The sequence below is a fragment of the Opisthocomus hoazin genome, chromosome 32 (assembly GCF_030867145.1).
Source record: "Opisthocomus hoazin isolate bOpiHoa1 chromosome 32, bOpiHoa1.hap1, whole genome shotgun sequence".
Classification (NCBI taxonomy): domain Eukaryota; kingdom Metazoa; phylum Chordata; class Aves; order Opisthocomiformes; family Opisthocomidae; genus Opisthocomus; species Opisthocomus hoazin.
In genome coordinates, this window is record NC_134445.1 from 4,032,960 (window position 1) to 4,173,156 (window position 140,197).

At 52.2% G+C, this 140,197-nt stretch overlaps 6 protein-coding genes across 6 annotated transcripts; 3 read left to right on the forward strand and 3 right to left on the reverse strand.

The window, feature by feature from the left end:
* Positions 1–3,534: 3,534 nt before the first annotated feature.
* Positions 3,535–69,557, reverse strand: LOC104338532 (keratin, type II cytoskeletal cochleal). Its single transcript, XM_075445624.1, has 11 exons — positions 69,471–69,557; positions 49,660–49,792; positions 13,145–17,857; positions 12,168–12,376; positions 9,430–9,490; positions 8,825–8,920; positions 7,885–8,049; positions 7,629–7,754; positions 6,175–6,395; positions 5,627–5,661; positions 3,535–4,821 (listed from the first exon to the last, which is right to left on the reverse strand). Exons 3-11 carry the CDS (start codon positions 13,553–13,555, stop codon positions 4,634–4,636), a joined length of 1,512 nt encoding a protein of 503 aa, XP_075301739.1. The 5' UTR covers positions 13,556–17,857; positions 49,660–49,792; positions 69,471–69,557; the 3' UTR covers positions 3,535–4,633.
* Positions 27,590–42,321, forward strand: LOC104338531 (keratin, type II cytoskeletal 80). The gene is made up of 9 exons (XM_009944580.2): positions 27,590–27,943; positions 31,391–31,605; positions 36,819–36,879; positions 37,861–37,956; positions 40,517–40,681; positions 41,169–41,294; positions 41,388–41,608; positions 41,973–42,028; positions 42,119–42,321. The coding sequence occupies exons 1-9, from the start codon at positions 27,617–27,619 to the stop codon at positions 42,319–42,321; spliced, it is 1,470 nt and encodes a 489-aa protein (XP_009942882.1). The 5' UTR covers positions 27,590–27,616.
* On the reverse strand, positions 64,719–69,662 carry BCDIN3D (BCDIN3 domain containing RNA methyltransferase). Its single transcript, XM_075445625.1, has 2 exons — positions 69,471–69,662; positions 64,719–66,158 (listed from the first exon to the last, which is right to left on the reverse strand). Exons 1-2 carry the CDS (start codon positions 69,660–69,662, stop codon positions 65,544–65,546), a joined length of 807 nt encoding a protein of 268 aa, XP_075301740.1. The 3' UTR covers positions 64,719–65,543.
* A 3,373-nt stretch (positions 69,663–73,035) lies between these two features.
* FAIM2 (Fas apoptotic inhibitory molecule 2) lies at positions 73,036–91,395 on the reverse strand. The gene is made up of 12 exons (XM_009944582.2): positions 91,161–91,395; positions 89,377–89,557; positions 86,052–86,155; positions 85,828–85,892; positions 85,034–85,087; positions 82,638–82,688; positions 82,069–82,108; positions 81,535–81,572; positions 80,272–80,359; positions 79,611–79,706; positions 77,700–77,753; positions 73,036–75,838 (listed from the first exon to the last, which is right to left on the reverse strand). The coding sequence occupies exons 1-12, from the start codon at positions 91,173–91,175 to the stop codon at positions 75,689–75,691; spliced, it is 936 nt and encodes a 311-aa protein (XP_009942884.1). The 5' UTR covers positions 91,176–91,395; the 3' UTR covers positions 73,036–75,688.
* Positions 91,396–105,015: 13,620 nt separating this feature from the next.
* AQP2 (aquaporin 2) lies at positions 105,016–109,550 on the forward strand. Its single transcript, XM_009944585.2, has 4 exons — positions 105,016–105,381; positions 107,473–107,637; positions 108,464–108,544; positions 109,335–109,550. The coding sequence occupies exons 1-4, from the start codon at positions 105,016–105,018 to the stop codon at positions 109,548–109,550; spliced, it is 828 nt and encodes a 275-aa protein (XP_009942887.1).
* Positions 109,551–119,902: 10,352 nt separating this feature from the next.
* AQP5 (aquaporin 5) lies at positions 119,903–124,069 on the forward strand. The gene is made up of 4 exons (XM_009944584.2): positions 119,903–120,299; positions 121,713–121,877; positions 123,019–123,102; positions 123,697–124,069. Exons 1-4 carry the CDS (start codon positions 119,937–119,939, stop codon positions 123,880–123,882), a joined length of 798 nt encoding a protein of 265 aa, XP_009942886.1. The 5' UTR covers positions 119,903–119,936; the 3' UTR covers positions 123,883–124,069.
* The last annotated feature ends 16,128 nt before the right edge of the window (positions 124,070–140,197 follow it).

A 140,197-nucleotide genomic window follows, 5' to 3' on the forward strand; every position in this document is an offset into this window, starting at 1 on the left:
CTGAGGACTCAGCCCAGCTCACACTGGTTTTGTGACATTTAATTCCAAGGTGAAAATCTCAGTCAGCCCCAGAGTAGGGTTTTGGCCTTGGCAGTTACTGAAGAACTGATGGAAACTGAAGCAAATGCAGCTTTAACACCAGGGAACTGAAGAAAGCTCCCCAGCACCTGCAGCCTTCTTTTCAGGCCTGGTTGTATCCAAGTCCTCACCTCTCCCCTGCCTCAGTTTCCCTACAGAGAAGAACAGAACTTACCTCCTCTGCAAAACCCTCCGACATCTGTGGGCAGAACCGCGCTGCCGACGACCTCAGTCCTGTCATTAGCACGGCCAACCTGGCTTCCCAGCGTTCGTGGCTGGCGGCACGGCAGGGCTGCAGGGGTAGGCGGATGGAGCAAAGCGACCGCGTCCCGCAACGCAGCCCAGAAGGAAAAGCCAGGGATGGTCCAGCAGGAGCACAGCATTCAGCTGGGACACTGAACTGGAGAGAGAAAATCAGGACGGCTCACTAGGAGGTGAGAAATACAGAGACCAAGAGCAAGCAGAGATGGCAGAAACACTCAAATGTGTATTGCTTAAAGTATTCGATAAAAACTTATACATCTTACTTAAATAAGTACTATAAAGTATAATTATTGTGCATTTTACCTGGCAGAGAACGAGGCACAAGCTGAAGTGCTCTGAGCCTTGGTCAGGATAGCTGGGCTTTACATCTGCATGGAAACCAGCCACACTGTAAGAAGGGAAAAAAAGCAATTTCACTGCTTTTATGAGCTCAGGAAGCAGCAGGATCTCCTTGTGGAGTTGGCTTGGAATGAGGAAATACTGCTGACCGCCCAAAGGCAATCAGCTGGGCATCTTTAATGCCTGTGAGTGAAGTGCACGCAGGAAGCGACCTCCCCACGCTGTCACAGGGCAGAGCTGTGCAAGTGTTTAACAGACATGACAACAAATCAGGGCTTTGAGATGTCTCAGTGGCGAAGGCAACACTTGCAGTTATGGAGCTGTACTGTGGACGGCTGAAACGACGCAGCTGAGTATGGTGAGATGGACGTGCTCCTGACCTGCCTAAGTCACCACAGGAGGGAAAATGGGGCAGGGGCACCTCGGCCTTACCCTGTCCCCAAGCACGAGCAGAATAGTGTCCCTGAGATGGCACCGGATGGGTCTAAGGACTTGCCCATTCGAGGAGGACTTGCCCTCTGCAATTGTCTTTTGCTCTCTGCTGGGCTCCGTCTTTCCCTCAACTCACATCCGCAAAGCTAAACGACCTCCAGCTTTCCTGAAATTCTTTGAGCCCAAATTCACGGCTCCTCCACGAACCACAACAGCTTGCCAGGTCACTCCGACGTCCAGACCAGGCACGTTCCTGGCCCTGCACCACCACGAACATCCTTTGTCTGTGCATGGTTTGAGCCACGTTTCAGATGCTTGTAAATTCTCTTAGTCACTGCTGCAAAACAAGGCGGCCAAAAAATGCTGCTTTGTGGATCGTTTGATGGCTTTTTCTAGCTTTTAATGCCTCTGAGACCTGCTTGTTCCCATCACCATCCTTTTCTGCCTCGGGTCTCTCCAGCAGTGAAGCTCAGCACCAGCCCGGGATGCTCAGACAGGCAGTGGGAGGCAGAGCCTGGCACGCAGGAGGCTCGGCCCGAGCGATAAGAGCTGGGTGATGGCTCTGCCTCCGAACCGCGAGCGGCAGCTCCGCCAGCAGCTCGCACGCTGCTCGCTCTGGCAGCCGCAGCGCTGCGTGGTGGAGGGCTCTGGAGCGGGGGCTGCTGGGTTTCTCTGGGTCACGTCTGTCTCCTTTCGCTGAAATGCAAACATCTCCTCTGTTGTGAAGCTGCTTCTGAAGCGGAATTATTTCTCCTGAACCCAACCTGCAGAAATCACGCTCAGCAGGAGACTCCTGACACCCCTGCCTTCACACTAACGCAGGGCGCTTTGCCTCTGCGGGATCAGCTTCGCCTCCAGAGCAGAGATTGGATTTGAGCCGGCTCCACCTGCGACCCCGGACTGAGCCAAGCCCGGATCCAAAGAACAAGCAGAAAGCACAGAGGGCATCTCACCTCCGCGGGCTCACAAAGACATTTCCCGGCGTTTCCCGGAGCGTGCGGGTCCCCTTTTCCCCAGCGTCACGTGCAGCGCGTGTGGTTCTGCGCCAGCGGGAGAGCTGCAGCCACGCAGACCGCACGTGCCCCTTCGCGGTCAGTGCCCCACGCCCCACACCTGAAATTCCAGCAGCAATCACAGAATCACAGAATAGTAGGGGTTGGAAGGGACCTCTGTGGGTCATCTAGTCCAACCCCCCTGCCGAAGCAGGGTCACCTACAGTAGGCTGCACAGGACCTTGTCCAGGCGGGTCTTGAATATCTCCAGAGAAGGAGACTCCACAGCCTCCCTGGGCAGCCTGGGCCAGGGCTCCGTCACCCTCAGAGGGAAGAAGTTCTTCCTCATGTTCAGACGGAACTTCCTGTGCCTCAGTTTGTGCCCATTGCCCCTTGTCCTGTCACTGGGCACCACTGAAAAGAGCTTGGCCCCATCCTCCTGACACCCACCCTTCAGATATTTGTAGGCATTTATAAGGTCCCCTAAATGGAGCCCTGCGAATCTCTTCCGACACTAAGAGAGATCCACGACCCATCGTGACAGCAAACCGCGGCACCTCCTGCCAGAAATATCTGGGCAGCATCTACCTTTGAGCTTTTCAATTAACTTCCAGGGACTTTTTTTCATTTGACTTGTTGGCCGTGACGTTACGGCCGCGAGCTGCGTGTGCCGGGCTGCAGCAAAGGCTCTGCGCTGGCTCAGGTGCGAGGTGCTGGGCCGTGCCGGGCGCTGGAGCGACGGGGTCCAGGTACCGCACCCGCAGGTAAAGCATCCTCCAAGGTCCCGGCAGCCTCGTCGCCATCCTCACCCTGCGGGAAAACGCGCAGGGATCTCTGCCCGGTCCCATCCCTGCTGGGGTGATGCCTTCTGCAACCGCAGCTCCAGCACGGGCTCGCAATGCACCTGCACCTTGCTCCTACAAGAACGGGAGCAAGCACAAGCCACCCTGAGGTGAGCCCTTCTCACCCCACGCTGCCCCAAAAGGAGCTGGAAGGAGCCGTCTCCATGCAGCAAGGTCCAGATTCACCTCTCCAAGCTTTGGCCGTCCGCAGGAGAGATGTCTCCTCCAACATTTGGTTCCTCTGCTCAGCGGAGGAAGACAGTGCTGGGAGAGGGACTGGTCTCAGCTAGCTTCAGTCCTCATCAGGGGCTGGGCTGAAGCTAAGCCAGTCCCACCAGCCCACAGCCCACGCTCAGTGCAGTTTACTGGGGGTAAAACTGACCCAGGAATGAAAGCAGAAATGAAAGACTGCACAGGCAGCAAAGCCTCAGTCCTGCCCCTGCCCGCGGCATGTCACTGCTCCAGGGGACGCAGCCAGAAGCAGGCTGGGGACAGGAGGCAGGCGATGGCACTGGGTACTTCCCAGAGCTCCTGAGCATCCAGGGCAGCACAGACAAGGAACTCAGCTGGGACTGAGGAAGCGCACAATAGGGAAACTTTATTAACGGCCTCATGACAAACTCTCGGACCACAAAGGCATAAAATGTCAACCAAAGACATACTGCTAGGACACGGTGGAGCAAGCAATGCAACAGTTCTGTGCAGTTTCTTTCCGTTATTTATCTAACAGTTCTTCCTACTGCAGTAACAACCTATTTTCCTTGGCATGTTTCAGCTGAAGACATGTTTTGGCAGGAACAGGTAGTTATTGTAACGATGCATCAACAAAACACGCTTTTTCCCTAGCTGTAGTGAAGACACCAGATATCACCAGACACGCTTGGAAATGCAGGGTGGTAAACAGAGACGCCCAAGGATGGGCAAATGTTATCTCCCATTTTAGTGTGCTACGTATAATTTTAAGAGACTTACATCCCCTAAGCTTTGGGCTTCTTTAAGGAGAGAGAATGGGTGGGGAAGCTTGTTTATGAGTTACTTCGCTGTAAAGAACCTGAAAGTAAACCTGTTTGCATCGCCTTCGATAAGAGATCAGCTCCATTCAGAGGGGATCTGTTGAAATCCATTTCTGAGCCCATTTCCAAAGAAAATACAGAGAAACCAAAACAGTTTCACTGTTTTCTTCTTGGTATACTTCAAGAAAACAAACCCAGGCTGAAATCTCAACGAGGGCTGGTATTTTCTGAGAAGCCTAAGGGAATAAAGTCTTCCAAATCATATTAAGAGGGAGATAATCCTCTGGTCTCTTTTGCAAAACCACAGCAGAAACGTGGAATAGCTTGCCACTCACATGATTGCTTTGCCCTTCAAAGGGTGAAATCCAGCCCTGAGCAGGGGGTACCAAGCACACAAGTAACAAAAGCGTTCTCCCGCCTGCTTCGCTGGATAAATTTCACCCCACAGGCTTGAACCTGCTCTCGGTGGAACGGTTCCCACCAAGGTCAACAGTGCAGGATCAAGCCTTAGGCGTGCTGCGGCAGGGTCAGGTACTCTGGTGTGTCTTATTCCAATTCATTCATCACTGTAGAAATTTTGCGGCCAATTTGTCCTATAAAAGGCAACAAAACTTTTCTTTCTCTGGTTTCCCTCCTCCCATGTAACGGGTACCGCTGATCTCCGTTCCTGTCGTTACTTCCTGAAGCTTCTCCTGCTGGACGAGGTCGTGGTGATGGAGTAGGATCTGGAGCCGCCCCCGGGGGAGAAGCCGAGCGCCCCACTGCCCATGCCTGCTCCCAGGCTCAGGCCTCCTCCGATTCCTCCTCCCAGGATCCCGCTGGAGCTGGCATAGCCACCTCCACCGCTGGAGCTGACCACGGCTGCGGCACAGAGAGAAGCAAACCAAACGTAAGCACCAGGGAACTTCCAACCCGGCCGGGCACCCTCCTGAAAACGGCATTTTTAAGCTGCAGCACCCAGATGAAAACTCTCTACGATCTCCTGCAAAACACCGGGCCTGGGACACTAATCTCTTGCTAGGTTTGGGCCCGGAGCGGTTGTTCTCTGTGCTAAGCCAGATGCCCGTGAGGGCTGAGCAGCCCCTCCCCTTCTCCATCACCCAGCCTGGCTCAGGCCCCCCTGCAGCTCGGAGCACCCCGCATCACAAACACATCCAGCTCGTCTCTCGGTGCACCCACGAGGCTGGGGGCACACGGTTCTCCAGCCATCAGCGGCAATTCAGTGAACGAAAAGTAGAGCCACTGGTGTAGAGCCCAGACAGCACCTCCAAGACACCAGCATCTGCCCAAAGCCCAGGCAAGGTGAGTACCCAACACGTCCCAAGCTGGAAAGTCACCCTCTAACGTCACCTTTGCACTAACTTCCAAGCCAGGCAGTGCATTTTCTCATTAGGACATTTTTCTCCATACCAAAAATGGGAGAAAAGAAAGATCACCCCAAGTTAAATTTCATACAGACGAGTTAGAGCTGAAGTCTGCCATAGAGCCAATGGCACCATCAACTCCTGTCTCGGGGGTCTCCCACTGAAGAAGGGGGTTAACTGGGCTGCAGAAGCTAAGGGCAGGCACTGTGAGGCTCCTGCCTGCAGCACCAGCTGGTCCCCACCTGCATTTTCTATAGGCATAGAGCTATGTGGAGCCATCATAAATTATAAAACCAACTCACAGATGTTGACGCTGCCAACTCCATCACCAGCCAACCTGTTGGAGCAGAAAAACACAAAGGAAGAGGCCAGGTTAGACTCTGCATTACTCAGCGTTCCCCCAGGGCCTCAGCACTGAACACGCAGACAATGGCAGGGAGTTATTAGTGCTCTTGTAAATAATTCAGACAAGACGGGGTGCCATCCAGCGCTTTGTTCGGGCCCTACATTTATAAGCTCTGTTATCACCCGGAGGGGGTTGAAAGAGCACAGAAGCTCTGTCCCAACTCCACAGGGATCTGAGCCACTTGGAAATTTTCTGGCACAGCACTGAACATATGACAGAAAACAATGGTTTTTTCTTTGCACATTTTCACTGAAAGTATCAAATTTTCCCCAGAACTTGCCAGTTTGACTCTTCAGCCAAAGCATTTTCAGGACCAAAAATCAAGTTTAAAATGCAGAGTTTTCTCTTCTGTATTTCCTTGCACAAATTGGATCTGGGGCCTCACAATGTCCCCAAGAAAAGGGCTGGACCCCTCCTCACACAGAACCCACAGGTTGCACCCACCTGCTCTCCTCGCCCTCCAGCAGCTTCCTGTAGGTCGCGATCTCGATGTCCAGGGCCAGCTTGACGTTCATCAGCTCCTGGTACTCGCGGAGCTGCCGGGCCAGGTCCTGCTTCGCCTTCTGCAGGGCGGCCTCCAGCTCCTCCAGCTTTGCCCTGGCATCTTTGACAGCCAGCTCACCACGTTCCTCAGCTTCAGCAATGGCTGCCTCCAGCTTGGCACGCTGCAGGGACAGAGCAGGGCACGTCAGCAAGCATCTCACCTCCTTGGCGGAGGACACTACCGCCTGTGGACTTCCAACATCGACTGGCCAGACCACCTCTGCGTCTCTGTAGAGCCCTGGAGCCACCTGCTCAACTCAGATCCCTAGAATCTCAAGCCTACACATTTTTGGGGGGTACTGGATGCAGATCAGCCTGCGAAGGAAGCTCATTTCATCCCAAGATACGTTCTTCCAGAAGGCAGTCCCTATTTCTCTTCACTGGCTACCTCTTTGGAAGACTTTCTTCAGGTGATCCTCAGCTTCTCAGTCCACCCACACCACACATAACAGCACAACATCCAGGGTTAATGCAAGCTCAGGTTTTCTCTCCTATTATGCCCCACAGGTTGTTCAGAGCCAGTTGGTCTCCAGCAAGCTTTGATGTGAGGCAAGCGTGGACTTGAGCGGACCTGCAGTTAGCAAACAATGCAGACCTACCCCAGCAGCTGCCCTGTGGGGCCACATCAAGCTGGCAGTCTAACGCACCCTCAGCTGTGGCCCCCGCACCTCCAGCAAAGCCCCATGTTTGGCAGGAAGAGCTCACAATGAGCACATGTGCTTTATACTCTCCTTCACTGTTCTAGGGAGCTGGACTCAGCTCTTTGCTTGTACGCCTGTGCTGAAGCCTCCCTGCCCCAAAAGCAAATAAACACAAATGGATGAATCACAATGGCTTATCTCCAGCTTTGTGCACCCTGGCTATTCATGGCCAGTGTGAACCACTCACTGGTCTGGCTTTCACCAGCCATTTGATAAAGCGATAACAGACCCTGGAGCAAGCAAACAGAACTCCCATACAGCTGAAAATTTCTTCCATGTGCCCAAACATGGCGTTCCCTTCTGCAGCAAGGGAGTGGACAAAGCTCCCAGAAGCAAGAGGCTCCAAGGAATGTGCATGGCTGAGCAGGAGGCCACACGCAGCTTTCGCCCTTCGGAAACCATTCTGCATCACTCCTCTCCTGCGGTCCCAGGCTGCTGGCGGACTTGTTCTCACCCACAGCTCAGCTGCCTCTCAGCATTACATTGCTCACAACACTGTTTCTCCCTCCGGCAGAACTGACATCTTTCGAGGTGAGCATTGCAGCCACCCCCAAAGCGCTTCTAGAGAAGCTGTGTTACGTTTCACCCAGATCCCTGGCTCGCTTGCTGCTAAATCCACTGCTCTGCAGCAGGAGAACAAGGGCAGCTCCTCACCTGGGCCTTCGCGTTTTCGATTTCACCCTGCAGCCTCTGGATCACGCGGTTCATCTCTGTGATCTCATTCTTCGTGTTGCGCAGGTCGTCTCCGTGTTTCCCAGCAGTGACCTGCAGTGCCTCGTACTGCGACACAAACCAGAAAAGGATGGAGTCAGGCTGGCAGCCAGCACGGCCGAAACCTCTCCCACTCCTGACACCCAAGACACATGTACTAAGAGCAGCTGTAACTGCCTTTCTCTCTCCCATAACTCGCCTTGCTCTGGTACCAGGACTCGGCCTCCGCCCGGCTCCTGTTGGCAATCTCCTCGTACTGCGCTTTGACCTCTGCGATGATGCTGTCCAGGTCCAGGTTTCGGTTGTTGTCCATGGACAGCACCACAGAGGTGTCAGAGATCTGGGCCTGCAGCTCGTGAAGTTCCTGCCAGTTGCATTAAAAACAATACCATAAATCACTGACTTTTAAGGGCCTCTCTTTTCAAAGGCAATTAAAGAAAGAATCTGAGAAGAAAAGGGACAGGGAGGCAGATAGGAAGGATTCAATCAAAACATTCACTAATTAGAAGGAAAGCAACTGAATCACATCAACCTTGCACAGCACAAAGTAACAAAAAACAGCAGAAACAGAGCTACTTCTTATCACCCGCGTTTTGACAGCAAGGTTAGTTTACCCCACTCCTGAGATAAGAACCTGGCATGAAACGCGAGTCCAAGAAGCTTGAGCATCAGCTTCACAACCAAGCGAGGGTCAAATTCCACCACCGCACCCAAGGAGGCAACCTGCCCGGTTCATTCCAACCCTTATCTTGCAAATAATGGGTCAGCTAAAGGTGTCTGGGACAAGGAGCTTTCCTTTCTTCACAGCACACAAGCACGCACCAGCACTACAGCACTGGCTATAACACACTGGTTTTCCTTGTTCTCACACTAACAGCATCAAAAATAATAATGCGTGTCCTGGCTCTGTTTGCAAGAGATCCATCTCACATCCCAGACAGGGGAAACCACTGCGACAACGCACAGGACGTGCGCCTCACTTGCAGGCTCAGTTCTGCTCATGCAAGGGCAGACTCCACGTCTCCATCACCCTTCTCATCTCCGGAAACAGCACGTTCGTCCTCTCAGTCACCACTCGCTGTTCTTCCCCCGCCGGCGCTGCTACGCGGCAGCAGCCACAGTAGCAGAAAGGGCCTTACCGCTTCGTAGAGAGACCTCAGGAAGTTAATCTCATCCGTCAGCGAATCCACCCTGGCCTCCAGCTCCACTTTGTTCATGTAGGCGGCATCCACATCCTAAAAAAGAGCGATTATCCACCGAGATCGCCATAGCTTTGATGACTAAGTCCACCCAGCCTTTGACGGCTTCGAAAGCAGCCATGAGCCTGTCAAGTTCCCCAAGCTGTCTGCTCTCCACGTCTGCCTGCCCAATGACCCACCATCTCCTAAACATTATCCACCAGCATACTACATCTCACTGGTTGCACGATCCCCTATGTTCCGTAGGGTCCCCTGGACCTCTGTTTGCAAGTCCACTGTCGGTTTGGACAGGCAGGGCAGGCCTTAGGAAACGTCCCAAAGACATGGCCACAATCTATGATATCCACGGGATGTGGCACTCCTCCCCAGCTTCCTACTGCAACTCCAGTGCCTACACTATGGCAGCCTTTAGCCAGAAATGAGAGTGGGAATTCTTCACCAGCAGGTCTCCAGAGACAGCTGTAGCAAAGAGGGTGTAGGGGCAAAAGGGGGAGAAGGGCTGCAGACGGGTAGGATCAGACCCAGCCAACATCCCCAGCACGCACCTTCTTGAGCACCACAAACTCATTCTCCGCTGCAGTGCGCTTGTTGATTTCGTCTTCATACCTGCCAAAAAAGCCAAGGGATTGCTGTGAAATTAGAGCCTGGGTGAAAGGAAAAAATGCCACAGTGAAGAGTTACCTTGATTCCCTTCTCTCTCCCTCCAGCTCTCTCTGTGAAACCCCTCGGCCAAGCTTACGGTTCCCCACCCAAGCCAGCTGCAGGCAGAGGTTTGCTGGGTGCTATCTGCACAAGAGGCACCAGCCATGCGCCGCAGCTCCAGGGTACCGTTTGGAGGAGCTGCTGCCTGAAAGTTGTCCTGGTCCACGCCACCATGACCACTAACCTGGAAAGCGTTTCTCACCCGTGCGTTCCCACATTCATCAAAATTCACTGCACTTCAGGAGATTTCTGCTCCTTATCGCCAGTCACGGACAGCTGCAGGACGGCTGCCTGTGTCCTGAGGCACTCAGCTTTGTCCCTTGCCCCCCGAGAGCGCAAATGCAAATGCAGAAGGGATGCACGCAGACCCAACAAATTCCTCTACGCTGATCAAAGCACTGCTGATGCTGCTTTCACTGGGCACCTCCTTAGATTCATAGAATCATTAAGGTTGGAAAAGACCTCTAAGATCACCCAGTCCAACCGTCAACCCAACTCCACCACGCCTGCTGAACCACGTCCTGAAGTGCCATATCTATACGTTCTGTGAACCCCTCCAGGGACGGGGACTCCCCCACTTCCCTGGGCACCCTGTTACCGCAGACATTTGAGAACACTTTGCAGGTGTCAGTCACAGGCCACCACCCTGGTATGAGTATAATTATGCCTGCTCTGCACAAGGTGGCGATGCTTCAAAGTCACACCAACTTCTAATACCGGCTACGTCCCCTCCTGAGGTGTTCACCCTTGGATGCAATGAGCTAGATCCCCAGCAGATAAGAATCATGCTCCACTGACTTCACTGGAGATCACTGATTTGTACCACTCGCAAGCCTGGATTTCAGAGCCCGCCTTACCCCATTCTACGCACAGCCAGCCTGCTGAAAGGAACAGCAAGCATCTGCTACATGAACCCTGAAAGTCCCCCAAGGAACAGAGCAGGAACCACTTTCTGTGGCTGTTTCGGAATGGCTGTTGCCAAAGTTAGAACACTGCCCTGCTCATTTGCGCAGTCCCTGCACAGCTAGCGCTGTAATTCGCCTTCTAAAGAATGAGATACTTCACTTACAGCAGCCTTCTTGTACCTCCCCTTCTGCTCCACGCTGGAAGCTTGCCCACCCACGCTGGCATAAATGGACGTTGTCCCTTTTGAGGTCAACGAACTGCATCCGCTGCTATTGCAGAATAATATCCGACCTGGAAATTCCGGGGCTGTGCTGCGTACACACAGCCTGCAGCGCAGCATGGATCACCCGAGACAGGTGAAATGACTGGGTTACTCTAGAATGGTTCGACAAACTCCTCCTCTCCTTGGAAAGCTCCACCAAGCCGGTCAGCGAACTGAGAAACCATTCAATATTCTCTGTAACTCCTGAAGTGCCTCGGGAAGCCCCGGGCACTGTTGCACCTCAGCATGCCCCGCACCGAGCCACGCGAACACAGCCTGCTCCTGCCCTGCTTACTCTGAGCCACACCTTAGTCATGGAGCAAGGGACTGAATCTCATCCCCCGGGGCCTTGTGCACTCAAATCTCCTCCCCTACCCCAGATGTAAACGGAGAATTACTGTGTAAATCCGGCACATGACAGAGAGGCAACAGACACAGACAGAGCTAGTCATGGTTTAGGTATTCTACGTGGAAAATGAGATTTTCTTCATAGAAATGGGGTGAAGCAGGTTCCGACCTCCAGTTACTACATCCTTACTCCCTCCGCTGCACCAGCACCTCGGGCTCCTACTTCCTTTCCCTTAGCACATGTAGGGTTTAGCATCCCAGCATGGACCTGTAAGCTGGAGAAAGAAATATGCACCCGTGCACCTTGCATACATGTGACGCTCCACTGAATTAGAGCTGTAACTCCTCTGGGTGCAAACCAGCTCCTTGCTGCCAAGGGATGCAAAGTGCAACTGTGGATGAGCACAGAGTAGAAACAACTGAGCAGAGCTGGGGAAAACATCATTCCCATGTAGGTCCTTGGGAATTACTGGCTATTCACTTTCCCTAAACACACCCTGGGGATTATCAGATGATTGTTTTCAGTTCCTGCTTGATCCAGTTTACCAGCTCCCTCTTTCCTTTTTTTTTTTTTTAATTAAAGGCATTCCCCTGTACAGCTGGGTTGGGCACAGCCAGGGACAAAGGCTACTTTCTCCGTGGGACTCCTCCCAGGTGACACGAATTGGACTGAAAAGTTGCTTAAAAATTGCAGGTCAGCTGCTCCACTGCCTACCCACAAAGCACGCAGCAGCTCCCCCACCACCTGGTGACCTGCTCAGCTCCCACAGGGCTCCTACGGACCCAAACGGGCACGCCCAACCCAAAGCACGAAGCCATCCCTTGAGCAGGCCCCTGAGCAGAGCCAAGAGGACGGAGCCACTGAAGACCATGTGGGAATAAGGTGCCAGGAACAACGAGCGATCCAGGCGAGAAGAATCCAGGCAGCCTGCTTGGACTAGACACCTAGCTCCCGGCTGGAAAAAAAATCTCCCTCCCTAGCAGAAAAGCCAGGGACATCTCTCCCAAGCTACTGACCAACCTGCCAGCAAAACTACACCGTTAGATGGGAAGATTATACATTACTTGGTCTTGAAATCCTCAACAAGATCCTGCATGTTCTTCAGTTCGCCCTCCAAACGCCCTTTGTCATTCAACAACCCATCCAGCTGACGCCGCAGGTTGTTGATGTATGTCTCAAACATGGGAGCAATGTTACTCCGGGAGGTCTTCTGGTCCTGGAGGAGGCTCCATTTGGTCTCCAAAATTTTGTTTTGCTGCTCCAGGAACCGGACCTGGAAAGCAACCAAGGGGTCATTTGTGAAAGCGGGAGGAAGGAGGAGCTGACACCACAGAGTTTGGCTCCTGGGGGAAAGATGGGCTGCAGATGGTATCTGAAGAATTCAGATTACTCAGGGGAAGCACCTAAACTCTGGAGGGTGATAAAGACCATGAGGGAGCACTGCAACTCTGGGGCTTGGCTTATTGACTTTAAGGCTTTGCATGAATTAAAGATAAGCAGATTCTGCTTGCCTGACACTTCACAGAAGCCATCCACAGACCTCAAAGTCAGCCAATTACTCAGACCCCAGGTCTGGATTCCTTGCATTTTGAGCATGCCAGAGCTGAAGTTTACAGGACACAGGATCAAATAGTGCAAGACAGCAAAGCCGCCTGGGTACAGGGCAGCACAAAGAGACACAGCAAGCTCTGGCTTACGCCGAGGTTTGCTGTACTGGGACGACCCCTCCCCAGGAAGCTCCCGCCACCCTGAATTTGGTGGTCGTGTGTTCGGGTGCCGATGTGATCTTTAAAGCCTGCACCCACATTATGGGCAACACCGGCTAAATAAAGGGAGTACAAAGGTGGCCTAAGCAGGGCAAAACCCTTTACTGACAATGCAAGCAGGGCTTTAATAAGAGTTACTGGATTGCAGTAGGCAAATCACACCGTGCTCTTGAGGACCTGATCCTGAGCCCATTTATGAATCCCCCGCTGGGTGAAGCGACCTTTGGGTCAGACTTGCTTTTAAGCAGCATCCCACAGTCTTTCCCACACCTCACCTTGTCAATGAAGGAGGCGAATCTGTTGTTGAGCGTCTTGATCTGCTCCTTCTCCTCCTTGCGCACGCGCTGGATGGTGGGGTCGATCTCCAGATTCAGGGGCGTCAGGAGGCTCTGGTTGACGGTGACCTCCTGAATGCCCCCGGGGCTGACCGCCCCACTGAAGCCCATGCCTCCATAGCTGCCTCCAGAGCCGTATCCAGAGCGGATGCTGTAGGAGCTGCTACCTCCAAGGGAGATCCGCTTGTTGGCGGAGCCGAGGTTGTAGAGGCTGGAGCTGCCAAAGCCACCGGCCCTGCCTAAGCCGGCACCCCCTCCTAGTCCACGGGTCGAGGAGACGGTGCTGACCCGCACTTGGCTGATGCCTGGGACGGCCACAGAGCGAGAGCTGAAACTCACAGACCGGGACATGGCTGCTCTGAGGGTGTTTTCAGTATCCCCCACCCTTCACAAGCTCAGGGAAGCTGTGCTGGAGACCAGGGAAGTGAGCGAGTCCTCCTGGCTGCTTCTCCTTTTATCCGTTAGAAAAGCTGGGCTTGGCCCAAGGGCAGAAGAGGGATCATTTTACTGCCTGGAGAGCTGGGTGTGCCTGGCTGCCCTCCCACCCTCCCTCAACCTGCCGCATTCGAGCGGGGAAGGGCAGGGACGCACCTGGCGCTGTGTCCCCGCGCTCGGACGCGGCTTTGTCCTGCGCCTGCCTCTGCCTCTGCCACACGCGCAGCCGAGGGACGTGAAGCACGGGCTCTCCTGGGCAGAGAGCTGTAACAGCACAGGTCTGATCCCCATTCCCTCAAGGCTTCTCCATTCCTCCCCGCCTGCCTAAACAGATGGTGAAATGAGACGAGGGGGAATGCACGTTGCTTTTTAACTCTGTCGCAGGGCAGGCAGCTCCCTGTGCGACGGCAGAAAGCAGCTCAGGGGCCTCAGCTCAGCGCCAGGTCCAGCCAGGTCCAGGACAAGGGGCAATGGGCACAAACTGAGGCACAGGAAGTTCCGTCTGAACCCGAGGAAGAACTTCTTCCCTCTGAGGGTGACGGAGCACTGGCCCAGGCTGCCCAGGGAGGCTGTGGAGTCTCCTTCTCTGGAGATATTCAAGACCCGCCTGGACAAGGTCCTGTGCAGCCTGCTCTGGGTGACCCTGCTTGGGCAGGGGGGCTGGACTAGATGACCCACAGAGGTCCCTTCCAACCCCTACTATTCTGTGATTCTGTGATTCTGTGTTTAGCAGAACCCAAAGGCAGCTGCAGCCCTGGACACAGGCAGCGCGCTCTGCCAGCAGCACCCGGCGAGTCTGCGCCATGCAGGGGCAGGAGATGCCGCAGCCATCTCTGGGCACCGTGGCTTTGCCTTCTCTCTCCTGTTAGCGTGCAAATAAAGGTGGTTTAGGTGGCTTGCGCCCTGCATATGGAAATACCCGACGTGCCAGGCCACACTCAGGAGACAGGACAGATTTCTGCTTAAGTTTCTGGGTTCCTATGCAGAAGAGGCAGAGATAAAAATTAGCTTTATGGGCTTTCTGCATTTTCAAACAGCCTTGAAGGGACAGGCCTCTTTACTATCAGGTTGTAAATCCTCCATGAGATTTCAAAGTCTGACCTCACTGTGTCACCCTTCAGCTCTTCCCCTCATCGGGACAGCGAGATAGCGCTGGCTACACATTCTAGCCACAGCCTATTCAAAATATGTACTTCCTTCTTTGCGGGAAGAACACGAGTTGGCTGGAGAGCCTAGCTACTAAAAGGAAACTCTCATTTTGAAAGGGGGAGATTGAGCCAGACCAAGACATATGAGGCAAGACTCCTTCCTCCCTGCCCTGCAAGCTGGCTTGGCTTCCACCAGCAAAAAAAAAAATAATCCATTGAGTCTAAAGCAAACGTGCGTGTTACCCCCCCCAGCTACACTTGACCTGACGGCTGATGTAGACAGGCTAGGCTTCGTTTCATCTGCACACAGCCAGCAACAAAGCAGAAGCCTCCAGCTGCTTTACATCGCTCCAGGTCCTTCCGAGTTCGCAGAGGGAGCCAGGCTGCTCTCCTGCAAATCCTCTGCGCTGTCTTCAGAAGACAGGGATTAAACCTGAATGTGTGATTTTACAGTTGGACTTGATGATTTTAGAAGTCTGTTCCAACCTTCATGATTCTATGATTCTATGACTTAGAGTCCTACAGCCAGGCAAGAATAACTCCCACCAAAGTAAGCCCCGGCTGCTGGATTTTATCAGGCTGCATTGCAGCCTCAACTCCTTTGTATCGGCAGACAGGGGCTCTTTGCACAAGCAACAAACCAGAAAGCAATCCAGCCAGGCAAAACGCAAGCCTGCTGCCAGACAAACTATCACAAAGGCAAAACTGTTCTCAGCAGCCTCGGCAGAAACACCAGTTCAGCAGTAAGAGAACTGAACTTCACCCTGGTTTGCACTATCAAGGCCCAGATCAACGAAAAGCAGTTTTCTAATCTTAATTACGGCCATGCAGCACCACTGAGTTTAAGTAAGGATGAGTCTGTCTTTCATTCAAAGTTCAAGCCTTCTTTTCTGTAGCATGAGCAACCTGGCCAGCAGAGGAGAGCCCCAGGAAAGCCTCGTGTGCCTTGCTGCTACTCGCTCCCCAGCTCCCTGTGCTGCAGCCAGCCAGTCCGGATCCCTTGCACCTGTCCTGCAAAGGGAACATTCCCTGTTTAATCACGGTTTCCAGGCAGGTTAAGTCAGAGCAGGCTCTGGCAACCCAGAGATGTCACCAGCAGAGTTTGCTTGTGTTGTTGGGATGCCATGGTAACACCGCATAACTTCACAACCGCACGGGCTGGTAAATACTTCCAAGCCCACGAGAATGACCCCCAGGGACTGAGGTTTGGTAGGACAGAAGACACTGTATTGACTGGTTAAACACCCTCCCGGGGAATGGAATGCTTTGACACTGCGACTGCTGTGCTTGGTGTCACACAAGCGAGCCCGGCCCTTGCACAGCCAGGACCAGCCTGCCGCCGTGCACCGACACTCCCACAGCTGATGAAAGAGCCACAAGCAATAAATCCCTCCATAAATGCCTGGGAAAACAAACCAAGCTCTCAATTCCAGCTCAGAAAGTGCAAACAACCAACCAAAAAAAAAAAACCAAATATGGTCATGTCCTACTGGAAGAGGAAGAAATCTTTGCAGGCGAGGAAAATTGTACGTTAAGAGCGTGTTCTTATGCGGCTCAATGTCTGCCTGTTGTTTCCACATCCTCTGTCGATACCCCGTGGGCTATCTCTGGCTGTGTTTACACTGCGATGTTTGGTTTGAAAGCTTTCTGGAGCAGGGAGTGCCCTTCGGTTTTGTGTTTGCACAGTGCAGTCCTAGTTTGCCATTACCGCTCCAAAGTGCTTCGGCAGTGAGACATAAATCAATCAGTGTCCTAACAACAGGCAGTGTTCTGGTGGTCTGATGATCGGGGTGTCACCATGGGGCACTCAGGGGGCTGTCAGAACGCCAACGCCAACCTGCTGTTCTGCTTCACGCCCCAACGCAACGCCAACACAGCAGCGCTTCCACCGACCCCTGCAGCCACTGCCGCGCTGAAGATTCCCACGGTGCTGCGACCACAGCTCGCCCTTTCCAGGCCTAAGTAGCCTCATTAACAAAAACTTCCAGCTCACCAATTATTCCTATGAAGAGAGAGAGATTGCTCCAGAGGGAGCTTGTTCTCTTACTGTCCCAACTTCAGGCACCGTATGTCAACAATCTGATGCACAAATGAGCCATGTTAGGATAAGGTGGCCACCTAGCATGAAGTTTTATTGATTTATTTTGTCCTACAGGCTACAAAGCTCAATATAATGATGCAGCTCTTCAGCCTAGTATCTCAGTGACAGGAAAGCAGCTTTTCCAGAAAGGCGACGGCTGGCTGATTTGAAGGATTCATCTGTTCCAAAGGTTGGTACCTCCATACAGGTCATCACCTTGCAGCCGGAACCCTCCTGCTGTAACTCAGGGCCTTACACCTAATTTTAAGCTGTTTAATTGGTATCTTTAATTTTCTGCCACTGCCCTCTTCTGAAGCACTTAAATGGCTCTCTTGACCATGGTATGATTCCCCTGTTAGTATTAGGTCACCACACTTTTAGTCTTACACTGGATAAACTGAATGGGCCGAAATCCTCACGTCTTTCACAAACAAGTGGCTTTTCTGAGGACCTGAAATCAGTTCTGCGGCCTCTCTCTGCTCCAGTGCCCTTGGCACGTGCGTTGGTATTGTTCATGCTGCCACTTCACTCAGCTTCACCCACGGAAAACGGGTTTCGCTCTCCACTCTTACAGCCCTGCAGCTGTAACTGCCTGGGGCCTCAACCAGTGCTAGAGGCCGGTATGACGGGTCTCACCTAAACCACGCTGTGTCTTCCAGCTACACCTCTCCTTTTAGCAACGAGGCAGAACAGCCTTGGTGTCGAGGGGAGCACCACGGGGACCAGGAGGCATAGCTGGACGCAGCTCGCCCAGGGTGACAGAGCCAGCTGCTGTAGCCCAGAGCCAGCTCCGCACTAACAAGGCTTCCAGCGAGCTCCTGTCCCTCCAGGAGCTGCAGCTCAACTTTCCTCCTCCCTCTGCCTGTTCTGCTGAGGCTGGGAAGCTCTGAGCTCAGGTCCGCTCCTGGGAAGCTGCCCGCTGCCAGCCATGTAATCCACCGCTGAGAAACACCTCCTCGAGCTCCGGCATGGCCACGCCTGTTCTGTCAGCTGAAACCCAAAAAGAGCATCGGTCTAAACGCCACGGTGTTTAGATAACAGCACAAAGCCACTCGCCAGCACCTCCAGCAACAACTTGGACCCTCAAAGGAGTTGCTGCCGCTGGCATCGCCCCCCCTCCAGCATTTTGCAGCTGCTCAGCGCAGCGACGCAGCTGCCCAGCCCCACGGATCGAGCCCCACGCGCCTCCCGCCCTGTCTGCAGAAGGAGCGTTCCCACCCCGCGCTGTGGCTGCGGCAGCGGGAACCTCTGCACGCTGCCAGGAGCTCCCGGTCAAACAAGCAAACCCAGCCCCGGCAGATGGGCTGCCGGGACCCTTCCCGGGGACACGGCGCGTGGCCGGGCCCCAGCCCAGCAGCAAAGCTCTCTGTGCCTGACCCACGGGGGAGGCAGTCAAGCTACGGATTTTCCCCCCCCTGCAGCCTATTTTACACGCACCTAAAGCTGTTTTCTTTCCTCTCTCCCCCAGATTACAAGATCTTATGATTACAAGAAATCATGAAGGAATAACTACAAATATAGCTATAATTATGTATAATCATAATTCCACGGATAATTTTTACATGAAAGTTGAGAGACGCTCCCACAGCTAAAGCCTGAAGGAAAAACAAACAAACAACCACACAAATGAAAACACTACAATTCTCAGAGTCGAGACGAAATTGCCAGGCCTGGTAACACCGGGCTCAGCTTTTCTGGCAACAGCACGTCTCGGAAGAGAACGGAAAATCCATGTTCTGTCCCCACAAAAATCACAGGCGACTTTGGAGCCCAGCCCATTGACTCTGTTGGTCTGTTCCAGTTCCTAACAGCTGATCTGATCGAAGCCCTGCAGCTACTCCCGCGGTGCAGAGCGGGCCAGCTGGGTCAGGTCAGAGGCCACCTATCTTGAGCCAGTAATACAAGCTGGCCAGCCCCAAACTACAGGGCCATTAAAAAGCAATCTTTCCTCTGGCCATAATTCTCCAGCCTCCAGCTGTTTAACCCTTCCCCAGTTGGAGGTTGTGTCTTGACCAGCACGTTTAACCGCTGTTGATGGTCCCCTTGCCCCGTTATCGGCTAAACTCGCTCCTGCTTGCTACAGCCTGCGGCAATGAGCTCGCACGTGGTGTGAGATCTTCCCGTGTCCCTGTTTCCATTAACTCGCTTGCAAACTAACATGGCCCGTTCAGAGCAGACGGAGACCGTGAGGTCATTTCACGGCAGCCAAGGGAACACCACCAGTTTGTAGGAGCTGACATAACAGCAGTGCAGCAGCACTCGGCATTCTTAGAGGAGGCTGTGGGCCTGATTCATGCTCAGGTTAAAGGGTAACGCCGCAAAGTGAGTGCAGCAAGGAAGGAGAAACGGTCGAGCACAGTCATCAACGAGAAATGCTCTTATCAAAGTTTTGTCTCGTCTGACACAGCTTGGGCAGAGTCAATGGCGCGATGCCACTTTACCCTGACTGATCCTCCATTTCCAAGTCCAGGAAGGATTAAGGTCTTACTTCCCCCAAAATACTCAGCATCCAGCGAGGCAGACATCCCAGTTCACCGGTGTCTGTACAGCCCTTGGCGCAATGTAATTGTGGACAATGACCGGGTTTCTTAATAGCTACCACGGCACAAAGAACCATCCTCACCCTGGTGACTACGCGGGAGCGAAGTTGCTCCGCAGCCTCTGGCCCCAGTTACAAATTCCAAGATCTTTTGCAAAATCAGAGCTGTCCAAACCGATCTGCTGCCCAGTAAACACTCCTCAGGAAGAAAAACAACAAAGAAACACAGAACTGCATGTGGTGCTTCAGAGATAAGCTGTCCCGCAGGCAGGAATTACGTGGGAGAGCCCGGAGTAAAACCCGACTCACCTCCCTCCACTCCCTACGCACGGAGCAATGTGCTACCAAACACGTGGCTGCAAATATTCGTCTGAATCTTCAGGCTATCGGACTGCAAAAACTCCTTCAGGTTCCGCGTGAACTGTCCGGCTGCCGAGGGTGGTTCGTCCCAGCCAGGGTTTCCAGAGGCGGTTTCTCCTGGCCAGGCACGGGGGTTGCCCACAGCAGGGACGTTTTCCATGTGCAGCTGCTGGAATTCAACACGTTCAATGTGTAAAAACGGGAGCTTGCAGGATCTACCCAAAAGAACTCGACCTGTGAACACACGAATAATTTCGTGAGAGGCAGAGATGCAGAAAAGCAGAGGCAGAGGGGCCAGACCAAAGCGGTGTGGGACCTCTTTGCAGATGACTCACGGTCAGAAGAAGAAAAGGGAAAAAAAAATTTCAAACGATTAATTTCTTACCAGAGTTTTATTACAGCTGTAATTACCAAGCTGAGATGATTAGCCCTGCTTACAGAGGGGCGAGTTCAGCTCTCAGGGAGACAAGGGGGCTCTTCCTGCAATTGCAAACACGGGAAATACAGAAACAAGGAGAACCACGCTCCCCTGATCTGGGCTGCAGCACTTGCCACCCGTCTGCTGTCGCACCGGCCAGGTATTTTATCTCAGCGTTTGTATCTCAGCCAGCAAGACACCCTGCTCCAGCACCCAGCTTTGAACCCAAATGTGACAGGGTTGGCAGCTTCCAAACAGAAGCCAAAAGGGAGGCGCAGCCCCCCCTCTCCTCTGGTCTTGTCCCGGCCTGGGACTTGGCAGCAGGATTTACAGCAGGAGCAAAGGGCAAGTCTGCAGCCTTGGACCGGCCGGGGAGCCCGGCCCGAGGTGCTGATGGCAGCAGAGGGTGCGGCGGCTCTGTGTCAGACGCCTCCGTAATCAATACACTCAACTATGACAATAATAATTGTAATTCTAATTATCTTGCCCCTGCCCACACGGCCTATGACATGAATGACTCTTTCCAGGTCTGTGGGAGGGGAGGGAAGATCCGGTCCAGCGCTGCGTGGGGCTGGGGCAACCCACGGCCGTGCCTGCTGCTCAGAGAAACCTGCTCCGGCCCCAGCACCCAGCCGTCCCCTCCCTACACCCGCCAGCACCCAAAGCCACCTCCAGCCATCGGCTCCGCTCCAGGCAGGTTTCACAAGGACAGCGTGCGAGGAGAGAGGTTTGGAAGGAAAAGGAGAAGAGGAAAAATAGTGCCAGGAGTGGGACCGGCTCTCCGTGATGCTGAGGACAGCATGGGGGGCGGCTTCACCCAGTGTGAAAAAAAACACGAGGGCCCTTCAAGGCAGGACGGAGCTTCCAGCTTCCCGCGTTCACCAAGCGAGCACCAGGAATGGATCAGTTGCGCAGAATTTGACCCCAGGAGTTAAAAATCAGGATGAATCAGATCCGGTACCAGATTTGACAGGGATTACAGACTCGCCCCTGGGCTTAGTGCCAGCGTGGCCCTGACACACACACACACACACGCGTGGGGCTGCGCGGGACCAGTCACACGGGCACACGCGACCCGGCCATGCCACGTCATAACCATCCCCACCGAGCCGGGACGGAGCCAAGCAAGCGGGCGCTTCCTCCCTCCGCCCCGAGGTGCTGACTCGGGCCCGTGCCCGCGCCGCGCGCACGCTACGAGCCTGCCGAGCCACACTACGGGGCACGCTGTTCGGTGCCAAAGCTTCCCCTGCAGCCACGCCGGGACGGCCAGCGGCTCCCGACCGCACACCACACTGCGAAGAGGAGGCTCTGGGAGTTAACGGGTCCCTGGGGGCAGCCCAGCCCCAAAACCACGCAGGCAGCAGCCGCCCCTGTGCGCAGAGACCGAAGCGGCGAGCGGGAGCAGAGCCGGTGCCGCCGAGGGGCCGGGCCCGCCCGCACGCCAAACCGCCCCGGGAGAGCCGTGCGGAGGTGTGGGCACGGCTGAACGCCCGCTTGGCGCCTGGTCCAGAACGGTGCTGGTGGCACGAGGCGAGAAGTGGGAGGCTGAGATCCGATTCACGAAAGCGGCCGGGGGGGGAAAAGAAAGAAACTCAGACTTTTTGCCCGACAGTTTGGGCACGTGGCCTCGGAGAAGCGCAGGCGCAAGGCAAGCGAGGGGCACAGAGGCACACAGGTTCTGCAGCACGAGGAGCTCCCACCCCACCTTTGTTGGATCTCACAGCAAATTGTCAGTTTGTCCTAACACCAGCCCCAGGCAGTGACACCGTCCCCTTCTCCCACTCCCGCCCCCACCAAATCCCCGCTCCCAGCTCGCGGGAGTTTCTGGGCTCACTGAGTTTAGCAGTGGCTTCGCTGCAGGCTGGGATCACTCTCCTCAACCACCAGTCCCCACCTTGGGGCAAAATTATCTGTTTCTGCAATTCCCAACGCAAACGTCCACTTTCTAACTTCCCACTTTGATGTCTTCAGCCTCCCCCCCCAAAAAAAAGATCCCAGTGCATTTTAGCCTCAGAACCTGCGTGTTGCAAAACAGGCAGATGGACTTACAAATACCCACACAACCTCATTAAGAGCTAAAGGCTCGCAGTACCCACCGAAACACAATACATCATTATTTATGCTGCAAACCATGTGAGAATGACACACAATGCAGAAACAAAATGTCTAATTAAAAGTGACACAAGAGCACAGAGCCAGATTGTAATCAGAGCGGCGGATACTGGGTGCTGTCGGAAAGGAATGCAGTCATTTGCTCCAGTGTGGATTGAGAAACACCAAGCAGTAAATCCTCACACTGCGCCTCTCATTTCTGCTCTTTTTATAACAGGGACACAGAAGAAGGAGAAGCGATTCGCCAGAGGAACAGGACGGGCTGTCAGCACGGGAACTGGCAACCTTCAGGCTCCCAGCATAGCTCAGCAGAGCAGCTGACACGGGGACGAGCAGGGAGGACGGACAGCCGAGGACACGCGGAGATTCACAGACTTTGGGACAGCCTTCAACTGAGAAAATGAAGCAGCAGTTTCCAAGACGACGCAGAGCCCCTTCATTAGGAGATGACACGATGCTGTCCGGCGTCGATCCAGTGCCCAGCAGCTGCGTCCCCGGCCCCGGCACGGGCGGCATCGCCCTGCCCCTTCGCACAGCGGGCAGGGAAGGGCCCGCAGCACCCGGCAGAAACAAGTGATGTCACCACCGCTCAGCTCGTCCTACTGATTTCTCTCGATACCTGAGATTTCCTGGAAACTACGTGACCAAGAGCGCAGCAGATGGGTTGGAAACCTTCCCGTGTGCGAAGCAGATGTGGGCACGTCCCGTCCTGCCTTCCAAACTCTTCTATAAATTCTTTGCCAGTGACGCCTGTTTTGGGGGAAGTGGCTTACAGGGCCGAGTTTTAGCTATGCACTGTTTCACCCAGAAATCAGAAAGGAGGGAGAAAGGAAGGGGGCTGGCAGGAGGAAGGGGATGTGGATGGCTCTGGGCAGGCACATAAAGGAACAAAAGGAGGAGGTAGGAATAGCAGTGAGACACTAGAAGGGTGGATGAGCACGGAAAGAAGGAATAAGTGAGAGAGAAGGAAAGAGCAGGGATGGAGTGGGGCTAAGGGAGGCTGCAGAGCTACCTCCAACCACCCCCCAAACCAGGGACCACAAAGCCCCACAGCCTGTGGTGACATTCTCCTGTCCCCAGCCAGCACGCCCCGATCCCAGCACGGGCAGGGTGGCTGCAGCGCTGCCCGCAGAGCCCGTCCGCTGGCCCCCAGGGCTGGGAAGGGCCGGACGAGGAGAGCAATGGCAAACCACACGCGTGCCCAGTTCGGGTGCAACGCCATGGTCAGCAGCGTGTCCCCGGCTGTCCCGCCGCAGCCCCGGCCGGGAATTGCCTCCAGCCCTGCCCAGCCCCTTCCCCTCGCCGCCGGGCGCTGCAGAGCGGGGCTGAGGCAGAGCTGGGCTCAGGCGTCTCTGCAGCCAAAGCCCCTCACCACAAACCCAGCCCCGGGCAGCGCCGCTGGCCTGTGACCCCGGAGAATCAACCGATCTCCAGCGCATGCCACAGAGCAGGCAAACGCCTCTCCTGCCACAGGAACAGGGCCAGCAGCCAAGTTTAACAAAAGCAAACCAAGCGCTGGACAAAACAGGCCCTCTTGTTATTTTTTTTTTTTTAAACCTGAAGTAAACTCAGTGGACTGAACCGGGCTTTCTGGAACCAGTAACCTGCAGCTGCTCTGCCCTGTCCTACCTGTGGCCACAACATCAGCCATTCCCCTGCCATGTGTCACCGGGCTTAACGTGCACGGCTCCCGCTCCAGACGCTCGTCGCGTGCCCGAGGAGGCTTCAATAAGTCCTGCTGACCCACTCATTACCTCCGCAGCTCTCTGCATCCCTCAGCCTGTCTCTGTCTTGCTTCACCTTCATCATTTGGATTCCTTGGGGCAAATGCTGATTTATTGTTTATGCTTCATGCATTACCCACACTTAATAAACAGCAATTACTTATGGCACCTTGATAAATAAATTATTCTACTATGCATACACCTGTTGAGCCAATAACCCTAAAAGGCGATTTTCCAGATGGCCAGGATAAATCTCCACGTATCAAGGGAAGGGTGACAAGACTCTTTAGGTTTGTCTGCAAAGATTTACGTGCCCCTAAGCCACCCCGTGATGGTTTCAGCCACCCCGTGCCCAGCCCCAAACCTCAACCTACCAGCCAACCTCATTGCAAACTCAACGCAACACGTTGCCTTGCTCCAGACATACCCAGAATGGGAGATCCTGGAACCACTCAGCATCTTTGGATGGCGATGACTCCATCCAGATGGATGAGACAAGCCAGACCAGGCTGCAAGGACACAGGCAAGCAACACTAGGAGAGCAGGAGGACAAGGCCGTTGAGCTGGAGGCGACCGGACCCTTCATCGCATCCTCCAGAGCCTTCTCCACCTTGTTACCACCTTCCTCTTGTCCCTCTCCTTTTTTAGCTTGTTTTGCTGTGTAGCCAAGAAGGCTGGCGCCAAATCTCAAAGTCCAGTTTTGGAGACTGGCCCATTCCAAATTGGACCAAATACCTGGCCGAGGAGGAGCATCGAGAACATCAGCAGGAAGGGAAGACACACCCTGACTCAGCACTGCCTCTCCCATAGGGCAGGGAAGACAGCATGACAGAGAAACATGTAGCAAGGCTTTGGCTGCCACTGTGTAAAGCAGCCCCTCCTTCTCCATCCTTGAAACGACAGCATGGGGTGCACAGGTTTCCGCACTGCTAAACGCACCTCGGACACCAACGAGCAGCATCATTTCGGTGCCGAGCTGCCGGGCATTGCCACAGTGATGCCTTGGCCTCACCGAAATGCGGGTGCCCCCAGGAGCCAACGCCAGCAGCCTGGATCCCTTCTTGCCCCTCTGCCTAGCACGCGGGACGACTGGAGCTTTGGCCTTGGCACCTAGAAAGGAGAGGTGAGAAAGCAGGTTAATCCTCTCTCTGCAAGGTCTTCACATCACCTGCCAGCAGAGATGACCACTTGCAAACACTTTGCTTCGAGGGTTATTGCAAATTATATCCGTCCTTCTGGAAGGAGGCAGGACTTTGAACACCCTCGCTCATCTCAGAGTAGAGCAGCCTCTGGAACCAGGGAAAACGGGCTTTCCGCCCGGCCTTTCCCAAGCATCAGTCACAGCTTTAATCCTAAGCCATCGTTCTTCCGCATCTTTCTTTGGCAGAATGATTCTGTGCCCGCCTCCAGCACCGAACAGAGGATGTGGGATGCAGCACACGATGCCACGCAGGAACCGGGACTCAACAGGCACCAAGCGACGTCTCGCACCTCCACCTGATCACCGGGAGAGCGTTTTGTGCCATTCCCTACCAGGAGACGCCATTTCAGCCAAACCGGACATCCTCACAGGCTGGGTCCCGTGTCAGAAATTTCATTTCAAAGAAAAAAAAAGGGGTGGGGGGTGGGGAGAGGAAGAATTGATACTTAGGGAAAGGAGCAGGGCTCGATGCTCGGGCAGATGCGGTTGCTGATGTGACGGCCCGCAGCGCTTTCTCCGCAGCAGTGCTTTCTGGGGTCTTGCAAAACACAACCGTGCAACACCCTGCCTAGCTCGGTGCAGAACACTGCTGCCAGCCGCTATTGCACTGAACTCACCTAAATCCACCTCCCAGGGAGCCATCCCAACTGCCCTCAGCACCAAACGAAGCAAAAAACCTGCCAGGTGACCCCATGACCTGATGCTAATCAGGAAGACTGCTGTGCCTGCAACCCCAAAGCCACAAGCGAGGAGCCCACGATGAGCAAGATAATCTCACCTCACCTTGCAAGAGCCATGAGCTTTGTCATCTCCCAGCCACACATTCAGTTTTAATCCTTAAAACAAATCGTCGGGATTAAACAGAAAAGTCCTGACGTGGATTTGTTGAGTGAGGGACACAGTATTCAGATAGATCACTGGGGGAAATGTTTTCCCTGGGAAGGGATGCGCTGGGCATGCAGCACACTGTTCTGGGCAAAATATTAAAACCACGCATGAAGTTTAACCTACTAGAACGGGTCACCTTGTTTCTGAATTCCTTCTTCAGACAGAAACTACTACATCATCAGTTATGTTTCTTGTTGAAGCAGGTCTGTGACAGATCCAAGCTTTCCTTCACTTCACTTGGCAGGGAAATTCCCAGCTCATCTTCCAACACAGGGCAGAACCAGACTGTAAACCAGCAGCTTTCCCACAAAATGGAAATTCTCCATTTTGGCCAAAGAGAACCATCCCCTCTTCCTGAGAACGCTCCAATGCAACAGACAAAAAGAGGCAGAAACGGGTGCTCCTCTGTCCTGACTTTTCACATGAGAAACTGAGGGAAAGCAGGAAAATGTTTTCCAGAAAGCCATGTCCAGCATTTATTTACACCTAGGTCCAAACAGGTATTTAAGGGCGTGCCACCTCAGCAGCCTAAAATTCATTAAAAGACAGTGGTTTGGGGTGTCAGCTTCTCAAGGGCTGTCGAGGAGTGGGAGTGCGGCGGCTGACGGTGGACTTAGGCACTTCTAAGAACCAGCTTGGTGTCTAGAGGTTCTGAAGCTCTCCATCGTTCCCAGACCAGATGACAGAATAACCTCAGGGCTAGATGACCTTTAAAGGCCCCTTCCAACCCAAACTATTCTACGATTCTATGATGCTCGGCCCCCACACCCAGAGGTCTCAAAACCAGACCTATCGTCCCTAAAACACTCAGAGCACCAGAAGTTTCCGCGATCTGCCTGTGTGGTCAGAGGAAGACCACGAGCACCTCTCATCACAAGGAGCTTGAGATGCATTTCCAAACTCCTACCCTCAGCCAGTTCAGACTCTTTCTTTGTGATTTTTTTTTTTTTGGTGGGGGAGTGTTTGAAATCATAATTCCTTCCTGCAGATTTTGGCTGGAAACCAGCCAGGGGCTGAAGGCAGGCTCCATGTGCCAAGCAGAAGCACAGCGGCCATGCTCAGAGCCCTCCTCCCCGAGCCTGCTACAGCCCAGCACCTTTGACAGCTTTCTTCACCATTTAAGGATGAGGAAAGCAGCTGCTTCGGGCCCAGCGAATTACCTGTGAGTGATTTGTTTTTGCTGTGAGTGCCTATGCCCTCACCACACAAACAAGCTCCCGAAGAAAGGAGGATACAGAGAGAGGAGGGGAAGAAAAAAAATAAAAAGCCAACAGGTTGATCTGGATTACATCAACGGTTACACCCTCCTCCGTTTAATGAACATAGGAGAACAGGTGCTTGTAATTCATTAGCCAACCCACGAGCTGAGGAGACAGGAATTAAGCCGACCAAACTCCTTAGCGTGCCACTACTCTCCTTCCCTTTGAGGCAGCTGCAGCACGAAAGCTTCATCTCTTTTTTTTCTCTCCCTTCCCCTCCCCTTGAGCAGCACAGCCACAAGCCGAGCATGACTAACCCTTGCAAAGCCTTCACCAGTGGCTCTCTCTCCTCTTGGGAGGTGTCGGGGAACATGAGCAGACGAAAAGCAGCCAGCCCGTCCCCGGATCGCCTGGGCCGCTGCAGTCCCAACGGGCTGGCCGGCAATGGCTACAGCACACTCAGCCTCCACGGGGATGGCGGGTACCGGTGCTCCTCCTACTCCTCCTTCTCCATCGACGAGAGGCTCCTGGCCCCTGTGCACCTCGACATCGATCCCGACTTCCAAGCCATGCGGCAGCAGGAGAAAGAGGACATCAAGTTGCTCAACAACCAGTTTGCGACCCTAATTGAGAAGGTAAGGTGGGCTACTGAGGACCACGGCGCAGCACGGGGACGAGGACAGTGGTGGTGGGGAAGCAGATACTAACCAGTCTCTCAGGAGACTTATCAAGGCCTTCAGCTAACCACTGCTAGCCTCTGAATATTAGGCTAATTACCCAGTTAGTTATTCCTTCAGTGCTGTCTGCTTTAACAAGGGCTAGCATCAGCTCTAGGTGACACTGGGCCGCACCTGAGGTCAGCGGCATCGGGCAGCCCGCGCATCGCCCTTGCTGCGCCAGCCACCCCCCGGGTGCTCGGGGAGGATGGGCAGCTCTGCCCTGCCTGCCCAGCGGAGGCACGGTGACGGACAGAGCAGGCCTCGGGTCCCATAGCAGACAAACAGCCACGGGCAGCGACGCTGGTTAAGGCTGCAGCTCACATTCTTCTCTGGCTGCTAAGGAGAGCTGGGAATTCACCTCCGCAGTGGTGTGGTGGGCAAGGGAGACCCCCCCGCCCACCTTCCTGCTCTGTGGCTTTTATTGTGAGGGGTTGCGTGCTTAGCCAAGAAAGTGTTGCTTTCATCTCTTAAGATCCATGAGAAGGCAGAAGGTTTTCTCAAAGGAAAACAACTCACCTAGCCGAGGCAGGTTTCTGCAAAGCCCTGGTGCTCTGTAAACAGATGGTAATCTCCTAGGAGGATTGCTTCACTGCAGTCTACAATACAGGCACTCCATGCCAAACTACTATGGCTTGGGATTTTTTTGTTTTGTTTTAACTCTACCTCTCCGAGGACCTGAATTCACACTGGGAAGGAGCAGGGTGGGGGAACCATCTCCCATAGCATCTATCCAAACTGTGTAGCTGCGAACCAACCACACCTACGTACGCAAGCAGGCGTGCGTTGGTACCCGGGGGCTGCCCCTGGATGGAGGGGCACAGCAGCCTCCATGTCTGTGCTTTTCCAAGCACAGATCTCGGCAACGAGAATGTGGAGAACCCCTGGCTGGAAATCCCCCAGGTGGGTTGTGCTGTCTGTGCCGCAGGCCTGGTCCTCTGAGCATCCAAATCGAGAGGTCGGGGTTTGTGTGGATGTCAGCCCTGCTCAGAAACCAGACCTCAGGAGAAAGGATGGGGGTAGGGGAGATGAGAGAAGACCACGCAGTGACAACACGTACATGAGCCAGACCACGTGCACGAGCCTGTTCCGTGCAAACCGGGATGGAAGAAGTGAGGGAGCCTCCAGGTTTCCAGATAGTCCCAATCTGGTGGCCTGCTGAAAAGCACGCATTACAAGGCCTGATGGACAGAAGATACAAATGCCCCACCTTAGCTGGGTGGCTTTGGCTTCAGTGCTAGCAGGTCCAGCATTTAGCTTCGATGGCTGTAGCTTCAAGTGGTACAGCAAGCGGCAAACTCCAGCCATCCGCCTCAGGCCCTCATTCCAGAGGAAAGTAATGACACTTCCTGGTCAAAGAGAACTTGTCTTTTTAATCAGGAATTCAGATGGTCTCAAGCCTGAGCGGCTAATTCCTCAGATAATTGACCACACTAACTTTAGGAGTTTGCTGATGATGGCTTTCCAGCACGCTGTTCCAGATCTGCTAGTATTTATTTTCCATCCCGATATGGCCAGGTGGAAGACAGGGAAGCCCCTGTTTGAAGCCCTGCCTTTAGCCTGAGCAGCACAGAGGCAGAGGCCTCCGAGGACCAAGCTTTGGTCATTTCTGCATTCAGGCATGATTTTTTGGGAAACGTGGCCAGATCTGGGTGATTTTCCTGCTGCAGAACTCATGTTAAAAGACTGCAAGGAAGAATTTCAGCTAAGATGGACACTGTGTAAGAAGCCAAGATGTAAGCAGTTCAGCCTAGGGGATAGGTATGGTTTGGGAACAGGAAAGAAACTGAACAGTTAGTGAGGGGAAAAAGAAGAGCAGCTAAGGTTTAGGAGCAAGGTCAGGAACTGAGACTTGATTTGGGGGTCAAAGATGGACTTAGAACAACAGCCAACGCATTCAGTCACTTACTGTCCCAGCAGCAAACGGGGACGCTGCCTTAAAATGAGACGCTGGTCCCTACCTACAGCCAACCCCACAGGCTGATCCCAGCCTTGCGGGGGGATGCTCTGTCACAATCCCTGAGAGGCCTCGGACAAGAGAGCAAATGGCCCAGTTGGCTCCTGGTAGCCCCAGAGGCCACTTACTTGTGCCAGCTCCAATGTCCCTTCCTGGCTCCACTGCAGCATCATCCCCTGGTCCTCAGCGTCCCACGCTGGTTTTGTGCCAGGACAAGACAGCCAGTCAGCTGACTGGACCACTGATGGGATGTGTACAGCCGTGTGCTGAGATACCGGGAAGAAAGGACCGGGTCTCTAACAGGGAGACCTGGAAGACCCCAACACTTGTGACGCTTTTGCTTTGCTTGGCTGCTCTCTCTTCCCACTTCTCCCCGTTCAGAGTTCTTTCCCAAAAAGCTGCTGTCTCTCACGGTGCGCATCTGCGCAGGGCTCAGGAGCTGGGAACTCTTCAATGCACGGATGCTGCTTGGGGCCGCAGAAAGTTCAAGTCAAAGCTGAAGGCCAGGCAGAAGGTTCAGGCCTGATAGCATCTGTCCCCCACTCCTCCCAGCACGCAGGGCATAGTATCGGCGTTGAAATGTCTCCGTGACAGAGCAGAGGGCACTGCTGGAGACAACTCACAAATCACCAGCCAAAACGTGACTGAAGGAGCTGGGTTTTGTTCACAGAGCACTAAGAGAGCGCGGCAGCAATTAGATAATTAATTGAAGTTACCCAAGAGCTTTGAAGGTGATAACTGTTAAGATTACTGTTAAGATTGTGAACATCAGGAAAGAAGAGTGCCAGACTCATCAAGCGTTGGGTGGATGAAAATGCAGTGTATCCTCTCTCAAGCTGACGGGCACACACACACACAGACCTCATGTGGAGTCTGTAATTCTTTTCCTTGTTCTCTGGAGTTCCTACAGGCCTTGTCTGTGTTGCTTTGCAATACAAACCAGGACTCAGATTCACTATTTAAACTTCACCACGGTGTAATCCTACAGATTTGAGAGGAGCTGCCTCTGTTTGTGCCAATCCGAGGTATTAAATCAGAATTCCATTCACCCTGGACATGACCTGTGGTGGATATTCTGCCTTCACTTCAATATGTTTGGAGGCAAAGGGGACCAGCACTGAACAGTTCTTGTTTTTCAGTGACTTAATAAGAGATGCTCATTCATTTTGATGTGAGCTTGTTCTATCAAGCAAGTAGTAAGCAGCCAATGTGTAAAACAATGTGTAAAACATTTAGAGAATGGCCTGCTCTTCAGCGGATTTCTCGTTCTTGCTTAGAGACCTCTGCTGATTCCAGCAGCTTCTCACTACTCTGACGGTCTCCATGTCAAGGTCTCCTGCCCTGGCAGGAGCAGCCAGCTTTGCTTTTGGCTGTTGGTGTTACTGATGTCTCTGAAACCTCTTCTGCAGGTCAAGTGCTTGGAGCAACAGAACAAGATCCTGACGACAAGGTGGAACTTCCTAAAGGATCAAGACAATTCCCACTCCGAGTCGGATGTCAAGGCCATCTACGATGAGTACATGAGCAAAATGAATCAAGAGATGAAGGTGCTCAACTACGAGCAGGAAAATCTTGAGTCGGAGCTGACAAAGGTCCTGAACACCATGGATAACTTTCGAAGCAAGTAGGTGTCTTGCCCAGCTGGATATCACAAGGGGGAACGTGTTTCAAAGGTATTGGTTCAGCTGTGTGCACAGAGTAGCGTGCCACTGATTTAATGCAGACGGCCTGTTACTCCCAGGAACAAACCCCTGGTCTGGTGTGCACAGATCTGTGTATTTGAGAAGTCAGCATCCCAGCCTCTTCCTGATTAACCAGAGCTGAACAGAAAGCCATACAAAGCAAAACACCAAAGAGTGCAGGGCATCTGGGAAATGCCTCAGGCCAGAGAACAGCTCTGGGGAACAGTATTATCAGGAATGGTAGCCACTAAAACAGAGAAATATTTATTTTTCCACACTGTTATCACAAGCCAGAACCTCCTTCCCAAACCGTTCTATGGATCTAGGCTGCTCAGTATTAACGAACGTCCCTCCCTTCCCCCCTTCACCTCCCAACATTTAACGCAAAATTCTGCTTTGACGAAAAAAGTCAGACTTTTATCTAGAAAACCACCTGACAGAAAATATTGAGGCAGCTGAAAGTTTAAGGGAGGACCAGCTGCCACGTGCTTATCGCTGCTTCTGCCAAGAGCTTTGAGATCTTCAGATAAGAGCATTTGAGATGTACCATGGCTCATTCAAGAAGATAATGCTTTTCTTATTATCGGTGTCATTTGCATACCACAGATGAATCCACAATTAGATTCTTTCCCCTACAGTTACACCCATCTGCCTACACCAGCTCTCTAGAGTCTTCCATGTTGATTTGTAGCAAAGACCCACGTACGGGCACTGTCAAAACAGAAGAGGGATGCTAAGGCACGACCCTGCCGCTGGCACCGACAGCCATCGCTGTCGTAATAGCCCAAACCTGTTCCCGATGCATGAAGTGATACATAAATAATAACAGTGCCTTCTCTAGAGTTTAGCCCAAGGACCTTAAAGCTCTTTGCAGACTTTGATTAAATCAGCTACCCAACGTGTCTGCAAATGAGGGGAAGGACCGATACCTCCGCTTGTATTAACGGAGATGCAGCAGTTAAACGCCTTACTCCAGCTCACGCAGCGAGCTCGTAGCAGAGCAGGAACAGGAACTAGGAGTTTGGTTCTTGACCTTACGCTGAAATCCTTATGCTCAGCATCCTTCAAGAAGTGATGTGCTGATCCAGGTGCCTAGAAATACCCAAATTCCTCTTGGCGGGTGTCTGTCTGCAGTTTACTTGGATGTTGCCTTCACGACAAGACTCGGGCTCACCGATGCTTGTGCTGCTGACAGGTAGCAACCCTGAGCTTGGATGGAAGCCACAGTATGGGTTGTGCCATTTACTCCCTGCCCTAAAAAGGTCAAACCCTCTCATCCGTCTCTGGAGCACTTGGTCTCCCTTGCACTTCCCCAAGGAAGTAACTGCTCTGCGGCCTTGTGGTTATAAAAGATACTTCTTGGTTTATTCCTTGACAGTCAGGAAAATGGTTGGGCTGGTGCACAAATGTCAGGCCAATCACCCACATCTGCTCTCACAGGATGCACTCACATTTGTACTCAGCAATTGCCTCATTAATTGCCTATGCCTGGCACTTCGTTTCTGTTACAGCCTGATTTCTTAAGGATAAAAGTGCTTATATAAACAGGCTGGCTGCGTGTTCCCCTCTGCCTTTTGATTTTCTTGGACAGTTATTGCCCAGCTGGACAATGGCATAAGACATGCTACGTCCTTCAAAACTGAAAAAAGAGACTGACTAGAGAAACAGGACCCACCCCACCCCCAGCACGGACAGAAGATCAGGATGCAGCATGTGCACACGTGCAGTATTAGACAGCAGAGAATCCACAATGGGCAGCAGCTTATGACCAGCCAATCTGTCGGTCTTGAGAAGAGTTCCCGCTTTGTGGGACTACACAGCCACGGGAAAACAGCCCTCGGAAATGACACTGCTCCTTCATCCGCAGAGCCTTCCCCTCCCGCTTCCTCCCATTTGCGAGCTGCGAGGCACAAGCCCTGCCGGGGGTGACCTAAGCAGCAGAGAGGCCAAACCCACCCTGTCATTGGGTGCTGTTAGCACCCAAAGCCAGCACGGGCGGATGTCTGTGACGGTGACAATCCGCCGTGCTGCTCCCTGCGGTTGGTGATTCACGGGGAGAGCAGTGCTGCTGCTGCCGAGCCTTCTCCAGGCAGCACCCCAACCCCATCCTAACCCACGCTGGCTCTGCCGAGTCCTGCACGCCGCCTTCCAGAGGCTGCCTCAGCCCAGTTGTTTTTCTGGAGCAAATGGTCTGCCCAAACCATGCAAAACTGGGAGGCTCCCAGCTCCTGTGGAGGTTTCTTTTCCCAAGGGAGTTTTGGCAGGGAGGAAAAGCTAACAACTTCATTGGCACATTTGAACCGGTTATGCTCTCATCCAAGCTGCGGCACGCCATGCGCATGGCGACCACCCGAGCAGGATGCTGCCCAACAGATCACTTCAGGTGTGAAATCTGCCTGCCAGTGCCCCTCTGCGAGGCCCCAATTCGCCTGCCTTCTCTAGCCAGGGACTGCTTCCCAAAAACCGTGCAGGAGATTTAACGAGCTGCGACACTTCCTTCTCAAATTAGGTTGCCCTTGACCAGCAATTCCAAATGCAGAGAAGAATGGAGAGGGGACAGGGAAGCACGCTGGAGGCTGGAGCAGGATCTCAAACCCTGCTTCTTTAGGAAGTCAAGCTAAAAGTCAGATACCGAAACACACTTGAGTAGGGATGACTGCACATCTGCTTCACCTCCCCACACGTGCGATTTGCACATGCAAAGACCCATTTGAATGGGAAGGCAGGGAATTTTTGCATGTGCTGACCTATTCTGTGTGGCACTGGGGAGATACGGCAGGAAAATACGGGGCACGCAGCCCACAGAGAATCCATTTCTGAGATCCAGGGATCGTGTTAGTCAGATCTTGCCACCTGAAGGCTAGACAGTCGACACCCCTCCACCTTCAACCTCTGCCGCTGGTTTCCAGCTGCTTCCTGCCTCATTTCCTTGCTCCACAAGAGGAGGACTGACTTAATTTCACACCACCAGGCTCTGATCCATCCCACCACTATATCTCCACCCTATAATAGTCTTGAAGGCACATCCAGAGAGGAACGCAACCTGCTTCAGATTTGGTTCATCTCTGATGTTGCTTTACTGCCTATGGAAGGGGCCCAAGGCGACCAGACGCCTGTCTCAAGTGTGTCTTAAATGCATAAATCGAGATGGGATGGATTTAAACCTCAATGCATGACTGCTTGAGGATTATCTCTGAGGAGATAAAGGCTGTAATGTGTTTGTGGAATGCTCCATCCCAGTGTGAGTCATCTCCCAGCCAGCAGGTCCCTCTGGAGCTGTGTGGTGAGCGTGTTCGGCTGGCTGGGCCTGCTCTCTTTCAGTCAGGAGTGTTGTTTGTTCAATAGGCAAGATTATGTCAGCGCCCGGCAACGCGTGAAGCTGCTTCGGCAGGCTGGGACAGCCTGGGATTGGGCTGAGATGCAATGAGGATGAAGGAAGAGTGGCAGGCTGTAATTAAGCTCAGCACACAGTTGCTGGCAGCATGGCTAACATTCCAGCTGAAGACCAGAGAAACCAGACAGGCAAATCTCGTTAGCCACGCTACCTGGCCTTGTAAGAGCAGGCAAGGAGAGGGCGAGTTTAACACCATGGGGGTACTCAAGAGGAACCTTAGAAGTGCCTCACTGTAGAGCCTGTGATGGTCAGATCCTCTCCCTGCCCTCGCTGTCCCCTCTGTCGAGGAAGCAACAGCTCCAGGGAGCTGTTTTTGACGTTTCAGGCCAGCTCCTAACATGACTTACCCGCTCGCCCCGCAGTGCCATCCCCTGTGCAGCGTTCCCAACACCTTCTCCTCCTCCTGCTCCTAAGCACAGCTCCTCTTTCTCCTGAAGGTTCGTACAGCAGCAGGGAAGGCTCTGGAGAGTTACTGGAGTTCCTGCACCAGACCACCACACAACAGAACATGGCTGTCATTCCCAATTTTATCAGCATCGCCCTGTTAGGAGACGCCATTTTACCCCATTCCCAAAGATCTCAGCCTTCCCCGTATCAATTTGGTGACATCCGTAAGCGGCGCTGAAAGGTTGAATCCACAGCCTGGAAATGCTCTCTGCACATTAGGGTAAGAGCAGCTGAGGTACCACGGAAGAGCAGGGAAGCCACGACCTCCCTGAGAGCGCGACCTGCTCTGGTCTCTGCAGCAGAGCCAACATTCCCATGGTGTGTCCAGCAGCACAGTGGGAGATACCAAACACCCATCCCATAATGTTCCTGCGCGGCAAATGAACCAACCGCTGCTGGTCACACACCAGGCCCAAGAAAGACCCTGTGGCTTCCTGGTCAGATACCTGCTTTTAGTGACAGCAGGGCTAGCCACACGCTGTCCCAAGGGCCAGCGACGGCCCCCAGCCACCCTCTCACATCTGCTGCTGGCCATCCAGAAAGGCATCTGCCCCCGGACTAAGGTTTGCTATCCTGGTTCTGCCTTATCAAACCTGTTTTAAAACACCTGTGGGGTGGGTTTCCTCTGCTGGGAATTCAGCCATCAGGATTCCACCCCATCCCCTCCGGTTTTTGTTACCTTCTGCTCTGTGGGCACCGTTCTCCATGGATTGCTTTGCCAGGTCCTGCATTACTGCACAAATTGTGCTACACTTAGGACACATTACGACACCAGTCCAGCATTCTCGGAATTTTCACAGGCCAAAGCTTTCTCCCTTTCGAAGACTCTCAAGACTCTGGAAATTAAATGCTGAGGAAGCCTGAAAGAAATACAAGAGGAAGGCTTAGAGCAAAAATTTAGGAGTCTTTGGGCATGTGACTGGGTTTCACAGAGAATAACTCACCACACCTCACTTCTCCATGCCTACTCTCTCTTTCTGTGGCAAATGTGAGGTAATCTGAGGTTGCTTGGCCCTCAAATTAAACTGGAATTAAAGCTACCTCCTGTCTACTCTGGGCTTTTCAGACTCAGTGCTCACAGTGTTAATACAGAGCAGCTGGCGTGTGGCAGCTTGTTGGGCCCTCTCTTGTCCAAGATGCCCACACCTAAGAGGTCTCTCTCCTTGCTGTCTAGCGTACGTCTAGGAAGTGGGACAGCACAGTAGAAGTGGAAAGCTTTGATACCAGTGCTTTTTGGGGCCAGCAAGACAACCTTGAGCGTCCCAGAGGCTTTCACCACATGCAATTTCTGACTACTTTTTTCACTCTCTTTAGATACGAGGATGAAATTCGCCTCTGTAGCGGCATGGAATACACCTTCACGGAGCTCAAAAAGGTCAGTGGCAAGAGCGGCTTTTCATCTGGACAGGCTCTACACCAGTCACAGGAGAGCCTGGAGAGGCAAGATGGTCCAGGCTCAGCTAAGCTCTTGGCCAGCTCCGGGCTGAGTCCTGGTACCACAGGGCTGTAAGGTCTTCAGGGGGACAGCAGTGAGCGGTGAACACAGTCACCATTTCAACAGGAAAAGCCCCAGGGAGCCTGGGCCACTCGTGGTTACCCCAACACCCCGGGGCGGCAGCGCCTGGGGGTCAGACCATGCCGGCACCCAACCGCACCGCAGCTGCCCCGGCGAGCCCGGGCCGGGGGGGTCTGCACCCCAGCACCCCTCCTCGCCGGCCTGTTTTCTCTCGGAATGACCTCAGAGCCTGGGCAAGGCTGGAACCTGATAAATCTGTTTGCTTTGGTTTCCCGTGGCACGGCCACACCCTGCTCAAAGAGCCGGCCCCAGCAGGAGCTGCCTTTCAGTATCACCCAGAATGGGAAGCTTTGTGCACAGCCTTTCCATTCAGAAAAAAAAAAAAAAAAAATCCAAGGTGCAGGAATGCAAGGTGTTATTAGGCAGAGGAAACGTTCTCCGCAAACGATCATTATGGCTAATTGCATGTTTTCCCTGCCACACTCATCAGCCAGTAAGGGCACTTCTGGGGACCTGTATGGACAGCATCAGAGTTTTCAATAACCCGTGCTTTTTGTGGCAAACAAAAGATGAGTGGGTATGGACCAGCCCCACCTTTTTCCTTCTCCACCCTACCTCATTTCAGACTTCCACCAAAGCACTCACTCAAAAAAACCAAAAAAAAGCAACTGCTAAGGAAAAAGGTCCGGCGAGAAGCGTCCCTACCCGTAGAGCAGCAGAGCAGTTTCACAAGCCCCTGCCCATAAAAAGCAGGCAGGGCACTGGCTGGGGGACAGGCGGCAGCGGGAAACACTGCTTGCTACAAACTCCAACTATTGATTTCCTTTCCATCTCCTGTAGGATTTAGATGTGAGCTCCCTGCACAGAACGGAGCTGGAGGTAAAACTCAACGGGCTCCAGGAGCTGATGGATTTGAAAAAAACTATCTACGAGCAGGTAAAAACGCGATCGGGAGACTGGCCCCGGAACACACAAGGTGCTACCCAAAGAAACGGCATTTTTAGGGATAGTTCCACTACCGAGAGGGCATTGTTCCAGATTTACACCAAAATGAGAGTCTGCCCAGGCGAGCTGCACGGTGCTGCAGACAACTATTAGAAGGCTTACGGCAGAGTCTCATGAGCTAATCCCCTTCCCTTAACTAAACCAGCTCTGTTTTGAATCGGAGCGGGATGTCCCTCCTGCCCCATGGCTCTCCCCTCTGACAGCCACGAGCCCGAGCGGGATGTCCCTCCTGCCCCACGGCTCTCCCCTCTGACAGCCACGAGCCCGAGCAGGATGTCCCTCCTGCCCCATGGCTCTCCCCTCTGACAGCCACGAGCCCGAGCTGGCTGGTTCGGGGCTCAGCTCCGAACTCCACCGACCGCGTTTGCCTTGAGACGAAATGCCCCAAGTCACGAGTGAGCTGAATATTATTCGATTTGGATTTGGAGGACAAGCCATGGTGCCCCGGGGCAAGGTGCTGGACGCTCTTTAACACAATCCAATACACTCCTTTTCCACTTAGACAGCACGCGCGGCCAGGTCTGATTTCTCCAAGGGGGAAGGATGCAGAGTCTGCGGCCCTTCAGACAAACCCGAAGGCTGCAGCGTGCCTGTATCCACTCCAACAGGGTGCAGCGATCACAGCCACTTACTCAGAGCCTGTAAAATGTTACCAAGCAGGCTCAGCAATGTTCTGGGAATACCAATGATTTGACTAAATTCTACCTAATACAAACAATTAAAATGCTTGACAGAGGAATGTTATCAGCCCTTGCAGGGAAACTGAGGCACAGAGCGACACAAGGACCCGCACAACGTCAGAACTGCATTAGAACACATTCCCTGCCTGCGACTAACCAGGAAGCCTTGCTTTCTCTAGAATTGTAAAATTCTTCCTGGTACAAGGCAATTCACGGGGGGAACTGGAAATCAGATCCTGCTGTGAGGATCTTCTTCTCGAGCTGATTTCCTCCAGGTCCCACACTGCTGTCCTGGCAGACGGCTGCATGATTTTTTTACCTATGCTTCATGTACAGAAATTACCCTCTGCCTCCCTCTCTGCCCTCTCCTCTCCTCAGCTTGTGTTCAGGTTAGTCATCTTCTCGCCTGTACCTGTTGATTTGACTGACATCAGTGGATAGGCACACATACCCAGTGGAAGGGCATATGAGGAAAACTTTGTGACAGCTTTGCTCACAGCATGTTGCTATGAATCAGAAGAAAATCCCAGCTTCAATCCTCATTAATAAACCACCAGGTTCTTCCCTCCCCCCTCTCCCGGCAGAGGATGCTCAAGTATTTGCAACAAACAACGCATCTTCTCATACAGCCATTAACCTGCTCAAAGTAACAAAAAGGTTCAAGGATTAAACACCAGCAGGAAAAAATACACCAATAATCCTGCTCTTTGGAAGAGTGGTGGGGTATTTTTCTGTTATCCATGAATCCTGGCGTCAGGGTGCCCTTTGTTTCCCCATTCAGGGGAAGGCAAGGCAAACAAGGTATACAAGTGCTTCTCTAAGAGATTAGAGCCCTCAGCACAAAAGGGAAGAACAAAACCATCAGGATGAAAGGTTAAGAGATGGGGAGAGACGTAGGCAACGCTGGTACGAATCAGAAGCAACTGCAGAGATAGGGGTAGGAGCGACAGCCCTGCAGGCGCAGTCCGAGGCCGGGGGGAGCTGCCCAGTGACCGTGCGCCCCATCTGCTCAGCACCAAGTCACGTCTTGCCTGGATGCAAACCACCCAGGAGGGCAGTTTCCAGGCATGGATTAAGGGTCCTTTTTAGGTTCACTGAGGGGAGTCTCCATTCATCATTGTTCGGCTCCTTTTTCTAAAGCTGTGACCGCGTCAGCTATCAAAGGCAAATACTCCAGTCGGTGATAGTGCAGCTCGTGTGTGTGTGTTCCCACTCCCCCCGTGCTGGCTTGAGTCTCCCCAGCGTACGAGAGCAGCGCTGGGGAGTGGAACAGGTCTGCTTGTGATGGATGTGTTCAGAGAAGAGTCCTGTTTCTCCCTTCTCTATCTAGACACAAAGCAGACTGTAATAAAACAAGCGGCAGCCACAGCCTCTCCAGACACTGAAGCAGAGCTCGGCAAAGGCATCTTTCCAGCACCAGCAGCCTACAGAATGATTCCCACTGCCCTGCTTCTTGCCCAAGACATACATGCCCACCACCTGAATACTGATAGATATTGAAGCATGATAATTAGTTCAATTGACCAGCTCTTGATGCAGTGCATGTGCACTATTTTGTCAGACTCCTAACAGATTGCATCCAAAGGCCCCAAACTAACACCCTGGACTGAGCCTGGATTTTATGGAGAAAATAATACCAGCTTCCAAATTTCTGAGACTGAAAACCTACGAAATCTCACCATCTCCACCCTGCATAGGGAAGATGCTTTGCCTAGCTAGGTACAGCAGATCTGTCAGGGTTCAGCTCTCTCTTGGCTTGTAACTCTGTTGACTCCTTGGTATCTCAGTCTTATTCTCTCTTTACTATTCAGGAACTCGAGGAGCTGCTGACAGAAATTAAGGATGTTTCTGTTGTACTGGGGATTGACAACGCATGCAAACCTGATCTAAGCAGAATTGTGGAAGAAGTGAGGGCCCAGTATGAAGCTCTGGCTCTTCGGAGCTGGGAGGAGGCCGAAGCACTTACCAGGAGAAAGGTATTTGTCTCCTTATCTGATGGGTACGGGGGAGAAGCAGGGAAAGAAGAGGGAGAGAGATCAGCCTAGAAACAATCAGCAAGATGGGGAGAGACAGACTACACCCGGGAATGGAGGGAGGGACAGGGTGCTAACCCAGACCAACTCCTCCTAACTCCGGTGTGTAAATTAGTAGTTTCGTTGCTCTAGGCTCTCCATACTGTCAGTGGAGAAAGGCAAAGACATCTCCCCGTGGCAGCCTGTCCCACCTAAGACACAGATGACCTTCCACTGGTCCCTCCTCCAAACAGAGCACAAATGTCACTAACCCCAAGAGACAGTGTGCTCTATACCTGGCACAGCTACAGCCAGAAGAGGACAGAAGAATGAGCCCCAAATCCTTCCACATACCCGCTGTTTCTCCCCTGTTAGGTGTTTCTCCTCAAGGGCAGTGGGAATCCTCGCAGCAGAGGCACGCAGATAACCCACTCTTCCATCTCTCCTGCAGCTGAACGAAGGAAGCACCCAGTCAGGCACCTACGGGGGTCACCTCCTTGACAGCCGACGGGAGATCGCAGACCTGAACATACGGATCCAGAAACTGAGGTCCTGCATCGTGTCCCAGAAGAGCCAGGTGTGTTCTGGGGTGGGTGACAAAACTCTGATGTACAGCTCAAACTACAACACAGCTAATGCCTCCACCACCCTTTTCCCTTTGCAACACCAGTGCCTGTACCTAGAGGAACATATCAAAGAAGCAGGAGAGCATGGTGAGACAGCCCTCAAGGATGCCAAAGCCAAACTAGTCAAGCTAGAAGAAGCCCTACAGAAGAGCAAGGAGGATATGGCTCACCTGGTGAAAGAGTATCAGGAGCTGATGAACATCAAGCTCGCCCTGGATGTGGAGATCCTCACTTACAGGAAGCTGATGGAAGGGGAGGAGAGCAGGTAAAGCCGGGCTTCCTTGTGCCTGAAGAGGGGAAGGGATGCACCCAAACAACTAGGGAGAAGGCAGACAATCCCGAGCTTTGAGTCTGGTATTAAAGGTTCAGTCAAAGCTGGAAAATATCCCAGCAGTCCCCACGCAGCTTGGCCCCGTTTCGTGTTCTGAAGTTTTCCTCAGACTCCCCACATCCGAGGGTTCCAGCACTTCTCTAGATGATGCTTTGCCCAGGTGCTGCTGGCTGAGCCTGCACGACGCAGCCATGCGCTGGGCTCTACCCACGTAGCCCAGCTCACACCGGCCAGACTCCAGGGCTCTGGCACGGCAGAGATCCACACGCATCCTCACACTCTGTCCTTGTCTTCGCAGCATGGAGCAACCAATATCCGCGATCATCAGCACCGTCCACTCCAGGCCAAAGCACCGTAAGTGGCTTTACGCACACAATTCGGTGAAGCAGAGTGTGAACGAAACATTTCTAACCTTCCTCCTTTCATTCCCCTTGACCCCGGCAGCTTCTGCCAGCACCTTGAGGAACTCCAAGCTGTTTGCAAGAGGAGCAGGCAGCACCAACGGTGAGATGAAGCCCAACGGGTGCAGCACAAAGATGCTGCCCTGCAGAAGCCACAGCGACGACTCAGTGGCACCGGAGGCAGATGCCTTCACCAGCAGTGCCCGGCCAAAGCTCAGCTCCCTGCCCACCGAGGAATGCTCCTAGGAGAAACCGAGCCCCTCAGCACAGAGGAGACCTGTTGGCATCTGTAGCCAAATGAGGCTAAAGCACTTTCCCCCGAACTAAAGCCAATGTCCGAGGGACAAAGGCTGAGAACCCACTCCAGGCTGTCTCTTTGAAGTTTGTCTTTACAACAGCCCACGTAACGTCTCTGTTACCAGTCACAAGCAGAATCCAGCCCAGAATATTAGAGACTCTCCCATGCAGACACCCACACCACCACCTTCTTCTCCAGGTCTGCTTCCCCAGAGGATTTGCATTCACAGCCTTTGACATCTGCCTATAGGAAACTCGGCAGGAGGGGAAAGGATTATCACACACGCTTTTAGCACAGCAGCCAGAAGCCACCAGCCCAGCCACTGAGCGGTGTCACAAAGCCGCTCTCTCCGCTCTCTCCCTGCCCTGTGTCTCTGCGAGCTGTTCACCGACGGGGCTTTGGGAGGAAGGCAGCGTCGAGCTTTCCAAAGGCAGCTGGTGGGGACATGCAGGTACACGCCCTGAGCCAGGTGGATTTGTGACATCTGGATTTGCATATCTGGTGACAAACATGCCGGCTGTACTGGGGGATCCCTGGCCACTCCAGAGTCTTTAACTGATTTTACTGCCTTTTGGGAGGCCCCTCACTCCTTCCTAGGCCACCAAAGCTAAAACTCCTTAAAACTTTTCCTAAGCCATCTCTCTAGCACACAGCATCTCCACCTGCCTCACCCAAAGGCACTCCAGACTCCACACACAGTGGTGCCAGGTCCTGGAAGCGGGATATTCACTGGTTCCCGTTTAACAACGAGCAGGACTTCTCGTTGTATTTCTTGACCGTACACAGCAGCTTTTACCTTACCTGGCTGACACCAGCCCTGCTGCACCGGCGCGGCTAGAGCCAGCTCTGCAGATGCCACGTCCCCTGCGAGCGAGGCAGGGATGCTCCCCCCCCGACACAGACGTTGCTGTGGCCCTCTCGCACAGACCAACACAGAGTGTTGGGTGCTTACAAATATCTGCAGGGTGGGTGTCAGGAGGATGGGGCCAAGCTCTTTTCAGTGGTGCCCAGCGACAGGACAAGGGGCAACGGGCACAAACTGAGGCACAGGAAGTTCCGTCTGAACCCGAGGAAGAACTTCTTCCCTCTGAGGGTGACGGAGCCCTGGCCCAGGCTGCCCAGGGAGGCTGTGGAGTCTCCTTCTCTGGAGATATTCCAGACCCACCTGGACAAGGTCCTGTGCAGCCTGCTCTGGGTGACCCTGCTTCAGCAGGAGGGTTGGACTAGATGACCCACAGAGGTCCCTTCCAACCCCTACTATTCTGTGATTCTGTGCTGCAGCACCCTCCTTTACGAGCCACTGCCATGCAGCCCCACTTGAGTGCCCAGATTTTGAGTTCCCGGAAGGAGTGAAGAGTCTCTTGGCATATTTCCGTTGAGTGCATTGCAGTATTTCCATGTTTCTGTAAGACAGACAACTACCGTAGCATCTACGTAGCCAGAAAACCTCCTCTCCAGGGTTATGGCTGTTATAATAAAGTATTGAGTGTCACGTGGAAAGCATCGTGTTGTTTTTTTCCAAATTCCTTCCTGCAGCACACCTGAAACAGCAGTCCCTTCCCCAGCCACCAGCAGGTCTCAGCTGAGGACTCTGGCTAAACTCTGGCAGGCAAAAGAAGCTGAAATTGTTCCCCAGGGGATTTGTTTGGGCCACCTCCCCAGGGAGAAGTACACAGGGCTGGAGGGGCAGACACGGCACCAGCAGCCAAGGCTTCGGGGAGCCCCCCGCTGCTCTGCCACCAGGCTCCCACGCAGCTTTGGATTGCAGGTGTGTTTCAGGAGATGAAGTGTTACTGCACAGGCCACCACGCTCCCACCACCGCACTCATCTACACAAAGCTTCCCCTGGCTAAATTCCCCCTGCACCTCTGCAAAGGGGAACTTCTGGGCGCCTGGGGCCCAGATCCATCCCGAGCACCGCACTTCCACACAGCCCCTCGTGTCAGAGGTGCCCTCCCACAGCATGGGGGCTTGCTTGGTGCTCCTTCCTCAAAAGGGACTTACTGGGCAGATCCAGAACAGACCACATCCCCAGAGGTGCCAGAGGACCTGAGATAGGGAGCATCTCTGCTCTGCTGCTTGCTGCCCACCCGAGAGAAACGCTGCCTGCAGGGCCAGCTCAGGGGGTATGGGGGCAGAGGAGGGGAGAACAGCCCAGCTCCCAGCTGTTAAATCTCATTTCTCCAACTGCCAGGGATGGGAAAGGTGGGAGCTCTGGGTGAGCTCCCAGTCATATAAGCTGTGCCCAGCTCGGGAGACGGCTCTTGGGCACCGAGCTTCCCCCGAGGCAGGCTCCAGCCGAGCCCTTCCAAGCAGAGGAAGGACGCCAGGTCTCGGCAGGGCTGCACACCCAGGAGGCGACCGGCGGCTCTGAGCAGCCCAGGCCCTCGCAAGGCAGATGGGGCTGAGGCTCTGCGAGCAGGCGGGGAAGGAGAAACCAGAACGGAACCCGAATGGAAAGGGAAGGGTTGGGAGCCCAGAACATTCAGCTGGGGGAACTGGAGGACAGGGTGGTCAGAGACGGGTGCTCACAGCCAGGGCTCAGCAGCAGCCCAGGCCTACAAGGGGGAGGTTTCCAGCTGTTTTCCCTCCCTGCTATAAGCTTTTTGGACGTTGTTTTTGGTTTGTGTTTTTTCCCCTATTTCTGAGCCTTCACCACCCCAGAGGCTGGGAGAGAGGCCCAAGGCCAGAGCAGGGCACAAGGATGCTGGACTCCTGGGCTCAGTTCACCATTCTAGGACCCAGGAGAGAAGGACCCAACTCACAGTTTCACTGCCTCAGTCACTTCACTGCTGTGCCTCGGTTTCCCCACGGGCAACTGGAAAGTGTGTGTCAGGCCACATCATACCAGGGCAATGAGTTCATGCAGTAGAATAATTCCTGCACTGACAGAGGGGAGCTATGCCTGAGATGGTCACACAGCTTTGGGACACCTGTATTTGCCCATCCACCCATCCTTCCCCCTCTACCACACAACCCCTTAAGCACTGACTTCATCTGAAGGACCAGCTCCTTCCTCAGGGCTAATTTCTGTAGCTATTCTTAAACCAGAGACACAGCCAGCCCTAAACCCACCTGTTAAAGTCACTGGGGAAGTTTTCTGTACCTTTTTCCCTTATCTAGTGAAGGCCATCACACTCCTTAAGTCTTGCAGGAACACCAGGCCACCAGTACCATCAACTCAGGATCTCAGAATCCCCTTCGGAGTGCTGGGGGACAGTCCTACAAGGGCAAGGACACTGTGGCCAACAGATGTAGCTGCTGCCAAGGGGGTCGGTGGAAAAAAGGCAAGGTCATCTGTGTCACCTGGCGAGCTACGTCTGCGCAATCCAAAGCACAGGCAAAGCCATATCAGTTTCAGTTGCAAGAAGCTTCCCAAATATGATCTGAGACCCCACCTGGAGCTGAAGATCGGCACATCTGCCCCAGTGTGGGGAAAGGAGACAACAGATGTCCAGCACATGGCCCAATCGCGGGGCAAAGCCCAGGGACAGATAAATCCATGTGCTGAAAGCAGGGGCTGGAGCTGCTTTTGGTGGGGCAGACTCCAGCAGGGAAGATGACCAGGGGAATATTCACGTCTGCACATCAGCAACCAGGTTGGAGGCCAGAAGACAAGCCAGAGCAGACAGAGGGAAGCGGTAGGGCTCCTCTGCTGTCTCCCAGGCAGGGAGAGTTGGGGCCCCAGACCACACCCAGAGCACTTCGTACCTGGGCTGGGGAGCACCCAAGCGTGAGCTCCAGGCTCCCTCTCCTGGGCAGGTGACACCACTGCAGAGGCTTCCAAAGAAGAAGCTCAGAGGCCTCCAAGCCCTGGAGCCAATACGTCGCCACATCCCAGACAATCCTCTCCTTCCTTATAGCAAGCCCAGTCTCCCAGGAGAGAGGGAAACCAGCTCCCAGGCGCTGAGAAAGAGGACACCAAGGCATAGAAAACACCTTTCCGTGGATCCTTCAAGAGGGTACAACGGCGGCCATGAAGGTAGACTGAGAGACAGAGGTTTGCCTGACCCCAAAGTGTGTTCCTCACCCACCAAGAACTCATGCCCTGGTGCAAATCATGCCTGATACCCGGCCTGGCTGGCCCAGTTCATTTCACCACAAGCAGACTGAGATCTCATTCCTTCGTAGCCCACACACACTTCGAATCAGGCTGGGGATCTGCTTGGGGAAGGCACCTCATTTCCCAGCAGAGCTACCAAGAGCAAGGAACACCACCCTCGATCAGATCCCACCAGCTCAGGGAATGAACCTGTTACATTCCCCTCCTTGGTGTCCGGCTTTGGCGAGTAACACCAACAGCTCTGGCTGGGGGGAGTGCTGCCAGCCCCACTCTGAAAAAGGCCATGGACCCTTTCTGGCCTTCAGAGACACATCACTTTTTTTGTCCTCTTAGGGCTAAATCCTGCAAGAAAACAATAAAAATAATTTTATAAAGAGACAAACCATGATCTCCTTTGAAAACTCAGCTTTCAGCCCATCTGCTCCTCAGGGCACAGCTACCCAGCTGCATGTGGGAACACTTCTGGTTCTTCTCCCACCTCTCCTTTCCCTCCAGATGCAGGGATGTTCCTTGGGGCAGAAGCAGAGAGACCCCAACAGGCTCCCATTCAGCCAGGTCACAGACCTGGTCTCGGTGCAGGCCATCTTCTAGTCCTCCCCAGGCTCAAAGAGACAAGTAACTTTAGACTGGGGAAATCTGGCACAAGCCAAACTCATACTCTCTACCAGAGGGGGGGGGGGGGGGGGGGGGAAATCCCCCTATATGTTCTATGTGGTTAAATATGTGGGAAGCGAGATGGAAACGTGCTCCTAGGAGAAAGGATGGCCTAGAGCTCTAGAGGCCTTCCACTACACCTAGTCCCACCGAGTGCAATCACGCTCTTCCAAAAATACCCCCGAGCCCACTCCAATTTCCAACCCATTTTAATCTGCCAAGTCCCACTTCACCCACAGCTGCTCCCCCCTGGTTGCAGCTCGTGTCTGGAGCGACTCCAAGAGACAGGGCACAAGACAGGAGGAGAAAGATGGATCCTCCAGGCTCATCTCCTGGGCCTGACGTCTGGTACGGCTGTTTCCAGACGTTGAAGCAGCTCACCCCACAGAAATCAGCCGCTGGGAAAAGGAACTCCCCGCCTTGGACAAAGAGAAGAGTTGAATTCCTTTTCCCAGTATGATGCTGGATAAAGAAAAAGAGTTGAATTCCTTTTCCCCCATATGCACTTGGACAAAACCGTGCCTCAGTTTCCCCCGATTGTTTTTGCCTGCAGCTTAAGACGGGATGAAGTTAAGCGGGGTATAATTTAGTTTCCCTAACCAAATGCCCAGGACAGAGAGCTGGGAGTTTAGCAAGCAGGAAAGAGGCTTATGCCAGGCAGGCAGGCAGCGATTTCGTACTGTCCCTACAGTCTACCTGAGCCCGAAGAGATCCCCAGCCCCCAAGGACCACCTTGGCCGCCCACCCATCACCCCCAGCTCTTGGGGGACACAAAGCACTCGCTTGCGGGGGACCAGCCTCTTCGCAAGCCCCAGAAACGAGCCACGCTGGCCACAAAGCTGACGCAGTCGCTGTCTCCAGGGCACCTGGAGGAGGGAGGGGAGAGCAGGGGAGGGTGGAGGAAAACACGCCCGACCCCATCAGCCCATCCACACCTCCGCCCAGGGAGGAGCGGCAGCAGCCGGCACCGGCTTTTTTGCCCAAATAAGGCCGGGTTTTTCTCTCGGTGGCCAATCAGGGGAGGAATGCGAACACCTGAGCCTGGCCCGGCTCGCCACGGCCCGGCCCCCGCCCGGGCAGAGCCCTCCCTGCAAGGCAGTGGGGCACACCCCGCTCCCTCCCTGCGGGACACCCTGCCCGGTCTGACTTCACCGGGGCTTTCCTCTCCCGCAGCCCTCCGGACTCCCCAGGGTGCCCAAGCTGAGCTCGGGCTGTCTGCTGCAAGGCTGGGTTGCCCCTTTCTTTCAACTATTTCCAGTTCTTCACCATCCCAGACATGCGAAACACCTCTTCTGTCCTGCAGCCATCCCCGGTGCTGAGCTTCCATCTCCACCTGCACCCGGCTGGCTCAGGGCAGCCCTGGGGTCTCCACCTCCCAGACAGCGTCTGGGAGATGGGAGCCTGCACAGACCTGCTAAGGGAGCTTCACCTTTGCGATGTCCTCAGCCTGGCTTCGGTTCCGGGGAGCGGGATCCCGCGGGGGGACTCCATGCATCGCCCTGTCACGGTGGGGGGACACAGCAGCACCAAAACCAGGGCACGACAGGGCTGGCAGCCACCTAGCCCTGGGGCTCCCGGTCACAGAATCACAGAACCACAGAATAGTAGGGGTTGGAAGGGACCTCTGTGGGTCCTGGTAGTGCATCTCACTGCCTCAGCCCAAGGTGAGAGGAGGAATGAAGGACAAACTTGGCCCATCACTTGGTGCACCAACATTAGGGGAAAAAAAAAAAGGAAAGAAAACAGACCTAGGCTGCTACTAGCCAGGAGGGACAGAGGGGAGACCCTGAGCTGCCTGCCCAGCCAGCCCCGTCTCTGGGCCCCACCGCCCGCCTCCGCCGCAGCGACGCACATGCCCACTCTGCCGTGACTCCACATGCCAGCGCCCTGAGCAAACGAGCCCAAGAATTTCAGAGAAACCAGCGTTCCCTTGTTGTGCTGCCAAGATTTGGTACCCGCCTGCCAGCAATCCTGGTTAGAGCGGGACTGATGCCAGGAGAGTTGTGCCAGCTCGCTGCCCTTGGGCTTGCGGGTGGGACTGCCAACAGGTCCCACGCCTCCGCCTCCAGGCGTGCCAGGGACTCACGCACGCAGCCAGGCAGCAGCAGCTGCTGCTTCAGCACACTCCCCACCCAGCCCAAATTCCTGCGTACCCACAAGGCCGTCACGGGCCTGGAGGAAGCCTCACCTGAAAACAAAATGGCAATAAAGTTGGGCATTTGATGTTTGCCCATATTTAATCCTGCGCAGCCCTCCAGGAGGACAGAGCCCCGGCGTGGGGGCAAACAGGGTGGAGACCAGCGTGTGTGGGAGGGCAGCATTTCGTTCCCTGGAAGGCATGAGTCAAAACAGCATTTCCCAGCACCCCCTGGCCTGCTCTCCCCTCTGCACACACACCGTTTACGCGGCAGAGCAAACTACAAACTGTGCAGCAGCGGGAGTCCATGGTAACCCAGGGCATGAAGCAAAGGGGCGCTGGGAAACGCAGCAGCTCTGCCCACAGATGGGGACACGAACAAGCCTGTCCCTGCCTGGCAGGAGGGGTGCGTGTGTTGTGGCCCGTGCTAACCTCTGTCAGGTCCCAGCGGGGATGGGGACTCGTTGCTCTCTCCAGCGTGGAAAGTTCATGGAGGCTTGGGAAGACCAGCCCTCAGAGTGCAGTCATGATGCCAAGGTCAGATGGGCCTGAGCTGGTGTCCGTTCTGCTGAGCAAACAACAGAAACCAGAAAGGAGGTCAGGTCCAGTCATTACCAGCAATCAGGACTGAGACTTCGCAGCCCAGGTGAGGGTCCATCTGCACCAGGTTTCCTGCCCTCCCAGCTCGCTATGGTCCAGAGACCATTTACGCCCCCGCACCCATCACCTTCGCTCTGCGCCGATGCCAGCAGAGTCCGCGACAGCTTTCAGCCATGGAGCCCAACCGCGCATCATGGCGTGGACTGCAGACCTCCGCTGGTGGCTTGGCCTTGCTAGCAGGCACTGCTAGCACAGAAGACCTGCTCCCTTAGGCCTCTGTAGACATTAGCAACCAGAGCTTGTAACTGGGGTTCGGAGTTTGTTGTCTACTTGAGAAGTCACGCTGAAGCCTCAGCTACTGCACCCTCTCTGCTAGCTTTAAGCACGGCTGCTTCGACACCCCGCATCCCCCGACACCCTTGCCAGAACAGCCAAGCATTCGTGGTGTGTTTGAGGAGGGGGAAGCAGCCCAGCACACGGCACACGTCCACCCTCGGGAAACAGAGCTGGTCTGGGCCCCAACCGCCCAGCTGTGCTCCCTCCCAGCCCACCAGATCTCTCCAGTGCACGAACACACCAGGCAACCTCCAAACCTGATGCGGCACCATCGAGTCGAGACCCACGGAGGGGCCTGGGTCAGCTGGGGCCGTGCCCGGCGTGTAGGGCAGGGCAACAGAAAATATTTGAGATTGCAGGTTGGACGAGATGAGTCACACGCACGGAGGGGCAGTCCAGCTGCCGGAGCTGCTCGCTCCACTCTCCACCCCGGCCGGCACAGTGCCCTGGGAAGCTGCTAACCGTGGGAACGGGGATATCGCAGCAGGCCAGGCAAGTACAAAAACATGGCTGTTGCCGAGAGGAGATTAAAACTGTCCATCTCCGCAAAGCGATGACTTAGCGAGAGGAGCAAAACCCCAGAGCTCAGCAGGTCTAGGTGCTCGAGATTGGCTGCTCAGCCTGGCAGGATCCCTGTGGCAATCGGCCAGGTATTCATAACATAATGGGAACGGCGCTCACCCATTCCTGCTGGGGCCTGCGTGTTTGCGAGGTTTCATAAACACGCCCTTCATTTCAAGGCTTTGGAAAAAAGCTCAGCACCTGGGGAAGGGGGGGAGAAAGAAAAAAGAGAAGGAACCACTTCACAGCTGAGGAATCCCAGCCGTGACTCACGGCGGGGTCTCTGACGCAGGCAGCAAACGGGGCTGGGAACAGCAGGAGAGGGTCAGGGCAGGCTGGCTGCAGGGCATCCCGCAGGGCAGGGCAGAGGGCTGCGCCGTCGGGCTCAGCCACCACCGTGGGCGAAGCCGGGCTGCTGCCGTCGGCGCCCGACTTCTGCTCGTGGGAACGGCACTGGCTATTTCTTAGCATTAGCAAACCTGGCCTCTACATTTCCCAGCTGCCCAAGGCCCGCGTGCCCAGCTTTACGCACCTCTAAAGCACAGAGATCAACTCCAAGAGTCCCAAAATCTCCTTTGTCTCCAACATTTCCCAGGCTGGCGATGTCCCAGTGCAACACCAAGACCTTCCCTGGCCAGCAATCTCTGCCACCCAAACAACATCGGCCTCTCTGAGCCACCCCACCAACACGCAGAGAGGAAAAAAAGTTCACACTTAAAAAAAAGGGAATATAAACCACCTGGGGCTTGGTTTCCAACTCTTTTAGAGCAGTGTCATGCAGCCAAAGCGATCTGGCAGCTCCTTTATGCAGGATAAGCACGGTAGGGCTGAAACGATGCTTTGGTCCCAAACACTAAGGATGTGCACCCTAAAAAAGGGTCTCTGGATGCTCCAGAAAGAGGCTTTGGGCCCTCAAAATTGCAGACTGAATTCTAAAAAGGAGGCTTTTTCCCTGAAAAGGAGGGTTTGGAAACTGAAAATGAGCAGTAGCACTACCAACAGAGAAAAGCTGATCTGGAGCCTTTTGTACAGTTTGCAGGGATTAGAAATACAAGACGAGGAGTAAGATAACACTAATTCAGATCCACAGCTGCAGATCCACCTTAGATTTACACCTGCCTTGTCCCACTGACCTCCACAAGGTGTAAATCCAGCATTCCCTCAGCGTTTCACTGGGTACAAACCTGTGTAACACTGGTCAGAGATGCTGGACCAGCTCATCCCCTCAGCACCAGCTCTCCCGGGGGGTGGCACTGGTTTAAGTCCCGGTTCCTGAAGTCAGGGCAACATGGAAGAACGACTGCTCTCCTAGTTCAAACCAAATCTCTAGCCTACCAACATCAGAAAACGGTCAGAACCTGGGACTCCAAAAGACTTACAAACTAGACAAGAGGGAACAACTCCAAATGTCTTTTTCTTTTAAAGCAGCGGACCACAAGGCACTAAAATATCCCGAAATTCATTTAGCCTTGGATTTGCCCGGGGGGCAACCTGAAACTTCGCAGCATGCTACACGTTTACCCCTCTTACGAGCCAGATCTGAGCTAGCATCAGACAAGCCCTCTGCTCCCACAGACTGCTGTTCAGCCTCCGTGTCGGTGCTTTCTCTAACCTGGTTTTGTGTGCACCAAGATGGTGTGGAGCTTCTGGATGAAACAGAAGGACTCCATCCATGCACACTCCGCTGGCAGCTTCCCGGCCAGCCACCTCATACTCGTGGCAACAAACACCTACGGGACGTGTTCTGACCTGAGCGCTGAATTCAGTTCTCCCTGGAGGACTCGCCCACGTACGCATCTGGAGCGTGCTCTGCAGATTACACAACGCATGTTATCTGGGGCAGCAATGACAAGGGGATCCAGAGAAAAACCCCTGACTTTGCAAGGTCCTGGGGGATCCCAGTTGGACCCGGTAGAGGATTCAGTGGTTGGCAGGGCTGAATTTCAGTACAAAATACCTGACTGTGACCCAGAAATATGAACTTCCACCTTGGCGGAAGCTTCTTGGTCCTTGATGAGACCTCAAGCAGAGTAAGCAGCAACTCAGGGTCACGTCTTTGAATTTATAAACCAGCCCTTGGCTGCAGCAATACTCCAACCCTCTGCACTGGTGAAAAGCCTTGCTCACGACTGGAAATGGCCTCTTGGCTGCATCTGCTGTTCAGCACTTGGTTCCGGGAATTTCAATCTCCCCTTCCTAAAGCCAGCTGATCCCTTCCAGTCCTATTGCCACTCCGGCCAGGAAAGACCCCCAGTTCTTCACTCCAGCAAGGCAAAGAACCCATAGCAGCCCAGCTATGCTTGTCCACCCAGGTCCTCCAGCTGCCTAAGGGAGAGGCAGCGTCAGCACAGAACGACTCATGTTGCTCCTGAGCCTCCTAAAACCCTGCCATCATCACAGCTCCAACTCAGAGATTAACCCTAGGTTTGTGCCCGAAGCAGGCACCTGACAGCACTGAAAGGACAGAGCTGTTGGGACCAGCTTGCAAGTGTCTTGAGGATGCTGCTGTGCACACGCAGCAGAACTGGCAAATTAAGACTAACGTCAGCCTGACTGTTCTCAAAGCCACGCCATCACCTTGCTCCTGATTCACTCTGCTAATACCAAGCGCTGGCACCGGCCTCTTCTCTGCCAGCTTAAGCCTAAGTGGAAAAAGCAAAATTTCAGTGAGCGTTGGCTACAGCAGTATAGTGGGACTTGACTCCCTGTGGATTTTATAGAAGATAGAGCAAGCCCCTTTGAGAGTTACCTTCATACCAATTTCTCCACAATTTATGGAGAAGCCTGAGCTTTTTGCAAACCATCCCAGCCATGCAAGGAATGGGGTGGGGATGTTTTGACATGGACTCTTGGATCTCTGACAGATCCCCCCCAGCTCTCTCCGTGCTCACCTGTTAACGCTCTCTGTGTGCTCGTTTCTCAATAACATTATGCAGAAAGCAATTCAGATAGAGCAGTTTAAGAGAAAACAGACTCCAGGGAGCAAACACTGCACAGACCAGTGTGAATATGCACGGAATGCATCTCAGGAAAGACATGGGCAGCTGCTACAGAAACACTGATTTCCACTACAGAATGATCACATAAAAAGAAAAAAAAAAAAAAGCGTCGTACCAGCTGCTGGTTGGAAGGCAGGGAGGACTTTGAGCCCATAGGGGTTTTCTCTCTTTAGCTCTCTAGAGTTTAAGAGGAAACAGAGAGCAGGGAGCAAACGCTGCCCAGACCAGCGCTCAGGCCCAGGCACAAACTGTCCCTGCGAATGCAGCACCCGAGGTGACGCCTGCATCCCTGAGCGCACGTGCGGGAGCACCTCTGAACCCCACCGCTTGTCTGCGCGGGCTGTGAAGCTCTAAGCAACGCCGTCACTTCAGTGGAAATCTGCAGAGAGACTTGGCCTGGCAGCATGAAAAGGGGAATGCTTGGGGCAGCTGGGATGAAGGAGGGACAGAAAGGCCCCTAATTAGCTTGGAGTGAGTTTCCTGCGGGAGCATCAAGTGCCCTCTCCACCCCTGGCTGATAAGCAGAAGGGACAAGAACATTCCTCCTCACCAAAAAAACCCTTAACAGCCACAGAATTTGTGCTGTCTCACCAAATGTATTTAGCATTAGATTCCTGACAGGTTAGCTAATCCTGTGTACATCACTAACTTCACTAAAGCAGATCCTCACCTTAGCGTGGTAGCTCAGCTCCAGTTCACATTACTCCCCTTATTTTCACTGCTTCACCTATGCTGCAGGTGAGGTTGGAACCAAGGCTGACAACATTCCTTTATTCTTCAGGTAAATCCTACCCCATAACAAAAAAAATTCAAATTCTTTCTACATTTTCACAACAAACAGCTGCTTCTTGCAAAGCAGGGCAGAGACATCTAATGCATATGTACATGACTGCCCCTGTTCTCAATGCTAATCATCTAAGAAGCCTTGCAGAACATTTGTTTAGTCTGTAGTGAGATCCAAATCCAGTTTCAGACGTGGATCTACATTTCACAATCAGCCTTTGCTCCTCTAAAACCTGCAAAATTCAGCAGGTCTTCACGTCCGGAGCTCTCCCGCTGAGCCACGAACCTTGCACTGGTACAACCCCCGGCGAAGGTGTCCGAAGCAGCCCTAGAGAGCAGCGCTCCTTTCCATTCTCCAACACTGATGGGAGCTTTCCTGAATTCCCAGGACTACATCCGAGTCAGTAACCATGCCCAGTTACACTCCATGCACCACGCCAGGGAAGGCCAAAAAGGCCAGGAGTGGCTTTGGCACCCCCGAACGAGCAGCGAGGAATTTAGCTTGGTATGCTGGGGGTTGAAGTGGCCTACCAGCACACGCAGTCGTGTCCCCCAGTCCATGCAAATACTGCTCTGAAACTGGGAGAGTGACCGGGGCAGGCAGACAGCCCGTGGGCTGGGGAACCTCAGAAGAAGCAGCCAGCTCAGGCTTCTTTTTCCACCTGGCTGGGAAAGAACTCGGAGGCTGGGCCGCCCAGCCCCAGCGAGCTTCGTCAGCGCTGTTTGCAGCAGGGAGCAGGCTGCCGGCCGCGTCCCTTTGAGCTTTGCTGAGCTCTGATCTCACGGCGTCCGTTGCCGTGGGCAGGGAACTGCTTGCAACCAGGGCAGACGGCTCCAACCTCCTTTCGCTGGGTTTCGTGCAGAAGGCAAATATTGCGGGCTTCAAAGCTTCCACATCAGCAAATTGTCTGACAAGCGCCTTCCCTGACGTCTTGTCAAAGAAATGCCAGTGTAAGGGAACTGGAGGAGGGTGTTCCCTCCTATGCAGAGGTGCCCAGCTTCTGCATTACACTGAGCAACAGCTCACCTGCCGCCCCTTACCCTTCCCTCAGCCCCCCAGCCCCCCCAGCCCCCCCTTCTCCATCTTCACTGTCCCCAGCTCCTGCTTTGCCATCGTGCAGCCACGGGGCAGGTGCCCATGCAAAGCAGCTCCTGCAACAGGGGGGAGAACGGACCCTTCTCCCCTCTTATCACACAGCCACATTTGTATTTCTGTTACACAATATCCATAAACGTTGTCACAGAGAGCAGAACCAGGGTGAGCTGCTCTCCATGACCTCCCTCTAAGAGAAATGATGGGCCCTTTGCACTTCTCTGCTCTTGAAGAGTCAAAGTCTCTCAGACCACCCTTAGAAGATTTTACACAGTGCTGCCATAGCAGCTGATGGATGCAGCAGGCCCACCAGTCCCAGACCCTGAAATCAGAGCAGGGAGTTGAAGGGAACCAGGTTCTGCATCAACCAATTGCTCCACTGATGACAACTGCGACCATCACCCCTGTCTTTCTGTGGGAAACACCAGGCCCTCTGGAAACCTCCAGGCACCTTCAGGATGTGCCTCCTCTCCTCCCTGTCTCTACATACACAACACTATCAGGTTTACTAGTGGTTTTATGAGCATTTACACACTCAATAAAGCATTCTTCTGCCTTGCAGCTGTGCCAGCTCTTTGTAAATCCTTAATACTCTTCCTTTTGAGCCTGGAAGAGAACCAGGCCACCTCTACCAATACTATTTGCTGTAGTTTATAGCTTACAACTCCTTAAAATGACTTTCCTCCCCCTCCCCTAAACCTCTGCCCTTCTGAGTCACGCTCTGCACAATGCCTGCAGTCAGCACTTCTCACAAACCAGCTGAAGCTGGTCTTCAGCAGAAAGGCAGACACATACACACGGAGCAGGGAACAGCGACCAGCCAGGACCTGCAGCCTTGGCAAAGAGCAAAGCGAATTTGCTGGTGACAGCACCAGCGAGAAACGCAGATCAAGAGAGCAGCTCTCCGCTCTCCACCTCCCCCGAAGGCAAAGATCAGTGTTTGGGACAGTAACTAGTCACCTGGGAAACTCGCACCGGGGGAGAGAAAGGCCAGCACAGGCCTGTTTTTTCCTTTGCATTACTCTGTTCTCCAACGCACAGCTCAGGTACGTGCATCCTTTGGCCTTGGGAATCCCCCCAGATCAGTTTTGCACTGACGTTAGTCTAGGTCAGATGAGATCCCTACTGTCAGCATCGCTAGTACAGCCCCCAGGAGAAAAGAGCTCATAAATGCAAAAGCCAGGAGGTGCCCCAGGAATACCCAATTCGATTCCCAGGTCTCATCCACATTTACTCTCCTTTCTTCCTGCCCCCTCTCCAAAGCTGCTACAAGGCTCACCGCGCCTGTGAGGTTCCTGCTGCCTTTCACTGAGCCACAGCGTCAGTCTCAGTCTCTTCTCCACTCAAGGCTGAATACTTTATCACACACTCCCGTGCTCTCAGGTTCAACACCTCTGCTCTCTTGCGGCTTTTCCACGAAGGCAATGCCTGCCCTGAGCACTGTACAAGATATCATGGCAGAAGCCACGCCATTTTGGAAAGTCCCACAAGGCTGTGTGAGGCAAGGTAGAAAAGGTGCCTTCTCAGGTCACCGTGGCTGCCCTGATCCAAGGACAAGGTTGTCCAAAGAGGGGATCTGCGGTGGGCTCAGAAATGATGCAGGGCAAACCAAAAGCAGTTCTCTTCCCAGGCATTTGCCCTGAGTAACAACTGTGAGTATTTTGAGGAGAAGACTAAATAAATAATGGTTAAGATGTGGAGCTAAAACTCAACCTGAGTCAGTAAGGAATGCACTGCAGGTCCTGCTCTAGGGGCTGGAGGATAATAAACAAATCAGCGTCTGCCCTACTTAGCCATCCCGGACAACAGGAGTCAGCACTGGTCAGGCTGGGAATCAGAATGGTGCAGTTACTCCAGCAGATCAGTCCCAGGGGATCCAAGAGCCCTGGGTAACAGCCACGAGACACATTCCTGAAAAGCCCTCACAAGTTTCAGGTTCTGCGCTGCTAATTCGCTTGCCTCCACGCACCAGCAGCAACGAGGTCTAATCCCTGACATAATGCACAGCAGCCCTACGGAGATGACCTCCTGCCCTGGTACCATCAAGGCACTGCCACTGCAGAAGCGCCTTGATGTTCTCCAGGCAGAGACTGACACCAGACCCCACACAGGGCAGCTCACACCCAGCTTCCCTGCGCCATCCATGCTCATGCTGTGTCACCCACTCCTACGGGACATGAAGGTGCTGGCTGCATGAGAAGGTTCTCCTCCCCCTCTGCCTTGGTGAGGCCCCATCTGGAGCACTGCATCCAGTTGTGGGCTCCCCAGTTCAAGAAAGATGAGGAGTTACTGGGGAGAGGCCAGCGGAGGGCTGCGAGGATGAGGAGGGGACTGGAGCATCTCTGCTAGGAGGAGAGGCTGAGGGAGCTGGGCTTGTTCAGCCTGGAGAAGAGAAGGCTGAGAGGGGACCTTAGAAATGCCTCTAAATATCTGCAGGGTGGGGGTCAGGAGGACGGGGCCAGACTCTTTCCAGTGGTGCCCAGCAACAGGACAAGGGGCAACGGGCACAAACTGGAGCAGAGGAAGCTCCAGCTGAACATGAGGAAGAACTTCTTCCCTCTGAGGGTGACAGACCCTGGAACAGGCTGTGCAGAAGGGCTGGGGAGTCTCCTTCTCTGGAGATAATTCAAAACCCGTCCAGACATGGTCCTGCGCAGCTTGCTCTAGGGGATCCTGCTTTGGTAGGGGGTTTGGGCTGGATGATCTGCAGAGGTCCCTTCCAACCCCTACTGTTCTGTGATTCTGTGTGAACAGAAGGGTATGTCGTCAAAACCTCTGTGCTGCCGCACACTTTCTTCACAAAGGGCGAGGGAATTCTTCCCCAACGTGCAACCAAGGATCTCTTCCCTCACACGAGCCACTTCACAGACGAGCATTGCACACCACCATCTAGGAGGTAATTGAGATTAAAGGGACAGGGAGAAAGAGATGAGCAGTCTCCAGGGCCAGGCAGGAGAGGAGCCGCCCTGCTTGTTTCCTTTTGATCTCCGCAGAGAACACCACGGAGCTGCCCTTCTCTTTTGATGTGTCACCCTGCAGCTTGTTCTCTTGCAGGAGGGCAGGCCTGTTGCAGCATGACTGCACCTGGATTTCAGCTGCTGGGGTAACAAAGCTGCATTTCAGTAGCTTCTACGTGTTCCACAGCCTTCAGAGTCTCTGGGCTGACCCCAGGGCTGGAGGGGAACTGCGAAGGCCAAGGAGGGACACCACCCTCAGACTCAGCTCTAACTAAATCCTTGTCACTCACATGGGAGATGCATAAATTGCTAGTGCAACAATAAAACAGAATAATTATTGTGGAATCATGAATCACTCCACACCAGGAAACAGGGCACAGGATCTGCAGTGCCACGTTTGGTCTTTGGCCCACCATATACGACTTAGGTGATGGGGGGTTTTAATCAATTACAAAGGCACTTATCTAAAGTGCGCCCTATGGAAGCACGAGTAAGATCCTCCTTACCTTCCGTGCTTCAGAGCAAGGTCCCCACTACAGGGAAGGCGTTCAGAAAGCTCTACTGAAAACATCACTCAAAATAAAATCTTCTGCCCGGAGTCAAGCTGCTCTGGGAAGGACTCAAGGATGGAGCAGTTATGCTGCAAGTCAGGGTAAAAATCCAGGCAGCTGACAATATGCATTTCACAACCCTGATCTACAGCTGATTGAACTCGGATTGTCCGGTCGTCACTGATCAGGCCTGTATAGCATTTCGTATGCACTCAGGACCTGAGCACACCAGATGTCAGGTTATGCTTCGCAGTGAAAGAAAGAGTGCAAGATCACCTGTTCAGGAAAAGCAGCAGCTTGCCCAAGTTCTGCAGCCAGCTGGTGACAAGCCTAAGAAAGGAACCCACCCTTCCCAACCTAGAACAAAGGTCTTTTAGACTTGAGCTCCCTCAGTTCCTCACAGAGCATTAGAAGCAGATCCTGACCCCAGATCACGTCTCCAAGCTTTCTTTTTCAAACTCAAGACCCTTTCTGGAGTCCAAACCCAGTGGGTGACGCAGCTCTGAGGTAACAAGGACCCTCCCACATAATTAAATCCAAGAATTCAAGCTTGAGCTGACAAGAGAATCCGTGTCAAGGCTTCTGCCCGTAGCACTCCAAGGGATTTCTGTGCAAAGGCCTGTGGGAAACCAAACCTCCTGCCCACGTTACCACAAGTACATCTAATGAGAAAACTGAGGTGTCTGCAACAAAACCCTGAAGCCTACAGAAGGAGCCCAACGGCAGGACAAGCTTCCCGCACACTGCTTATCTATCAACTTCTCCACTAGGTCCAGAGAGACTGCATCTACACCTTGGAGACTCGAAGAGACCATCCACACCTAGGCACCAAACTGAAGCGCGGACGGCTAGGCCACATCCGTTCCCATAACCAAGAGGGCACGAGGCAGCGAACAGCCGATCTTCTCGATCCCCCCTGACCTCCTCTGTCCTACCAAGTGCTCCTCATTCACAACAAGGCCGAACAGGACCAGCCTTCAGTGCACGTCCAGAACAAACCTCAGACTCACACCTCGGATTTGTGGTTGGTTTTCCCACCAAGCCCCAAAAGGGCTCTGTTTCCTCACACCACCAGCTCACCTAACAAATCAAAACTTTGCAAGAGAATCAGCTCACACCTGGCAGAGAAAAGACACCGCGTGTTTGGTTTGTGGCTGTTCTTTCCTCAGGTTTCCACACTGCCAGACACAGATACCCCTATTTCCACGGGCCGACACCTCTCACTTTTCTCCTTTAACTCGCAGGCAGCAAAGTGCCAGGAACAAGAACGAAGCTGCCCTCAGCCGAGCAAAGGAAATCCGAAAATCTTCTGCGGTACGAGCTTGTAGTGACAAGTTGCTGGGTTTCCAGCTAGAGGAAGTTGCTTATGGGAGCAGACGTGCTGCTGCCAACGCTCAGTTCCTAAAGCCGATTCCTCCACTCTTGGGCTTGTCACACATTCTGGGGAAAGTTAAATTGCACCATTTTTGAACCATGTCACCATTTAGAAATGCTGGTGAACAGAGTCCGCTAGGCTGTCAATACACCTATGCCTCAGAAAGGAAGCAGACAGCAGGGAGATAGGTGCTTACAACAGCCATTTGCTCTGGCAGCTGTCAACGTTAAACTGATAAAATTCCTGCTGTTGCACCATATTTAGGCACTAAATTTTTCCCCACTGAGTGCATCCCTTGTACTCACCCAGCACAAGAATCTAGGAAACAGCAAACTGTCTCTTAGCACAAGGAAGAGTTAAAGTTAAGAAAAATAATAAAAAAGGACCTCTAATTGACACCATCTACATCTTATTTCCTACAAGGGCTGGAAGCAACTGCAGAATCATCCGGAAACTGGAACCTCCAGGTTCTCAGCCCCAGCTTTGATACTAGCTTCAGCATGACTAGATGCTTCACCTCTTCTGCCTAGATTTTTCCATTCAAAGAAGGGGGATAATTAGCTGCGACTTGCCACACGGCAGTGGTGTGAGACTTTAAATTAGTCAGAACACTTTGAAGGTATGGCACCTAATTAATATCTGAAGTGGCTGCAGTGATTATTATGAACCATGGCATAGCTCACAGCTGATGATACAGCTCAGCTCATTGGTATTTTTCATTCTCAAAAGCGCTGGGCAAACATACAGCCAATATTTCACAGCAGAAATCTCCACAGTGGTGGGGGGTTATCAAGCTCATTTTGTGGATGGGAAAACTGAGGCCAGGTCTGCTGGAGCCCAGCAGCAATCACAAACCACAGAGCACAGGAACTCCTCACTTGCTGCCACGATGGAACAGGGCAGCAGTTTGACAGTCCCATCACAGTGCCCTGCCGTTGTCTGGGTCTGTTTGGAAATCACAGAATCATTAAGGCTGGAAAAGAAAAAAAGCTCAGCTATACGTGCTCTGTACAGGTGTGGAATTTAGCAGGCTCCTGTAAGCAACTGTAGGGTTGGAGATTTAAGGGTAGGAAAGCGCAAGCAGATCTCTTAACTAACCCTCTGATGCACACACACAAATAACGTAGCACGCAGCGAGCCAGGACAGCTACGGGACCTGCACATCAGCCCGGTGTGACGCCATACGCTCCCAGCTGAGCAGCGGGAGCACAGCCCTCCCGCTGCACACACAGGGAAGTTCCACCTCCCTTGTCTCAGCAGCAGCGAAGACCACCAGGTTGCCCCTATCCTTGGAGCACGGCAGAGAGGAGCAAGCAATGCTTTCAGCACAGAGGCCTCCGTGCCTTCCCCAGACCGTGTACCCTGAGCTCTACAAGGGTAACCACCCCCAGGCCTCGACAAGCAAGGGGCATCTCCATTTCACCAGCTGTACAATGAACAATTACCAACCAGCTTTGCAAAGTGCTCTCAGCAACAGGGAGTGGAAGTGCTGGTTTTAACCCTCGTCTTTACTTTCCTTCTGTCCTGCCTTCAGGAGACCACACTGTAAAATGCAGAGAAGGTAAAGTATTAAAAAAAAAAACTTCTCCAGAGCCTTACATAAGCACTGCAGCCGAGATCCATCGGCTCTCTTCTATCGCTGTGTCATGGAGCTGGGTTCCGACCTGCCTCATCTCCCGACAACTTCCTGGAGAGCAGAAGCAGCAAGCTGAGAAGAAGAGGAAAGCATTTTTTTTTTTCCTCCTGTCTGCTAAAGGACTGACTCCATTTTGAGCTCCTCACTGTCCCAGAAACTACAGAGAGATTTGTGTTGACATGATTTTGAGCTGTATTCGTGACCATATCCAAAGGACAAGAAACAAAACACACTGCTGTGCCAAAGCCAAACAGAACTAGTTTTGGAGCTCAGCCGTTTCTGAGGCAGTGGGACATACTGGTATTAGCAATTTAGGAGCACAGACTTCAGAGACAGATAAGAAGTCATCATACTGTTACATATGCACTGGGCTGGTTTGCAGGTCTGTGCACAGCCAGCACATAAAGGCTGATAAAGTCGAAAAAACCCACAGTCTTTCAAGAAGCAGCAGCCCAAAAGCATCTCCAGGCAGATACTGATCCAGCACTCGGTGCATAAGGAACATAAAGCAGGGTCTCTCTGAAGGGGAAGGTCATTCTAGATGGGTGCAGGGGACATCTCCTGTGTGTAACTCTTTGGGTTGTTTACCTCCCTAGCAACACTTCATACAGTTTTTTCACAGGCAAGTGTGTAAATCCTCAGACGAAAATGAAAGGCAAGAAACCCTATTCACCCCTTTAAACTTGAGCACTGAACAGGCAAGTCCAGGTCTATTTCATAAATATTTCAAAGTTCAAAGAAAACAGCAACTAATATTGACCCAACCCAAGAGAAGCATCCCAAGGGGCAAGGCTGTAGCTTGCACGATGCTCCAGTGCCACCAGCTGCACAACAGAGCAAAGAGCAGCGCAGCAGAGCGGGAGGCTGAGCTGCCCAGCAGCACTGGGTGAGCCAACACCCCTCGAGCCAATGGCGCTTCCCCACAGATCACAACGAATGTCAGACAAGGTGCTTAATTACCAAAGCGATCAATGTTGTAGATAAATAAGCTTTGAGAGAGATCAGGCACTTGGGCGAACCCTCAGGAAAACACACGACAAATCGGTTCTCCCTTCGCTTCCACAGGAACAGCAGAATCATCCCAGACTGAGAAGTCTTCTTTAAGAAAATTAGCGACCAGCACCACGAGGGACGGCACATTTGTCCGCAGCTGAGAGGCAGAGGAGCTACAGGACTCCTGGTGGGAGTCCGAAATATTTTCTATGTAACAGAACATTGGAAGTTGCATTTATGGGAAGAGCCCCAAGCCCTTCTGTGACCCTGCTCAGTCCCTTGAAGCACGTGTACGTACACGCACGCCTCTTCCACACGTCATCCGCTGTTCATCCAGACGCCTGTGGCCAGCCAGCCAGAACGCTCACACGCTTCGCTCTTCCACCTGAGCTCACCGTGGGGGAAATCAAAGCTTCTTATTTTTTTTTTAGGCCCCTCCACTATCACTGTATGAGTAAATAACAAGGAAGACCCAGTAAGGACATAAAGCAAGATGCAATCAAAGGTTCTCTCTGCCCGTGCACGCAGGCACAGTCAGACAAGAGCAGCTCCCAGGGGAGACCCCCCCTCTCCCGGGAGGAGACCCCCCCCTCCTTGCCCCTGGCTCTCTGGTACCGAGCTCTGCTGACACAGCGCTCACAGCACGCACCTGGGCTTCCCTCTCGCTTCGCAGCAAGGAAGCAGCGGAACCCAGAAATTCGTAAGTCATCAGTTACCTATTTCTGTGTGTCATAACCGGCTCAAGTCAGGTTTTTCATCTGTTTAAACACTACAGAAGTATGACTCCTAAGTATCAAAGCTAACAAAACCACTAGCTGTGTATGAACTAAAGCTAGTAGGGATATTAAAACAAGAAAAATGATGCTAAAATAAAACATTTTGCTCAAATTTTCTTTCTTCCTAGATTTTACTAAAAACAACCCTACCCAACCAGCCCAGTGAAAGTTGTAATACTTTAACCTTAGCCAAATCTAGCTCCAAGCTTACCAAAGCCTCACTTGAGCTGTAAATACAACAAAGTTATAAGCTCAGTTGCTTGGGACTGCGTAGGTATTGAAAACAACGCTAATAAAAAGAAAGATTAAAAATCCCAACATGGTATTTACAATAAAATTAAGTTATCTTTTTATTTCAAGGATATTATTACAAAAAGCACTCACTCTGTTATACACTTCCACGAATACATGCCCTACCACAGAAACTCCTCACTCCACCGAACCATCAGGCTACTGCCGACGTCCAACGCACACTCCAGACAGAATCCCAGTATGGCAGGGGTTGGCAGGGACCTCTGGGGTCCCCCAGCCCAACCCCCTGCCCAAGCAGGGTCACCCAGAGCAGGCTGCACAGCACCGCGTCCAGGCAGGGCTGGAATATCTCCAGAGAAGGAGACTCCACAGCCCCTCTGGGCAGCCTGGGCCAGGGCTCCGTCACCCTCAGAGGGAAGAAGTTCTTCCTCGGGTTCAGCTGGAGCTTCCTCTGCTCCAGTTTGTGCCCGTTGCCCCTTGTCCTGTCGCTGGGCACCACTGGAAAGAGTCTGGCCCCGTCCTCCTGACCCCCACCCTGCAGATATTTAGAGGCATTTCTGAGGTCCCCTCTCAGCCTTCTCTTCTCCAGGCTGAACAAGCCCAGCTCCCTCAGCCTCTCCTCGTAGCAGAGATGCTCCAGTCCCCTCACCATCCTCGTAGCTCTGCGCTGGACTCTCTCCAGTAGCTCCTCATCTTTCTTGAACTGGGGAGCCCAAGACAAGCCCCATCTGCAAAGATGCATTGACCACAGCCTGACCAGTATCACAGAATGGTTTGGGTGGGAAGGGACCTTTCCAGGCCATCCAGTCCAACCCCGTGCAGTGAGCAGGGACATCTTCAACCGGATCAGGTTGCTCACAGCCCCGTCCAACCTGACCCTGAATGTTTCCAGGGATGGGGCATCCACCACCTCTCTGGGCAACCTGTCGACCAGACACCCTCTGCAATGATCCAACTCACTTCGTAGCTGGTAAATCAGGTTACATGTTTTCCAAGATCGTTTTATACAGAAAACACAACCAGAAGCAGAACAAACAGTGCGTCGCATGGGTCAACAGAAATGCTCCCTTTCCCTGAAAAGCTCCAGGAACAAAGGTAGCACGTTCTCTTTTCTTCCAGGGAATATTCTTGATACACATGGAAAGCACGTATGTAGCAACTTTGATTTCAAGAGCACTTTCTAGGAACAGCAATCCCAGATCCCACAAGGCAGATTACAACTGCCACCACACTTTGTGGATGGAAAGAAAGAAAAAAACCCCACACAGACATTATTTGCCTCAAATTTCCCAGCGAGGTCAAGATCTGGTCCCAGCCGGGATTTAGGAATTCCTAGATCTGGCTCCATGAACAGCAAGCACCTCCTTGCCTATGAATCCACAAATGTGAGAGGCCATTTATCAGTCACTGCTCTTGTTCTGAAGACTCCCTGCCCTCGTGATTTGAGCCATTTGATTTAAAAAGCAAGAGACTTCTGTCCCAGCTGGTGCTCCCGAAGCAGCACACCAGCTCCATGGCGCAGTCCTTCGTTAAGATCTGGGTTATCCTCTCCGCCATATCCCCATTGATCGCAAGAGATCGGAAGTGATCGAAGTCATTCCTGCCCAGCTTCCGCAGGCGGCGCGCGGCTGCCCTGTAGCACTTCCACGGCTGCGGTTCGATCAGCAGGTACTCGCACAGCGACGAGAGGAAGGACAGGAACTCCATCAGGCCACTGTCCCCGTGATTCAGGTGGATCCACATGGTCACGGACATGCAAAATCCAATGTCAAAGGTAGAGCGGCCAAAACGGCCCAGGTAGGACCTCAGCAATGGCTCCCTGGCACTGGAGTCCATGATGTCCAGGTTGGCAAAGGACATGGAGGCAGGAAAGGGGCTGCACTGCTGAGCCCTCTCAATCAACACCGGATCAATGTCACAGCACAGAAGGTTCAGATCCTTTCCAGCTGCAGGCTGATCCAGGCTGCCTTCGCTCTCCTGAAGGCCAAGGAGATGCCTGTACAGAGCCACACTTAGCTCCTGCAGAAAGGAAAACAACAGGGGTTCACGGGGCCTGCGCCGCTTCGTTACCACATCAGCAAGCACAAAGGATCCCGCTCTCAGCAGCAAGGTACAAGTGCAACTCAGAGCCTTCTCTGGAAGCAGAGTTCAGAACAGTAAGCTCACTGACAATCTTCCTTTCCATGGCAAAAAGCATCATGGTAACCCTGACTACCGGAAAGTCAACCAGAGGTCGGAACTAAACCTCTACCATCCCACACTTGTGGTTTTGCTCCAAAAACTATGGGAAAGATGAGTTTTAGCAACAGGAATCTTGCTGGCTATCCCCTTCCAACGCGGGGGTGAAGGCTTCACTGGCGTCCCTAGGTGAGCCTCAGAGTTCCCTAGTGATACTCAGAGCTATATATAACGCCTAATTTAGAGTAATAAATTTCGTCTGAAGTAAAAGACACTCCCTGACCACTAGATTGTAGCATAAGATAGTTAATATGAGAGCTTTCCCTTCACAGAGCGCATCACTAAGTGGAAAGCGTATTAATCTTTCATTACAGCAGACCCGATGAAGCTCCTGACATCGGCTACAAGCGGGCAGAAAGTGTCCTCTAGTGGTGAAAGTCTCTGCTCCTCAGACGAACTGGACTGACAGCATTTTCACCCGACCTGTTTTACAAGTTCACCTGAAACAGGATCTAGAATTGCCCTTCAGATAATGCCTTAGGTGGACTTTCAAACCTTCTGGCACGGGGCCGGGGGAAGAGAAGCCATGGAAACCGTAGCACTCTCGTCCCCTGCCAGAATGCAATTTCATTTTGAGTGAGTACTTATTTCTAAGTTAATACATTGCTAAAGTTTCCATCTGAAAAAAAAAAAAAATCTTTAAAACATCGTAAATTTAACAACACACCTTTGCTATTATTCAACTTCTTCATCAGTGACCTGGGTGAAGGGACAGAGTGTACCCTCAGCAAGTCTGCTGATGACACAGAGCTGGAAGGAGTGAGACCGGGACAGGCTGGAGAGTTGAGCGCAGAGGAACCTGAGGAAGTTCAAGAACGGCAGGGTCCTGCATCTGGGGAGGAATAATCCCACACACGAGTACAGGCTGGAGAGCAGCTCTGTGGAGAGGGACTGGGAGTGCTGGGGGACGACAGGGTGACCATGAGCCAGCAGCGTGCCCTGGGTGCCCAGAAGGCCAATGGTCTCCTGGGGTGCATGAGGAGGAGTGTGGGCAGCAGGGCGAGGGAGGTTCTCCTCCCCCTCTGCTCTGCCCTGGGGAGGCCCCATCTGCAGTGCTGGGTCCAGTGCTGGGCTCCCCAGTTCAAGAAAGATGAGGAGCTACTGGAGAGAGTCCAGCGCAGGGCTACGAGGATGAGGAGGGGACTGGAGCATCTCTGCTACGAGGAGAGGCTGAGGGAGCTGGGCTTGTTCAGCCTGGAGAAGAGAAGACTGAGAGGGGATCTTAGAAATGCCTACAAATATCTTCAAGGTGGGTGTCAGGAGGACGGGGCCAGACTCTTTCCAGTGGTGCCCAGCGACAGGACAAGGGGCAACGGGCACAAACTGGAGCAGAGGAAGCTCCAGCTGAACCCGAGGAAGAACTTCTTCCCTCTGAGGGTGACGGAGCCCTGGCCCAGGCTGCCCAGGGAGGCTGTGGAGTCTCCTTCTCTGGAGATATTCCAGCCCCGCCTGGCCGCGGTGCTGTGCAGCCTGCTCTGGGTGACCCTGCTTAGGCAGGGGGTTGGGCTGGGTGACCCACAGAGGTCCCTTCCAACCCCTATCCTGCTGTGAGTCTGTGATACACCAGCATGCACCAGAGATGCACAGATACTTCTGAATTACAACACAGCAAAGCTGCACAGTGAGGAAAAAACATGAGAAAAATGCAAAACTATGTAAAGAAAGAGAACAAACTTTCAAAACGGGAAGTTCTACGAGATTCAGCAGGTCTGTCACAACACCTTCGAGAGCACGTGACCAGGATTTTAGCTCTGCCTCACGGATAAATGACGTGTATGACACAATACACAACAGATGATGGTTTCTAGCTTGAGGCTTGTCCAGTTCCCCCGCTCTTAGGGCAGTCCTAGAGTGGCTCGCCAGTCTCGGTACACACGGCAGCACTGCAGGCTTAGGCCTGCGTGGGAAAGGGGACAGACCCACCAACACAGCCCCTCAAATCCCCGCTCAGCAGCAACCACCAGCTCCATCCCACCCCTGCCTTCCCCCCAGCCGTCCTCCTCCTTTCGCACCAGACCTGCGCCGGGGGCTTCCCACACACTGATGATCTCCTGACCCCCACCAGTCTCGTGCTGCATCCAAGTCCTCCTTTCCCACTGGCTCATCCCTGTCTCTGGCTCCTACCCCCCCCCGGCTATTCCAGGCTGTTTCATTCCTCCCCAGCTCTGTGCTGCACCCCGCCTTCCCCACTGTCTCCCACCTCAGCCTTACCAGTCTGCCCCAGTCCTCCCCAACACCCCAGACGAGTGCCTCCCCCAACCTTAAGAGAATCACAGAATGGTTTGGGTTGGAAGGGATCTTAAAGATCGTCTTGTCCCAAGCCCCCTGCCATGGGCAGGGACTCCTTCCACCAGCCCAGGGTGCTCAAAGCCCTGTCCAGCCTGGCCTTGAACCCTGCCAGGGAGGGAGCAGCCACAGCTTCTCCGGGCAACCTCTGCCAGGGCCTCACCACCCTCAGAGTTTCTTACATCTAATCTAAATCTCCTCTCTTTCAATTTAAAGCCACCACCCCTTGCCTTGTCAAACCTTTCCAGTCTTCCCTCCAATGCCCCAGGTTGCTGACTGCCCCTCCCCCAGCCCCAACGCCCCCCCCCCCCCTCCACACCAGGGCCTCCCCACCTTCATGATCTGCTACACCATCCCCCAACACCCCAAGCTCCTGTTTCCCCCAGTCTCCTCCATTTGCTTCACTACCTCGGGTCACTGCCTTTCCCAGCCTTCCCAGTTTACACCACTGCCCCCCTCGCAGGCCCTCGTTCCCCCCCCCCAGTTTTCTTAGCCAGCCCCACCACCCTAGACCAGTGCCTCATCCCCAGTCTTACCCGTATGCTGGATTGTCCCTCAACCCCCCAGACTGGCGCTTTCCCCAGTCTGCCCCACTGCCCCCCAGTACCGCAGGCCGCTCCTCCCGCAGTCGCTCGCAGCCCCCCAAAACCCCAGACCAGTACCTCCCCTCAATTTTTCTCAGGGCCCCCCAACACTCCGCACCAGCGCCTCCCCCCGAGTCTTTCCAGCCTTCCCCACAGCCCCGACCACCGCCCCAGCGCTTCCCCCCGCCCCAGGACCCCCCCTCCCGCCGCGCCGGCTCCTTACCCCCGAGTTGCACCCCACATCGAGCCCCAGCAGCGGGCGGGCCGCCGCGGGGAACAGGCTCCGCAGCAGCCCGCCGGGCAGCAGCCGGACTCGGCCCTCGGGCGGGTGGAAGCGGGAATAATTGGGGAAGTTGCCGTAGGGAGCGGCGCCAGGCTCCCCGGCGGGAAAACCCTCGCTCATGGGCGCCGCCATCTTCCCCTCAGCCCCGCGCGCGCCGGGCGGGGGCCGGGCGGGAGCAGAAGCGTTCCGGGGAAGAAAGGTTCCGGGGTGGGGGCGGCGGCGTGGCCTTGGCTTGCTGCCGGGGACGGGGAAGGGGACAGGGACGGGGATGGGGACGGGGACAAGGGGCAGCCCAGCCCGGCCCGGCTCCCCTACCCCGGACCCTCCAGGCCCGCTGGAGTGAGAAGAATTCCTGGAGGCCCAGGCGTCACCTCCGGCCCCGCCACCTTTGCCGTGGTGACCCTGCGGCCTAGCGTGGGGGTGCAGGCCTGGGGGGGCCCGGCCGCGGGTCTGCGGGAGCCCCCTCCCCAGAAACAACCCACGGACCCCGCCAGACAAAGCCGGGAAACTTCTCTGGGCTTTCACTCGGTGCCGGTGTTATTTAAATCGCATTTAAACATGGGATTGCCCTGGGACTGCTAAGCCCCCGTCCCCGGGCAGGAGGCTGGCAGGAGGGTTTACTGCAGAAGAACACAAAATCCCGCGGTTAAAGAGGGAAAGAGTTGGCGTGGGGAAGTTTTTAGGGTCAAGTTGACACGGAGAAGCTGTTTTTCTTTTTGCGCTGTCAGTTTTTGTCACAGTGTGAAGAGCAGAGGGCGCCCGGAGCTCAGAAACGCTGGCGAACGACTCCGGGCCTTCTGGAGTTCTGTCCTTGCCCTGGAAGAAGCGGGCAGGGATGGGCAGGGATCCCCTGCACCCTGGCAAGGCCCGTGCGAAGCTGGCATCAAGACTCCATCCTTCCTCGAAACGCTTCAAGCACGGAACAGAAGGAAGACAGAAACAAGTGCAAAAATAAATACTGATTTCCCCCTTCTCTAGGCAGCGGATTTCAGGCTTTATGAGGTCTCCTCTGAATCTCTCTGGCTGTATTTAGGCCCCCAAATTCCTGTCCTCTTTGCTATAGGCATGGGAAACCGTGTGATCCCTTCCTCTCTCCAGCATCCTTCACACCCTGATGAATCTCCCCATCTCCTCCCTTCTCCCTACATCCTACCTGTGAGCGGTCCCACTTTGATTAAGCCACATGAATTTTTGCCCTGTTCCTCAAAAGCCAAGTGTTGAAATTTGACTGTATCATCAACCTTTTATCTCATTTGTGGTAATCACAAATGATGGGGCCTGTGGGATCCTGGGAACTACAGGCTTGTCAGCCTGACCTTGGTACCAGGGAAGATTACGGAGCGGTTCGTGTTGAGTGCACTCACCGGGCATGTGAAGGACAACCAAGGGACTGGGCCCAGCCAGCACGGGTTCATAAAAGGCCGGTCCTGCTTGACCAACCTGATCTCCGGTCTATGGCCAGGTGACCTGCCCAGTGGAAGAGGGAAAGGCTGTGGGTGTTGTCTACCTGGACTTTTGTAAGGCCTTTGACACTGTCTCCCACACCAGCATCCTGGAGAAACTAGGTGCCCATGGTTTGGATGGGTGTGCTCTTCGCTGGGTAAAAAGCTGGCTGGATGGCCGAGCCCAGAGAGTGGTGGTGAATGGAGTTAAATCCAATTGGCAGCCGGACACGAGTGGTGTTCCCCAGGGCTCAGTTTTGAAGCCAATCTTGTTTAATATCTTTATCAGCGATCTGGATGAGGGGATCGAGTGCTCCCTCAGTGAGTTTGATGCCAAACTGGGCAGGAGTGTTGATCTGCTTGAGGGTGGAAGGCTCTGCAGAGGGATCTGCACAGCCTGGATCAATGGGCCGAGGCCAACTGTATGAGGTTCACCAAGGCCAAGTGCCAGGTCCTGCAGCTGGGTCACAGCAACCCCATGTAACACTGCAGGCTTGGAGAAGAGCAGCTGGAAAGCTGCCTGGGAAAAAAGGACCTTGGAGTGCTGCTTGACAGCCGGCTGAACAGGAGCCAGCAGTGTGGCCGGGTGGCCAAGAAGGCCAACGGCAGCCTGGCCGGTATCAGGAACCGTGTGGCCAGCAGGAGCAGGGCAGGGATCATCCCCCTGTGCTGGGCACTGCTGAGGCTGCACCTCGACTCCTGTGTTCAGCTTTGGGGCCGTCACTACAAGAAGGACGTTGAGGTGCTGGAGCGCGTCCAGAGAAGGGTAATGAGGATGGTGAAGGGTCTGGAGAACAAGTCTTAGGAGGAGTGGCTGAGGAAACTGGGGTTGTTTAGTCTGGAGGAGACTGAGGGGAGACCTCATTGCTCTCTACAACTACCTGAAAGGAGTTTGTAGTGAGGTGGGGGTTGGTCTCTTCTCCCAGGTAACTAGCAATAGGACAAGAGGAAATGGCCTCAAGTTGCATCAGGGGAGGTTTAGCTTGGACATTAGGAAAAATTACTTTACTGAAGGAGTGCTTAAGCCTTGGACCAGGCTGCCCAGGGCAGTGGAGGAGTCCCCATCTCTGGAGGGGTTCATAAAACGTGTAGATGTGGCACTTCAGGAGATGGTTTAGCAGGCATGGTGGTGGGGGGGTGACAGTTGGACTTGATGATATTAGAGATCTTTTCCAGCCTTAATGATTTTATAATTCTGTGAATCACAGGAGCAGCCAAAGATGCCTCATATAAATGCTCACGGCCACCTCATTGTTTGCATGGAAATGCTCCACTTCAGTTATTTTTCCACAAGTGCTGTTCCACGGCAGAGCGTTACCCAGCACAACACACAGCAAAGTATTTTCTTGCTGCAGAAAATGCAGTCGTGGGCGAGAAGGACCACACTGGCTGTACTGCAATGCTTTGCCACCCTTCTTCAGAAACAAATCTCGCACCTGCCTTTTGGGCACAGCTCGTCCCAAGGAGCAGAGATCTGTCACAACAAGATGCTGCAGGTGGGATTTCTCTCCGCTGAGAGCTCTGGCAGCCGGGACTAATCAGCACTTGGGAGCTGGTGGAGAGAGAGACGAGTTTTCACCTCCCAGCGTAGGCATTAATTGAGGTCAGGTGAATGGCTCTCTAGAGGCTTTTCTTTTTCCCATAGACTCTGGAGAAAGCTTAGTAGGTCAGGCTGCTCTCCAGAGCTACAGAAAACACCCTCTGAGCCGGTACCTTACAACACTTCCTTACTGACACTTCCTTGTTTTTTAATCCTTTGGCCACTTAAACCAAGTCTGAGAGAGAGCAGGATCCTCACCCAAGGAGCCGTTTGGCCCTCAGTTCTCAAATAATTCTCACGTGTGATGCCCATGTTCAACCCATGTGCATTTTATTACTTTGTGCAGGATGTGTGCCTTAGTCACAACCAGAGAAGGGACAGCCCGGTCTCCATTACAGCTTCGGGCCATGCCACGTCATGCCCTAGTCTCCTTTATGTTTTCTCTTGCAAGGGGACGAAGCACCAGCTGTGCAAGCAGACCTGCCTTCAGCTGTCCTTCAGTAAGGAAACCTCACAACAGCAATAACAGTTTTGCAACAATTTATTAGCAATGTTCAGAGAAAATACAAAATCCTATTTACAATGAAATCATAGGAATGGCCAGACAAAAGGAGCAGGAGGATACAGAGCCAGTGTCCAGGCGACGCAGACCTCAGATAAAGGACACCCACACAGAGGAGGAGAAGCAGCCCTGCACCTCCCCTGCACAGATGGCCAGGGAGCCCAGGAAGAACATGCCTACAGCTCTATCCCACCCCTAATCCTGTGTTACTCAGCCTCACGAGGATTCCACCTCTCTGAGCACGTAGCTGTCACTCACTGCTCCAGTCCACGTGCTTTCCCTGGGTCTGGCTTGGGTGGTCAGCACAGAGGAGGGACCAGGACACATGCACGAAGGGAGGCCTGTGGAGCAATGCGGGAGGGCAGCAAACCATCCCCACGCCAATGGCCTGGAGAGGAGCGGGTGCCATGCAAGCTTGTCCCACGCAGGAGCAGAAAGCCAGGAGGCAGCAGCAGCTCAGGCAGCAGCAAAGTTACTCCACACCAGAAAGAAAAAGAGCGAGAGGTCCAGAGTGGGCTGCAGATCCGTGTTCTCCCCCCCAGGTCCCAGGGCGTGCAGGGCCAGTTTTGAGAAGTCCCCGTGCAGAAACGAGGGCTGCAGAGCTCTGGTCTGGATCATCCTCCAGAGGAGGAGTTTTAGGACAATTTTAGAGTCAGAACTCATCGTGCAACTCCAAATACCCTCCTCAAAAGCTAGAGAGCTGAAATACCTACAAGGCCTTTTGCTGTGAGCAAAAAAAGGCTGCACAGCCAGTCTGCTAAGATATTTCAGAAGTGCCTGCATGGGTCTGAGCCAGAAAATTCCCTCTTTAAACTCCTATTTCATAAACTTTTAGGGCGCTTCCCATGCTGTCCCCTCTCCCAGTTCTGCCTGCTCAGCAATTCAAGGCCCTTGTTTCTTCTCTGTAATGCACTACAGAAATCAGTGGGTCGTGAACTTAATGGTGTCATCACCTGATAGTCTCCTTTATCCCTAAAAAGATTTTGGCTTTCTGGGTTTTTTGGTTTGTTTGTTTGTTTTGGGGAGGAAGGTTGTGCTCCTGTGTGATCACGGACAAGGTCAGTGCAGCCACGGAGGGGCTGAAGCATTTTTACTCTCCGCACAGTAACTTTCCTCTGCCAGGCTCAGGGCATCAAACACGTGTGGCCAGAGGATACAACATGTGAAGGGTAAAAGCCAGGGCAGCAGCAGAGGAGGAATGTGTGGTAAGGAGCATTTTGGCATAGCCTCTCGCTAACATGCAGGGATTGCTAGCGGCAACTCAGTGACGCACTTGCCCTGGCATTCCCAGAGAGATTGAAGATACAGGTTTCTATCAGCAGGAAGGATCACTTTCTAAATAAGAGCAAAAGGCCTCTTATCTCCACCTGGAGCTTTACAGTTAGAAATTAGCCAGCTAATCCCCAAACAGGGGAATGTCAGCAAGGGGAAGATGGAAAGTTACCTGAGCACTCAGGGGCATCCAGTACCCTCACTGACATCCCCATTTGGGAGAGCAGGACTAGAAGATGGCCAGAGTGAGAGGAAGAGGCAACACTGGAGTTTGCTACAAAGCAGTGCCCATTTTGAGCAACAGGCACTTACCCTGGCCTCGGTCTCTGGGTAGTAACCACTTAGGACCACTAATCTCAAGCAACCAAGATAATTCTGTGAAGACATCAGATCCTTATGATGGGTCACAGGATCTCAGCCACCCATTTCCCACATCAGGAGGTGCCTGGCTTTGCATGGGCTCTGCAACTCAGCCTCCTTCATCTCTTCTTTGCCAATAATCCTCACACAGGGTCACAACCCTCCCAGGTGAAGAGCCACCCTTCAGACAGAATATGTGTCCCCTTGAGTGGGGAGGTGAACCCACAGCTGATGGTCCTGCTATCCCACTCTGTGAAGGGAAGAAAGTACGTACTCAGCCCCACGGCCACATGTAAAGGATGCAGAAGGATTCTTCCTATAGGGGCATTAGGGATGTCCTCAAAGAGACTGCACATCCTGAACAACAGGTTCCCTTGTGCCTGGAGGACAGATTGCTGGGACATCCAGGCTACGTGATCCCATGCTCTGCATTTTAAAAGCAGGCACTATCAGTATTATTTCTCTACAGAGGCCACAAGGCTCCAAATGAATGCAGGAGAGAAACAGGGGGACGAAAGGATTTCGCTAGCCTTTTTCCTTTGTTCAGTTGTTTTTCCTCCCAGGAGCCTAGTACAATTCCCTACACTCCTCCCTTTAATGTTATTTTCCCTTTGCAGAGCTGTTCTCAGCACTTCAACACCCCATGATGTGCAGGACTCAGACAGGTAACTCTGACAGCCTCTGGGGAAAAGATCTTGGTCTCATGCCTCCCAGTCTCTGGTCTGGTTTGATCTCAGTAGGAGTGGAGAGAGCAGAAGAGACAACACTTAAGCCCTGCTTCGCTTTCTGGGTCACAAAGGCCTAACAGCATATATACAAGCTGTGGAAGGAACCCAGGGGCTTTGCTCAGCTGATTGAATGGAGCCTGCTAGTGGGCCAGAAACGGTGGTTTGTTTTTGTTTGTTTGTTTTTTTAAACCTCTTTTAATATTTTTTGAACATTTGCATCTTGCCAGCAAAGAGAAGATACTGCTTTGCTGCACTCACTCCTGACTGGAGCCAAAGAACTGCAGGAAGAAGGAGAAGATGTAGATGATGTCCAGATAGATATTGAGGGCTCCAAAGATGTATTCCTCTGGGTTCAGTGAGTACCGACGATTCCCCATCAGCATCTGGGTATCAAATGCTAGGAACTGTGAGGAAAGAGGAGGAAACTTGATGACAGTCACATGGAGATTTGGCATGGGGAGGCAAGTGCTTTAATGACAGGAGTTCTCCCGATTGCTTCACTGTGCCCAGAACGAAAATGCAGCCACTTTCTATGGGCTGTAACCACAATTTAAAGGCTCAGAACAATGCATTGAACAAGCTGTAATTTTCCTCTTCCTTCATTTCACTCTTGATGGTCAAACCCTGAGCCTAACTATTGCTCCAGGCCTGCTTCCTTCATGCTTTGTCCGTCCCAAATGTGTCCCAGGATCAGCTCCGGGGCAGTTCTCCCTGTTCCTCCTCAGCCAGTCCCTATGTCTTATTATTCCCAGACTTCCCCCAGTTCAGAAACACTGGCCAGGTAACAAGGTGACCTGGACCCAACATGGCATTGCAGCAGCAGCACCACCAGAACAATGAAGACTCTTTAAAACCCAGATCCCGGGCAGGAGCAGGGTCTGCAGAGCTGCCGGCAGAGGTAGCCAGGCCCAGAGGCGACCTAACACCTTTCTGAGGTACAAACACGACAGTGCAGGGCAGATGTTACCAGCGAAGCCATCACAGTGGGAGTGCGCTGCCCAGCTCGCCTGCAGGAGCACAGCACTCACAGGAACAGGCATGGGCTACAAGGCAGGCTGGTCGCCCAGCTGCAAGAAAACCTGCGCCTTGTGGCATGACTTCAAGCCTAATATCTGCTCCCATCTCACCTTTACTCGCTCTGTTAACGCAGCCTGTGACAGACACCTTGGCACAGGGCTCTTCAGGGTTGGCAGGGCATCTTTGCTGTCGCCGGGGGCCAGCTGACACCTCTGCCCTTGCTCCCCCGCTGTGAAGAACAACTGATCTCCCCAGACATTGTCAGGCTGAGCTGATGAGCCTGACACAACAGACTCCACCAGCTGAGGTTCTGACTAAAGTTTATGGGGTAATTCTAAGATGTTTAGCCTACTGTATTTTACAGAACAGTCTTTAATTATGAATCACAGAAGAAATATCTGAGCTCACTTGAAATGACTTTTATAGCTAATAAATGAAATTGCTCAACTGTTCTTATTCACAACATGCCCAATGGGCACCGCCTTGAACCCCAAGGTAGCCCTCCTCCTGACCCCCACCTCCAGGCAACGCCAAGCACCTTTCCAGACAACTCCCACCGCTGAATGGCAAGCGCGGCACTGCCGGGACTTGCTCTGGGAAAAGGCTCACAGGAGGCACTGCTGGGGAACAGTCGAAGGAATTAGTCAAGCCTTTTCAACTTTCCTTGGAGGAGCTGCTCAGCTTCAGGGCTTTTCCTGCCTGCGATGAACCTGCCTAACACCCCTTAATCCCAAACCGTGGCCTCTCACTGTCTTTCTGCACTTCTGTTTCTGTTAGTCAAACTCATACCCAAGCCTTGGCTCACTCCCCGTCAACTGGCCCCGACTTGACATTGCTCACTTCTGCAGCCTCGTTTCATCCCCAGGCTCCCTTTGAACCCCGCAGTCCAGCTCCTGCTGCTGTGCCAAAGCTTAGTCCCTGCTTTTCCCCCTCCTTGTTGCCCTCTCCCTACAACACTTTCTGCTGTTCACACCTAGTATTGCGCATACAGCATGGGTTTGCCAATCGCACCATGCTCGGCACCAGCACTGTCACGTACACCAACACCTTCTTGGGATGAGGCTGAGGTCACTGCAATAATTGCTATTCATGAGGCATTTGAGGATGTGGAGCTCTCTGCAATCCTGTGACTCGCTCTTCACCCTTCCCCAAGCACTCTTCAAGGTTAAAAGTATTTACTCCTTGCTTAGTTGCTTTTTTTTTTTTCCTACCAGCACATTCCCAGGCCCCATGACCACCACCACTTACCATAGTAAAGACAATGGCACCAAGCAGAGCATAGATTGCGTGGAGCCAGGGAACCTAAAGGGAACAAATCCATCAGTCAGTACCTGGGAGAAAACTGGTTAATTAGGACTTGACACAGAAGAGGGCTTAGCTCTCATGTGGAGAATACAAGTTAGGGAGAGTGCTCTAATAGCTCGGGACAGACTTGCGCCACTTCCAGCTCTAACAGTTTCCAATGTGGACCTTTTCGTGGCAAAAAAAGAGGTCACCGTGCCTCAGTTTCCTCTCTCACAGTGGGCTTGGTGTCCGTTTAGCTCATAAGCTTCTAGATCAGGTACTTGTGTTTCCAAATAGCCTGCTTCACCACAGCTGCTGTCTCTGTGGAAACGTCTTCGCACTGTCCCGATGGAAACCCAGTTTGCAGCAGCCCTAAAAGGTTTTTATTTACCCAGATAGGGCTGATCCCACTGGAAGAAACACCAGATGCTTCCAAGAGCCAGACCCAGCTTCAGTTAACAAGCATAACTTAAATGTGTTCATCTGCTGGAGTCACAGCAGATGATTGACTGGATTTAAGACCAAACCTCAACCCCTGCTTGCCGTGGCACAGTAGCACACAGCGCAAATGCAGAAGTCGCCTGTGTTCCAGGAGGAGGTGCGGATGACTGGTTCAACCCAGAGATCCCTGTCTACCTCCCCAGATAGACAAGCTCATTACAAGGCTGCCACAAGCCATGCTTATCTTGACAAGCTGCAAGATAAGGAGCAGTCGTCTCAACAGTTTGATGGCCGCGGCTTGGCACTGCAAGCTGGCTTACCCTCACGTTTGCACAGGGGAGAGGTGGATCTCAAGCCAAGACAACCAAAAGCCAAGCTCCTGGTTTTGGAAACACCAGTCTGTGTATTTGTCCATTGTCAGACCAACTCCAGGCCTAGTACCAGTGGGAGTATCTCCTGCAGATCTGGCCCTTAACATATGACAAGTCCCCAGAGAAGCCAGGTAAGATGTGAAGGGTTTGGAGGTGACTTAAAGGCTGCTGTGATTAAAGCTGGGTGCCTCTGTCTTCAGTGAAAGCAAGCATTTAGGGTGATTAATGGTGGCTGCACAGCCCCACACACCTTGCCTCTTTCATTAGCATCTTCCAGGGTCTGTCAGGCTCTTGCCTGAATGTCAGCTCGCCTAATGACACTCCTGGATGGAGACCAGACACTCCATATTGCCACGCCAAACCCTCCATCAGCTGTGGTCACAAGCTGCTCCAGGACTCCAGATAGGCACAGCCAACACCAGCTGTGACCAGTGAGGCCAGAGGAAGGGGCTGGACCCACGCAAGAGGAGCTGGCAGCAGCTGGAGGAGCGATAAGGTGGTCACTCATCATCAGGACTTGTTCCTGGGGTCTGAATCACCCTCCAGAGGTGTTTATTTCTGAGAAATTTGAGCCTCAAAATGTAAACGCTGAAGGACGGTGCCTGGTGTGAGTACAGCCAGGTCTGGCCCGACAGGTACCCCGCTGCACTTGTCCAGAGTCCAAGTCCTGCCCTGAATCTGGGGCAAGAGCCCTGTATCGGGCAGACCAGCGCTTTAATGTGCTCACCACCCTGGTTTTACTGGAGAGGAAACTGAGGCACAAGCAGCTGATGTGACCTGCCGCGGAGTCACTACACAGCTCCAGGAACAGAAACCAACTTCCTCACGCCCCAGGCCAGTGCTGTCCTACAACCTGATATCTGATTGTACAACAACCAGGCAACAGGCACCTGGTCTTACTTTTTCTTTTTGTTGGCATTTCCACACATTTTTGGAGAGTGGGCTGGGACACCTCTCTCAAGCCAGGCCCTGGAGTTTGCCCGCATTAGGCTGACCAGCTCCCAGCCTTGCACTAGGACTGGTGGTACTGGGCGAGGAAGGAGGGGCGCAGGTCGTTACTCACATATTGGTAGGGCAGTATCACAGCCAGGATGATGCCACCAAAGAAAAGCACCATGAGCATCACGAAGAGGACACCCTGGCAGGAGGTGAAGTCAAACTGTGGAGGTAAAGAACATCATGTTACAAGTGCAGAGTGCTGAAACGGGAGGCAACGAGGGGAGCCAAACCTCCCCGTGTCCCACAGGGAGGGACTATCCAGCAGCACACCCAGCTTGCTGAGACGTGGCGATTGCTTCATCTGCATCTCAGGTCCTATAGCCCAAGCTCCATCTGTGTGGCACAGAGCCAAACATTTACCATATCCCCTTTGTTGTCATGGGCAATAACTCAGTACCCATCGCATACCTGAAATCCAAAAACCCATCATACACATTTGTGCCAGTGCCTTTCTGTATCCCACAGGCTCAGTCCTCAAAAAACCCCACCTTACCCCCATACATTAGCATCTTCCAGCCCCATCTGTACTTCTGACACATTTCTCACCCCAGCACCTGTCCTGATCTTCTTGTAACCTTCACTTTACATCCCAGCATCCCTCAGGTTGCTCCTGTATCCAGAGCCCTGCAGACTTGCCCCTCACACCTCGCCCCCAGCACCGGCTACCCCTGCGTCCTGCCCCTGGGAGACGCCTCTCCCAGAGGGACTGAGCAGCACAGACTCACCTTGCTCTGGAAGCTGAAGATGGTGACGGACAGACACACCAGGGCTGTGATCCCCAGACACAGAAGAACTGACTTGGTATTGTAGTAACTGCAAAATTAACAGCAAAACCACTTTTCAGTGTTTCCCACAGGGACAGGTGGAAGGAGGGATTGACAGGCAGAAGCCTAGCAGGGGCGTACAGGGAAAGCGTGAGTCCTAGGGGCACAAACAGCACTGATATTATCAATGTACCCCCTTGATGTAAAAGGGAAGGATAGAAAACACTAAAAAAAGACTACATGGGTTTTCCTCATGCTTTAAATAGAAGAGGGTAGGCAGGAGGGTATGTCCATGGCTCCTGGGAACTCATGAGCAGCGAAGCTGGTGACTTAGCATAAAAAAATCTGTCTGTCCGTGGACAGATGGAAGAGGGGGAGGATTCAAACTGGGAGGTAATAAAAATAGAATGACAAATGTCATTGCAACACAATGAGAAAACAGAAAGCTGCAGCCATTATTACGCTACTGATGTGCTCGCAACAGGGGTTGGAGTCTCAGAAAACTGGGGATTTGAACAGGCAGAGAGACAGCAGGCTTAGGTTACAATCATTTTCTATGTCTGACTACTGATTTTGGTTACAGCACCAGGCTCAGCTCTAAGAAAAGCCAGTCCCCACTTTCCCCTTCGGTTTGATTTGGGAGTGATATCACTGGTATTTTCCCCGAGCTGCTGAAGCTGCTACTTTCTTTGTCCCCAGCACACATCCAGCAATGCCCACTGGCTCATCTGCTTCATCACCAGGGACCCACGTGAACCAGGGCTGATCTTGTGAGCAGACTGTAACAGTAAAAACACAAGCAAAAGGGAGCAAGCTATAGACTACAAAAAACCTGAAACTGCTGGAAAAAACTCCTTGTCTGCCTCCAGCCCCATCTGCTAGAGTGCTGCTTAGTGGAAAAGGTGAGATCACAGTGTATGGTCATCCCCTACAGCCCATGCTTGTGGGTACTGCCTTGTCCCTGGCTCTCCAGTGCTCTCCTACAGGATCCAGCATAGCCAGGAGCTGTCCTGCACTGCCTCAGCTGTGACAGAGACCACCAAAGGTCTCGGAGAGCTTCTTTATAAAGTATCTTCAAAAAAGAAGGTCAGGCTTTGTGTGGCTACTGGAAAAGCTCCAAAGAGATCAGCTGGCACATACGTTTCAGAAGCAGGGAAGGTTTTTTTGCAGGAAGAGGCAGGACATAGGACCAGAAAACCTCCAGAGACCACATGCTCAACCTACCTGGAGAGCATCGCAGTGAGATAAGCCATGGAGAGTGTCTGGGAGGGAAGGAGAACCACATTACTCCTGCATTCATGTCCCAAGGAGAGACAGATTAAAACATTGCAGTTACAGTGATAAGGGCAGTGAAGCCTCTTAAACCAATGCTCAAGAGAAGCAATTTTTGCATAGTTTCTAATCCTCCAGTGATTAATATCCACAAGGCAGGTTAAAATGAGGGCAGGCCACCACCCTGCGAGCAGCTCCCCCTTCTCCAGCCCTCCACCCCGCCTGTACAGGACTCCAGCACTCTACCCCAGCTCCCACCACCAACCAGCCTCTGCAGGTGTTTTGTTTTAAACAGAGGCTCACTTCTTTCCTGCTTATCACATTCTCATTCAATTACAGCTCCTCAGCCCAAGTGCAGGGCAATTAAAGGATGAAATTCCTGCTTTCTGCAGGAATCCAGACCAGACCTCTCTCCTGCTTGGAGCAATCATGAAACCCCCGCTGGCTGCAGGGGCAGGGCAGACGCTGTCCAGATGTGCTACTTACAAAGATGCTCAGCAGGATCAGATTCCATGGGAAATACCTCCTGCAAGTGAAGAAACAGGGGCTGGTCAGCCCTGCCATGCGGAGGGCAGAAGGAGGTAGCAGCGCTGTACAACAGGTTGCGTAAGATCTGCCATATAATTAATAGCCTGTGCAGCAAGTGGCAGGGGTGGTGCAAGGGGACAGTCATCCTGTTGGGAATGAGAGGGCATTTGGGGCGCTCCTAAACCAAGAGAGCAAACATCCTTGTGATATTCCAGCAGCGCCCAGCTCCACTGAGAGCAAAGATGACCATCCTCTGCAGTTATTTAATGAGGAGAATTTGGAGCTACACAGTAATGTAATTTTTGCTGCAACCCAGATTCTTTTCCAGTTGCAATTTTAATGCTCTGTTGCAGCAACCCACAACTGCATCAGGCCTGAAAATACAGCTGCCACCTCAGTCCTTACATCCCTGCGTCAGCATGACCCCATCCCATTTCTGCAACATTGCTGTCATGCTTGAAACGAGAGGAAAACATTCATCCTTCATTTTACAGGGATGTTTCAAATCCAAAAAGGAAATATTTTACCTGGCTCTGGAGCAGCAAGCAAGAATCAAGTAGGTAACAAAGAAAACAGCGCTGCAAAGAAGAGAGAGTAGTTTAGGGAGGAAAAATCCAAGCATTGTGTGTCCATGCAGGTGAAAAGTCTCCAGCTGACAAGTCTCAGTGCTCTGCTGCACTTGTTAAAATGCAAGCACCATGCCGGGAGTTGAGGCTGGGTGGGAGGCAAGGCAGCTGCTACCCCTCACTGAGGCCGTTCTCTGCCCACAGCTGCCTGCTTCGCGTATGCCAGTCCTCAAGGTGGGACAGCACAAACATCCCTGCAAAACCCAAAGGATGGTTTTTGAGCAGAGCAAAGGTAGCGCTCAGGTCCAGGACAGATGGAGCACCCAGACGCATTTGTTGGTGACACCTGGTTAGTGCATGAATTGCTCATATGCAGGTGGCCAGGCTCTGCCCGTTTCCAGGCGCTTCCTGGCTTGGTGGGATCTTGACTGGGATTTCAGCAGTACTTGAACCGAGATCCACAGGGCTGGCAGAAGTGACTTGCTTAAGGCCAGACGGAGAGTCTGTGTTGGAGAAGGGAACTGGTCCCATGGTACTGCACCAGCATTCAAGGAAGAGTTCAACAGCAGAAGGATCCTCTAAGGTCATGAGGCTCGCAGACCCAAGCCTAACATGCTGTTGCACAAGCCATCCCCAGGTCACAGGGGAGTTATTTATCTCACATAACTTGACCCTTCAGCAAAGAAAAAAAAAAAAAATCCAGCAGCTGCAGGATGGTCTCCCTCTGCCCTGGACCTCACGCAGCCTGGGTGTTTTTCCACAGTGCTGATGGGTTATGGCACAGTGGGAACCTGCTTACCTGCTTTCACCCAGCGCCTGGGGGGGAAAGCAGCTTCCAAGCATGCCGATGGCTGCACGATAGCCAGTCACCTTAGGTCTAATAAATGAACGTGACGGCAAAACCCACGGGCCATGATAAATGCACCAGAGATAAACCTGAGCATTGCTCTCCCACGGGGAAACCAGGAAAGCTGGAGTGGGCACAGCTGAACAGATGGAAAGAAAGCACGTAGGGAGCAGAGCGCGCCATTGCAGTTGTCCATCTCCTTGGCATCTCTTGTTGCACATCTGCTCTTGCTTTATTCCCTCTGAACCATCAACCCAGCAGTAGGAAAACACACTAGGGCACCAACTACAGTTTTACAGAGGTGCATACAGAGTCGGGGCCTCTGTTCAAAGGAGATCCAGACCCAGATCAGGAGAAGCAATTGGAGATGCTGGGATGGAGGGAAGGGCTGGCTCACTGGGAGGTGAAAGGACAGACAAAATTTTAAGTCCCTCAGGTATAGAGCCTGCCCCCAGCTTGCCCAAGACACATTTGCTCCTACTGAAAGTTAGGAAGGAATAAATGCTAGCTGGCTGATGAGCTGACAGATGAACCCAAAGGTCAAATTATAGACCTGAGCAGAGCTTGGTCTTGTCTCCCTACAAGGCAGCGCTGCTGCCTCAATCTACCACCTGGCCAAGGAGGAGCACGTATTTTCCCTTATGAAGAGGGCATGCTGATGCCAGTTCCCTTCTTTTACTGCTATTTTGGGTCTTTTTTTCTAAGTTATATAAGCTGGTGTCTCATCTCCGGGCATGGACACATTTCATGATTTGGGTGTGAACTAATTAAAGATAAGTTCACAGAGTCTTGTTCACAGACAATTGCATCGCACACTCTGCCTGCTTAATTAGCAGCACTAATATAAGCGGCATCCAGGAAACCAGCACAACTGCAAATATACTAACGCAGGGAGGCACAGCCTGCACTACCTCTGAGCTGACCTTTCGGACCAGGCTTGACTAATGGATGGCATCCCAAATTCTGGGCACCGAGAGCAGCTCCGTGAGGAAGCAGGCATGACAGCCCACTCAGACATGGCCAAAAGCATCCAATACTTCCAAAGGCACCTGCCCACCTGCCTTCACCCTTCTTCACATCTATTGCATATCAAGGCATGTGATGAAAACCCAGGCAACCCTCTTGCTTTCAAAGGGAAAATCCCAAAATTAAGCCTCTAAGCCACCCTAGGCACCCTTTCAGACCTCACATTTGTGTTTCTGCACTGTTTTCCTGGAAGTTCCCCAGTTTTACCTGGTTTGCTCTGCAAGCAAGATTCATGTATTTACTTTGACCCTGGTTTGTAGAGCCTTTGTTTTGAGAGTATTTGGAGGTATCCAGCATCTCTCATGTCTCATACTCATTTAGGTGAGATTTTCTGTTTTCTCACCTCAGAGTTATCCATTAATTTCCCCAGCAATTCTTCATATGCAAGACAAAAATGTGTTTGGAAAGCGTCTCCACATCACCACAGCCAGATCCAGAGCTGTTTGGAGTATGCATGGCCATAGGAGAAGACAGAGATACTCACTAGGAAGCCCAGTACCAGGCAGAGTGTGTCTGAATGTACCCCTTGACCGGCTCGCTGCAAGACAGAGAAAATGGATGCTGAGCAGAAAGCATAAAAAAAGCCAATCACTTCACAGGTTGCTGCTAAATTAAACCTAGGAACATGCACAGGGTGATGCAACATAGGGTATGTGAAAAAAAACACAGCTGAATCTACCCAGCAGACTGACCAACTGGAAAGAAATTCAACCTGTCAAGTCGGAAGGACGGCCCTGCTGTTATCAGTTACACAGTCGGGCTTGCTCAGGGAACGGCCACTGCCTTCTCCGAGAAGTGATTAAGGAGCTGAAATTCTCAGGGTGACAGCAATTCATTATTTGTTCTGGAGGCAACGTGAGCCACACATGCCCAAAATGCTCAGTCATCCGAGCTAGAGGCAGCCGCTGCTCAAGCGCGGGGTATCTGCTTCTGCAAGGGGAGGTAACCCAGTCCCCGAAGGCGGTGTAGGCTGGGACTCGATAGCCTTGATAACTCCCAGAGGAAAAGTACAGCAGTCAGTCAAGGGCAAGCAGCCCAGGCCTCTTGGCTGGGGACAGCACCCAGAAGGGACGATGCACCATCCAGAGGACTCGTGGGCATGACAGCAGCAGTGCTGAAGGACCTCTCAGGGTTCCCTCAGTTTTGTTTTTCTATTGGAGCGTACGGGGAAAAAAATTCGGGTATCTACGTAACAGGCAACACCCTCAAGTAATGGGCAGTTCAGGAGCAGGTCACACGCAGGACAAATCAACCATTACTTCTACAAAAGAGACCTACCAGAAGGTGAAGAAAGCCACAATGGCAACAGTGACCAAGAGCTGGACCATCAGGATGGCATAAACCTGCAATGAGAGGCAGCGCATGGGTGACCCGCAGACTCACTGCTTCCCAGCCACCCGGGGAAGCCAGCAAAGCCACTGCAGCCAGGTCCCTCCGAGGCCTCAGAGCTGGTCTCCTGCCTTCACAGGGGAAGGCTGAGCCTGGAGAGACTTACCCCTTACCTTCCTGATGAACACTCTGCGCACATTCGTGTCATCCCAGCTGAAGGTCGTGAGCATCTCCGTGTCACCCGGGTAGCCGCCACTGCCATAGCTGGGGCTCATGCCTGAAGCAGAAGCCAGACAGATCAGCTCCCGTCACCCAGTTGCCTCCCCAGCCACAATAATCTGACCCCAGTGATTGACTACAGCTCAGGAGGCCCAGATTTCGAGGTTTTCTCATTGCATTGCTGTCCTGGTTTCGGCTGGGATAGAGTTAATTTTCTTTTTATTAGCTAGTATAGTGCTATGTTTTGAGTTTAGTAGAAGAATGTTGATAATACAGTGTTGTTGCTAAGGAGTCAAGGCCTTTTTTGCCGCTCACCCCAGCCCACCAGCGAGTAGGCTGGGGATACAGAAGAAGTTGGGAGGGGACACAGCTGGGACAGCTGACCCCACCTTGTCTTGCTGGGACACACTCTGCCGCTCCCGCTCCTCGGTAGGACCATCTCCAAGAGCAAAGTGGGGAAACCACTTCTGCAAACGCCAGCACGACAAGGACACCAGGGTTAAGTCCTGTCTGTGGCAGCATTGTATCTTGAACGTCAGTCAGAGGGCTCATATCAGATCCTTGCTCACCTTCCACTGTGTATTAAAGCATCCCCCAGAGGAGCTGTGACTCAGCACCTCAGTCATTCCCATCGGGAGCTCTGGTGCAGGAGGATTCCCTCGCTGCTCTGTAATTGCCTGAGCTAAGCTGTGTCCGCATCGTGTCTCACGTCAGTGGTGTGCACTTTCCTCTGAGAGAAGCTCGTTAGAGCCAGCTTTTCCAGAAGGTCCATCCCTGAATCTGATTTCCATGCAGGGAAACAGTTTAGCAGCAAGCCTGAGCAAGGGGAAACGACTCCAGTGCTGTTGCTGAGAGTACCTTCCCCAGAAATCATCGCACTGCACAACCCAGCTCTGCTTTGCTGAAGGCTCTGTAGTACAAGCTCTTGTTGCTGGAGTTTCCCTGCAGATGGGCAAGGAGGAAGGCTGGGCCATAAAGCATCAGTTTGCTCTGCAGCCTGAAGGGAGATGGAGGGAAATGTCGGAAAACCTCTGCCTGCCGGGTAGGCGACTGCCGACAGCCAAGGATGAAGGTAGCAGCGAGGATATCGCAGGGCAGGGGGCTGCAAGGAGAAACCCAGAGCAGCAGCTTCTCCCTGCTGAGGTCAGCTGCACAAGTGAGGTATAAGAAGCATCCTGCTCCACCTCCTGAGCCTCACACTCAAGAAAAAAATAAAACAAATACTGAAACTTCAGCTGTCTTAGCACATCATTTCCCTGTGCTATTTGCTTCTCCTGCAAATGTCACCTTCCATGTTACTAACAGTCTCCCTGCCTGGGTTTCCCATAGCATGAAGGCTTATGCGATTACACCAGCTATAGATTCATGTTCTTGCCTGTTTGACAGATGCCTGCCCTCCTTTGCAAAGCTTTTTAGCTCAGTGATACTCAGATCTTTCAGGCAAATGGAGGAAAGACCCTCTCAAACGCAGAGGACAGGCTGCCGACACCAGGAAAGCCAAACTCAAGGCCCTGGTCCTGGACTGCTTCTGTTTCACTGGGCAAAGGTTGCTTGCTCTTATCGCAGAAGCCTCATCCTAAAGATGCCCCCGGCAGGAAACAAATCTCTTGTGCTCTGCTGCCTAATAAATCTCTTGTGCCCTCTTCTATGCCCCAGTGGAGATGAAACTCCCGCAGTGTGTCCTCTGCGAGATCTGTCATCGCCTACGCAGGGCCGAGAGCACCTGAGGCCCACGTCCCTGGGACACTTCAGTGCCTCCTGCGTCAAAGCAATCAAGGCATCTAAACACCAAATTAGGCACCTAAAAGCCTCGGAGGAATGGAGGGGGTTTCCTCCTCCCTGGCTAGTGTCCCCAGCACCGGCCACCTCTCACCCATGGCCACATCTGAGGCAGGAAGACAGTGCGTCCCAAGCTCATTAGGAGAGAAAGCAAGCCAAAATACACACCAGTTCTCTCCAGCTACCACCAGTCTCCCATAAGCTGTTAGACGCAGCCCCAGCATGCCTCCCCCCAGACCCTGGCACAGGAGCCACAGCTTGCAGCATGGCAGAGGGCAGGGAAAGGGGAGAAGGACACGGGATCGGAAAGCACCAGCAGGGATCAGGGCACAGGACACAGCTGCAGAGAGGAAATCCTGCCAGGCTTGTCAGGGAGGGGATAAGGGATGACACATCACCTAAACAAGTCCTCCAGGATACCCAAAATACCAACGTCCTAACCCGTTTGGGCTTCACCCATCCTAATTCATCATGACAGTAGCACGACCCAGATGGTTGTTGAAGCAAGCTGTGAGGATGTTCATCCCCTCCGTTTCTGACTCCTGAAGGCAAATGAGAATGGGAGAAGTCACACACCACCGGCGTGTGCAGGCACACGCGTCTCAGGGGTTTAGTTTGCTCTTTCCCCTTCCCTAAACATCTCCATCCCTGCAGCTGCGACCATCCCCGCTGGATGGAACCGGTCAAAGCCCAGCAGAGGAAGATGACTGAATAGAGAGAAGACTCAGGAGCCATTAAATCCAGTCCCTCCAGCACTCTCTCCAGTTCAAGCTGTGCTGACTGAGCAGCTGGCCACCCCGGCAGACTCACTTGCCAGCCACTGCGTCCTGCATCCATCCCAGTGTGCCTGTACACAGCTGTTCCCCTGCACTGTGCACAGTCAAGCCTTTGTCCGCTGTCACAACCGAGCGGAAGGTGAACGCAGCACCCGGGGAAGAAAAGCTGTTTGTTTGCTGAGGAGTCGGCCACACAGACCCATGCTGGAACAATTCAGCCTTCGACTCCAGCCATGTTTTACCCTCTGCTGGCTCTGAACACCGGCTCACAGCAGCCAGACATCACTGATGCCGCGACACTGCTTTTGCCAGTTCAGCAGCTTCCTTGAAAGCCGGGGTTGAGCAGGAGGTAGAGGGGGGGCTGCTGCCTGCAGAGCCAGGAGCACTGCACTAGGAATCTCCCCAGCCCTGGAGGTGGCATTGCCTGGCGCAGCAAGATGGGAGAGGGTTTTGGTTTTTTTTCCCTATCCTGGTACTGGGAAGGAGAGCAGGGACAGGGCACTGGAGTTTAGTCCCACCTCTGGAAGGCAGTGTGGTCTAGTGGTTGGGTGAAGTGGCTTTTATGCATAGATATAGACTTATATGGCTTATAGCTACAGCTCTAGGGTCAGCCCTACCGTGGACCAAACTGGGCACCACATCCCTGGTTCACCTCTTCTGTACAAGCCTGTAAGGGAACTCTCTGCCCAGGGCTCATCCCGCATGCAGCCTCAGAAGGACTTACTGGGGTCGACGTAAGCCCAGCTGGGGTGGAGCGGGACCGATGGGGGAGGAGGGTAAGCACCAGACTTCATCCCTTCTCCTGCTGTTGCCTCCTCATAGCTCGGAGGAGCTGGTGGAGCCGTGGCATTGTCTTTCTTCTCCCCTTGCCCCTCGGTGCTGTGGGGTTTGTTGTTCACAGAGAGCTGCACAGAAGGAGGGTAGGGGAGAGAGATTAGAATGTAAAACCAGCATGGAAACCGCCCTGCAATGCGAACTTGACAGGGCACGAACACAGGTCTGGGCATCCCTCCAGTCGAGGAAGGGATCAGGAACTGGAAGGACACCCGTTAGCTCCCATGGGCTCCAATGGAGCCATCCCTGCACCCCGAAGAAGGAGCATCCTCTGATGTGATAGAGGGAGGAGATGGGAAAACACCTGACATGCTAAAAGGGATGAAAAATTATAGGCAACCGGGCCTGAGTGGAGACACAGCCTTGCCCAGGGTCCTCCGTGATGCCTCAGGATCATACGTAACACTGGAAAGCATCCAAATAATTCTCTGCTTTTCAGCCTACTTCTTTCTATATTTCCCCTTAAAAAAGAGCTTTCAGTTACTGGGCAGAAAATCCTCAACTCCTTCATTTCCACTTACACCCAGATTTTGGGGTGTTTCTCCTAGCCCCCAGGAAGTGCTCTGGTTTGGCCCTCCAACATTTTCTTCTAGCTCGTTCCTCTCTGCCCATCTAGACGCTCAGCCTTGCTGCTTCCCATAATTTCAAGGTGCAGCTGGGGGACCTGGGATCCCATGTCTTCCAACTGTGAAATCCCAGCAACGAGTCAGCCTCAGGCCACCTGAGAACTTGCTTCTCCTTGCAAACATTGTCCATTTAACCTTCTAGATCTTTGTCATCTTGGGATAAGCGATGAGGCTGGTATCCTGCCCTTGCTGCCAGCTCCGCGTCAGGGTTAGCATCCCCACGGATCATAGGGATGCAGGGCTAGAACCACAGAAAATCCACAATGAAGCCGATAGACGAACTAGCAGTGCAGCAGACAGCACAGCCCCTGTAAGGTGGTCTTAGAGTAACGGTGTAACAGGCCCTTGAAAATAAAGCCAGGGTACCAGGATGGGATGTGCACCCCGAGCAGATGCAGCTGCATCAGGGTAACTGTGCTACCTCCTCTCCCAGCTGCTAGGGACTGTCCTCACCCTGTCCTTCGTTACACAGCCCTTGGGTACAGGGTGGCCAACATCACAAAAGACCCCCAGAGATACCCACGGAGACACAAGAGAGATGGTGCTGCCTGCATCCAGGCAGCCTGCAGCTTTGTTGTCATGGCGATGGTGCACTGTGCTGGCAGAAGATGCACAAACACACACACACACCCCCCCCGCCCCATCTCAGAGCATCGGGGAACCCCAAAAACCCAGAGCTCCCTGGGCCACGACGGAGGTGCTCAGGGCAGGTGCCAGGTGCTGACAGCGGGGGACATGGGTGGGAAAGCTCCCTGACATCCAGGATGGCTGGAGGAAATGGCCACAGGTCCAGCAGCAGGGTTGAGCTCCACATCCAGCACCAGGAAAACCAGCCCCGCAGTGACACAGCCCTCCACCCCGTTCCTCTGCCGAAGACACCCCCATCGCAGGGGCCAAGGCACCAGGCTGCGCGCAGGTACCCAGCTCCCCCCTCCACAGCAACCGTTGTGTTCCTTACATCACCTCCCCTCAACCCACCTTCCCCCCTCTAAACATGCAGCAGTTATGCAAGCGGGACTCATCGGGCCAGCGCTGGCCTCCCACCTACCTTCCCCTGGGTCATGGCTCCTCGCTGCTGATGCTGCCGGACCCTGGGCGCAGCAGCAGGAGGGAGAGGGCCGAAGCCGAGCAGGAGCCTCCTTGCCAGGTCCCTGCTACCCGCTTTTCCGGGATGTCTCGGAGCTGGCTGCGGCTTCCCCGGCCTCCGCTGATGCTGTCACCTTCTAGCAACGTCCACGGAGAAACGGGCGCTGGAGGGAGGACCGTACCATTCCCAGCCTGCAGCACAGGGGGAAGCCGGGAAAGAGACAGCTGAAGCGGAGGCGAGCACAGCGATGGGGAGGCCACAGGGCCACTGCCGTGGGGAGGCCGCAGGGCCCATGCGATGGGGAGGCCGCCGGGCACCCGCCATGGGGAGGCCACAGGGCCCCCGCTGTGGGGAGGCCACCGGGAACCCGCCGTGGGGAGGCCACCGGGCACCCGCCGTGGGGAGGCCACCGGGCACCCGCCGTGGGGAGGCCACCGGGCCCCCGCCGTGGGGAGGCCACAGGGCCCCCGCCGTGGGGAGGCCGCCGTGGGGTACCACACTGTGGGGTGGGAGGCAGCTGCCCCAGAGATGCTGCGCTCGGGGCTGGGATTGTGAAGTGGAGGGAGAGGCGAAGGATGCTTTGCTGCAGCATCTCGGAGCTGACCGCGGGCCAGGGAGCAGCAGCTTCTGCGGGACCTGCTGCAGCCGGGCACAGCGAGAAGGGCTGTCATGGGGGCTGGAGGCTCCGCTGGGGCAGAGGGCAGGCCAGAGCCAAGCTCTGTAACATGAGAGCAGGAGGGAGGAATGGCACGGGGCCCTGGCTCCCTTCCTGAGCCTTTCCAGGCTTTGGGTGAAGGGGGGACAGAGACTATAAGGCTTATTTGCCCCACATGCGTTGTCTTCTCTGGACTGATGCAGCCCCACCTGGGGGGCACAGGAAGGGTCTGGAGGTGCCCCAGAGCAGCCAGCAGACCACGAGCACCACGCAGCCCCATCGCCAAAGCAATATTAATAATTGAAGCCCACAAAGGAAGAGGCTAAAAGGGGAGGTCCAGCTCCAAGCCCAGAGCATGTCCAAGGGAAGTGGCACAAAGTGAATGAGGTTTTTCCCCGCTATGGGGTGGGGAGTGGTGAGGGTGAGGGCACAGGGAGATGGAGACATCTCCTCTTATGCCACAGGCAGTAGGAGAGGGGAAAAAAGTTGTCCCTTGACATAGTGAAGTTCTTCATATGGGCAGAAAACTTGTCCAGGACAGAGAAAGAGAGTACAAACAGAGCACACCCTCTACCTAAACACATGGAGGGACAGGCTTGTGATGAGAGAGAGATGTCAGCAGAGCAGTCTTGCACTGTGTTCCCACAAAACAAAACCACAATTTCAGGCAGTTTTGGGACTACACTCAGGCTAGGAGCTGTGCCCCTACATCTCAGCTCTCCACATCCTCACTCCGGTCCTTCCCCAGCCCCTACAAGTCACTTATTGCTTGTCATGCCAGAAGCATGCATCACACCTCAAATTAGTTTGCGAAGTCTAGAATACAGGTACAAAAAAATAAATCAGCTTATCTGTTTACTCTGCCATGAAAAAAAAGACCCCGCCACATTTTAGGCTCCCTAAACAGAGTCCTAGAGAAGGTGAAGAACAGTCTGCCTGCCAGGAAAGGAGGCTGAAAAGACCATCCCCATTCGCAGCTTCTGCAAAGAAGCAAGCAATGGAAGAGTTAAAAGGAAAGCATGAGCTGGAAGTGAAAGAATGCAGCCAAGCAATGTACAGCTGGCATCCATACAGACCTAGCCCGAGCTATTCAGTTGGAAAGAGAGGCAATTACCACAAGGACTGCAAAAACTTGTCAGGATTATTCAGAATCAATTAAGTGCCTGTTAACCACAAGCTCCTCAAGGGCTTTCATTCTGCTCGAGGTTGAGCAGAGGCTTAAAACTGGGCAGGTCCCGAGAGGGAGAGAGAAATCCAACCCAGCAGGAGGGGTTCTCGCTGCTGCAGCCGGGCACAAGAAAACCGTGCTTGGCTTGTTGACCCCTTTCAAGCACTGGACCAGCCGAGGGGTCAAGGGCTTGGGAACAGGAACTCCAGGTGGTTCGTGGCCTTGTGATGGGAAAGGAGAAGCTCATTTTCTTAAGGAACCCCAGAGGGACTCATCCCACCTGCAGTCCCCAGCCAAGCCAAATTTCTTGGTGGGAAAACAGAGGACCCCACATGCTCCATCCCAAGGTTGAAGATGCTTCAAAGAGCTAAAATACTGAGTCTGGAGGAGGAAAAACCCCCAGCAAAGAAAAGCAGATGGCATCACCTACCACAAGAACCTCGCTCTAAATAAAAAGCAGCAGGGAAGTGAAACCAAACACCTCTCTGTTGTCTAAAAAGCCCATACCCTCTGGGAGACCAGGGGTGGGAATCTTGGCCTTCCCTCACTGCCCAGCCCCAAAACAAATCCAACACCAACAGGCAGTGTTTTTAAGGGGCTCTGACAAACAATCATGTCTTTCACAGCCAGGAAAATTAGCTGGGAGAGCCCATGGGCTGCAAGGCTTGAAATGAGTCTTATCTCTGCCACAGAAAAGACAAGGATGACTCTGCCCAGCTGAGACCAATGCAAAGCAGAGCCCTTCAGCCCTTGCAGGGACCACCCTTCTCCACCAAAAAAGCTGCTCCAGGTCTGGTTCCTTGCTTTCCTGTTTGAGCTGGAAGCTCTGCAATGGTGAAGTGGATAGAGAACTGGCTGAATGGCAGAACTCAGAGGGTTGTCATCAGCGGTGCTGAGTCTAGTTGGAGGCTGGTAACAAGTGGTGTCCCCCGGGGGTCAGTACTGGGCCCAGTCTTGTTTAACTTCTTCATCAATGACCTGGATGAAGAGTTAGAATGTACCCTCAGCAAGTTTGCTGATGACACCAAACTGGGAGGTGTGGTAGATACACCAGAAGGCTGTGCTGCCATTCAGCGTGACCTGGATAGGCTGGAAAGCTGGGCAGAGAGGAACCTGATGAGGTTCAACAAGGGCAAGGGCAGGGTCCTGCACGTGGGGAGGAACAACCCCATGCACCAGTACAGGCTTGGGGTGGACCTGCTGGAGAGCAGCTCTGTGGAGAGGGACCTGGGTGTCCTGGTGGATGACAGGTTAACCATGAGCCAGCAGTGTGCCCTGGCTGCCAAGAAAGCCAATGGGATCCTGGGGTGCATCAAGAAGAGTGTGGCCAGCAGGACGAGGGAGGTTCTCCTTCCCCTCTACACTGCCCTGGTGAGGCCTCATCTAGAGTACTGTGTCCAGTTCTGGGCTCCCCAGTTCCAGAAAGATGAGGAGCTACTGGAGAGAGTCCAGCGGAGGGCTGTGAGGATGAGGAGGGGACTGGAGCATCTCTCCTACGAGGAGAGGCTGAGGGAGCTGGGCTTGTTCAGCCTGGAGAAGAGAAGGCTGAGAGGGGACCTCAGAAATGCCTCTAAATATCTGCAGGGTAGGTGTCAGGAGGATGGGGCCAGACTCTTTCCAGTGGTGCCCAGTGACAGGACAAGGGGCAATGGGCACAAACTGAGGCACAGGAAGTTCCAGCTGAACATGAGGAAGAACTTCTTCCCTCTGAGGGTGATGGAGCCCTGGCCCAGGCTGCCCAGGGAGGCTGTGGAGTCTCATTCTCTGGAGATATTCAAGACCCGCCTGGACAAGGTCCTGTGCAGCCTGCTGTAGGTGACCCTGCTTCGGCAGGAGGGTTGGACTAGATGACCCACAGAGGTCCCTTTCAACCCCTACTATTCTGTGATTCTGTGATGTGCCAGAGTCTTACCAAGACGGTGATTTTCTCTAGATCTGTTCTTTTCCCAGTCTCACAGACACATTAGGAGAAGTACACATAAGAGTCAGAATTCAGATTGTGATGCTCACCCACAGCATCACAGCAACCATAGAATCTCAGAATGTTCGGGGTTGGCAGGGCCCTCTGGGGGTCATCTAGCCCAACCCTCCTGCCAAAGCAGGGTCACCTACAGCAGGCTGCACAACACCGCGTTCAGGCGGGTCTTGAACATCAACATCCCCGATCCAGCTCCCTGGGCAGCCACTGGTCCAGCTCAACACCAGACCACCCGAGGCAGCCATTTGACTGCACGCAGGTACCTTTAATACTCAGGGGAAAACCCACAAAACAAACAGAAAATCTGTCAAGTCCACCCCCTGCCAAATCCACAAGGGATTTCACAGGGATTAAAGCAACTTTGCTGAACACTCAGTTGCATCAAAAACAAGGTAAGGAAAACCTGATAGCATAATTAAGGGATCTGCTGCATCAGCATACATGACGGCACACCCAGAAGCCCTCAGTAAATATGCTTTCCCCCATCGCCAAGTGGGAAAAGCCCCCACTGGCAGTGAATGCTCTGCCGTGGACCTCAAAAAAAACATTAAATCCCCAGGAATTTACCCTAGGCTTTCAGGCTGCTGGATTATCCGTGGATTATTAATGTTAAATCCTGCCGCCAGGCTTGGTCCCTAGATAGGAGATTAAGAGGCAAGCTGTGAACACCACGGCATGCACAGAGAGGGGTTTGGAAAGATAAAAGAAATCAAAATGCCCGTATTCTTGAGGAGCAAAGCCCTTACCCTCATCTCCCATCCTGCCAGCATCCCAAGCACAGGGTAGGCAAGGAACTCCCCAGTGTCTGTGAGCCACCCTACAGCCTCACCTGCACGAGAGGTGGAAACCTGCTCCCAAGAGCCAGTATCTCCCTTCCTGGCCAGCTTGTACCTTCTCACTCTCATGCAGAGTCCTTCAGCTGAAATATTCTCACTTCCTTCCTTCCCAAACTGTAGCTAGAGCTATGTGGGGTGGGATGTTCTTCTCACTGGCTTCTGCAGCAAGCATCAGTCTCTAGCTCAGGCCTGGACAGCCAACACTGGGCCCTGAGCTAAAAAAACAGCCCCAACCCTCCATCACTCCCTTTATGCAATCAGTTTTCCATTGCCTGGAAGCAAATCCTGCAAACCGTGCGCAGCTGAGCTGTCCCACCTGATCACAGGCACCCCAACCGCTTGGCAAAATTAATTTAAGCCCTCAGAAGGGCATTTTAGTTAGAGAGGGCTTGAAACCCAGTGGTAGGTAGTAGCTGTAAGCCAGCTGGGGACTGTGATCTGAGTAAGTTTCTTGGTTGCTTGCAGTTGTTTGTCTATGCCGTGGGGCAAAGACAGTGCCAGGATTTGGGTGCTTTGAGAAACTTTGCCCTGGTTTTTTTAAACACCTCCAGAGCTGTGGTATGTGATTTAGGTGAATCGCAGGGAACAGGTCCCAGTGGTGAGGTCAAAAAATAAACAGAAGCAAAATCCGTGATGCCCACAAACCACGTCAGAGAGTAACAACACCACACGTGCCTACATCAGCCAAATGAGCAGATAAATATACAGCCGAGGCACTCCCCAGGATTAAATGGTTCGGCTGCTCAGGAGTGCATTTCACTCATTGCTGCCAGAAGAACATGTTCTTAACCCCATCGTGTGCATTTGATGCTGTTGAACGAAAGGAATTGCACAAGTATGCAAACTTGCCTCACTGGGAGTGGGGGAACAGAACAGGGTTGGGTGACACTTGGAGTGACACCTTCATGCCACTGTGCAGTTTCTTCTTTAAACTGTTATGAAGGAACTTTACATAATACAATCCAGGGATGTGGGCAGGAATCTTAAAAATCCTTAGAGCCCATACAAGGAGGGACGCGTGGCCTTCTGGTGACACAGCAGCCTGATGCCCAGGACCCAGCAATCTGCAGGGAGAAGAGATGGAGGAAAGAGCTTTGCTGCATCTCAGAGCCCAAACTTCCAGCACTGAAATTGGCCTGAAATCCAGGTTGGTTGGTGCTATGCTGGAAGGAGCCTCTCTCTTTGCCCTGGAAGCTCAAAGTTAGAAGTGAGGGGGTTTCCCGTCTGGCCTAATGACATCCCAGGAGCTTGTAATGTATCCCCTGTCCTCCAAGCCCACAACATCTGCCTTCCTTGCCTACATCCCCGAGCGAGCAAACACCTTTGTGTTTCCTCCTCACGTAGCTCCACAGTTCCCAGTGAGCCACTTCCTTCCTCGCTTTCTTCCTTGAAATATCTCTTTCCCATAACATCCCTGCACACGTGATTTTGCTGGGTCGGGAGATTGATGCCTGCCTTGCAGAAAGTAACTTCATTTCCTCAAATTCCCCCATTTGACTGCAGATTTCACTCCCACTCTTATATTACGAGTGACCTGATATACACTATCTGGGTCTGTGCAGTCTTGCACCAGGCTGTTCTCATCTGAAATCAGGGCTTCTGCGCTCCACAGCAACCTAAGGTAGACTTCCAGTCTTGGTGTGTGCTCTCTGAGTGGGATTTTCACAGTTTCTGGTGTATGACAATGCCCCCCCACAGCGAGACCTGGCCCCTCTTGGATTCACCGTGCAGCAAATTTACGAGCTCCATCGGACCAGCAAAAACAAACGCGGAGCTCCCCGGGCAGCTCAGTCCCCACCCAGGAGAGAGCAGTACTGTCCACAGGCTGGACTTTGCTGGCAAGGTCTTGGAGGAGCTGCAAATGCTCCTCTCGACTTTTTACAATTCAAGGAAGCACAGCAAATTACACTGACACACCACAGCCAGATCCCATCAACACAGGCATAAATGCAGAAGGAAATCAGTTCAATAGCCCAGATTAAAAAAAAAACAAACCCCAAAACCACAAACAAAAAAGCCCTCAAAAATTCTTTCTACAAAGTAGGGTGGCAGTTCACGCTATTGACAACCCAATCCCTGCACCGCACCCAAAAACCCACACAGAAATCAAGTAACTAACCGCAAACGAAAACATCCCATGCTGCTGAACCCTTATTCTCAGAAGTGGAAGAGCCAGAGGCTTTATGAAACCGATTTTGTGGTTCCCTTACTGTTGCAGCCTTGGCATGGAAGTTGGTGTCTGGGCAGCACTGTAAAGCGGAGAGAGAAAGAGGCACATAGGGAAAAAGGGGATGAAAGGTGAAAGACAGAGAGATGAAAAAGGACAGAAGGAGAGAAGAAAAATGGCACATTCCATTTAAAATTTAAAAAACAATAGATTGTATTTTCTCCTATCTACATGCCTTATGTGAAAATTTTAGGAGCAGTTTTGGAGTCTGTGCTAGCCTTTTCCCAGTGTATGTTGATCACGCAGACCAAAGGAAACCTCTGCAGAATGCAGCATGGTGGAAAGAGCCAATGGCCAACTGTGACGGCTGTTGAGATCTTTTCTTGGGTGACATCCGATCTATTGAACAGTTCTGCTCCTTTCTCTGCTTTTCCCACCTTCCCAGATTCAACGTAAGTCTGTGGCTGGGGTGGGAGAAACTTCCTGAAGCAATGTGTAAAACATAAAAAGCATAAAGGTTTTGTTTGATATGAAAATGATCATCACCAATGCAGCTCTCAGCTAGCAGCTCGGTGGAGGGGACCTTCTGGGACCTCACACCAAGGTCCTAACCTTGTTCCTGATGCTGTCCCAGAACAAAGTAATGTTTTCCAAGCCGGTGTCCAAGTGCCTGTACGGATAATTTTGGGCAGAGGAAAACTGATGGATGCCCATGGCCATTGGGGCAAAGTCATTTTCCCACAGAACTCTTCTCGCCCTCACAGCTCTAGGCCAGCCTCCTTGTTCACCTGCGTCTTCCCTGGAGCCTGTCTAGGGTGGGAACCCAACCTCTTATTAATTGTTCAACTGGTTCTGCACAAACCCCACAGGCCTTTGGGTGCCAAGCGCTGGAAACCTCAGGATGGAGGATGAGGCCACCATGGCTGGGAGTGTTCAGCAACTCTGAGAGTTATGGGACAGGCAGCACCACTACACGACCACACAGCGGCTCTGGTCTGACAGTGAGATTGCTCATGCGGAGCTTCATGGTTTGGGGTCATGCGGAGACTCTGAGTTGAAGACACCTCTGAGCAGTTGCAGCCACCATCTTCCTGGGGCTGCCAGGTCCCAGCTCCATGCTCCACCAAAGCAGAGGCAGAAGGAGTTTCTTACTCAACAATTGATTTTAAAATAACTGTTTGGTTTAATGGATGGGAGGGATTTAATGTAATTTGACATCTCATCTGTCTTTCTCTCTGTGGTTGCTGCACTGCAGCCTGAAACTGATAATTTTTTTTCCTCTGTGGACAACAAAGTTTCTTGCACCGCTTCCTTTATCTGGCTGTACGACCAGGACCATGGCACTGACCTTGGTCTCAGATGAAAGATGCTGTTCTCAGAAGCCAGGCACCCCTTTCTTTCTCCATCAATCCCAGCTGGCTGTTAGAAGGATTTTTGCAATAACCTGCTTTCACCTGTGCACCATTCGTGTGCCTCCTCACCACAGGCACCAGCAGCTCCCCAGCAAAGATGCTGAGATGACAGTCTCTTCTCAAAGGTGAAGTTGCCAGACACACTCCTTGCTTCCCTCCCAGTAAAGATCAGGAGGTAGCAGCCAAAAAAGTCCTGCAGCACAGGTGAGCAGTCAATACACGGATCCGTGCCCACAGCACTGATGGTGAGATAACCCAGGTGTGACAACAGCCCTGGCTCTGCAGTCCCTTACCGCGATGAGCATCTCAGATCCACAGGGCTGCGGAAGACACGGCAGGAGGGGACAGCGAACATTGTGTCCTGACCCACCGGCAGGACCAATTCCTGGCAGTATCTAGCCTAGCTTTTCTTGTTTGTTTTAATCCAGGAGAGTTGCCTAGAGAAAGACATCTGTATTGAGCTCATTCACTTTTCCTTCATGGACTTCAGCTCAATTACTTCTCATTTACATAAAAATGAGGAAAACAATAGTGAAAAGGCTAAGCTTTCAGTTAATGTCGCTGCACTGATGTGAAAGCCACATCCCCAATTTATACCCGCTGGGAGTTCGGGTCATTACATGTGGTTTGCTTTGTAAACACAGCACTGGGTATCCGGAAAAGGGTGAAGCTGTGGTCTCCTGCTCAGCTGTCTCACCTGAAGATGATGTTGCAATCTGATTGATTTTGACTAATGTAATATTCATGCCTGGGTAAGCAGCAAAAATGTTTAGAAGACCTGGTGAGGCCACGGGGTCTATCTCACTTCAAAATCTGCTGGGTCTATGGGTATCCTGGTGTCTGGCTTTATTTGTTTCATGGATTCAAAAGAAAAAGCATTAATTATTTTCCTATAAATGCTTATACAAAATATGCCGTCTCCTGCCCTTGAACTTCAGCACTCAAGAAAGAAAGAATGCTCTGCTTTCTTCACCCCTTATGGCATGATTAAAAGGAGGTCATCTCAGCCCTGTCTCTGACCTGGTACTATGTCGGGATTGGCCATATCTTGTCTATGAAGTCTCTCTGCAGATGCAGAAACCATGGTTTCTCCCTTTCCCTGGTTCTAGACAATCTGGGTCTCATTAACATGTTGTTAGTGAAAGAAAAATTATATTTTCCTGCAAATCACAGGAAGAAAGAATTAAATCCCTGCCTAGGCGCTGTACAGAGATCAGATCTTGCTGGGGTGGAAAGCTTCATGGTCTTCACGTACGTCAGGGTTCTATATGGCCATCAGCAGTGTGTACTGATCCTGCCACGATCCATAGCCCAGCCCCACCAACAGCAGAATCTCGCTGTCTGCCGTGAATAAGACCCTAGGCAAACATTCAGGACTGAACTTGCAAGTATTTGAGATGGGATAAAAAAATAAATTGAAGCCTTCTTCTAACACCAGGCCCAGTTCCTGGCCCACGATCAAGCTCAATTCATTGAAGTCAGTGAAGGAAATCAGGGCTGTATTAATAATTTCTGCTTCAATTAAAACAAGAACAGTAAACACTGCAAGAGCCAGCAGAAATTTTGCATGAATAAGGATTTAGGACTTGGCCTGAAATGCCGGAAAAGGTGTTGATTTTTATTTCCATTTCGCTCCTCTGGGTGAATGTCCTTTTGATGTAAAATGACAATTTGAGAATGTGACTTTTCCTGATGGTCACCTTGCTTTGGGCTCTGCAGCCAGGAGTGGGAGAGAGGTAAGACTTTCCTGGTACATTTATGAAATGCAATTAAAAACATGTCTTGGTTTGCAGTGCAGCAAGAGCTGTGCTGCTGCATCGCATCACGAAGCAGCCTGAAGCTCAAAGGGGTCCTAATCTGCTCCCTCGATGCTCTGCAGCTCGCTGTGAGCCAGCATCTCTCCACACCCCAGCCTGCAAAGGGCAGGAGGAGCCTAACAGTTGACAAACTCAGCTTAGAGGAAGGTGAGCGACCTGTATTTGGTCCTTTCCCTGCCAGCAGGACCCACACCCACAGACCTGCCTGTCTGGGTGTTGCCCGCAAGGGTCAGGACATTCAGGGTGGAAAGGTTCCAGGAGCCAAACTAGTGCTGCGGGGGCTCCAGTTCCCAGGTGAAAAGCTAGCTGAGGTGTTTCTGCCCCTGCTGATCCCGGTGCAAATGTGTCCATACCCTCATCCCCATCTGCTCCGCTTCCCCACGTGTCCTGGCAGCCCTTGGCTGCCATTCCCTCTGCTCCGCGGGAGGCCATGGAGAGGGCCAAATGCACCAGCACATCCATTTATCCAGGCAGCGAGCAGAAAACGTTGACTGAGAAACAAGAAGGTTAGTCATAATACTAGAATTAAGATTTTTTCCTTCTTATCCTTTGGCTTCTTCTAAATGCTTCCCCTAAAGAACTCTTAGAGTTAGTGTCTTCAGTTTTACACCTCCTTTATTGGAAAGAAAACATATTTCAACGAACAGCAGAACTGAGACTAGCCAGGTTTGTACAGTTTTCTCCCAGGACAGTCCTGCTGTGCATTCTCCAGTGTCTAATAAAAAGGGTGTTTGCTGCCCTGTGACGCCTGGGTGCAGGTTGTCCATTCAGCTGTCAGAAGAGTTGTCTGCAGGTGCCTTCTACTCACAGAAAAGAGCAAAAAATGGAATTTCCAGCAAGGTCTGGGCAGCACATGCACCTCCTGCGGCGGATTGGATCCAAGCAGGAAAACTCACTGTTGTTCACGCAATAAATCTTTTATTCTCTGTGGCTCGGAGGTATTTTAGATGGAATGGAGATACCTTAAAGATGTTTATACTTTCCTGAAAGCCAGGGAAGCAAAGATATCTGAGCCATCTAAGTCACTCGAGAAGCAAGTTGTTGTGCAAGAACAGTTCCCTCGCTTGTGAAATGTTCTTCAAAAACACATTACCAGGCCGTTTTTTGCCATCGGGAGGAAGCACGGCGTATCAGCCCTCTGCAGACGCCAACACGCTCTTGATGAGCATTTGCATCTGATCACAGGGGAGGGCTGATGATGCCGTTACACCCCACAGGCTGTGGATTAAAAGGTGAAATATTGCACTTTCCCAACTCAGCTGGTTTTCTACAGGGCTCTTCGCTGCTCCCAAAGCTGCAGCGCATTTCGTGCAAGCTGTAAAGCTACGTTACCGTCAACACCACCAGCCCCAGGAGCACCTGTAGACACCAGCAGAGCTTCAGCAATGCAGTACCAAGCTCTTCAGTTTGCTTGGTCCCCTGTTTCTCTGTTTCCCAGGCATACAGCAGGACGCATGGCTGTGGCACAGCGCAGCAAGGCAAGAAACCTTGGCTCTGCCACCGAGTCGCTGCCTGGCATTAGCAATGGCAGGGTCTGGCTTTGTGCTGTGGACTCCCTCACTGTAAAACCAGAAGGATTATGGTCACTGCAGTGCTAGAAGTCCCTGGGTGAAAGCTGGGCTGTGATATTATTCTTGCTGGAAAGCAACATCTCGCAGCAGTGTTTTGCTCTGCCCCACAGTGAAGACCGGGATACCAGAGCTCCCTTTCAGCAGGACAGCTCACAACACAACACCAACCCGTGTCATCATGGTGTGCAGCAGAAACCCACCGCCCATAGCACAAACATCTCAAAGCGCTGCACAAAAACAAGCGCTGCAATGAACTTTTGCCTCGCCAGATAGAAGGGAGGACCATGAGGCTACGTTAGATTTTTAAGTTGCTCAGAGCTAATCTTACTTGTCCTTCCTTTTAATTAGTCTTCATTAAGCACTGATACATCACAACTCGCTTGCCATGAATAACTATTAATCAAATAGAGTATCAGTTCCAGTTAACTTCCCGTATTAATTCTCTGTCGTTCTCTGCCCTAATAACAGCCTGCATTCGTAACCAGTCCCTGACATAACAAGTTCTTGAGTAATGCTAAGCTCGCAAATCCATACCAGGTAGGCAGGAGCAAGAGCCTACAGACTGGATGTGACCATGTTTTTCAAGGCTCATCAGCACCGCAAGTATATTTAGCCTCACAACCTGCTTTGTGAGGTTGGCTTCGTTTCTGGAAAACCGGACGCTAGAGTGATGCCGTGATGGGCCAAAGTGCCCAAGGAAGTCCAAAAGAAGGATTTTCAGAGGAAAAGGTAGAATCCAAGTCTTCCAGGCTCCAGACTCATGAACTAGGCAGATCTCCACCATCTCTCCCTTGTTAAGAGCAATATCCTCATAAGCATCTATTTTAAAGAGAGGACAAGAATAGAATAAAACAGAAGTACAATAGTTCAGTTGGAAGGGACCTACAATGCTCGTCTAGTCCGACTGGCAGTATTGTTACACACCTTTTGTGGAGGAACATATCCTTATGGGTCCCTTCCAACTTGAGATATTGTATGATTCTATGATATAATTTGAGCAATACGGAATATTTTTCATCAGCCTTTCGTATCAGTTCAGTGGCACTTGCACAGTTCCTCTGGAGGGGAAAAATATTTGGTTTATCATATAGTGGCAGCCTTTGTCAGAGCCAAAAAATGGACCCTCTGTTCTGGTGCTCTGCATCCCTCCAAAATAAAATGGTCCTTTCAACTCCAGCTCTACCCTGGGAGAGTGCTCCTCCCAGCTCACTGTGCTTTAAAATAACTTCAGAGTCTGCTAACGAGAGGAAAAAACCAAAGAGTTATCTTTCCAGCAAACACACCAATGTCACTGACGTGTGGAACAAAAGGCTTTACAGACATCACCCAGGAATGGGCAAATGTGCCCTAAGCAGTGGAAGAAAAAGGAAAGTAGACTTGCTGGGCAATTAGCGGATGGTTTGAAGAACCATGCTCCAGAGAAGAAAATATCATTCCTGTTTGGGGATTAACACCAAGAAGTAAAAAGACATTTCTGTAGAGCTGAGTTGGCCAAAATCCCTGTAATTAGAGCACAGACGGTACTCCAGCTGTGCGCATCGCTTTTTCACACTAGAATTTCTTTCCTGACAGTCATTTCTTGGGGCTGGTTCCCATTTTTTCTGGGTGGGAAATCTGAGCCTGGGGTGTAAAATGCTGGTACTCAGAGGTACCAAGTTGTAGTAAGTCACCTGGAGTTTTGTGCCTCTGGGAGACGCTTCTGCATCCAGTTTTGCCTGGTTATTTAATCACAGCCCCCATCCTGCTTTTCAACACGACCCGACCTCAGCTCCATCTGTAGCTCTACAGAACCCCTCCCTTGCTTTCTCTCCTCTCCATGCTGCAGGTGGTAGAGGTTGGAGAAGAGAGGAGTAACAAACACCTCTAGGGATGGGTCACCTAGTAAGAAAGCACAAGAGAAAGGGAACAGCATTTCATGGCATTGCTTGAGGCTGATTTGTGACCTCCCAAGGGTGGCAAACACTGCATTCCCTGGCTTTAGTAGAGGGGGCAGGGTCTGATGTTCCCTCAGCTGGAACACAAATGAAAAAAAAGCATCAGGTTTCCTAGGACCACAATCCCACCTCCTTCACCAGTGATCCTTCGGCACCCCACACACATATATATATGTTGTCCCCCTGCCTCGCTGTATGGACACAGCAGCTGCGGTAGCGATTTCCTGAATACATTGCAGGCAGGGTCAGTCCTTGCAGCTTCCAGCAATCGCCACTCCATGATGTGGGAACTGCGATCCGTAGCCTTCACCCGGGCTGTCTTTGCAGAATTTCTGGCAACTTTGGTCTTCATCCTCTTTGGCCTAGGCTCTGCTCTGAACTGGCCCTCAGCTTCGGCCCCGAGCATCCTTCAAATCGCACTGGCTTTCGGCTTGGCCATCAGCACGCTGGTCCAAGCCCTGGGACACATCAGCGGAGCCCACATCAACCCGGCAGTGACGGTGGCTTGCCTCATTGGCTCCCAAGTCTCCTTCCTCCGTGCGGTCTTCTACGTGGTGGCCCAGCTCCTGGGGGCTGTTGCAGGCGCTGCCATTTTACACGAGATCACCCCAGCAGATTCCCGGGAAGGTCTGGCCATCAACAAGGTAAGACTTCAGCCCATGGGTGGGCTTGGAAGGGAGCAGGAAAGATTGGGCAGGGCTTTTGGGAAGTCTGAGGGATGTTTCGTGGCCAGCAAAGACTCTCTTTACCCAGTGTTGGGTAGGAAGCCACTGTCAGCTGCAGCACAGCACCATGAGCCTGCAGCACCAAGGGTCCTTCCAGGAGCAGGGATGAAGGCAGGAGTCCAGGCTGCCTCCTCTGCTTTTTAGGATTAAAACCAGAGGTATGATCCAGCTGGCCACACAGACACCTCCCTTAGAAGACAAAGCCACCATCATCTCAGTTTTATCTAGGACTGTATTGCAGAGGAGCTGGATTTGGAGGGGACCAGGTGTTTAGGGAAGGACATGGCCAAAAGCGTCACCTCTCCATTCCTCTTGCCCCAAGCCGTCCCACTTTACACTCTTGGTGTGAGTACAGGCAGCCTTTTCCCCCCTCTGTTACACCATGCTACTATTTACAGGCTGCTGTGCTGTATTCCCAGCAATGCAGATGTTGCACCAGGGTAGGGGGTGTTTTATTTGGTCTAAGTCGCAGCTTTTCATTAGATAGCACTGCTCGTTACGTTGCTTCCCGTTGTGAAGGGGTGGCCGCATCAGATCCAGCTGGTTCATCCCAGTGCCCAGCACACAAGGGTGCCCTGGCCGTGCCACTGCACATGGCCAGAAGCATCACAAGGATCCCAGTCTGGTTTCAGACATGCAGGGAACAAAGAAAACCGGGGAACCTTAGGAAGCCATGAGGGCACTCCCCAGTGATATCACAACCTCCAGCATCCCCGTCCCCATCCATGCACATAATAAAAAGAGGGAAAAGAATTGAAGAATTCAGAGGTTTCACTATCTCCTCTCTTTTCTCCATGCCCTACCTCTCCTCTTCAGGCAGATACAGGCAGCTGTACCTCCTGTGGAGATGCCCATGCTAGGACCAGCATCACCCGAAAGCAAGCCAAGCAGCGAGGGAGGAGGCAGGCAGCGTGTTTTAGGAAGCGGCACACAGAAATCCCCTTTCTTGCAGCAGAGAGGCATTGCCAGGACCCAGCTTCACTGCCAAAGAGATTAAAAGGGTTGAGAAAGGGATTGCAGATTAATCTGAACAAGACTATTTAGACTGATAATAGCCAGGGTTTAATGAACCCGACAAGGCAAGCAGGAGTCTCAAGAGAGACTTTCAAAATGCCCACCTCTGTTGTTGTACAGCTTAAACAACCTGAAAGAGGGAATAGGGTTGTTAACATCTTTTTTCCCCTGTGTGCTGTTCATCTGGTAGCTGCCTGCACAAATTACCCTTTAAAAAAAAAAAGGAGGAATATCAGAGAGAGGAGAGTGAGCAGGATCCAACTCTGGATCTCATCCAGGAGGGCAATTGCTGCCTTTGTGGCGTCACCGAGCGAAGGGGTCTCAAGATCAGCATTTGGGAGGATGCACGGTGTCTGCAGCAGGAGTGGCACGGGGGAAGAAAGGGCAGAGACGTGCCAGGAAGGGCTGGGGGAAGCGATGGCGAAGGGACAACGCAGGCAAGCAGGACTGGCAGCTGCAGATCTGGCTGGCAGCGCTGCCAGGTCCATCCAGATCTGGATGAAAAACCACTGAGGAGCAACGAAGTGTCAGAAAGCAGAGTTGGAGGGGAGGGGGTGCAGCCAGGCACAGCTTCAGATCAAATCTGATAAATTCTTTCAGTCAAAAAAAGTGTGGGAAGGGGAAAGGGATTTTTTTTTTTTTTAATGCCAAAACATTTCTTTTTGACATTTTCAAAATGCAATTTGTAAACTTTTCCAAAAGTTGTTTTGAATTTTAAGTTTGAGGAAAGGAAAAATAAAATCCCAAGGGGGAAAGGAGAGTGCAGGAAAAAATACCCAAAGAAATGCAACTAAATCATTTACTGCCACATCAATCAAATATTAGACAGGGACCCACTTTTCCTTTTACCTGGGGAATTTTTCCTGCTCTTCATATTGCTGCCAAAACACTTATCTATTTCCTGTGTCCTTTTTGGTCCTCCTTGATTTGGGTTTCCCCCTTCACCCCGTTCCCAAAATTCCCCGTCCCTCAGACACTGTTTTTCTCCCCTTCCAGCTGCACAACGAGACGACGACGGGGCAGGCAGTGACCGTCGAGCTCTTCCTCACCTTCCAGCTGGTCCTGTGCATCTTTGCTTCCACTGATGAACGCCGGGAGGACAACCTGGGCTCTCCTGCCCTGTCCATCGGCCTTTCTGTTGCCGTGGGGCATCTCCTTGGGGTGGGTAGAATGGGCTAAACCACAGCACTTTTTAGGTTGGCATTGTGTTTATGCCCAAAGCCTCTTGGTTGTGTGCTCCGGGGTGGTCAGGGAATTTGTAACTCATGTGGTGCCCATGGCTTTCCAGGGGACAGAGAAGAAAAATCCCACCAAAACTATAACAGAGCCATAGCCTGAGCTCAGCTTTTACTGGGCAAGGAAAAACTTAACCTGCTGTGCTCTGCTGCTGCTCAAGTCCCATAGGGAGCTCCCATGGATCAGTGGGGTCTTCGATCCTGGAGTGAACGTGGTGGCAACTGAGTCACTTGAGACCATGATAACGGTGGATTGGGAAGTATTTGGGATGGACACCCAGGGAAATCCCTCCTGGATGACAGACCAAAGCGGTCCCCAACACTCCCTGCATGCAGTAAGCCAGCGATGCTTACACTGCGTGTTCCATCCTTAGCGCTCTGCAAGCCCCTGTGTCTATCAGACTATTCTTCTCCTGTCTGCAGAGGCAAGAAGTAGCAATTTGCTCCATCACTAGACACAGAAGGAGCTTATCCCCGCAGCCCTTGTCACGCTGCAAGGCACGCCAGCCAGCCTGCAGCTGAGCTGCACGATGCTCAGGACACACGTGCTCGCACAGAAGATGGGCAAATACAGACAGCTCATCCATGTTGACTCAGGTGCTGGAAGCTGCTAGCATCCCAGTTGCTGGAACAGGCGTGCTGGAGGGTGAAACAGCAGCTTGGGGAATGATTCGTGCTAGTAACACACCAGGATTTTTAAAAATGTGCTAAAAGGGCTTAATGCTAACAATAAACGTGGTGTTTCTCGGCAGATCCGTTACACCGGCTGCTCCATGAATCCAGCCAGATCTTTTGCCCCTGCTGTGATAGTTGGAGACTTCAGTGACCACTGGGTAAGAAGGTCTATGTGTTGTTTGGGTGGGATGAGCCCCCCAAGCTACCAATATTCCTAGAAACCCACAGAGCCAGCCAGATTCCTGGCATTTCCATGCCAGCTCCCAGCTGGAGGAGAGATGTAGAGATTAGAAAAAGAGGTGGGGCTGCTGGGTGCTTAATTGGCTTATCTAAGTGGGGTGTGTTGCAACAGGAAAAGGGTGTGTGGTTTGTGCACTGTGGCTTAGCAAAAGGAGCAAAACCAATGGTGAGTGGAGCTTTTCGTGCTGGTCCTGGCGACCTTTCCTAGTTCCAGTTGGATCTGGGTACAGGTTTTCCACCAGCTCCTTTGAGGACACACCCAGGCATTTCCATCTCCAAAGAGCATGTTCGGAGCCAGAGCTGTGGTGGTTCAGGTTGACCTGCTCTGAGGTGTCCAGCAGAAGCTGGTAGCCTCCTCCTTTCTATAGCAATGCATCAATGGGTAGGAAGACACTTCTCCAGAGTAACCCAAATCATTAAGCATGTTCATGATGGGCCTCTGATTAATGAAGATCACAAGCTCTCAACAGAGGAGGAAGAACAGAAGAGGATGGTTAGGTATACTTAGGCACAACAGCAATGGATGGGAGTTTAGATCAACAGTGATGGCCAAAGCAGAGCTGGCTTCTGCATTTTACTCCCAATGCACACAGGGTAGGAAGGTAACTAAGCCCCCTGCAATGCTCTTCAGAGAGCCTGGTTCCTCTCCATCCTCCAGACTTAGGCTGGCTTTTGCTCACCCAATTTTTCTTTTTCCCTTTTCCCCAGGTCTTCTGGGTGGGACCCTTGGTTGGTGCGGCAGCAGCCTCCATCATCTACAATTACATCTTCTTCCCCCAAGCCAAAACCTTCTCGGAGAGACTCGCCATTTTCAAAGGTTTTGAGCCAGAGGAGGACTGGGCAGAGCGCGAGGTCCGCCGGCGACAGTCGGTGGAGCTTCATTCCCCACAGACCCTGCCGAGGGGGATGTCTGAGAAGGTGTAGCTGAACCTCCCCCCAGACCAAAAGAGGAGCTGGGGAAAACTCTGGCATCCATTTTAGAGACGGCACTTGTTCAGATGAGCATTTCACCTCTCTCCTCTCCGCCTTCATTTCTGCTGGGGGAACTAAAGTTGACTCATCTCCCAGGGAGATGCACTGTGGTGGCCCAATCCACCTGCTGCCACCCAGCTCTCCCCATGTCCAACGGTTTTCCGATACTGGGGGAAAATGCCATTAAATCAAAACCACCAGTGTAGCAACAGGAACGAGGACACTGAGCTCTTACCCTGGGTCGGCTCCTTCAGCATCCCCCTTGCAGGAGGTAGCGCACCTGCACGAAGAGCTCCGATGTGCTATGGAGAGTGGTTATTACAGCCATTTGCTGGGTGTGGAGGTTGCCACCCGATACCTGGTTGCTGTTGAACTCTACTCACCTGTCTCCCATTTCTTCTCACTGCCCGGCTGTTTACACACACACACAGAGAAGTGGTCGCTCTGTGCCACAGGTATCTCACAAGCTACGAGTTTTGCTGCTGCAAGGAACCAAATTGCCGTTTACCATGCCCCATGGGACACAGATGCCCTTCATTCACATGGAGGCTTTCCTGAGAAGGTGGGACTGGAATTGTGCCCTTGAGTGCCTGCTGACCCCATTGGGGAGCTCTTGCAACTGCTTTCTCCAGTGACAATGAGACACCTCCTGATTTTCAGCCCAAATTCATCCATGGCTTGTTTGTTCTTGGACCAGTGTTGTCCTTTTAGCTTTGATGCTTCATTGCTCTCCCTGGATTTTGCTTTCTTTCCTCTGTTCCTAGTCTGATTCTCAGAGGAGCAACACAAAGCATTTCAGGTGCGATCTGCTCCATCACTTGCTTCCTACAGCCCAGATCTTTTTCATGGCTGCATCACACCAAATCCTCATAACCATCCCACTTCTTTCTTCTGCTATGTCAGGACCTGGTTACGGTCCCCAGCATAGTCAAAGAATTTGGGTTAGTCTTTGGGGTGCAACTTTGCTTGTGCAACCATTAATTTAATCCCATTTCTGTTGCTCAGCCAAAAAGTCATACATTTACGGCATAACATCCTAATGCTTCTTTCTGTCGGTGATGTCTCCTCATCATTGCATCATCACAAAATGTCATCACCACATTCAGGGTTTTTCTGCTAAGGCTGTTAATGGAAATATTCAGTAAGACTGGACCCAGCTGTAAATCATAAGGAACATTACTGTTCATTTTCCTCCTTCTGACTGTTTTGACACGAACCACCACCAAAGGATGCTCTTCTGTTCCTTGCCATCCGCTGTGCTCTGCTTGTATGTCTCCTCCTTCTACTGAATTCATAATTACCTCTGTTCCTCGCTGTGCTCTTCCTCAAGCACAGGCTAATAGCTATTGCTGGAGAGAAAAAGAGTAAACAAAGCTTTGATGTGACCCAGACAAGGTGTTATTCTGGTCTTCATTTCACCACACCAAGTGAGGTTGAGAGCATGGGAACTCCTACATCACCTCCTCTAGCTGTCGTTTGCTGTCCCTGATGCCACGCTGCAAAGCAAGGGGAGAAATGCTATCACAGATACCAAGCTTTATTTGCTGTAGCCAAGGCTCTGTTTTACTCTACTAGTCAATTAAAGCAAATATACCCAGAAGGCTGCTATTGAAGTGCAGCAGTTCTAGCACTGGTTTAATTCCTTCTCTGACACTACAAAAATATTGATTCTGATCCACCACTTTGTTCCTTCAATGGCAAAGGAGCACTTGAATATTATTTCAGAAAAAGCTTTTCAAAAAACCTGCCTGTTCTTAGCAATGAAAATTAAAATCGTGTTTCAAATCAGAGTGTAAAATTGTATTTAAATCACCAGATACTCAGTTTTAAAAATAGTTTGTATTTTTGTTACTCTTCAATGGAAAACAAATCCATGTATGTCAGGAAAACCCAAAGAAACTTACCCAGAAGTTATCCTGTCAATGGTGTGCTGTATAAAATGCCATGCAGATGATTCTTTCTTCTTTTTTTTTGGCAATGTTCAAGTTAATTGCATGCCTCTTCTCTTTCAGATCTAAGCATTTAATTTATTATTTATCCTGACAATGTTTAAGACTCACATAAACTGCACAGGGCTCAAAAAAAGAGTTTTAATGTCTAATAATTACTGTATTATTTCAAATAAAGTGCTTTAAATTCACTTCTACCCACTGAATTAGTACATGTGAGTCAAATAATGACACATTTATGGTCATATAATATATATACAGTCATATAAAGTAACCTCCCTGGCCCTAAATCCCACAGCCACCAGTGCAGCACAGCCCAGCCCGGCTCCGCGTGCAGCTGCCTCATACCAACAACCTGTTGGTGCGCAAAAGAGTAAAAAAACAACCCCTGTCTTCAGAATAGGGACCCAAAAATAAAGACGGTTCCTGCTTCAGCACCCCTCGAATGCTCCGATTTCTGACCCGGCCGGATTCTGGTCTCCACATGGCCGCGTTAACGCAAAACAGTCTCACTCAAACAGATTTTCAGATGGCTAAAGCAGCCTAAGTCCTCTCAAGTTAATCAGAAACATGAATTTACCTTCTCTATGGAGCAGTGTCGTTGACTTCAGTGACACTTCCAAACTTGCACCGTCAGGAAACCGAGCCAGTTATTCCAGATTTACACCAGAGCAACTTGAATTAGAGGGCAGGATCAGCAACCCGGAGATCAGGGCTGCCACAGACCGACCTAAAACTTTGCTGAATTGATAATGCTTTGCATGTTAGACCTCAACAGGAATGCTTTGAGCCAGGATTTGAAACCACCCAGCCATGCCTGTCCATGAGCTCATGACTCTCCACAACGAATATCTGCAATATAAATTGCACCATACATTAACCTTTATGAGCTTCATCATGGACCTGTGATAAATAGTACAATCATGAAATCAAAATGGAAATCACTGCACATTGTGTTTAAGATCACATTGCTTTTTACATCCTGCCATCACTTGAGACCATGAGGCTTTCCTTCACCTCCCGTTGTACCACCTCTGAGTTCTGGTGGTCCCCAGCACGATCAGGTTTGGGGTGTTGACTCTGCAAAGCACTATAGGATCCTTGGGGTGCTGTGAAAATTCAACATGCCCAGACACCTTTCGTTAACTTCACTGCTTGGCTGACACATTCAGCCCATCACTTTGCTTTAAGATACCAGTTTAATGCCAAAGTACTCGATGTCTTCAGCAGAAATAAGTGATTTCACAGAAGCAGCATTTGGACCACTACGTTGTCACCCAGGGCATGATCACATGGCTCCCTAAAACGATTCCCCCAGCCAGCTCTGCTGAGCTCCTCATCCCACTGGGTTTCCAGGAGTCAAAAACTACACAGCCCAAACACTGCCTGTATCTCAAGACATTATTCTACAGAGAGCCATGCTGGAGAGGCTGCTGGGGCCAGCGTCCTGGCCGATGCTCCGCAGCATGGTAACAAACCAAGTCACCACGATGTTTCCCAATGTGTCAGCCCTACCCCGTGGAGGAGGGACAGATGCAAAAGGTGGTAGAGAGGTGCAAAATGTTATTTTGAAAAGTATCATTGTATTTTCAAGTGAAGGAAGTCTTCCCTTCCTTAGGCCTCTGTGCCTTCCACATCAGCCTTTCACCACTGACCTCATGAAATGCGCACTGATGGCTTTTACAGGCATCTTGTAGTCAGTAGTGAGATATTCCCTCATTTCAGCCTTTAAAATCCATGAAGGTGGACTACAACACTTACCTACTGATTTTTCATCTTGTGTAGAGGTGGGTGAGAGCAATCTGAAAGCATCCAAATCTCTCCTCCAAAGGAAGCTGAGACAGTCTGTCCTAAGAGTGCAGACCTCAAACCCAGCACCTGAATTGATTCTGCATCACATGGCTGGAAACAGGGAAAGCACAGTGCCTTACCTAGGAGAAAATGGAAAGCAAATCAACCTGGCTTGGAGAACACCAGACCCACCAGTACCTTGGAAAACATGATACAAGGTGAAATGCTTCACTCCCGTAGAGAAAGGCTCACACTTGTGGGACAGAGAAGAAAAGAGCACAGCCCAGCTTCGAACCTTAGAGATGAGCTGTCTGCTCTGAATTTCTTGGTGTCGCCTTATACAAATCCTCCAGATCTTCAAGGCCATGTGAGCACTCAGCTCCCATCTGGCACCTGCCTTGCAATGGCATGACCTACCTAGGGTGCAGGCACATAATTATTTTTATGGATCTATTTATATATGTAGAAATGTTTCCCAAGCATGTTTTCCCTGAGGAGGGCCCAGGAGGCTAAATCCATCCAGGAGAGCAAGAGGAGGAGGTAGGACCAGGTGTAGTCTGGGAAAGGACCACAGACCTTCTAGGAGGTGGCTGGTGCTCCATGGGCAAGCCAAATCCCCAGTGAGTTCCTAGATCTTCAAGACTTGCAGCAAGTCCCATTTCACAAGGTTCTTCCAAAGGGTCGGAGTGTGACACCAGAGGCTCTGCTTCAATTTTCAGCCTGATTTTCCAGGAACACCAACAACCTAAAGATAAATCACACATTTCTCCAGAGACCACTCAGTGCCAAAGTCTTTAGCTCCAGCTCTGATGCAGCAGGGGATGCTACCACCATGAGTCTCTTTAAAGCGATATATACTATCTAACTTTTTAGATTGACAAATTTCTTGATCCATTTTCTCGGGTTCTCACAGGCAGAATGGAGTGAAAAACTGGTTTTCCAGTTCACCAAGGTAATCAGCTGTCTACATGTTGTCACCAGTATTTTATTTCCAAAGTCCTGGGCTCTTGGAGCCAGGTGATTATGTTGGGATTAGCTGAGAATTTCAGCTTTTAAGAGTTTCTAGATTCCTCTCTGTTATGTTATTTATGGCATTAATAGTTGCTTTGGAGCCTGGTTATGCTTTTGGTTCCCCAACTTGATGCAACTTGACCACTTGCACCCCAGAGCTGGCCCCTGCTTTCCACCCAGCCCCATGCCTTCCCGTCCCAGGAGGACGCACAGCGGGATGGCATTCCACCTGCCCTACGCTCTGGTGCCAAGGCGAAGAGGGGAGATCGCATTCCCAGTGGCAGCTCTCTCCCCACTTCACTTCAGTATTTATTCCCAAGTGTGCTCCTTGCAGTCTTGAAAGGAGACTGCATGGGCAAAGAAGACATTTCACAGCAAACACATTTCAAGAGGACAAACACCACTGCCCCGAACACATCTCTGTCTGAATCCTGAGGACACCAATAAATGGCTGCTGGCCCATAAAAATTCAAAGTATTTATCTAGATGAACAGAAACACAGCCTCTGAACGTTGCTGATGCAGGTGGCTTTGCTGGAAAGGGCTAGACCTGAAAATCAGGACACCAGGGTTTCAAGCCCGGCTTTCCTACTGTGTGATCTCGTACAGCTCTCTTTTTCTAATCGGCTCTTTGCTTTCCCTGATACCCATTATTGTCCCCATGTGAAGATCTAATGGTGATTTCGATGCAAATGAATTATTAGGGATGCTGGTGTTTCCATTGCAGACCAGCCCCAAAGCATTTGCATCTACTTGGATGCCTTGGAGACCGCCAATTAATTTCTAAGCGAAGAGCAGAGCAATGCTGTTATTAAACATTAACACTATTCAGCGTTTACATAGCACCATCCCTGTTCACAGACTCACAGGTTACAAGGTCACGGTGAGCACCCAGCTCGGCACAGCAGCCACCAAGGGCTGGACGGCAGCTTCAGGACCTGCTTCTCAAGCCAAAGCGGTGGGAGGGGAGCCATGGACATGGGGACACCCCCAAAGCCAAACCAAACTCGGGCTCCCGGGGTTTTTGCTCCAAAGCTGTGTCAGGTTAGTAAGGGCAGCAAAAGCTTCATTGCTCCGGGGCAGCAGAAGGTGGAAACACCATCAGCCTCAGGCCAGCAGAGTCATCCCTTGCCTTGAAAGAGAGCGCAAGCAGACTGCGGGTTAGATTGGAGAAACCCTTGAAAGCTCCACCTGAAATACCCGTACAGACACATCAGCTCTGCGCTGATCCCACCACTTTCCCTACCGCTACGGCAAGAATCAGCCGCAGGAGCTGAGGGTGAGGAAGAGAAAGTTCGCTACTTCTTGCTCTACTTTTAATTCTCAGTGTGTATTATTTTTTTCCTTGCTGCAAGCTCCCAAAGCTGAGCCAACAAGCAACTGTCGCGAATGAGTGGTGAGGTCGCTTAAATGATCACTCAAAGGTTTTGCAAGAAAAGATTTTAATGAAAATTTAGAAAATGTGATCTTACAAAATTCATTGGCAAGGTTCACTCTGTTACTTATTAAATGCATGGAACATAAAATCAGAGGAGGTTTTGAGTGGAAAATGGTTTACACAGAGTAAAAGGAAAGTGTAAGGGGTAAGGGAGACCCTCCCGCTGAGTCACCATGTTCGGAATCGACCCCCTTGCTCTCTAAACTCCTTCTCAGAGAGGAGCCTGGGTGCAGCTGGGTCCAGAACCGGCCTGAGACCACAGCGGTTTGTGTCTAAGGAACGTGTTTAGCAGCAGTTCAGGGCGTGTTCACAGTTTAAAGCGAGAGAGAATCGCTGGGATTTAGCAGCTATTAATCACTGGTTAACTTAGCATTTACAGAGCAATTAGAAAGAATTTGCTATTACAATCACAGAAACAGAATATTATGTTTTGAATTGATTCACATGCGCGCGCGCACACACACAATCATAAACATTGCCCAGTTCAGTGAAATACTCACTTCAGATCAACCGGTTTCTCAACAGGTGAGGGTTGAGTCTCGAGGAGATCAGCCCAAAGAGTTTGTGAGTTACTCTGAGCAGCGTCCCACTCCGAGGGAGTCACTGGGCACAGCCTGCTGTGGACCAGAAGAGCTCAAAGGGCTTCCTTGGTACCGTTGTTTGTAGGGTCTCGAGATGGTTGACTTCAGCCATCAGTGATTTTCCATCCTGGTCACAATGTGGACACGATGCAATCCTGATATTTAGACAGCAACTATACAATTCCAGTACTGCCCAGCATGTACAGTTCTGGCATTTGCCAGGCGGGTGCGACTCCAGCGTTGGGAGTTCCAGGCGTGGTCAGGGGCTGCCTGATCAGCCCAACTCCCTGCTCTTGCACAAAGACAAGGGAAGTGCCAGGTTGTCCCGATTCAGTGCCCACCGGCTGGCTGTTCCTGCAGTGCAAGCCAGAATACAATGTTGGCTGGTTCTGGGATTGGTGGGGGGGGATGGGGAGCTGCACCACCGCAGAAACGCCATTTATCTTAAGAACAAACTAATCCAAACTTTGTCCTCTGGCCATCTAATCCCACCTAATCACGGATCCCAGTGGAAGGAGTTTTATCCTGGTCATATTATTTTTTCTGCTTGCATTATTGTGCCAGTTTTAAGGTCCTCCGTTGAGATACAGAGCCAGGCGAAGGGGAAAAAAAACAAAAACCAGGCCTGGGTCTCAACAGTATTTATAACCTGAATTTGGCCACCTGCAATACCATCTGCCAGGCTTTGAAGTCCACCACAGAGCTGAACTCATCAGAAATCTGGGTTGCCACGGAAATGACAAATTAATTGCAGCCCTGTGCAGGCTCAGAAAATGAAATCGGCAAACTGGGGATGACAGAGACCAACACACGTATTCACTTAATAACACACACGCTTCCATGGGTGAGGCAGAGCCCTGGGAGGGCCCTGAGCAAGGAGCCGCCTTCCTCCCACCCAGGCAGCCTGCATCCTGACCCAGAAGTGGCCTCAGGTCCCTACCCCCCTCCAGCACATCGTCCCCAAGCTGTGTGGCCCTGCGACTGAACGGAAGACGTGGGTGATTTCTGGTGGTGTTGTCTGTCTGTCGATGCCAGTGAGGAGGCGGAGGAGGAGGGAGACAGCTAAACCTGTCCTACTTGCAAAAAGCCTCCTTTCCTCCAAAAGCCTAGGGGGGAAACAAGGCGTGTGTGAACCCACCACGTAGGTGTCCAGCTGTCAGCAGGGACCTGCGTAATGTCTTAACATCTTGCCCAATTCAATTAATTTGACACATCAAAGGCACTTTCTGTTCACAGAAGCTCCTTGGAGGGCATGCAGCCGGGGAGAGGAAAAGGAGCCTTCCCAACGCCTGCTCAACACGGTTAGGCATCAGAGAAGCCAAGCAGGAACGCCCCAGAGAGGAAAGTCTAGCAAACAGCCTCAGGAAAATGGGTTTTGCATAGCGTGTTGTTAGAGAAACCTCTTGTTTCTCTCCGGAAGTTTTCCCTATCATTTTCAGCCTCATTTGATTGTATCTCCTAGTCAGCCAGAGGATTTTGCTAGGAGGTTATTATCCGCAGTTGGGAACCTGGGAGAGTGTCTTTCGGGCTCAATGCCATTTTTTAGCTAAAGCGAGGTGTGCGGTGGAGGACCTGCCAGCAAAACGTGGCCACCTCCGAGGGATATCTGAGATGGGAGCGTTACGAAAAGGATTGGAGGATGGGAACAATATGCATTTTATCCAGGTGGAGGCACAGGCAGGGTGGAAGGGAAGCGGCAAGCAATTACTCCAGCTGGAATCTGGCCAGGGTGTCTTGAAATACCAGCTTGCAAAACTTTCACCAAAACATGCCAACGGACCAGGTGCTTCTAGGATAACAGATCTGGTCTTTCACTCTGCAATCTTCCCCAGGATCAGCAGAACCAGAAGAAAACCATTACCAGGAATTAATGCTGTAACGGATCCTTGGTCCCTTGAGACGCTCTGGGTCTGTTTGCTGAGCTCAGGACTTTGGGTACAGCAGGAGAAGAAAGACTGGTTTCTTTTCAGCTCCAGAGGAAGGATTCCCCTCTTCTTGCTCTGAAGGGGAATCCCTTCTGTCTTGTGACCCTGCAAGACGTGTGCAGGTCTGACTGCACCCAGCAGAAGGCAGCAGTGAATGCAACTTTTTAGCTTTTTCTTTAATTTAAAGATGGATTTAAATTATTTTATCAGTCTCCTGCATGTAGAGCTTTGCTCACCATGTGCTGGAGTGTGACCACTTCTGCAGAAGCAGCTGTAGATAACTCTAGCCCAGGCTTGCTGCATTAGGCATGGAGAGATGGGATTGCTTGAGAAAGGTGAGAAGCAATCAGCCAAGCAAGGAGAGCAGATCTGGCACCCAAACGCGTTTAAAAAAAAAAATAAGCCTAGCACAAGGCTGCAAGGACCATGAGAGAACCAGGAATTCATTGTTAAGTGTCGCTGGAGACTTTTTCCACCCCAAAATCTCAGCCCCCAACACCTCCCTGTTGCACCACGCTGAGAGCCTCCCCCCTCTGCTCCCTGCCAGCCAAGGATTTGCAGCTGGACGGATTTAGGATAAAGAGCAGAGCCACAGAAACATGAAAGGAGACGTGCAAACACGGCCTGTGTCCATGCAAAGCCTGTAGCTTTATGCTGGCATTCCCAAGAGCAAAATCATTGACCTTGTTGAGCAATAGCTTGAAAAGCAAAAAGAAAAGAAAAGGGCCCGAGATGGCAGGGGTAGGATACACCCTCCCTGGCTACAGGCAGCGAGCACCCCCTGGCCACCAACACACACGCCAGCAAAACCCACACCCCGTGCTCTTTGAGGAGCAGCGAAACAGAAAGGCAGCAAAGAGGTCCACAGTCAGGCTCTCCAGCCATCAGTCCTCTTTATCCCAGCTATGCCATTCCATTCAGCCTCCATTCAGGCACCTCGAGGAAGCCCTGGCTTGTCTACAGCTCCCTGGCTAGGCAAAGCATCCCCCAAACCCTGCCCTGCCCCCAGGATTGTTGGAAGCCACTTATTTCCTGGGGCTGAGCTGTCTTGACAGCCTGGGATCAGCTCCAGGTGCTTAACTTCGCTTTACGTTTCGCCATCCCATGGAAACGCATGCACTGAGACCCCTGCCCTGGGAAAGCCCCTCCAGCTCGGCACCAGCAACAAGATTTTTGAAAGAAAAACACAATCCTCTCCAGTCTGCACGCGCACAGAGGAAGGGAATATTAACTACACCTTTGCTAACGAAACTCCCAGCACCTGGCAAGAGGTAGTAAAAGGGAAAAGCAGAGGAGGGAACACGGCATCGTTATGCAACTGTGTTATCTAACGAGCACAGAGACACCCTATAGGGGCTCTTTGTTTGCAGAGGGAAGGAGAAAGAAATGCCACCAATATCTGAGTCACTGGTTCACCAAGAGGCTCCGAAGTTATTTTCAGATGGAAACTTTTCCAGTTTCACATGATAATTTGGGAGGACTGGCTAATTCCCTGGCTCCACCCACCGCCTTGTAACACAGCTCCCTGCTGCTCTTGCATATATAGATAGGTATGGCCCTACAACTGGTTGCAGACAGAAGAGCCTGGAGACAGAGGAAACCTAAACTTTCTTCCTTCCTAGCTGCCCTCCGCCCGGTCCCACCATGAAGAAGGAAGTATTAACCCTGGCCTTCGCTCGATCTGTCTTTGTCGAGTTCATCTCCACTCTCATCTTCGTCTTCATCGGCCTCGGCTCAGCCCTGAAGTGGCCGTCTGCCCTCCCCAGCATCCTTCAGATCGCACTGGCGTTTGGCCTGGCCATTGCTACACTGGTGCAGGCGTTTGGCCACATCAGTGGTGCCCACATCAACCCGGCGGTGACCATCGCCTTCTTTGTCGGGAACCAGATCTCCTTCCTCCGGATGGTCTTCTATGTGATCGCCCAACTGGTCGGGGCCATCGCTGGGGCTGGCATCCTCTACGGTGTGACGCCGGTCAATACCCGCGGCAACCTGGCCATCAACGCGGTAAGTCTCCCTACCTGGAGATTGTTCACCTTGCTGTGCGGGCTTTCCTTTCCTTGTGAGTGAGGAAGTGGTGCTGGTGCCAACTCGGAGAGACAAATCTGTGAGGATAGTTGGTCCCCGCACATTGTCCCACGTGCACAGGGGGATGGGAGCGGGATAGGAGCAAACATCAGCATAGCCAGCAGAGTATTGACATGACAGCTTTATTGTGTGGGGTAACGAATGGCGTGTTTTTTCCCTCCTTTAATAAGTGCTTCCTTTATCCTAAGGGCCCAAGTGAGTCACTCGCACCATTGAGATGTTCATGACTGCAGCCTTTCCACCTGGAGATTAGTGCCGGGATAGAGGCCGTGCCAGGATGGAGTGGGGCGGGCAGGGAGCAGAGCCCAGTCAAACCAGTGCGGGCAGGAGAAGCAGAAGCCCACTGTAACCATTGTGCTGGGGGAGCTAGGAAATGGTGGTGGGTGGAGAGGGGTGGTGAGGAGTTGAAGAAGGAGCAACATGCGGGCAGGCACGAAGAGGCTGTGAGGGCAGGGGCTACTCTTGGAGGAGGAGGGGAAACAGTGGGACCCTCTGAGATAAGTGGGGATGAGGACCACATCTCAAACCCTTGGAGCAGTGCTGGGAAACCACTTAAAATAGGAGTGGTGGAGCGACCGCTCCAACTGTGGCCAAGTCCGGACCCCTCAGAGCAGCTCAGACTCATTGCAGAGGGTTGGATCACTAGGATGAGGTGCTGCAGTGAATCTTATTCCCACATGCTCCATGTCCCAGCCAGGTCAGCTTTAACTAAAAAACAAGCTGCGATGGCTTGGGTCACTGTGCCCTTCCCATGCCCAGTTGTGTTGAGTCCATCTGACGGTCACCAGTGGTTAGTGCAGAAGCACTGAAACAGCAACAGCCCATCTTATCCCCGTGACTGCACCCTAATCCTCATCCCAGTCCTCACCCTCCATCCCGTGCCCCTCCGCAGTGGCTTCCGGCTGCTCCCCAGCCTCTTGGGGAGGTGTTCCACAAAGTGGAGGGGAGAAGAGTCAGGATGTGGTGGCTTGTAATGAGCAAGGGGGAAAGAAATGCAGGAAAAAAAGGGACAAATTCATGCGAAATTACTGAGAGTTGCTGAGACAAGCAAATGGAGAGATGTGGAGAGCCCCAGGAAGGGAGGGGCTTGAGGGAGAGATGGATTTTGGAGCATTAAACAGAAAAAAAGTTAATTTCTTCCCTTTGAGGGAAAGGAGCAGTGAGCTTGAGCAGCAGCCAGCAGAGCACTTTGTGCCCCAGGGCTGGGTGGGGGACCTGGGAGGGCTTCTTGTGCATCACTTTGCCAACCCAAATCAGCAAAGCACCTAAGAGGCCTCCTGGTGATGCCAAGCCCCAAAATGGTTAATTAGTGTTGCTCTTGACCGTTCACAGCTCAACAACAACACGACCCCAGGCCAGGCCCTCGTGGTGGAGATCATCCTCACGTTCCAGCTGGCTGCGTGTATCTTCGCATCCACGGACAACCGGAGGAACGGCAATGTGGGCTCCCCAGCACTGTCCATCGGCTTATCTGTCGCTGTAGGCCACTTGGTGGGGGTGAGTGTCCCAGTAGGAGAACAGGGCAGAGGGTCCTGCTAGGATGTGGGTTCCCAAAATACTCTTGTGCAGTTGGTCCCACTGAGGCTAAACCACAACAGTCTTTTCTGCGCACATGTGGGGCAAATACTGTAGCTGTTGTTTGGGTCCCTACCTCATATTGTCCTCAGATGCAGTTTGGGTCCCTGCCTCAGCCACAGACGTCTGAGAGTACAAAACTGTGGCTCGACGGGCACAGGCCAGACCCCACACACTGCTAGATGCTGTTGATTTTCATTAGGGTAAGCAAGGCACCCTTCTATCAGGTGGCATGTCAGTTTGCCAGGGTTGTTTGCCTGTTCAGGTGTAAAATCCCAGGCTATGGGAGGTGATAACTGTCCTAGGAACCTGCACAAATCCTTCAACACACCCTGACACCCAGGGACTGGCCACTTCAGGGCACTCTTCAGTATCAACTCACCCAAAATCTGTTTTCTCTGGTGACCAGGGCAAGACCACACTCCACAAAACCCGTATTATGCCAACAGTATTGATTAGTAGTATTAAACAGCTCACACAAGGATGATCAAGGACCTCAGAACCTTGCATAATGAAACCATCCACATAAATCCTGCGTGGGGGGAGGGAGATGTGTATTCCCTCATCCTCTCCACAAGATCGCTTCCGCAGTGCAGCAAGTCTGTCAACACCAGGATGAAGCACATAGCCACCGTCTGTACTAACACGCTCCCAAGTTCCTTCATCCGCCCCACCAAATAGCTCCTCCAGCAAAGTAAAGCTGTCAATGCCAGGGCGAAGCACAAAGCCATGATTTGTATTAACATGTTCCCCAGCTCAGCAAAAATAGAGGAGATCAGCAGGGCAGCCAAACGATTCTGTGACCCACACAGGAGCTTGCCACTTAAGAACTGCTATAGCTCCAGCACGTTTAATACAAAATTGCTGTTGTATCAAGCCCCACGTTGGGCGGCTAAGAGACACGTGAGACGTATGGAGGCTTCTTCTCCATGATCGTGGGGGGATTCCCACCTCTCTGCAAGAGAAACAGCACAGGAGGCTGTTTTAGTCCCTGCTTCTGAAAAGTTGCTCGTATCTGCTCAGCAACAGGATCTTAACCTTGCTCTTCTTTCCACACTGGCAGATCTATTTCACTGGCTGCTCCATGAATCCAGCCCGGTCCTTTGGGCCCGCGGTCATCGTGAGGAGGTTCAGCCCGGCACACTGGGTGAGCATCGGCAGCGTGCTGGGACGGGATGGCCAAGAGGCTGCCAGGGACAGATGCAGGCAGTGAAGGGCAGCAATTGCCACGGGGATTACAGGGATGGGTGTTTCAGAGCCCATCCCAGGGCTGAAAGGATGAAAGGAGGCTGGAGAACAAGGGACGCTGTCCTCCTTGATGCATGGGCAACAGGTTATTGCCATGGCAGCAGCCATGAGGCAAAGCCAGCAAGGAAACAAGCATAAACCCCGCATGCAATGGTGCATGCTGAGGTAGGACATCATCTGAGGTCAATAAAGCCCACAGAGAAGCCCAGCTCAGGCTTTCCATTCACCCAGCACTGCCTGCAAACTTAGACCCAGCCTTGCAGGGCAGGCTTGGTGCCTCCTTCCCAGCACATCACATCTCTGCAGTCAAAGAGCTTGGTGTCTTCAGTAAGCAAACGTTGAGGGGACTTCGGCTCAAGAAGTGTCCAGGAACACCTCAAGGAAGGGGTATTTGCGTCTCTGCACAGGCTGGGAGATGTGGAATAGCAATGGATGCTGGTATGATTTCTGGACCTCCGAGACCCACTCTCACTCTCTCCTCATTGCTTTCTAGGTTTTCTGGGTTGGACCCATCCTTGGGGCTTGCTTGGCCGCTCTGCTCTACTTCTATATCCTCGTCCCTTACTGCATGAACATGTCGGATAGGTTTGCCATCATCAAGGGCACCTACGAGTCAGAGGAGGAATGGGAAGAGCAGAGAGAGGAAAGGAAGAAGTCCATGGAGTTGACCCCACCGTAGGAATAGTTGGAAAAAACAGGCAGAAGGAGGGGAGGAAGCCCCACACATGGGCTCATGTGTGCACCAGAGCCAGACAATGAACACATCCAGCTACCGTAGACTCTTAAGCGAAAGCTGTATAACTCAAAGACCATCTGTGACTAAGAAAGGAAGGCGTATTGCAGTGTCGCTGTGTATAATCCCACCACGTGAGTGTGAATGCTAGAACCTCTCCTAGCTTTACTGCATCCAGCTAAGCCCAGCAAAGGAGACTCAGCCCAGGGCAGCCTCTCGGCTCCATCCCTGCTCTCCTAGGTGCAAGTTTTGCACCATTTTCAGAGAGACCTGAGCCCCCACGTTATGGTGCATGCAGGATTTCACCTCTGTGTCTGACGGCCCAGCAGATGGGAATGCTGTATGGATACCAGCAAAGAAGAAGGACTGCTTTGGGCAGGTGGGTGCAGCAAAATCCCCCGCTTTCTCCCCACCATAGGGCCCACGCTACTCATAGATACTCTTTCATGCATTAGCTGGTGCTGGTGAGTCCTATTTATTCATGGCTGCAGAAAGAACGTGATTTTTGGATTTTGTGTTGAGATCGTTGTAATATAGTATATTATTTATTGTGAATAAAGGAAATTTTTAAAAGGTCATGGGCACCAATCTGCTCAGGTATCAAATGTTAGGAGTAAAAACGGGTTAGGCTGGATGCAAAGCCATCCCAAAGAGACAGGGAAAGAGCAAGTGCTTGGATGCCAAATCCTGTGGCAGCTGGCACCACAAGCAGGTGGTTTGGGAGGTGATAGTCATTAGTCCTGAGAAGGAGAAATGGGCACTAGCGTTGGAGTGGGGCGAGAGCAGGAGGTGCCCCACGGCAGGATGCCAGGTCCAGGGCGGTTTGCAGGCCATGGCTGAGGCTGGCAAGAGCTGGGAGGAGCCAGCAGCAATCCTCTGCCACACACTTCGCCAGTTTGACTCAGGCACGTCTTTCTGCCGTACCAGTTCTCCCAGACAGCTCCATGGGTGCCCTCAAAAACTGACCTGCAATGCTCCCCAGCCCCCTCGCTGGGTGCCAAACCCACACCTTTGACCTAACCTTCTGCTGTAGCCCTGCTCTTCCAGTTCTGCCACAACCCTCTGCCAAAGCATTTTGCTCCCACCCCGGGCATGGGGATGCTGTGTGCTGGCACGGTCCCAGCCGTCCCTCCCACTGGATCCCTAAATCCATCTCTGTGCAAAGCTCCACCATCACAGCCCCACTTCTTGCTGCAAAGATGAGGTTTCTGCTGTGCATGGACCCTGGTGGAGGTGGGAATCGGTCGCCTGGGAGCTCCCTAATCCTGGCTGCAGCTCGATCCCAATCAGACGAGTTATGCTGCCTTTGCTTGGCAGTGCCAGGGGGGATCGGCAGCATCACCTCTATTTTAGAATGCCAAAGCAGATTTGCAGTTCAGGCTGTGGCACTGCATCACCTTTGGTAGCAGCAGACCCTTCTCCCTCATTTTCCTTTGCCCCCCAAGTTCTCAACAGAAGAGATTGGTAACAAGCAGGAGGAGAAAAGCAGCACACCCACCAGTCTCAGGGAAACATTAAAGCACCTCCAGCCCCTAGAGATGCCCGTCAGAGTGGCCCACAGCAAAACATGGGGCTGGGGAAGCACCTAGCCCACGCCACGGCAGGTTAGCGTTCCCCAAAGCTGCATCCCACAATCTCCTTCCACTGCACCCCAGACCCTAAAGACGCACCCAAAGGGTGCATTCAGACCCCCTACCCCCACCCCCTGGGCATCCACCCTTGCTTTGCTGCTCTAAGCTCCATCAGCCCTCGTGCTGGAGAAGAGACCCAGGAGTCCGGGTGCATCCCGCACCCCTTCCTGCAGTGGAAATCGGGGGCCACCGCAGCACTGCTCGGAGAGCCCCAGCCCACGCCAGCACCGCCAGCGTGATCAACAGCTGGGAAAAGAAAGCCAGCCTGGGTGTGAGCCCTCCGTGGGGATGAATCAGAGGATCCTGCGGCAGCAGCTTTGCGTCAGCACGAAAAACATCCAGGGCCTGGCTCAAAAACATGGGCAGGATGGCCCCTCGCAGGGCTGGGGTCAGCGGGAAGGGGGACACAGGCAATGAGCTGCCTTCCGCAATGCACAGGCAGGGACAGACCCTAAACCATGGGGCAAATGCAGGTGGGAGGCCGGTGGGCACGCTGGTGAGGCCAGCAGCATCCCTGCACAGTGCACGAGCCCTGGCATGCCTTCTCCACCAGCTTCTCGCTGGTCCATGTCGCACTTCATCTGGGCAGAGAGGCTGCGCTTGGTCCAGACCCAAGCCTGGCACCCAGCGAGCGCTGTGACCCTGCCTTCGCTGGGGCAGGCGCGGGGCAGAGCCCAGGTCGTGGCTGAGAAACCCTGAGGTCCTCCTGCCTGTTCTCACCTGCCCAGAAATGGAAACAGCAGCGCTTAAAAACAAATGGAGATTTTAAAAAAAATATTTAAGCTTCTTCAGCACCATTTTTAAGAAGATTGTTACTGCTGACCACCAGCCTTTCAACACTCTCTTAGCAGAAACAGGCTTTTCACAGAAAAAAATACCTTTATATCAGCAGACACAGCAAGGGCTGACATAATCCCTACGCATTCAAACCAGATTTACTTGTAGTGCACAATAATGCAGCCACAGCTATGCCACGCTCATTTTCCCAGCTTTTCCCCCGAAACAGGAGTTTCCGTTTCAGAAGCAGTATCTCAGCACACCTCCATCCCATACACCCACGCCGCCGCGTACCCTTCCTCACGGCTGTACAGATCCAGCACCGCTTTGGCTATAAAGGTGAACTACATTGGTGCTTTGTATTACCAGCTATTTTTTTCCTCTTTTAGAGGTATATCACCAGGTGAAACTATTACACCAAAGCACCTCAGCATACCATTCTTGTACATATTTGCCAGAATGAAGAAGGGGAGAATGGATGCAGTTATTTCCTAAATATGCCTGCTAGCAATTTCTTTCTACTACGAGGATTTCACAGACTATTTCTCATTCTGGAGTAGCTTTTCCATTAGCAGACAATTACTGCGCGGTTTTAAACATTTCTTTTTTTTTCCCCTGGCAAGAAGGAATACCCCAACTATTTTCACATGTAACAATCTAGAAACCTTGTACCTTTTCACACATCCAAGGGCTTTCAGTCTATTTAAGGAAGGTCTCTAGCAGCTCTGTGTATCGTTTAAAGGCCCTGAAACACAAGTTTGCTGAACCACTGCAGAGACAGGGGAAGGACCGGGTGCTTGAGGAGAAGCAAGACCCGGTCACAAAATACCTCAGTTATACAAAGATTTTTCAGTGGGTTCCGGGTGCCTCTTTGTGTCAGGGCCTTGCAAAGGGTCAGCCCTGTCTCTCCATCACTCTGCCCTGAGTGAGAAGGGATAACGCTCCGTGATTTGGGAGCATATCCCTTCCAACCTGCTGCTAGCTCAGGCTGTTTTGCAACCCTACCTGCTCTGCTTAAAGCTGCGGTTTCTGACTTCACGTGAAAAGCACGAGGCTGGTTTCACCTGGAGAACAAAGCAAAGCAATGCCCAGTCCTGCCTGTTGCAAACAGGATGGGAGATGGAAAAGAAATGCAGGCAAACAACAAGGAAGATGGAAAAATGCTGCAGAGGGGTACTGCAGCCCACCAAGTGCTGCTGGAAAGTCTGAGCAGCACTGGGCAGCAAAAGTCCCCTCGAGGAAGATTTCCACTGCTTTACTAGAGAGTCTCAAGCATCCAGGGACCAACTCAGGAGCAACGTGAGCCACAAAGAAGCCAGCCTAGAGGCGTCCTCCCTCTGCATGTAGCTCCACATCACAGTAGGAGACGTGCAAGTCTTGCAGATAAAGGAGTTTCCACAGTGCATCATCCAGGGCTGACGGGCAGAAATGCTGCCAACAGAGGAGAAGCCTCAGTGCAGAGACATGGCAGAGGCTGGCATGGGTGTTGGCGTTAGTCACAATGCAGGCTGTGCCAGCACCCACCTCCTCTTGAGTGCCAGAACCGAGTCCTCCCCCTGCTACTCAGCCTCTGCCCAGCCCATAGTCGCTGCGGTACCAATTCATTACGAGCCAGGAAACAGCTCACACGGCCATTGAGGGCTGACAGCCACCCTTCCTGTTGTGGAAAGGCATCTCCCCTGCCAGGTAATGCAGCCTCCGCCTGAAGATGAGCTGCCATAATTTGTATTTTGCTCACTGGCTCGTATCATGCATGATTGGGGGTTGAAGGCACATCGGGTCAGGCTTTAGCACCCACTGGCAATGGGCACTGCTGGGGTGAGCTGCCGTGCAAACCTGAGTGTGAAGCCACCAGTGCCCTGCTTGGTCCTTGCTGGCTTTAGCATCGCTGCCGTGTACATGGGCAGATCAAGGGAGGTGCAGCACCATAATAGATGGAAATACAGGAACAGATGAGTGTTGGCTCTACAAAACCATGCAACTAAAGAGAAGAAGGGCAGAAGATGTCCAGAAACCAGTCAGGGCCAGAACAGACCTACATGGTGTCTCTGTTCCCACCTCAACACCTTTCTACAGCCCCCAAAACACCTTTTTAAAGCTCTGCAGGGTTGCAAGTTATTAGCAGGTACCCCAAGGTGGGGGACCAGAAGGGGAGAGGGGTCAGCCTGCCCTGGCACCAAGCATGGATGCTCTGGAGCAGCACCCATGGGAGAATGATGGGTGCCCAGGGCATCTCTTGCTGCCCTCTGCTGGGATGCTCCATGGGGAATGGACATGGACCTCACCCGAACAGGTCCACCTGAGGGAAAAAAAACCCATTCTTGCTTCCACCCATCCTTCCCCAAAGATCAGCCACAGCACCCGATGTGAAAACAAGGTCCCCTCCCTCCCTGGCATATGGGGACCACAGGCTCAGCGCTGGCTGGATCAGGGCTGTGTTTCTGCTGCCAAGTTTCCTCTTGCTCAAACTTGTGGCCTCCGCTTTCCAGGATACAGCCTGCTACTGCCCGTTTGTTCTTAATCACCCCCTTGCAAACAAGCAAAGTCCAACAGCGGTTCTTATAATGGGTCCTTGTGCTGCTGGGTGGTGCCATCAATAAAAAAAAAAAAGAGTAATATGTAAAGAAGGGAAAATAAAAAAGCAACCCTGCAGCCCTGAGGTCTGCCTGACAAAGGTGCTTTGTTGGGAAAGGTCAGCTCTGGAGCCGGGAGGGTTTCCCAGGCACAGCTGCTGAGAGCAAGGAGGATGCAAGGATTTAGCAAGCAAGGGGGGGGGATTAAATGGGGCTTTGTTAAACCGTAGCTGAGTGGAGGCTTCTGAGCTCCCACCCAGGGGAGATGCATGCTCAGGATTTGGGCTGTTTTACTCTAAAGCAAGATGTCCCCAAGCTCAGTGCCTGCAGCCATCATCAGGATGAACAGGAGCAAGGGAGGACGAGTCCCTGAGGACCCTTCCCATGCAGCAAACTGCAGGGCTGGGCATGAGATCCGGGAACCAGTTCAGCTCAGAAACAACCTCTAAAATATAAGCACGAACCAATAAAATAAAACAAATCCTCTGGCTTGTGTCCTCCAGGATACAGCCCTTTCTCTGCCTGCTTGACATTAATCGTGTTTGGCAAGACAGCGAAAGGTCTTTTGCCCACAAGCAAGGTGCAGTTGCAGGTTGATATAATGCCCTCTTGTGCAGTCTGAAAAGAATTGGATGAAAACAAACTTAAAATGTCCTACACAATGTGCCTTTTTAGAAAAAGCCACAAATAAAGAAGAGTCAATTTCCTTTCCCCAACAATTCTTTCAACTTCGAACAGCTGGGATTTTTCACCAGTTCCCATGAGCCATATTTATTTGGTGACAGAGCAACCCTTTCCCTGATAAAGCAGTGTCAGAGAGAGAAAAAGAGCCCTTTCTCCACTCTTTTAAAAAATTCTTATTTTTGAAGCTAGCTATCTGAACAGCCAATTGCTTTCTCACTCTGAGCCATTGCCCCCCACTTAGAGATCAGAGTCCACAGGAATTATGATAGCTGTTATCAGCACCAATTGCCATCATAAGAGAGAAGAATATAAAACACTATCAGCTTATTTTGTTTCAAGTAGATAAGAAAACTATCTATGGGTGTTTTGCAAAGAAATCCCATAAGAACAGTTAATCAGTGGATAAAACCTTCATTTAAGTGGTGTGTGTAAATATGCACCTACCGGCTCTCATGACATCAGCAGGGTTTTTATCTATGTGTCTTTGTCCCGGATTTTTGCCACATTGTTTGTGTTAGGATTTTGCTTTGAGTTTTGAGCTAAAAGCCGCAGCTGAACATCATTAACCAGCAGAGCCCAGCTCTCCCTCTCTGCAGGCACCATCCCTTCACGAGTGAGAGCCTGGACTTGAGTTTACTCATCCCTTCTCTATCATTCAGCCCCCAAATACTTATTTTTTCATGGAGACAGCAGTGCATCTGAAGGACACATCTTTGCTCCAGCAGCCACCCCAACTTTCCAGCAGTTCAAGCAAAACTGTTGCATTAAGAAGACTCTTCCCACCGCAGAGCGCACCCACCCGCATCAAGGCACGCTCCATCACTACCTGTAAACAAGGCATCCCGCAGCACCAGGATCCTCAGGAGCAAACATCCAGCAGCAGCTTAGCTGCTGGGTTTGGGTTTGTGTCATTGCTATTTAGCATCAGCCCTGCAGTCGCAAAACTAGACCAACGGAGTGGTCAGAACAGACACCCGCTGCTAGGAGATTTTCCACCTGGGCATGGGAGCTGCGGGTCTGAAAGCAACCTCTGCCCCCATCCAGGGGCTCAAATCTGCGTGTGCAAGGCTTGAGCATTGCAAGAACAGATTCTGCATGAACATATGGGAGACAGGAGGGCTCAGACAACTCAGGTTTGCTGAAAACAGTTGGTGGGAGCAGGCAGACAAACCTTCAGTCTGCAGGTGAAGGAGCTGAGGCCAAAGGGTCCGGATTCTGCAGCTGCAGCAGGGTGCAGCTCCCTGATTTTATCATTTGACATCCCCTGGGGTGGATTGAAAACCGTAGCTAAACATCCCCGGCTGAGCAAACACGGCTTCTCTATATAAACAAGCAAGTGAATCTTGAGGCGTAATTTGTCATCTAATTGCACCAACACACCCAAGATTAATTGTTATATTTGAATGTGAAGAAGTTTTGATTTATGGCGCGATCAGGTTTCGTCAGCCGGTTACTAGTGACTGCTGCCAAACTAAAAGCCGTTGCAAACAGCCAAAGAAGGTCTCTCTTAGGGGATTTTTTGCAAAGCTGAGGAGTCAAGGGTTATTAATCACACACAAGCCTGCTAAGGGCCCACAGAAATCAAGATGATTAAATTAAAACCTCTGCCACTTTTGCTTCAGACTCTGAGGACTTTTTAGCGTGTGCACAATGGCAACGTGTCTCATTAGGGTCTATAAGATTTTTATAGCACTATGGTTAGGAACAAGTGGCAGGTAAAAAAAACCAAACTGACAGTTTTCCACGTTTCAAAGCCAAGGGGAGATTTAGTAGAAATAAACCATTAACCACCGTCTCCCTTTGTCTGAGATAACGAAGTGTAATTAAAAAAACCACCCTAACTGTAAATCAGGATTTTGGGAGGCTGCAAGGCACATAAACCATCGAGGTGTTGAACCAAACATTCCCACAGCCACACAGCCCCATGGGCATTGCCCCAGGAGCTCCCCACACGCTCACAGCTTCGCTCGCCCAGAGCTGCCCCAGTTCAGCTCCCGCAGGGTCCCAGCACAAACCACCAATCGCTTGGCGCAGGGCCAGGGTGCCCTGGAGGACGGAGCCAGCTCAGCACACCCACAGCTTCCTCCAAACCACAGAACAGTGCCTGGGACAGCTCACAGCAGCCGCTCTCCTCCAAAAGCAAAAAGGAAGCCCCCACCTTTCACTGCAGAGCATCATGCCGAGAGAGCACAGGGAGCAAGGGACAGCTGAGGAGGACCAGGGAGCAGGAGGGATGGTAAGCTTGCAGAGTGGAAGACCATGGAGGGACGGAGCACCAGGCTTTGCAGGCAGCGAGGGCTCAGCCAGGCGCCTGCAACCTGCTCCACTGCTGAGGCCGATTGCTGGGGTTTTAGCCAAAGAAGGCAAAATGTACTAGTTAATGTAGGAGCAAGGACAGAGCCTCTGATCTGACCTTCACGTGACCTCCAACAGCCAGCAGCTCCCACTGATGAAAAGGAGCAGGGACACTCTTGCAGCAGTGTCACCACAGCTGGACACATGCTACGTGTCCAGATGCTTGGCCCCAAAGCATTTTGCCTGCAATTCCCCATTAGCTCACCCGTCTCCCAGTCCAACCCAGGTGCAAGCTGGTTTCTCATCCAGCCATCCACTGACAAAGCCTGTTGCACTTCTCCAGGCTCACATTCAAGTTTCCTGTGTGGGAAGTGAGTCCTTGGTCCTGGCACCCAATGACTTTCCTTGCCGTCCGTGTCTTGTGGACATTTAGTGCTCATGAAAGGTGCTCGGGGACAGGAGAGCAATGGCAACTGGGGGCAGGAGGGATCTCACCAAGTTTCCTTCTGCTCTGTTAACAGCAAAGGGAGAAAAGTGATAGGTTCATCAAAAATGGAGATCCAATGGAGATACAGCCTAGGCTTCATGTCAGGAAGGGCTACATGGCATTGATCCCTGTTCTTAAGATCTTATGGCTCCAAATGACCTTGTCAGCCTGCCACGTAGCTCAGCACCATCTCTGCATCCCACCACACTCTACCTCCCTGGCAGCAAAGGTTGGCCATGGGCACAAGCCAGGAGGCTGCAGGCCCTCGACTTTGCAGCATCAAAGGCAGATACTGTTTTCTGCCCCAAGAAACATGCACAAAGGGAAAAAGAAGCAGGAAAATAATCCACGTCCCTTCAGAGCTGCCAAAATACCTCTCTGAGAACCCAGAATATCTTTCTTTAACCACCCTCCGTTTGCTCCTTGAGAACACCTGTAAAGCAAAACACAGGAAAAAAAGCCCAAAAGATGCTGAAACTGAAACCGTGCACTCAGTGTCACCCCGAAGGAGGTGCTTCAGGTTAAACCACTGACCCGAGGAGGTCTTTCTTTGCCCAGTTATGACTTGGCAGTAGCAACTGCCAGCGAGAGGCAGCACGCGCTGCCGCACGGGTATAAAATTGCCTCTAGTTGTGGTGGGCAGGGAGGAGGCCACAAGCACCTTCAGCTGTGGGGGAAACAAGAGCAGAGAGTGCTGATTCGTGGGGCACTGGGCTCTGAACTGCGACAGTACGGGGACACAGAGGAAGGGTTTTTTCCATCCCTGGCTCTTTTGCGCTGGGTTGAACCCAGAATGCACCCCTGTAAGAAACGAAGGTCTCTTTGCAGAGGGTGCAAGAAGGTGAAGTCAAAGCATTTGCTCCTCCTTGCTCGCAGTAAATCCCTCCCAAGTGAACCATCCCTTGGTTTGGACAGCAGTATTGGAGCAGTTTGTTGCATCTAAGGTGCCTTCACAATCGCCTTCAGTCTGTTGCATGGAGGCATCGAGGCGTCAAGGCATGCCAGTCCGACCCTACTGCACCACGCAGGGAAACTGAGCGCCAAAGGAGGAGCTCGCTGCTGACAGCATGAGGCCCGGCAGGTCCCTGTTGTAATTAAGAGCAGGCTTAAGCATAAACGACTCTTGTTTCCAGCCTGATGTTGGACAGCCCAGCAAGGACATGTCACACCACACCTGTCAGAGCAGCCTGGCTTCTCCTGCTTCTCCCAATGCTTGCAAGAGACCAAAGCTGGTGGAGGTGGGCACGTCGGCTGCACAGCTGGTCCTGATGTGACCTAACGGGAAAATGCCCTTCAGCAGAGGTTTCATGGGTTGTGGATGAGTTTATCTAAGGGTTGGTGGACATTAAGTACAGGCCAGGAGTTTTCCCTTATTGCCTTCGTTGGTCCATGCTCCATCAGCACAGGATGCTTGTGCATCTTCAAAGGTGCTTGTCCAAAGATGCACGCAGCAGAAAGCAGGGATTTGAACCAAAACCAGCCCCTCTGGCATCACTGTGCCACCACCGACAGCATCCCCAGCCTGGGATCTTCCATCCCCGAAGAGAGGGACATCACACCACTTCGGTCCTTGCAAGGAGAGGCAGGGTGTTTTGGGAGCTGCCAAGCAATGAGGAGGAGGAGGCTGCGAAGCAGCCGAAGGGCAGGCAGAGGAAGGATGGGCAGTGGAAGGCTGCCACCTGCTGTCCATAAAATCCTCTCCAAGTCCTAAAATGGGACAAAATCCAGATAATCCATATCTGCACGTGCATCTTAAAACACAGGTCCATGCCCCCACACTACTACCCCCCAGCATGGGAGAGCCACCAGCAACCTAACTCACGTGGAAAGGGGAAGACCACAGAGGACATTTGGAAAGGGATCACGACCCAACAGGCCAGTGAAAAACACCCATGGACAGTGGAGAAAGTGTCCTGTAGGACATTTCTCTAACCCACTCTCACACTTGGAGCCACAATTAAGAAAACTAAGAAGCAACACGACATGCACTGTGCTGGCTGAGCTGGATTTTTCTTCTGCTTTGCCCCCCATCACTGCAGATAGCTTCTGTGCCTTCCTGGCCAGGGAGACATCACAAACAGTGCCATCGTGAGCTAATTTAGTGGCACTAATAAATATCCCATCGAAGTGATGGGTAGGAGAGCTGGACCTCTCCTCCAAAGGTTGAGCTAATTAATCTCCTACCTTCCCCCTCTGATGTCAGGCTTTCTCATAAGGCCATTGCTGGCCCTAATTAAAAGGCTTTTCAAGATGAGTGTCCCCTGAACACCAGCCATATTTTGACAGTGACAATAATTATATAAATCTCTTTGGTAGAATAATAATAATTACCCAACCGTGAGAAGAAAGGTCCCAGGAGGAGAGGACAGTAAGGGGCAGATAAATCGGGACTTCGAGCCCTCGTCTCTTCTGGCGGCTGGTGTTGGGTGAGGGAGAAACATGGTCCAGCTTCCTAAGCTTTGCTTTTCTCTGCCCATTCAGCACGCACAAGAGAAAGGGGTACATTTGTCCTCCTGAGCACTGAACCGTAGAGACTTCTTAGCCAAGAGTTCCCCAAATGTCTCAAAATTCTCCCAAAATAAGTCTGCCTTCAATCCTTCCAAGCAGCAGCCCTCAAAAGCTCATCTGACCTCCCATCATCTTCAGGGAGCTGAGGGCTGTGCTCCATGTACACCCAGAGCTGTCAGCACTCTCTCCTCCGGGGCTGTGTCTGGTTCTTTAGGGCTACCCTTAGTTTTGCTCTTCTCAAGCCTTTTTTCCTGTGCTGGACTTAGGGATTTAAATAAATGACCCCAGTTCCCAGGAGACACCCCTGCAAAACTATTGTCCTTGGCCTGATGAGCTCCAGATGTTCCTCCAGCTCCTGAGCTGAGCCTGTATGTCCCACGGGGAAAAACGCTGACCCAGATCCATGGCCGCTCGCAGTGCCACCCATCCTCCCTAAAGTGAAGAAATGATGGTGAATGGCCCTAGTGTCAGATCTGGCCTTGGGGGACAAAACCAGGCTTGTATCGAAAGCAGCGTCTGTCCAGCTGATGAGCTGTCACCTGAATTTTACACTGCAGAAAGCAGCAGCAAGTGCTTGGATACTCAAATGCTTCTTTTACATTTTTGCTCTTGCTTTTTTCTTAATGTTTTTAACTCAAACTAAATGTGTTTGAAAGGGCATGCAGGCAGAGAAAACACTTCTCCATGCAAGATGCACTGTGGCAATAAAGGGCCATCTCACCTGAAAGGAGGAAACAGATAGGTCACTCGTTTGGTCCAAGAAGTGGAAAAAAAAAGAAAAGATGAGAGGAATAGCAACAACAACAACAACAACAATCTCCTCACTGAAGGCATAAGCTGAAAAATACAGCAACAAGTATATTTTTTGCAACAGCACCACTTAAAAAATCCTGTAATGATTCATGATGACCCACCCAACTGCGAACAGGAGTACTGATGACCTACCTGTCAGCTTTTAGCATCCTGCTAACAAGCTTAAAAGCACCGGTAAGGAGCAGAGTTTAGCCACAACCAGCTTGAAGGAGGAGAATAGGATCTTGCTTTTCAGGGAACGGTTGTCTTTGCAGAAGGTAAGTGCCTTTTCCCCCCTTCTGTACTACCAAGCTAGGAAGAAATTAAACCAGAGTAAGGAAAGTCCTTGGTGAGAGGCAACCAGAAGCCTGATTTTCAGCAAATGAGGGGAAGGGGTTAGCATTTTACTCCCCCTGAGCTGCTAAGGCACCCAGAAAAGATAAGAATTTCAAACTCTCAATAACCAACTCTCCTGAAAGCTGCTTTTCTGAGCAAATAATCATCAGGAAAGTTCCCTAGCACTCTGGTGATGAGCTCTAGATAGCAGTATTGCTCCTAGATAGAAAGGGGGAGGTTCGTGATGAAGTTCATCACAGTGAATGATACCTTTAGATTGTACAAACCTGTTCTTGTGGCTGTGTGCCTGCACCTGAGCAACGGTGGACATGCCGTTCGGTGCTCGAGAGGACGCGATGTTCACGAGCGCCCATCCAAACGCTGCCAAGGGCCCTGGGAAGGAGGGTGTCCCCGTGGGATCCAGCCCGTCCCACGCTGCCGGGGCTTCCGCATGGGCTGGGGCAATGGCGACGGCAGCCCCAGGCATTTCTCCCTTCTCCAGTGAGGCTGATGCAGACCGTCCGGCGGCTGTACCTCTGCGGGCTGGTGTTGGCCGTGCTGATCCAGGCAGGGCGGCAGATGAGCTCCCAGGACTTGGATGACCTGTCCAGGTAAGCTGCCGGGTCTCCCGGCTCCGGGGCCATCACCGTGCTCCGCGCCGGTGGCACTGTGGGAGGAAAAAACTTTGGGGACCCTCTGCTGGGGTGAATTTGGGATAAGGGGGACCCCAACATCAGCTCTCCATCCTGGAGCTGGAGGAGGTTGAGCTAAACCCCAGGGCAGCACCACGCTGCTTCCCAAGAGCAGCAAGCAGGGACCAGGGTGGAGGGATGAACCTACCACACCTGAGCAAGATGGAGGGCAAATAAGATAGGCTAGGACAGGATACTGCAGATATTTGATGGCAGGAACAACCCTGCCCAGGCTTCGCAAGACCCCCTGAAACTGAAAAATAGTTTTATGTATTCTCATAGCTTTTCTGGAGGATGCTGTACACAGTGAAATACTTTACAGGACTCAGCCCCTGCTTGGGGCATCTCCTGCAGGGAGGAGCCAGGATGCCATAATCTGCATTAAACCACGTTTTCTTCCCCCGTCCTTCTCTCCTGATCAGATGGCAGTCGAACGAATCCCAAAGCGGCCGAAGCATCACATCCAATATCAAGCGACACTCAGAAGGCACCTTCACCAGCGACTTCACCCGCTACCTGGACAAGATGAAGGCCAAGGACTTTGTGCACTGGCTCATCAACACTGAGCGGTACAGGTAAAAAGGGGGGAGGGGGAACGGGACCACGCTGGGAAATTACCTCCCACGATGCCGCAAGCCCTGATGCCCATTGATAATGTGCTTATACAAGCTTTCTCTCCATGTTTTCTTACATTTGGCAGCTCCACAAAGAGGTACCTGAAGGAGGAGCCCCACAGCATCCCCTTCCCGGCCGCGTTCCCACTGCTCGCGTACATCACCCCAAATGGCAAACATGGCCAGTTAAAACTAAACAAATGAGTAATTTCAGAACAGCCACAAATCAGTGGTTCCAGTGCAAAGGCAAAGTGCAGCTTCCTATGCCTGATGCTGCTTCTCCTTTTTGCTGGCTCATGTGGATTCTCCAGTGTTTATGTGTAATAAAATAAAACAAGGAAAAAGAAGCTATTTTGGGGAGGTGTTAATAATCTACAGTGGGCAGAGGCTGTTTTGTTCTTGCCGTGCTCTGTTCTGACATTTTACACTTCATTTCAGCATTAAAGGTGGTGGGATCGTTTGTGTTTGTAGGGGATATTGTAACATTTCAGTATCATCGAAGCAAAGCAGCTGCCCCTGTGCAAATGAGAAAATCACCGCTGCGGTTTCAAAGGTCCTCAACTGGTTTTAGGGAGGAGTTTCTATTCCTGAAGCTGTTTGGTGTGTGTTTGGTTATTATTTTTAAGGTACATTTAAATGGCAAATGAAGGCATCAGCTTTCCAGCAGCATCAGCTGGGGATGTTGGACTCCTCCACCGCAGGCAGTGACCGGATGCCCCACAGCAAGGATTTAGCCATCACGTGCAGCTGCGTTGACCCTTTGGTGTTTCCCACTCACCTCCTCCGAAAAGTTTGCACCCACAGGTCAGCCTTCCCTTCAAACCTGGATTTCTCCAGCTTCATTTTCTCTGTAACGGCTCTCGCGGTGCTGCAGATCCTGCAGCTTTCCCTAAACTATAATAAAACCTTTGCTAAATCCGGCAGTTAGTTCCTGACGTCTCCAACCCTTCCATTGGGGTCCCACCCACTGCTGGCCCCAGGGATTTTCAGTCACTGTGGTCTGATCCCCAGCTTGGTTCAGGTGCCCCATTCTTCTCTCAGTTCCTTGAGTTTCAGGAAAAAAGGGCAATCAGGATGCGCCTACCTGAACCCACAGACCTCTGCCAGAGGGGATTTTGAAAGACAACTAGAAGCTCTTCGGATGTGATTGAATGCCAATTCATTGTACTGCAAACTGTTAAAAGAACCCGACAACCCAGGGAGGACAAACTGCTGCCCCTGGATGGGGCTTTTTCACAAGGGACCTGAATTGATTCCTCTCTTGCGCCCTTTCGGAGCTGCCTGCCCAGCCCCGGCTCTGGCAGAGGTGACGTGGGGGACACTGCTGTCCCCTGTCCCCCACGACGCAGAGCTCAGCACAGTGACTGGCACGCAGAAATTAAAAAATGCAGAAAAAAAAAAAGATTAAAAATTTAGAATTAAAAGGAAAATAAAATTATTTTCAAACATTAAAAAAAAATCCCAAATGCTCTAATTCACCAATCCTTCCTCAATCAGCTCGTTCCTGACCCATGTCAGCAACGCCCGCTCCCCACCACCTCCAAAACCCCCTTCAAAAGTGCCAAAGACACCTCCGACTCCTCTCCACCCTTCCAAAGACACAGGAGCAGCACAGCGAGACAAACAAGATTTTTTTTTTTTAATCATGCTCCCATTACGCTCAGTGGGCGACAAGAGAAACAGCAAAGATGGACACGGCACTGGTGGGTGGAACCCCTCGGTCAACAGCAACGCTGCAGAGACGGGGCCCACGAGACGGCGACACAGATTGATGTTCTTTGAGTTTCACAGAAGGAACCCCAAATAAATAATTTATAAAAAAAACCCAAAGACACAAAGATACAAAGTGATAGGTAACACAGATTCACTAGGTGGATTTTTTTCCCCTGCTCTGTTTCATTTACAACACGGAACTGTTCCACACTACAGCATCTCTTCCAATAAATAAATCTGTTTCAGTGTCTCCAGAACAAAAATAATTTCTGTATTTCTACATGTAGCACACTGGAGGAATAGAAGTCATAGAGAAAAATGAAAATATATTTTAAAAAAAAAAGTTCCAGCATATTCTTTATTCCCTTTTAACAAGTTATTTCCTCCTTAGGGATTTCCCTGCACTTCATTTCAGGAACCTTCTTTCAAAGGGGCCCATGGGAGATCACGGGAGCTGTTTTAAGGCACCAGAGATGAGGAAAACACCCAGCACCCATCCCACACAGATGGGAAGGGGCCTTGCTGCCGACTAAAGAATCAAGGGTCACTCTGAGGGTGGGCTTTCAGTCCTAAAATGACTGCAGGGACACCTCTGAGAGGGTTTCCCCTCCCTCGTAATTCTCCTCTGGAGCAGGAAATCTCCCGCCCTCCCAAAAGAAGGAGCCGTCCCTGGGTTTATGGTGTCTCAAGGGGGGAGGCAGCCGCAGCGCTGCGTCTCACAGCCAGCCCGGGGGTTACCACGATCTTCAGCCCCGTGAACAGCAAAACCAAAGCTTCAAAGGCAGAAGACGGCCGCGCTCGGGCACATCGTGGAAGCCTGGTTTGCTTTTTCAAGAAGGAATTGCCAAGGCGGCTGCCAACGATTTGCAGGCCCCCCCGAGGCCAGGGGAGATGCAGACCAGTAGAGATGGTCAGATGAAGCCCAGTCATTCCGGTTTAAGAATGGGCACCACAACCACCCAGCTCCACACCCAAGGAGCCACAACCTGCTGCTCTCATTTTGGGTTGGTTTGATGCAGGAAAAGGCTCCTGCAGCGGACAGGAAAAGCCGATGGCAGGTGTTGGGAGGGCCCTCTGTGGGTCACCCAGCCCAACCCCCTGCCCAAGCAGGGTCACCCAGAGCAGGCTGCACAGCACTGCGGCCAGGCGGGGCTGGAAT

Coding starts and splice junctions, on each gene's coding strand:
- AQP5 (XM_009944584.2), top strand. CDS start 119,937: ATGAAGAAGGAAGTATTAACCCTGGCCTTCGCTCGATCTGTCTTTGTC. Junction 120,300..121,712: donor GCAACCTGGCCATCAACGCG/GTAAGTCTCCCT, acceptor GACCGTTCACAG/CTCAACAACAACACGACCCC. Junction 121,878..123,018: donor CTGTAGGCCACTTGGTGGGG/GTGAGTGTCCCA, acceptor CCACACTGGCAG/ATCTATTTCACTGGCTGCTC.
- FAIM2 (XM_009944582.2), bottom strand. Junction 85,893..86,051: donor GCAGAGTGTTCATCAGGAAG/GTAAGGGGTAAG, acceptor CTCTCATTGCAG/GTTTATGCCATCCTGATGGT. Junction 75,839..77,699: donor GTGCCATTGTCTTTACTATG/GTAAGTGGTGGT, acceptor CTTTCCTCACAG/TTCCTAGCATTTGATACCCA.
- AQP2 (XM_009944585.2), top strand. CDS start 105,016: ATGATGTGGGAACTGCGATCCGTAGCCTTCACCCGGGCTGTCTTTGCA. Junction 107,638..108,463: donor CCGTGGGGCATCTCCTTGGG/GTGGGTAGAATG, acceptor GTTTCTCGGCAG/ATCCGTTACACCGGCTGCTC. Junction 108,545..109,334: donor GAGACTTCAGTGACCACTGG/GTAAGAAGGTCT, acceptor CCTTTTCCCCAG/GTCTTCTGGGTGGGACCCTT.
- LOC104338531 (XM_009944580.2), top strand. CDS start 27,617: ATGACTAACCCTTGCAAAGCCTTCACCAGTGGCTCTCTCTCCTCTTGG. Junction 27,944..31,390: donor TTGCGACCCTAATTGAGAAG/GTAAGGTGGGCT, acceptor CCTCTTCTGCAG/GTCAAGTGCTTGGAGCAACA. Junction 41,295..41,387: donor TCGTGTCCCAGAAGAGCCAG/GTGTGTTCTGGG, acceptor TTGCAACACCAG/TGCCTGTACCTAGAGGAACA.
- BCDIN3D (XM_075445625.1), bottom strand. CDS start 69,662: ATGGCGGCGCCCATGAGCGAGGGTTTTCCCGCCGGGGAGCCTGGCGCC. Junction 66,159..69,470: donor ATGTGGGGTGCAACTCGGGG/GTAAGGAGCCGG, acceptor TCCTTTCTGCAG/GAGCTAAGTGTGGCTCTGTA.
- LOC104338532 (XM_075445624.1), bottom strand. CDS start 13,555: ATGTCCCGGTCTGTGAGTTTCAGCTCTCGCTCTGTGGCCGTCCCAGGC. Junction 8,921..9,429: donor AGTTTGTGGTGCTCAAGAAG/GTGCGTGCTGGG, acceptor GCTCTTTTTTAG/GATGTGGATGCCGCCTACAT. Junction 5,662..6,174: donor CTGGAGGGCGAGGAGAGCAG/GTGGGTGCAACC, acceptor CTGCTCCAACAG/GTTGGCTGGTGATGGAGTTG.